The sequence below is a fragment of the Artibeus jamaicensis genome, unplaced genomic scaffold, assembly GCF_021234435.1.
Source record: "Artibeus jamaicensis isolate MK-2021 breed Jamaican fruit bat unplaced genomic scaffold, CSHL_Jam_final contig_1015, whole genome shotgun sequence".
Classification (NCBI taxonomy): domain Eukaryota; kingdom Metazoa; phylum Chordata; class Mammalia; order Chiroptera; family Phyllostomidae; genus Artibeus; species Artibeus jamaicensis.
The window spans coordinates 10039665-10178912 of NW_026521194.1; the positions used below are offsets into that span (position 1 = coordinate 10039665).

The 139248-nt window shown below is 45.4% G+C and overlaps 1 protein-coding gene and 1 long non-coding RNA gene across 2 annotated transcripts; one reads left to right on the plus strand and one right to left on the minus strand.

The window, feature by feature from the left end:
• The first annotated feature begins 10271 nt into the window (after positions 1–10271).
• TNP1 (transition protein 1) lies at positions 10272–10740 on the plus strand. The gene is made up of 2 exons (XM_037132325.2): positions 10272–10414; positions 10619–10740. Exons 1-2 carry the CDS (start codon positions 10276–10278, stop codon positions 10645–10647), a joined length of 168 nt encoding a protein of 55 aa, XP_036988220.1. The 5' UTR covers positions 10272–10275; the 3' UTR covers positions 10648–10740.
• Positions 10741–15337: 4597 nt separating this feature from the next.
• On the minus strand, positions 15338–100620 carry LOC119039542 (uncharacterized). The gene is made up of 3 exons (XR_005080629.2): positions 100519–100620; positions 85583–85671; positions 15338–16481 (listed from the first exon to the last, which is right to left on the minus strand). It is a non-coding gene; the product is annotated as an uncharacterized LOC119039542 (long non-coding RNA).
• Positions 100621–139248: the final 38628 nt, after the last annotated feature.

Here is a 139248-nt window from a genome sequence, read left to right on the forward strand (position 1 = left end):
CTTGGGCAAGTTAATTAAGCATGCTGATCCTAAAAATAGGGCAATATTAGTACCTACCTCATAAGGTTTATATAACAATTAAATAAATAGTTAATATCTCTAGAGTATTTGCCATATTCCTCACACTGTTCCAAGCACATGCTATTATCTTGGCTCTATATTTCCAAAGTGTAAGGTGTATAAAGGAAGGCAGAAAGGTGAAGTAACAAAGACCAGTCAGGACTGGATGTCCACCCCAAACTGTGGACTTGATAGAGGAAAGAAGAGGTTGAGGTCCAGAAGGGATGAAGGACACATGGATAAAATGAAGTTAGAATAACAAGGCAAAAGCTTGTCATTTTTCTGGCAGAGCAATAGTGGTTAAATAAAGTCTCTCTTTTGGAAAGCTTGGAGATGGTGATTGCTAGAGAGAAGTGTAACCTCCTGTGCTCCAAACCATCTCCACCCTCTACTCCCTCACCTCTTCTCTCTCTTCTACACACTGCACTGTGACCAAAGCCCCTCCTCTGTCTCTGTAGGAACCTAGTCACCAAAAGCTCTACTGGATTAAATAAGGACTAAAAAGTGAGATGAGGTTCCTCAAGTGTTCTGCATAGTCCCTGACATTTAGTAGGTCCCTCAGTTAAAGTTACAACCACCCCAAGTTTGGCAGCTCCATCTGTGAACCCCTTACTGTTACTTCACAACCCTTCTCTTCCTGAATTTTCTTCTGCTCTGTCTCCTTCAGCTCCCTCCTCTGAAAAAAAAAAAAAAAACCTAAATGCTGATAAATTCCATCATTGTGTTCCTAGTCCATCTCATCTCTCTTATATTCAATTGCACAAAACTCTACTTTGTCAATGCCCAAATCTGTGTCACCAGCCTTCAGAAGAGCAATTGGGGGCTGGTGACACAGATTTGGGCATTGTCCAACTTGTCCACTGAACATCTAAGTGAACATTTGATCTCTCCACTAGATATATCTACCTGTACAAAACTAAAACCAGTACTTACAGTCCAAATATATTCCCTGCCCTTGTATCCACCTAGCAGTCATTATCTCAGGGCAGAAGTCTAGGTTTCGAACTTTCCTTTCATAGTCACCCCACCCCACCCCACACATCTTACCAGTCACCTCAGTGTTTTATAACATACCCTTTCTTCTCCATCCCCATCACTGACTTGGGTTGCTCTCCCCTGGGTTTTAATATTCTGGTGTTTTGTTATATTTCTCTTCATGGTAAACATTAAGTAAAAGATGGCATCCCCCATGTGATTACCATCTCCACTTCCTTCCTTTCCATAGCAGCAAATACATCAGGAGATACTGTGTACAAGCACTAAAATTAAGTAGATGCAGATTTAAATCCCACCTTTGCTGTTTAGTATATTTATGTCCTTGAGCAATTTCCTGAAGCCTGTAGAAAGTAGTCTCCTACTGTGCATTAAGTTTCCTCATCAGTAAAATAACAGAATTGAAATTAAGTTCTGGTCCTCCTGACTTTAACTAAAAGAAGATTTTTAAGACCAGGGGAAATAAAATAATTTGTCCAAGTTTAGTCGATTGAGAGGCTTGGATCCAGAAAATCAGTATGACTAAATATTGAAAGAAATCATCATGGGTCCTGCTCTTCAGCCCTTCTCCTGTAGATTGCTTGCTGACCTCATATGGACTTTGTGACATCCAAAAATAGAAGAGTCTAAGTCATAGTGGTTAATTTCCTTAGAGGTGTGCCTCACATCCCCCACCCCCATGGGAAGGCTCAGAATGCCATCTTTGGGTAAATAAATGGAAAGCCCACATCAACTTCTAACATCTACCATGACTAAGTGCAATCACCTAGGATTCAAGAGACTTTCAGTGGGGCATAGAAGAAGGCACCACCAAGGAGAGTGTGGGGAGAAGGAAGAAGAGGACAGCAATTGGCAAGGATCTTGACTGTGTTACCCTAAGCTTATATAGGAGGAGTACAGAGAGTAGATGAAGGATGTGTGGGGTGGCTGGCAGAGAAAGGAGCTGGTGATGGAGCCTTTACTGAAGAGGCACATGGCATGGCTCTAGTGGGAAGTAAGCCATTCATAAGTACCCAACAAGCCCCCATTATGAATCAGACATTGACCAACTCTGCTGGACTGTAAGGATAAATATGATAGAGATTTTTTTAACATAGTTATCTGGATGTTTACCATAAGAAGTGCCTTAAGTCAGAAGGGGCAGGGTGGGCTTCATAGGCACAGGACCTATGCACTCACAAACAGCCCTGTGTTCAGGGGACTTTGGGCTTGGTCTATGCTCTGCTGTCACAATCTTGAAAGTATTTTTTTAACAAAAGGCCAGCCTATTCATCTTGCCTTGAGCCCAGAAATAATGTAGGTAGACATTATTTCTGGGGAGACATACAGAGCTGGCATCACAGGAAGTTACAAGTAATCCAGGCCAAACCACAGCTAAAAAGTTAACAAAATCATAAAAGAATGTATCAAGTTGGCCACATGTGCCCACCTGAAAAGTCTTCTAAGACTCTTCCACCCTAACCAGGAACCTTTATTACCTCAATTTTGTCTTTGTTTCTTGCAGCGTGAAGAAGTGCCTCTATCACTGTTGCAGGACAGTAGTTTACTGATGAACCATATTTCTACCTGGTTACACAGTACTCCAAAACTCCAGAACATTGTGGTGGCATTACCTCCCACATTCCCTCCCAGAACAACAACAAGGCTGCTCAGCACTGGGGATTTCTTAATAAAATGTGATAACTGCCATGCTCCAAGAATCCAGATCTTTCTTTGGTCCTTACTGAAAATGAAGTCTTTGTTTTGAAGATTTCATTAAATAAGTCAACTCTGCTGTCCCAGAATGGGGTCTGTGAAGGGCAAAGTGTCCCTAAACCTTTGTGTTTTTAATTTATAGAATTCAAGGACTAGAAAGAGCAGTGAACGAGTTTGTTTCCTTAGTGTAAATACAACAAAATCTTTTTCAAATATGAGAATTCTACCCAAGGGAACTAATGGGGAAGCCAAGTAAGCAGTGATACTGGCAGGCAAATCTGCTTTGTCAGTTCCATTTTTTAAGATCCTCAACAGGCAAAGTGAAATTATGCTTCCAACTTCTCTCCTCTTTTGCTTCAACCCTCCATTGATCACCACTAAGAGTAAAAAGTAGAATTTTATCAAGTTAAGTCAAAGAGACACTACTAAATTGTAATGTTCTCTCTTGACCCAACTTTGATCAGTGGAATTATTACAGTTAAAATAATCCAGAAATATTGAGTATTTCTGGATTATTTGGGACTAATGTACCCTATCATTATATTGGTCACAATGCCTTTGAAAGCATCACTTATGAAGGAAGATGACCTTCATGTGGCAATTTCAGTTTGTCTCTCTGGTCCTTTCCCCCTTTTAGTGGCAACTCAGGCCACTCTCACAGCGCTAGGTGTCCTCAAATCCAATGACATGATTGCCATTGGTGGGAGGGATGATTTAAACAGGGGAAGGGTCTCTGGCATATGGCTCTCAAAACATGAAGAGAGAAGAGAGAAGCAGAGGGGAAAAACCAAACAAAAAAAGGCCAGAAATCTCAACAGTAGTGCCTTGTGGCACAGTGACAAGAAGCCTGAACTGGGAATTAGGAGATCTGGGCTCAAGATCTGATTTTAACTATAATTTGTGTCTTTGGCTAAGTTATCCTTCATCCCCAGACTTATTTATTATGAAATTGTTCTCTAGCAACCCTCACAACTCAAAGTGCCTTATTTCAGTTGCATTGAAACACATTTTTCCTAAAGACCATATGAGGCCAAATGATTGAATATGTGTGATATTTTCATACCATAACGCCCCTTTCTGATACCTCAGGATGCAGCCCTATTTTTGTCTTATGACTGAAGGACACCATATTCACTGTATTTTGGGAAAGCACAGCTTCTTCTTCACTATGTTACAGATGGGGATTAAGGTCAGTGAGGGGCAGGGGAGTGGTTAGTGTGAAAAGATCATTGGAACCTTAAGAAGCATAAATTGTGGATTTTCCTTGTGTTCTATTGTACCATGTGGCATATCGTTAGGGGTGACAAAAATGAAAACAGTAAATCACTTTTCATAAGTCTAAAAGTAACAAAAAAACCCTAATGAAAATTTGAATTCTCACCAAATGAGAATTTTAAATTTGCCCAGAAGACCTTCAAGTTCACACACTGCCTCTAATAACTCGCTAGTTATTCCCAATTCTCCCTCTCCCTTCAGAATTAAATTCCTTCACTGTAATCCTAGCAGCACATGTAAGACAGAAAAAAAAATAGACCTGAGAGTCAAGGCCATATCTATTTTTAAGTCAAGTAGGGAAGGCAGTATGGAGTGGCGGGCAGTCTTTGGCTTGGGAATCAGCAGTTCCAGGTCTGACCAAGGCCTTTGAGCTGCCTGGTGCAGCCTTAGATAAGCCTCTTGGCTTTCCAAAGGAGGGGGTCCAGAATGCTCCCGAGGACCCTCCCAGAGCCACTGCTTTTGTGATGAGTCTCTCACTTTTTAGTGACATAATATTTCTATTCTTGGAAAATAGAAATTGCTTATAGAAAGACAGTTTGAAAATAGAACTGATGGGAATGAAGCCTAGAGGGAAAAGTGGGATAGAACTCTAACAAATCTTCAGGTAGAACCTAGGTTATTTTTGAAACCAAGATGCTCCCTTGATTCCCAGAAGCAATTGGGAAGAGATTAGTTGAGTTGAGGTCTAGCCTTCCCTTTTCTCTGAAAATCTACCCCTGGCCTTGGACTCTGGTTCCTCTATATTTCCTAATGGAGACATCAGATGAGTCCTGAGATCAGAGAGCTCTGCTTCTTGGGGATACCCCTCTCTAGGACTCATTCTCTCCTTCCATTCTGCCCCTGAGCCCCCTTTTCTGCCTGAATAGCATCAGCAAGAGCAAAGAAGACAGAGCATTTATATGAACAGGATAAAAGGTCTCCATTACCCAGCTGAGGCCAACATCTGGAGAGATTTAGGTTCAGGGAAGGATTCAGACTGAGTCATCGACATGTGTAAGGACTGTCAGCAACTTTTCCATGTTCACTCTTAACAAGCTCCAATTTCAAGCCTACTGAGAAGCTCCAGCCTTGGGAAGAAGACATTCATTGAACTCCCCAGAAAAACTAATGGAGTGGGTTTGAATTGGAGATTGGACCCTACTAGAGATCCAAAACAGTGACACCTGAAGTCTGTCCCTTCCTACCCTAATAAGGGGCCACTGGGAACACTGGTCTCCAAGCCCTTCTTCAGTGCCATCTGACCATCCTTCTAGGAGATAAAAACACCAGTCTTTTCATCCACTTGTCTCCAAACAAGACAACACTCAGTCCCAAGAAAGAATAAGCTGATAGCTCATCTTCTAATGGGGCCAGGGGTTCTGTTCTCTTTCTGCCTCCCAATAGTTCTCAGAAAATATCTACTTCCTTTCATCAGGAGAAGCACAAGCTAAGACCCACCAGAAAGCCAAGGTATGGAGGAAACAGGTTTATTGGGTGTATCTGCTAATCCCATGTTGGGTTATTTGAAGTAATTTATGTAGCCATTCTGTGCCTCTTTTCTCATCCAAAAAGAAAAATTGGCTTCTGGTAAAATTACAACTAAACTACAGAAAAACCATCTTTCAGAAGCACCTAAATAAAAGTGTGGCTAAATAAAAGTTCCACAATAAAGATACAAGGAAGAAGCCACATGGAGACTGGATGCAGAATGAGCTGTCCCCGTACCCAGGTGTAGCAGATAAAAATCAGGAGAGAGATCTTGGCTGCAGTGGTCCCCCTTGAGGAATGGGGGGTCCCAGCTCCGTACTAGGCTTCCCATACTGGGATTTCAATGCCAGGAAGAGAAGTCCCCATTTCTTCCGGCTGTAAAAAAACAGTGAGGCAGAGAAAGTCTTCTGGAATCCCAGGTGCTCCTCTTAAAGGGCCCACAAAGACTTACTTAGTTTCCCTCACTCTGAGCTCCAGTGCTGGGGCAGCAGCTTGAAAGGCACCAGGGACATATGGGGAGAAGATGAATTTTTTGGCGTCAGACACATTTTTCCCAGACTAAAGTGCTGGCAGAGGCCATTATTCCTTTTTTGTGTCCTCCTTCCCCACACCCACAGAGCCAGTAGGCAGGTGCCATATTTGAGTTTCCATCAACCTGGCTATCACTGTTTGCCCCACCCCAGTGATTCCCTGAGACCCCAACCCACCAACCTGCAAGCCCACCCTAACCATTTCCAGAGGCTTTTCCTTAAGAATGGTCTGTCTTGATTCATGCTTCAGACTTTCCTAAAATCTCTCAAACAAGCAGCATCTGAAGACAGTGTGTTCCATGCCCCTCATTAAGTGGTCCCAGGCCCAGCACCAGTACAGCCTGCCTTGGTTCATAGCTTAGTCTGGCCTGGGTATCTCCAAGCCCAGCACTAGTAGCAACCCTCTACAGATTGCTTTGTAGCTCATGCTGAATGGCTGTGGGCAGAACACAGGCTTCAGTGACCGACCTTGGCCTGCATTTCCCAGGAAGCCCAGAGCCAGCACACCCAGTGGGCAGTTTCAGACCATGCTGGGGCACCATCCAATCACCTTCATGAGTGACACACTCAAAAGGGAGACTCAGTGGGCATCAAAGCCCCGTTGAAGTAAGTCCTGCTCTGCAGGGTAGGCCCCCATACAACTGATCCTCCACTGTACAACTGATCCTCCACAATAGTCACAGCCAATCCTTGCAGCTGATCGGCCTGGGATGAAATCGCTCCCACTGATGTGCCAACAGCAATCAAAGCTTAGCTACAACAGAATGGTGAACACAGCCCATATGTTGGGGGTGCACAGCTGGAGTGCCCAGCTTGGGTCAGTGGGGAGGCTGTGCCACTGGACCCAACAGGATCCCTATTATATTAGGCCACTGTACCAAGCCTGGGTGATGTAGCAGCTCTACCTAATACATAGAAACAAACAAAGGGATGCTACTAAAATGAAGAGAGAAAGAGATATGCCCCAAATGAAAGAACAAATCAAAACTTCAGAAAACGAACTAAGCAAAATGGAGACAAGCAATCTACTAGATGCAGAGTTCAAAACACTGGTTATAAGGACATTCAATATACTTAGGGGAAGAGTAGATGAACTTACAGAAAACCTCAACAGCGTAAAAAAGGTCATGGAAACTGTAAAAAAGATCTAGTCAGAAATTAAGGATACACTAACTGAAATGAAAAATAATTTAAAGGGAATCAACATTACAGTACACGAAGCCAAGAATCAAATCAGCCATTTGGAATGTAAGGAGGTAAAAAATACCCAATTAGAACAGAAAAAAAGAATCCAAAAAATAATGAGAATTAACAGAAGGTCCTCAAGGAAAGGCCAGCCCTGGGCTCACTGAGGGTCAGGAATGAACTCATTGTCCTCTATCTAAATTGTCATTGGTTCAAGCAACAGTGCGGCAGAAAGAGAAAGACAGGCAGAGGTGCCCAATGCTCAACCCTACTCCATCCCTCCTCCAGGAGGTCTGACAAGGAAACCAACTCAAAGACCCCATGGTCTCCCCCACAATGGGCTTTCACACTGTTGCCCCCAGCACTGGGCTTTGTGCTGCCTGAGTTTCTCAGCATGGTGACGGAAACCAGAACTACTCCTTAGCCCTAAGGAAAGGTGCTGCTTTGTTTGTTTCTTCATCAGTTCTCAAGTCCGACTGCCTTCTTCCCTGTGATCTCAGCTTCTCCTTGGCAGAGTGGTTCTTTCGGGATGGAAAGAACTTGGATGAGCGGCATTATCCAGTCTCCGGGACCATCCAGAAAAGGCCTCTCAAACTAGAGACCAGCAGAATCAGCACAGTCAGACATGGGAGGCCCACCTGGAGCACCAGAGGGTCAGTTATTGAGACAATGTTTTTTGCCCTTCCCTGTCTAGAAATGCTCCTCCTTGATACACAGTGTCATTCTGTGTCGTACTGTCTGCCTCATAATACCAAAGAGGCTAGAGTGAACCTGTGAGAAATACAGTACAGTACAAATAAAAAATATATATAGTCCCTAACTACAAGGAGCTTGCAAGAGAAGCCATATGAGCTCGGAAACTACTGAACCCAACCCACTTATTTACAAAAAAGAGAGCTGAAATTACGACCAGAACCAAGACACACTACCTCCTGTTGAGATCCAACTCATTCACATGACGTGGCAATGTGGGCACAAAACAGAGTTTTGCACCATTGATGTTAGTTGCCCAGACTTTAAGGCCGATGTTAAAGGACCATGAACTTTGAACAGTAAAATATTGAAAAGTCAGGAAAGCCTTCCTTGGAGAGGTGGGACAAAATGGGGAGGGATGGGCTAGTCAGAAACGTAGGATTTTTAATTCATTCAAAAAGTAATCCACAACTTCTTATTAGGTTCTTACTTTGTGGCAGGACTGTTCAGTGCCTAGAAGTATACAGCAGTGAACATATTTTTTAAATTCCTGCTTTCATGAAACTTGCTCATAGGAGGAACATCTAGGCTCTTGCCTCTTTGGGTGAAAAAAGTCCAACAGAAGACCAGAAGACCCTCAGAGAGACCTGTTTGGAAACAGAAAAATAGAAAGTCTCACTTGAAAGTATCTGTATTTCAAAACATGATTTGTTATCTATAGAAATAAAAAATACAGGGAGTGGGACTTAAAATACATTCTCTTATTCAGACAACTTCTACTAAGAACCCCCTGCAAGCCAGGTGCTTGGTTCTTGAGTAAGGATAATGACAAGGGAGAGATATAAGACATAAGAAAAGAGGAAGAAAAGATTGGATGCTGACTTCATTATCAGAGAAGTTGGAGATGGTGGATATCTTCAACTCGGGCTTCTACTTTGAGCTCCAGACCCATAGACATGAGAATTATTTGATATATTTATTTGGAAATCTCAAAAGCACTTCAAACTCGAAATACCTGAGATTAAAACACATGACAGCCACTGCCTGAGTACCTGGCCTTTATCTCGGTGAGTAGCACCAGCATCCAGATAGCTTCGATAAAACAAAAGCCAAAACCTTGACACCTGCTGCTCTCACCAACTAATACAGCCCCTATGGTCTTCATCTCCTATCCGTATCTCTTCACCCCATCTCCCTGGCCAGGCCTAAACCGTTATCAAATGCCATATTTTGCCTTGTATAATTCACAGATTTATGCCCAAATTTTTAGGGAAAAATAAGGATGCATATTATACATGGCTATAATGAATACATGCCATTGGTATAATAGTCCTGTGTACAATGCACACAAAAACATGGATGTACATTATAGGTGGCAAGATACAGTATTTTTCTCTCCTGAATCTCTACTGCTTTATTCACTTCACTTCCCCATTAATTCATCCCCCACCCGGCAGCCTTTAATCTCATCATGTTATCCTCTTAAAAAATTTTCCATGGCTTCCCACTGTACTTAAGCCTGGTATGTTTTCTACCTCTTTCTAACCTCATCTGGCACCATATTGGGAAGTAATTATTCACTGATTTGTGTAGATGTCAGATTAATGGGTTTCTCCCCCACTAAACTGAAAGATCTGTGACCACAGAGTGTACTTTTGTTTTTATTTACTATTATTGCCCTATCACCATTGGTTAAACCAATGATTCCCAGCCAGGGATGATTTTGCTCCTCCCCCCAAGGTAACATTTGGAAACATTTTTTATTGTCACAGCTGTGGGGATTCTACTAGTTAACTAATGGGTAAAGTCTAGAGGTGTTGCTAAATATCCTACAATGCACAGGACAGTTTCACAAAGTTACTCAGCCCATAATGTCAGCAGAAGCGAGGCTGAGAAATTCTGGTTTAGATGAAAGAGAAAGAAATGTTTATGCTTTGACCACATTAAATTGGATTTCCTAGATTCAGGTCCATATAGAAATACATGTTATCTCCCAATGCTATAGAGACACTTAAGCATACATATACAGGCACTCAACACTAAATTTCCTAAAGGCAGGAGATACCTATATAAATGACCATTGCATTGCTCAGAAGCCCAGCACAAGACTGAAATTTAGTTGTTCAGTAACACTTGTCTAGAAAACTCCATTTAACATAAAAAGGACCTCAATATTGAGGCTAGCTTGGAGCTGTATTAGAAGGGCCACCTTATTTCCCATATATGACCAAAGCGTGACAAAGGCCCCTGACAGCATAATGGAGCCCCGCCCACCCAGCAAGCCACACCCTGTTGCAATCACAATGGCTAAGGCCATAAATACCCGGAGTCGCCGCCTCCCGGCCCTGCAAAGCTCCTCGTTTGTGCCGAAATTACAATGTCGACCAGCCGCAAATTAAAGAGTCATGGCATGAGGAGGGGCAAGAACAGATCTCCTCACAAGGGGGTCAAGAGAGGTGGTAGCAAAAGAAAATACCGGAAGGGCAACCTGAAGAATCGAAAACGCGGCGACGATGGTGAGTGGGGGATGGAAGTCAAACACGGGGGGTGGGGGGGATCTTGTTGCCCCAAGGCCCTCCCTCTTGAAATTACCTCTCCCAGGACCCTGAAACCTCAGCCTAAGAAGTTCATTTCCATTTAAATTCATATCTGGGTAGGAAGAGTATGAATGTGTATGTTCTAACGGGTGTCCCTGTCGCAAACATGTCCTTCTCCCACAGCCAATCGCAATTACCGCTCCCACGTGTGACCCCACTGGTGGGCTCTGCCCTGGTGGACTTCAAACAGCACCAGGCAGCAACAAGAGGACAACGGAAGGGGACTGTCAAAAACCGAACTTCGAAGCCAGAGAAGAACCTATCCTGTGGGTAAAATACCAATCATGATGGAAATAAGGAATGTATAATGTGGACTGTTTCTCCCCAACATCTCAATAAAATTCTGAAAACTGAAAAATATGTTTATTTTGATCTTTGGTTGAAGAAAAGCTTTCTCAGGTAGGCAGACTTGAAAAATATCAAAGTAATTTGTCCTGACTCTGGCCATGCACCATCACCAAACTTGAGTCTTGGTTTCAATACACTCTCCCTCTTCCCAACATGGAGAAGGAGAGAAAAAAAGGGAGAAATGAATGTATCAGTGTCCTATGCATGTAGTGTCATAGACAGGTTGTCAAGGGGCTTATAGCATAAGGAGTAACATCAAACCATGTGTTAAAGGTACGTCCTAGAAGTAGAGAACATTCTGCTAGTGGGATTTGATACTATTGACATGGTTAGAGTAGCTATGTTAGGCTTGAGATGGACAAGGCTGGAGATGGGGTCATGCCTAGGAGGTTTGATTCAAGCCAGATGGTGTGACTGTCATCAATTAACCTTAGTCAAGTGTCTGGAAGTAGATATGACCTCAATCTGGGTGGACCTCACTGATCATCGGCAAGGAAAAACTGTCCTTAGTCGTCGTCTTCACTTTACCTTGACCTCGGATTCTGATATGGTTCAGCCAGGGATCTGACACCTCTCCGCATTCACCCACTCACCAAGGGGGAATATTTTTCTTAATGAGTGCTTCCTGTTGCCTCAGAGTCACTACCAGGGTGGCACAGGCTGGGATTGAGACTCATTTAAACCAAGCCACCCACTCGGTTGCTTGCAATCAGAAAAGGATACAGGAAGGAATGAGAGAGAGGATGAGGTTAGACATGAAGTTTCCATTTCCAATAGTGGGGCTTTTGACATGGAACCAAATGACCAAGTTGTATTTTCAATGAAGCACTGGGGAGGCGTGTAGGTACCGGATGTTGCGAGATTCCTTGTGGGTCAGATTGTGGTAGGGCAGCAAAAGCATGAGAAAAATCAGGTTGCTTTTGTCCTGTCTTCTAACTTCTAAGAATGCACATAATGTTTTCTTTTTCAGGTTCACATTCAAATCTCCCCTTAGCATCAGGCACACAGACACTGAACTCAATCCTCCACATGTTTGTCCATAGCGTGACTGCACAAAGCTCTTCATAAACAGTTCTGATCAGGACTCCTTAATCAGAAATGGCCATCTCGCATTTTGTGCCCTGTGGGAGTTCCTCTGTTTCCATGGAAAGAAAGTCTGAGAGCTGCTTGCAACACACAAAATCAGTTAATGTCAAGCATTTGCTGCTCTAGCTATAAATTCTAAACTTTGGGGCGAGATGTTTATAAGAGACCAATACAAAGGAAAAAGGAGGCCGAAAGCCTCCCTACATTCCTGCATGGGGCCAAAATAGCTCAGCCTGGCTGCTTTGATAAGGGTTGACCTTGGTCAAGGCTTTTCTGTGCTGAGGCAGACCCTGCAGTTAGTGTCAGCTGGAGGCTGATTGCTGGACTGCATAGCCCGCAATCTGAGCAGCACATCTCTGTGTGTCTCACACTAGCTTTCCTGCATTCCTCCCCACCCCCCTCTTCCCACCTTCACCCCCCTCTTCCCACCTTCACCCCTGCCACTCCCCGCTATGACTCCCGGCCAAGAAGCTTCAAATGCTTTTCTGTGCAGCTCCCCCTGTTCACTGTGCTCACCACTTGGCCCCGTCTCTACCCTCTTTTGGACTGTCACTATGTACAAATATAACATCTCCTATCTCAGGGAAAAACCAAGAGTCAGGAACACACTGGGAGAGCAATAATGCTGAGTGTGAAATTGACTTCTCTCAACAAACTTGTTCTGCCCAGAAGTTGTCCAGGATCCCCCTGGAAAGCAGATCCTGCAGAACACTCAAAAGAGGCTTTACTGAAGGCACTATTCAGAGACAAGACACCTAGAGCCTAACAACAGTGTCTGAAGGACAAAAGACCACTTGGTAAAGCCTCCTAGTGCTTCCATCGGCCACAATGAACTGGAAGCCAGCAAGCAAGGGATCCCATGTGATACCAAATACAAGGGCCAGCCTCCCAGGCATCAAGGAACACAGCATGTTGGAGAATAGCTCTGAAAAACCAGGGATGATAGCTAACACAACTTTGTAGGCAGAATTTCTTCTTTCCTTTAGCATCCTGTTCATCTCTCATTTGTTGTCACAGGCCAAAGTCTCTTCAGCCTTAGCTAGTAATAGAGGCCCCAAACTGAGTTCTCAGAGCTCTCGAACCCTCAGCTTATGCCCAGACAAGATTATGTTCAGCTAAAATGTTTTAATATGACATTATGTTTCAACAATTTTCCGTACACTGAAACCATCTAATTAGTGACTAGGATGGGCATGTGGCAAACAGCCCATGGCTAGTCAGGACAGCCAGACCCTTGCCTGGTGACTTCAGTCTTTGCCCTCATAGACAGGTTTGGGAAGGAATGGCAGTCACCCAGAAAACTCTGTTTTGCAGTACGAACATTTTCCAGACCCACACGCTGGACATTTTCCAGCGCTGGTGTTGACTTAGTCCCTGCCCTCCAGGAACATTCATTCTGTTGCTCTGTTGACAGCTCCTGCAGGCCAGGCAGGCGCACCCAGGTAAATAGCACAAGGGTCCGTCCATCGTGGTGGCGCTCAAAGACCTCACCCTCTGTGTGCTTTTCCTCCATCTCCCTGACTTCCAGTTTTCTCTGGAACGCTATGTCCTGAAGTCATCACTTACTCGGACTTTTTTGGAAAGTCAAAAAATAAAAATTTTAAGGATCTTGGCCACCAGCCCTTCTGGGTCACCTTGACCTTCTTGTGAGCTGACTTGGATACAAGGCCTCTACTTCACTGGTCTTGGGGTCTGATGGGAGTGGTGCCAGAGCACCCACGTGTGGGTGGAGAGAACCCAGAGTAGCTACGGGGGAGACAGAGCTGACTCCCACCTCTTGCCCTGGGCCTCACCAGATGACCCCGGGTGGAAACAGCCATGTCTGTGCAGCCACAGGCAAACAGGAAGTTCTGGAGAAACGCTCATGGCTGTGCAGAGGAGGTGAAGGGCCAGAAACAGCAGCTGGGAGGGGACCCTGTGTGGTGCAAATCAGACATGGCCTAGGACTTGGCTGTCGGGGTCACCCAAAGGTTCTCTCCTTTGAGACCAGAGGACAGCAGCAGCCTGGCTTTGCAATCAGCACATAGTCACTCACTAGGCCACTGTGGGGAAAGAACTGTGGGGAAAAGGGACAAGGTCCTAATTCCTGATCTCTAGGAGCATTGGGGTCTTAGTTACCAGGTTGATGAGTCAGAAAGCAGTTCGTTCCACTTTGAGAGAAGCTCTCCTCACGTCTGAAGCCCCCAAACCACCCTCCCTCTGCAGCCTTTCATCAGCCCAAACGTGAGACCTCACCCTGATCAGAGCCCTGCAGCCACTCCTGCCATCTCAGCTCAGTGTCCCAGAAGTGGTACAGATGACAGTTCTTTCCACACAGCCCAGCACCAGGGTCTGGATTCCATCAGAGACAACTCCTCTTACATTGTGACCTTGAGCCACCATCAGTCCTGCCCTGTTCCAAGCCTTTGCATACCTCCTGTCCTACAGCCATTTCATCTCCTCGCCTGGCCCCAGTCCCCCACCACTGTCACTAAGCCCAACTCAGGCAGAAGGGAGGGAGGCATCTCTGGGCACTGGTTCTACTAGCCATGTGATCTTTGGTAAATTTTTCCACCTTTATGAGCTTCATCTTCCTTATCTACCTCAGTCATAATACCCATCTCACAGAGGTCTTGTAAAAATATCAAATGGCTACTAGATTTATCAGGATGATCACTTCATAAATTATACAAATATCTAATCACTATTTTGTATACTTAAAACTAATATAATATCATATGTCAACTGTAATTTTTAAAAATTATTTTAAAAATGGAATATTGGGTCCGGGCCAGGTAGCTCAGTGCAATGGAGCATCGGCCCAATACGACAAGGTTGCAGTTTCAGTCCCTGGTCAGGGTACACACCAGCATCAACCAAATGCATGAATAAGAGGAACAACAAATTGATGTTTTTCTCTTCTCTCTCTAAAATCAATAAATAAAAATTTAAAAAGAAAGAAAGAATATCAAATGCTGTAAATTACAGGCCCTGAGCAAGTTGGCTGCCTTCTCTGTCCCTCTGGACTGACCTTTCACATCATTGTGACTGTGACCCTGACTCATGACCCTTTGTGCTGCCTCAACCCCAGGATGCCTTAGCACTGAGGCTGTGGACAGGCGTCCTCCACGCTGCCTGCGTGCTCTGCAAAAGTTCCCATGTGATCCGCAGCTTCTTAATTTCCCTTGAGCTCAGGAAGTAGCTACACTTCTCTGGGGTTTGTTTTACTCTCTCAGAAAATGTAGAATTTGAGGATGATCTTATCCCCCCAACTAGACTGCAAACTCCTTGCAGTAGAAGCCATGACACCCATGAGTGAGGGATAAATAACATCAGCACACACAAATAGCCATTGTTCCTTAGGAAACAAATCAACAGATCCACCTCTCAATTTAATTTGTTGTAAAAAATAAAATTTGAGCATAGGTATCTGTGAAAAGGATCAAGAATGAATTAATAAACCCCCTGAATGGGATCATGTTTATTTTTCTCATTAGCAGCAGGCATGTGTCTCTGTAATTAAGTAGCTATGAAATCCTCAGGTCTAACACAAATGGTTTGTAATGAAAAGACATGAAGAACTTGAATGTCAAAGTTTGCAGGGAACCTCCTCAAAAGTGCCTCACATGGAAGTTCTCAAGAAGAAAAAGCTTCTCTACAGGATGAGGAACAGCACCTTGATTTGCTGACCATTTCCTTCAGGAACACAGAACTTCCAGGTGCATAGAGTCCCCTGGGATCAAACTGATAACATGCAGATCCTGGTTCTGTAGGCCCAGGTGGGCCTGAGAGTCTGCATTTGTAGGAGGCTCCCAGGTGGCACTGACGCTGCTGGTCAGGTGACCACTCTGTGAGTAGTGAGGGCTAAGTGGAAGCCCAGAGATGAGCCCCAGCTGGCTCCACCCAAACTTCCAAGGGGCAAACTTCCATTGCCCCTCTCTGGGGCTCTAACATCTCTTCCAATTGTTTTTTTTTTTTTAAAGTGAAGTCCTAAAAAATGAGACTAAAGAAATCTAGCCCAGCAGTAACTGTCTCTGACTACTCTCTAGGGTAGGAAGCAGCAGCATCGCTGAACATGGATAAAGGGCTTTCTCTGCCACCTCAGAACCACACGTGGGTTGTGTTACTTGAGAATATGGGGAGGGATCAGACTTCCCAGGGACAGCAGAAGAAAGAAGTGATAGAAGAGTTTAGAAAAAAGCTCTGCGAACAAGTGAAGCCTCTCCCAGCCTTGCCACCACGGTATCTCTGGCTGGACCACTTAATCCTTCCCCCTTTTTCTTTTCTACATTTGCTCCCCTCTGGCAGCAGAAACCACCTCACAGCCTGCTGCACTCAAAGTGTATGTCTATTTGCATTTGGTTGACGGCACCAGAAACACATTCCGGCTAACGTAAAAGAGGGAGACGGAATCTGTTGGAAGGTGTGGAATTGCTTGGAGACTAGAAGGAAAAGCTGGACAGCCAGGCCACATGATGGGAGTCAGGCAGGAAGCAGATAGGTAGCTCTCCTCACAGTGAAATGTCTCCAATGGTTCTCCATTCTTACATCACTCCCCTAAATCTTCAGGGCCCTGGGAGAGAGAAAATAATGGTCAAGCTTGTGTTGCAGTGGGTTGGGGGTGGTCCTGAAGGGAAGATCAAGGGACGGCCTTCACAGAAGGGAAGATGTATGCCAGCGGCCAGGTACAACAACCACTGCAGAAGGCAAGAAACGACTTCCCCTTAATGCAGCTCACTACATAGGTAGGGCAGAAACTTAGCATCCTGAGCACCCAGCAGCCACATTCTTCCGTCCCTCCATCTGTGAACACCCTATAACATGCAGTTTTTCCTGTAAAACTGCCATGTTAGCACAAAGAATTTGCTAAGAATATATAACATACAATTTACTTTCACTGCCAGAACCAGAAGTTGGCTTCATTCTTGACTCCGTTTTTCCCCCTCCATGGAGAACATTATCATCGCATGGAAAAAGTTAACAGCAAACAGGAAAATGAGGAGTCATAAAGCCCTGTGTAGGCCTGCTGCCGGTGGCAGGGGCAGGCCCAATGGCTGGGGGGCACGTTTTATATTCCTGCCTCAGCAAAAGTAAGTATGCCCGGGAGCCACAGATCCTCGGGAAGGGCTGAGAGGGAGACCGTGGTCTCTGTGACAGTCCAGAGTTTAGTGATATGCAAATCTGCGGGGACTGGGAGAGGCCCAGGCCAAGGGAGGACTCCATCACTCCTACCTGAGTCGTGTGTGTGTGTGTGTGTGTGTGTGTGATTTCTTTCTTATCCTCCTTCCACTCCAGATGTCCTGGAAGCAAGACGTCTTCTGGTTAATTTAGCACCTAGAAGCTCTCAGAGATTTGGGTCTTTGCCGTCTAGTAAGGAAGCCACTGGCCAAATGTAGCCATTGAGAGCTCATGGGGCTGGATGTGCTGTCACTGTAACATACAGTAGTGGGTAAAAATATTTTTACAGTTGTTCATGTGGCAAAAGACATGCAGGTTATGATTATCACAATATCTTTATTAATTCAGGATAGTGTCACAGTGCAACTGTAAACCTCCTATCCCACCCTGTACATACTGGCTTTCAAACACTTAATATGAACAAGAGAGCATGAGATTTCTCAATAATTTTTGACCTTGATTATATGTTGCAATTATATTTTAGACATATTTGATTAAATAGAGTAAAATTAATTTTACATGCTTCCTTTTTCAACATATGGCTACTAGAATAGTAAGAACCACTGATGTACCTCATGTTAGATTTTATTGAACAGAGACAGCCTAGGGTCCCCTGGATTTGCACAGCTCAGTAACCCTTCACCAGCCATACTTTCCCCCCTTTTCATTTAGAGCAGAGCCTACGAGAGCCTATTCGAAGTGGGCACTGCATAGAGACGAATAAAACCCTGCTGTCTGCTTTCTCCTTTGCCATGCCTCCATCACACACACATACACATATATCCTGTGTCTTGATTAATCCTGTAGGTCTAAAGTTGTAGGAAGTGGTTGCTATGTTCCGTGGTGCTATTCTTGCTATTCTCGTGTTCATCCCTGATGTCTCTGCTGTGCCTAAATGATTGCCTTTCCCCACCCCAGATGCCAGGGGCCAAAATTGCCCCATTGTATTGCTGTATATTTTCTACAACTTTGGACTCTTAGTGAATGGGTTCAGAGTCGGCTGGTTTATAAACATACAATAGACAAAAACTTTAAATGCTTCTTCTTTTCGTCATATCAGGAAATTCTGTGTCTCTCTCGCACACACAGACCGGAGGAGAGATAGTTATCACCATGATCTACTCGCCTGTCTACCTGTTAATTCACACCCCCACTCGCACAAAGGCAAAAAGTGCAGAAAAAATTTAAGATGGTGGCACTCCACTTTAAATTCTATCTTGTTTTTCATATAGTTACTTGAAACTAATAGAATTGTAGAAATGTTCACATCTAGGAATAATAATAGCAATATATTTGTGATAGATACTCTCCTATGAGCTTTGTACATGTTAACTTCTTTCACACCCAGCACAGTCCCATGAAGTAGATACCATTGTGACCTCTGCTTTAGAGGTCAGAACCTGAGGAACAGAAAGATCAAGCAATTTGTCCAGGGTCAAAGGGCTGCTGAGTGGCAGAGCTGGGATTTGAACCAGGCTCCCTGTTTCACATCTGTGTGCGGAACCACTAAGCTGTGGCCTTTGTTTTTACAGGTGAAGGAAATGAGGCCTGGAGATTGGGGAAGACAGGCTCGCCATGGCCGAGTTAGTGACAGAGGCAGAACTAGAACTCTGTTCTCTGCTGCCCCCCAATATTGCCCCCGGTTCCCTACCCCACAAACCAGACCATGTTCATGTCCAAAGTGAAAGGGTGTTTTCATAGAAGTAGACAGGATACTTAGGTGGGGGACAGAAAGGAACAGGAACAGACAACATTTCTGATCTCTCTGGTAAAAGCGGGATCAGTTGAGTCAAACCCTAAACAACAAATTGTATCAGAAAAACCAAAGGCTTTGGCATCAGCCAGTTCTAGAGCCAGATTTTGCCATAACCACTTAACAGTTACATGACCTTGAACAAGTTACTCAACTTCTCTGAGCCTGTCATTTGCTGTGTAAACTTAGGTTAAAAACACCACCTTCAAGGTCACCATGAGGATCTGCGTAGGATCCATACACAAAACAACTCACGTCACACCCAAGGCATGGTGAGCACTCTGTAAATATCAGTTTTTCTCCAGACCACCCCTGCCCTCAATCTCAGGGTCCAAACAGGGACCCCAAGAATTTCTGAGAAAAAGAAGGGTCTAACAGGAATAAAGTAAGAGTGTACGTCTGCAGGGGTGGCCCCAGGGACTGAGGAGTGGAAACCTCTGTGCTGTTTGTGACATAGCAAGTCAGGCAAGATGCACCCCGTGGCCTCACTCTGTGTTGCTAGAAAGAAAGAGGTGGATTGTGAGCTCCAGCTTGAGTCACAGAAGCCCTTTGTATCTCCCAGGAGAGGGGAGGGTAGGCCCCAGCTGCGGGAACAGTGGTGGGCGGGGCCATCTGGCAGCCTGGATTTCATCTAAGAAAGGCTGGCCTCCTGCCCAGCCTGGGGTGTTGCAAGGGCCTGGGGAGGTGCCTTGTGAGGTAGGGACAGGTGTAGACAGAGAGCAAAGACTTGGAAAAATAGAGATGTCTTTCTTATTTCTTTTAGTTTGTAGTACAATGAATTAAATTAATGAACTAATAAAGTTTATTTTTAAAGCTATTTGGGCTTAAAGAGGTTCCACATTCCTCATTGAAAAGACTTCGAATGTCATAGGGCAGTCAGAGTGCCCTCCGGGGTCATCTTCTCCATTTCCCTGCCCAGAGCACCCTCTGCATGTCCTCGCCCCTACTGAGCAGATGAAAACCCGTGGGTGAGGCCCCAAGACTCCCGAGATGAGAGACAACTTTCTCTTCTAGCTCCACTTATTTTCCACTGTTTCAACTACAAGGTAATAAAGCCAGAGACCAAAGGGAGGCTTCCTTCTGGAAAGAAACCTCTTTTGGTTTCTCACTATCACCTCTCACATTCCTCCCATATTTTAAAACACAGTTCCAAGAGTCTTCCTAATCAACCCAGACAGAAAAGAATGGGCATTATCACCTCTCCGTTTGCAGATCACCGTGCTTGCCCTCCTAGACGTCCGCACAGGTTACAGTGCTATTACAGTTACTGGGGTGCGGTCTCATGGCCTAAAGGAACATAATGTTCCTAAAGACAGAAACAGCATCCTCTCTGTCTCAGCCAGGTTGCTCACTACAGGACCCCTCAGGTTGGGACAACATTCTCTCAGCTAACTCAGGGGGGTTTATTGAATGTCTACGCCATATGGGAACTGCATTCATGCGTTCCTACATCTACCCAGGACAGCAGCCAATGCCATAAACATCACGAAGGGAAAGGCCATTATGCCACAGCAGGTCTTTATGTTGAAAGTATGGTTCCTGGTATCATTTGTGCCCTTAGGTCACATACCACAAAGGTGAGCAAGGAAGGGGTCGACATTAAAGAGGCAGTTGTTCGCTATGGGTGTGTTAAGTCCCTGAATGACACAAACTTTTCCTGGGCCCTTCGGGGTATATACCCCAGGAGTTCCCGATGTTGCTGAGTCCACAACACTTCAATTCTAAGGTGTCGATATGGCCAAAGACAGAAGGAGAGGGCTCTGTTAATTCGAGGTGGTGCTCAAGGCCTGGACACTCCTGCAAGAGCAGGCAGTATGATGTTTCACACTGAACTGTTTCCAGCCCCTAGTACAGTGCCTGGCACATAATAGCTACTCAACAAACCTGCGAAGGATGGACAGAGGCAATGCTGCCAGCAAGCAACCATGCACAGGGACGGGAACCCAAAACACCCCGGAATTTATTTATTAAAAAATTGTGTATTTATTCTTACATCTTTAAACTTCAAAATACTCTCCTTTTGATGCAATACACTTATCGAGACATTTTTCCACTGCTCAAACCTGTTTATGAACTCATTGATTTTGATGCTTGTTAGTGCTTCTGTTGTGTTTCATTTCACCTTTTCCACATCAGCAAAAAGTTTTCCTTTTAAGAGTTTTTTCATTTGGGGAGACAAAAAAAGGCATTTGGGGCAAGATCCAGTGAATAGAGAGGGTAGGGCAGGAGTGTCTTGCCATTTTTAGTCAAAAACTGCTGAACACTCAGCATGGTGTGGGCAGGTGCACTTGTAAATCACCCATCTTGCAATGGGCAAACATGGTGAAAGAGTCTTCAAATTAAATTCACTGAGGCCAAGTTCAGCCTCTCACAACAACACCACCTAGTACACTGCTACCTAGGGGTTCCCAGAACCCTCACCTCACAGAGGAAGCCTGTACTACAAGGGGCCCACACTGCAGAAGATAACTCTGGGGTTTTGGGGGTCCCCCTTTATATGTCTTCCATAAGGAGAAGGAAGAGAAGAACATTGCAGTTAGAAGGGAATCTAGAGCTTTTCCAGACCAGCCTCCGCTTTAGGTAAGAAAATTAGGAGAAGGTTGTATGGTGCAGTGGAAAAGGACCAGACTTTGGGAGACTGAATACTCAAGTTCTGACAAAATCTCAGAAAGAAAGAATTGTGACTGGGGAGTGATGTTAGGGCATCTGTCTTTGCCACTTCCTCCCCACCCCATCCAAGTCAGTTTTATACTCCCACCCCATCTTTATGCTCTCAACACATTTGCATGTTCCTTAATGCAACGTTCACCTTCTGGATTTTATCCTTGTTAATTCTCTGACTGCAAGCTTCATAAAGCTGGGGGTCATGATTTGGATTTGTTTGTTTGTTTGTTTGTTTGCCTCTGATCATAGCATCCCCTGCATCCAACTGAATCACATAGTAAGTATTTGATAAGTACATGAATTTGTACTTATTGATAATAAGTATTGTATTATTGATAATACATTATTCCTCAGTTACATGCTAAATGTTTTATGGAGGTTAGAATGGCTCCTTAAAACAGTCAACTACTTGTCAATTAGTATTCAAGAAAGCTGGTCAGAACAGAAGAGGGTTGTGTTCTGTTCTGGAGAGCTGGGGGGTCCAGTGACCACATGGCCATTAGAACCAACACTAATCTGAGCTGAAGGCAAACTCAAGGAACGTGCTCCAGAGCGCGGGCTGGGAGAATACAGAAATGCAAAGAGGTCCAGGTAGTGGAACTGGGACAGTAAGCGGCCAGCCCACAGGGGCCCAGTGGCAGCTGGAAGAAAAGTTTATACCTGCCTTTGGGAAGCTGTGTACCGGAAACGCAACCAGAAAGAAGAACCTGGCATCCTCCATATTCAGGATTAAGAGGTGGCAGAGTTAGCCAAGAGTGAAATATCAGCCTTACATTTTTTATTCTGATCTATGTTAAGTTGTAGCAAGTTATGTGCCTATAAATTATACTCCAATATATAGTCTGTGTACTGAGATTTTGAACTTTAATCAGAAAACTGACCGTACTGTCATGAGGCCAATCCATCATCAAGGAAGACTCTAGATTTAGAACATGAGTGAGCAGCCAGGTCCTGGTTCTAAGGTCTAGTTTGAGGAAGAAAAATATGACAACTAAACAATGCACCCAACATGGCATGCAATCATCTATAAACTGTGAGGGGAACCACGGGGCTGTATCTGGGCTGGTCAAACAGAAACTCAGGCCCTAAGATTTTTGAAGGGTAGAAGTTGACACCAAAGAGGGGAAAAAACTTAAAAGCTGATCTATTACAAGCATAAATGGGCAGATTCTTGGGCTCACAAATATCATCTCTAGATATTTTAGAGAAATCTTTACATCCCTACACAAAAAGCATTCAATAATAGTCCCAGCGACATCTAAAGTTAACAAGACTCTCACACGGAGTGACTTAAGAATAAAATTGGGCCTGCTACAAAGTCTAATGCAGGAGTCTTTTCTTCTTGTAGTATACCTAGGGGACTATAGAATAGTCAAATGCATCTCTACATTACATAGTCTACAGCAGTCAAAAAGTAGATACATATGTGTACTAATGTAAACTGAGATCTCTAGGACACACTACTAGTGGGGAAGAAAGTAGCAAGACACTGCATGCGGTATGACACCCTTTTAATATAACGGTAGAATTTTTTATGTGTAAAAATAAGGGAGGTGTGTAGGAAACACACATGTAGATGTACGCACACACACATGTTTACAAGCACACCCAAATACACAACATATACATAATTGTGTATACAGTTTCAAAAAACATTTGCACCAAACTGTTGAAAGTGATGATTTCAGAGGAGAAGGACAAGATCAAGTGGGGAACAAAGATTTATCTATATTGTTTGAATTTCATTACATATTACTTCTGTAATGAACTTTTCAAAAAATGTCTTCAAGCTGCAAGCAATTTCTATCTGGCACGAAATGGAAACATCAATGGTCCTTTAGCATAGAGAGTCTCTTTGTTCTGAGGAAATTGCCCGAATGAGGGCTTTAATGATATAAATGGAAAGTAAAGACTGGCTTCTGTGCAGGAGATGTGGTTGCCAGGGGGAGAGTTCTTCGGAGGGCTAATCTGTGTGTCGGAGCAGAGCTGACTGGACTAGGAGGTTTGTGAGGACATGCGTCCTAGCTGAGAAACGAAGGAGGACCCAGAGGGACGGTGGGGTGTTTATGTCCCACCCAGCAGATGCCTGCTCTGGGTTTGAGCTCCTACGGTTAGAAGTTTGAGGACAAGAGGTTGGAAATATTTTCCTAAGATCTTCCGTGAGACTCTGGCTGCAAGCTGTGTTCCCTCTGCACACAGGTGACTAAACGAAGACCCAATTCACAATTCACACGAAGCCTTTCTTCTCTGCCATGTGTGAAGATGGGTAAAGATGGGTGACGGCTGTGAGTGGCATCTTTTTTCCGTTGTACTTCTCAGTGGGTCATTACTGACATGTAATAAAGGTTTGAATACTTTGGATGCTTATTTTGGATACTTTACTGATCTTTTATTAGTTCTCATTGTTTTCAGTTCATTCTCTAATTTTTTTTTTTTTGGTTATGTCATCTGTTAAGAACTCACTGTGTCCACTGCAAAATTCTTGTGTTGAAGCCCTAACTTCCAGTGCTTTAGAATATGACTATTTAAAAACAGGGCCTTTATGCCCTGGCTTGTGTGGCTCAGTTTGTTGGAGCATCACACTGTACAACAAAAGTCCCAGTTCAATCCCCAGCCAGGTTGTGGGTTCCATCCCCAGTCAGGGCTCATACTGGAGGCAACCGATTAGCATTTCTCTCTCACATCAATGTTTCTCTCTCTAAAGGCAATGAAACAAATGTCCTCAGGTGAGGATAAATAAAAATACGTAAATAAATAAAAACAGGGCCTTTAAAGAGGTGATGAAATTCAAATCAGGCCATTAGGGTAGGCATTAGTCCGATCTGACTGGTGTCCTTTGACACAGAATGTCCACGCCCAGAGAGACAACCCTGAGAAGAGAAGCAGGAGGGTGGCCTCTACAAGCCAGGGAGAGGAGCCTCAGAAGAAACCAAACTTTGTGATCCTTAATCTTGGACTTTTCTACCCTCTAGAGCTGTGAGAAATTAATTCCTGTCATTCGAGCCACCCAATCTGTGGCATTGTGCTATGTCAGGCTTAGCAAACCAATTCATTTTCATACAATCAGAAAATAATAAGAATTTTCTCCCATACTTCTACCACTTACTCCTGTTTCCCACCTTATCACAGTGACTACCATACACATTCTTCCAAAGTTCTTTTAAACTTTCTAACAGGCCAAAATGTAGAGGTTAAGTTACCTTATATAAAAGCATCTTGTTAAGGGATATTTGAGGGATATTACATTTCATTCAATTAATCCAGCGAAGTTGGCACTATTCATTATTTTGGTGATTAGTTGAGCAGATGGGGAATCAAGAAGGTAAGTGACTTGTTCAGGATTACAAGTCATAATTGGACTCAGGTTTTCAAATTTATTGATTTTGTTCCATTACATCCATCAAAAAACCATGAAGAAGGTAAATTTTATAGTAGAAGAAAATTAAATGTTTAGTAACTATTACTATAATTGCTCTTTCTGGGGTTTTAAAGTGTTCTTTCTACCTCTACTTCTTGTTTTCCTTCCTTGAGGGGAAGGACATTTTTTGTCCAACTTTGCAATACAGCTACTTAACAACATCACCTGTTAAGTTTCTGCCTTCCCAATCATGTTGCTGAAGGAGGCAGCAAATAATAGTGAACAGTCTTTAGTTTGATAGGCAGTGTGGATGGCTCCTAAGGACTCCTGTCTCCCGAGGTTTGTAGTGACTTGCTTCAATGACTGAGATACAGCAAAACTGCTGATCTATCACTGCTAACATTAGGTTAAAAAAGACTTTGCCACTGTCTTGCTCACCCTCTCTTACCTTCTTACTTATTCACACTGATGGAACATAGCTACTATGTCGTGAGCTGCCATATGGAAAATGATACATGACAAGGAAATTAGGAAGACCTCTTGCCTGTAGCTAATGGGGAACTGAAGTTCTCAGTCTGATAGCCTGTGATGACAAAATTCTGACCAATGAGCTGGCTGTGTGAGCTTGGCATTAGACCCTCCCCAGTCAAGGCTTCTGATGAAGACACAGCCCCTCCTAACACCTTGATGGTAGTAGCATCACGAGAGACTTCGAGCCAGATGACCTTGTGAAGAAAGCACACTCACTTTCCTGGCACACAGAAACTGTGAAACAATATGTGTTCATGGTTTTGAGCCACTCAGCTTTGGGGTGACTCCTTAGAAAACAATAGGGGACTTCCGCCAAGATGGAGACGTAGGTGGAGGAACCACCTTGCCTCTGTGCACAACCAAATCTAAGAACAACTATTTTTAACAGCAGTCAGAACCAAGCCACACGGAAAATCGACAATACAGAGTCCAAAGGACAACTAGATACTCAGCTGGACCGGTATGAGGAGCGAGGCCAGCAGCAGAGCAGGTTAGCAAGAAAAAATTCCAGGGGTGGTGCGCGGTGCGCGCAGGCAACCGGGGGCGCTCATCGCGAGCGAGCTGGCTGCAGGAGCGCCCAGGGAAGAGGCGCGGTCGGTCGCGCGCATTTACGTGCGGAGAAACCAGTGAGAAGGGAAGCCGGCAGCACTCGCACAATTCCGATCGGATAAACAAGTCCCAGGCGTGTTGAGTGACTGGACACGCTGGGACGCGCTGGGCTAGCGGAGAGGACCGCCATTGCTCCCTCTCTGACCACGCCCCCACACACAGCATCACAAACCTGGGTCTCCCTGTCCTGGTAAACAACTAAGGCTTCGCTCCGCTTACTTAACAGCACGAATAGACCAAAAATGGCTCTAGGACAACTCAGAGCCCCAGAACCGATAGATCTAAGCGATGAAGAAATAGCCAGTCTTTCAGATGCACAGTTCAAAACACTGGTTATCAGGATCCTTACAGAACTGGTTGATTTTAGTCACAAATTAGAGAAACATATGGAAGCTAAACTAATTGAAATGAATGGTGATACAAAGGAAGCCAATAGTAATGGAAAGGAGATTGGGACTCAAATCAAGGGAGTGGACCAGAAGGAAGAAAAAAATGATCAAACAGAAAAGAATGAAGAAATAAGAATTCAGAAAAATGAGCAGAAGCTTAGGAACCTCCAGGACATCTTTAAACGTTCCAACATCCGAATTATAGGGGTACCAGAAGGGGGAAAGGCACAGCCACCAGTGGAAAACTTATTTGTACAGATAATAAAGGAGAATTTCCCCAAGCTAGCAAAGGAAATAGACTTCCAAGAAATCCAGGAAGCTCAGAGAGTCCCAAAGAAGTTGGACCCAAGAAGGAACACACCAAGGCGCATTATCATTACATTAGCCAAGATTAAAATGAAGGAGAGAATCCTAGAAGCAGCAAGAGCTAAGGGGACAGTCACCTACAAAGGAGTTCCCATCAGACTGTCAGCTGATTTCTCAAAAGAGACCTTACAGGCAAGAAGGGGCTGGAAAGAGGTATTCCAAGTCATGAAAACCAAAGATCTACAACCAAGATTGCTCTACCCAGCAAAGTTTTCATTTAGAATGGAAGGACAGATAAAGTGCTTCTCAGATAAGACCAAATTCAAGGAGTTCATCATCACCAAGCCCTTATTATATGAAATGTTAAAGGGACTTACCTAAGAAAAAAGAAGATATAAAAGATGAACAGTGAAAGGACAGCAAACTCACAGTTATTAAGAACCACACCTAAAACAAAAGCAAACTAAGAGGACAGCTAGATCAGGAGCAGAACCATAGAAATGAAGATCTCATGGAGGGTTAGCAACAGGGGAGTGGGAGGAGGGGAAGAGGGGAGAAGGTACAGAAAATAAGTAGCATAGACAGTAGATAGAAAATAGATGGGGGGAGGGTAAGAATAGTAGGGGAAATACAGAATCTAAAGAATTTGAGACACGTGCTCATGAACTAAAGGGGGAAATGGTGGGGGAGGGGTATGCAGGGTGGAGGGGAATGGAGGGGGGAATAGAGCAAATGTAATGGCATAATCAATAAAAAAAGTTAAAAAAAAAAAAGAAAACAATAGGTAACTAATGCACTCGGTCTGGAAGTGAAGAGGTCTGTGTCCCAGTCTCAGCTCTGCCAGCAACTTACAACGAGCCCCCAGGCGAGGATCACACTCTCTCTGGGAGCTGGTCAGTCTCCTGTCCTGGGAGACCAGGAGTGTGGGAGAGGGGGACTGTGCAAATCCTTTCCAGAAGAGGAAAACAAGACACAAAAAAGAATTAGCTTTTTAAAAATGCTTTTTTTACTCCACCTGCACCCCCAAAAAATAATTTCAAAGGCTGAATGATTTATTCATGTTCAGAAGAGTATGTGCCAGAAAAGGTAATGTACCTACCTGCTGTCTCTTTTGACTGTATGTAAAAGAAAATCTGACTCAAATAGCTTAAATCTGAAAAAATGCTTTATTGGTTTACCTAGTTAAAATGATGAAAGATATACTGGCTGCAGTAGTTTCACTGGGAACTTATTCTCTTTCTATCTCTCTGCCCCAAACTCAGCTTCATCTCCATGCTGCTTCCCTACTGCTCCTCAGATGGCTGCCAGCAGCTCCCCAAGCCATGAACTTGCTCATTCACATCGAGAAGGAATGCAGGAGCATCTTTCTTCCAGCATTCACAAGAAAAGCCCTCATACTCACTTGGACTTCACTAGTTTAAGTCACCTGTCACGCCAATAGTAACTGATCACTACCAGGCAATGGGACACACTATTTGATTAAGTTCGCATCGAGCCAACAGCAAAAACAGTTTCGCTGAACCGCTTGAATTCCCAAATAAAAGTGGAAGCCTTTGAGAAAGAAGAAAGGAAAATGGATGCTGGAAAGATAACTAGTATGCTTGGATGTTGGTTTGGCTGGCTCCAAGGTTGGTTGGTTGGTTTTTAAGACTTTATTTTTATAACAGTTTTAGGTTCCCAGCAATATTAAGAATAAAGTACAGAGATTTTCTATACAACCTCTGCTACCACATGTATCTCATATTATCAAAATCCCCCACATAACTGGTGAGAGGATTGTACCATCTGTTACAGTAATTGACAAGCCTACATCATAATCACCCAAAGTCCATGAGTTACAATATGGTTCACTCTTGTGTTATACATTCTATGGAGTTAGACAAGTGTATAATGACATTTACCCATCATCCATCATTATGAAATCATACAGAGTATTTTTCAGTGCCCTTAAAGTCCTCTGCGCTCTGCCAATTCAACTCTTTCCTACCACTCCCACCCCCCTCCCCGACCCCTGGCAACCACTGATCTTTTTACTGTCTCTATAATTTTTCCTTTCCAGAATGTCATATAATTGGAATCATTCAGTAGGTAGCCTTTTAAATTGTCTCCTTTTACTTAGTAATATGCATTAAAGATTTCTCTATCCTTTTCATGGCTTGATAGCTTAATAATATTCCATTCTCTGGGTGTATCACAGTTTATTTATCCATTTACCTACTGTAAGGCATCTTCACTGCTTTCAGATTTAGGGAATAGTGAATGAAGTTGCTATAAACTTGCATATGCAAGTTTTTGTGTGAACCGAAGTTTTCAATTGGGGGGGTAAACACTGAGGAGCACAATTGTTCAATTGTGCAATACGAGTATGTTTAGTTTTGTAAGAAACTGCCAGATTATGTTTCAAAATATCTGTACCATCTTGCATTTCTGCCAGTGAGGAATGAGAGTCTTGCTGCTCCACCTCCCACCAGCTTTTAGTGTTGTCATTAGTCTGCACTTTGGCCATTCAATAGGTGTGGAGTGGTATCTCACTGTTGTCCTAATTCACATTTCCCTGATAACATATTATGTGGAGCATCTTTTAACACGCTCACTTGCCATCTCATATCATCTTTGGTGAGGTGTGTGTTAAGGTCTTTGGCCCTTTTTTAAAAAATTAGGTTATTTGTTTTCTTATTGTTGAGTTTTAAGAGTTCTTCGCATATTTTGGATGCAAGTCCTTTATCGGATATGTCTTTTGCAAATATTTCCCCCCAGTCTATGGCTTGTCTTCTCATTCTCTTAGCATTTTTGTCCTCCTTGGTTTCCTTAACAACTGAATGGAGTGTTATGCACAGCGTGGGCCAAGAATCCACTATCACTATTCTGTCCAGTTTGGACAGCTTGGAGATTCACTGGCCAATAAGAGCAACTATGTCCCAGTGGGCTTTCTTTTAAAAATGTGTTTATGCAGGGCATTCTAGACTCCAGGGAACCAGTAAAATGCATCACATTGAGCGCTTCATAGAGTATTAGAAGACCCAAAAGTGTATGTAGACAGATAAAGTTGTATTCTTAGGTTTACTTGTAAGTGTATACAGGTACACTCAAACCTGCAACCTGAAGGCAGAGGCTACATTTATTACATTTAGTTTTCCTTTTAGTCCCACTCATCTTCCTTCTGCCCATATGGTGTCTTACACACATAAGACATAGGATTGTGGTTCAGTGAATAAATGAAGGAAAAAAGAAATCAATTATTTCTTATTTAGTGAATGCTCAGGCCATGATTTAGAGCCAAGAAAAGCAGGTTGCTCCTGGATACATCAGAAAATCCCTTTGCTAATCTACACTAGGCATTAAACACTAGACTGAGAATCATAAATCTGTGGGAAAGTCAGAATTTGAACCAAATCGAATTACCTGCACTGAGAACTGGTTCAGACCTGTCCTGGCTCTTGCCCACAACCTCAGACCCAGTTGTTTCCACGGTACTTGAGTTTATAAGAAGGACTAAATGATCCTGTTAGGTTATTTAAACACGTTAATTTGATAAACAATTAAAGCAGCATTGTGAGTGATACAAAACACAGAGTCTGGGACCAGCCTTCCTGCCCCCAGAGCTCGGATGTGTCACTGAGCATCAGTATCACTGTAGGCTAAGTGACAACCTCACTCTGCCTCCATTCTCTCATCTGTAAAATGGGGGAAATAATAGTATCACGTCTTAGGATTGTTGAAAGGTTTACATGAGTTACTATTTAAAAATGGCTTCGAGCAGTGGCTGGCCTAGAGAAAGCACTACATAAGTGTTTGTTGTTATTGTTCTTCCTTTTTGAATATAGAACTCACAGTCTGACTTTGACCACAGAGTACTTTGGTGTCAGAAGAAGGACTCACAGACTGTCCAGACATGGACCCAAGCCAGAGAGCCATGCCTATTTTCTCGTCTAGATAATGAGAGCCATTGCCAAATTTATTGCCCCATACCCTGGCTTTCTTTTCACCCATAATGGCCCATCAATAAAGTGTGAGAAGCTAATGATGTAGGCTGAGGCAGAGATGAGAGAGCAGTAGAGGCTGAAAGAGTATCTTTCATTCTGCAGTACAGACAGAAATACTGCAGGAAGCCATGGAAGCTTTATATCAAATGCCTTCTTTGCTTTGCACAGCCCTCAACTCTTTTTCTCCCCTTCTTTTCTAAGCTGAGAACACTGTCATTTTCTGAAAAGAATAACAAAGATGCATATATGCCTATAAATGGAAGACGAAGTGGTGAGTGAGGGCTTCTTCCTGCCAAACAAAATAAGTGCAAGGCAGCTGGAAAAGAGAAGCTGGGGAACTGCTGAACCAGAAGCTCTCCATCTCCTTGGGAGCCGGCTCTGGCCTGTGCAGGCCTAGCTCTCTGGGAACAGCAGCTCAATGGTCCTGCCGGAAAGGCCTACCAGGAACCCCAAGGCTGAGGACCAGGGGTTGCTGGGAGCTGAATGATGAAATTTGCCATGGGAAAAGAAGAGGCACTGGAGTCTGGTGTCCTCGAGAAACCACTGTTTAATTTGACAAGCATCAGCTGAATGATTGCTGTGCTCAAGACATGAGACTGTAGGGCAGGAGAAGCTAGGAAGTTGTGTTTTCTGTCCCCAAAGACCTAGAGCAAATGGGGATGGGCCTGTGAGAGAGGTGGTTAGACAAATATAAATGTAGCTGTACCTTCAATCAGCAAGAATGAAGAGGTTCCCAGCAGTGAGGGGTCACACTCCACTTGAGTAGGTAATATTGGAGGTTAGCCTTAAAGAAAGGTAGGACTTTGACCCCATGGAAATGGGGTCATGGGAGTGTATTATGAGCAAAGTGACTGATACAACTTAGTGTGGAGGCAGGAAGATGAAAGGCACCTCTCAGAGGAAACAAGGGGTTCAATATGACTGGCTGGGCAAAAATGGGAGAGAAATGTGTGTGCATTCAACTTGGCAGAGAACCCTGAAAAGCCAGGTAAGCAGCAGCAGTGGGGACTCACTGAAAGTTTGGGATACACAGGAGAACATGACAAGTGATAGACTTTCAGAGAAAGGATAACCAACTGGCAGAAAGTGAAGAGGAATTGGAAGGAGGAAGAAGGAGACAGCTTATGATTACCAGTCCTTGGAAAGCAAGACACCTAAGGCTTTCATGATACTTTTCAAAAACAATCTGAACATCCTACCATAGCTTAGCTACAAGGACCTTACTCGGCCTGTCACTCCTGCCTTATCTTGTGCCACCCTCACTACACTCAGGCTGTCCTTCTAGTCCACTAACATACCAAGCCTTTTATATCTCAAAGCCTCAGTTTGTTTCCAAGGTGGCCACCATCAATCCCTTCCCTTCTTGAATGTATCAGTCATTCTCCTTTGAGTGGTGGAGTCCAATCCTCCATGTCCTTGAATCTAGGCTGGCCTGTGACTCCCCTGATCAACAGGATTCTGCAGAAGTAACACCAAACCAGATCCAGGTGTAGTTTTTAACAAGTTGGGCAGTTTCCTTCTTCCTTCTCACTCTAAAAGAAATGCATCCTCCATGTAAGAAGTCCAACTATCCTGAGTCCTCCATACTATGAGGAAGCCCAAGCTAGCCATGCAGAAATGCCATATGAAGAGAGAACATTGATAGTCAACCCCTAGCTACTCCAGCCAGCCCAGTCCATGCATCAGACATATAAGTGAAAATAAACTACCTTGAATACTCATCCCAGCAAACCTACAGATAAATTCAGTCTCAACTGTTGCCTGACTATAACTGCAAGAGAGACCCCCCCCACAACAGTGAGAACATCCAGGAAAGCCCAATCAACCCACAGAGTTGTGGGAGATGATAATACATTGTTGTTCTAAACCATTAAGTTTGGGGTAGTTCATTATGTAGCAATAGATAACAGAAGGACCCTTGTCTTTCTCTGGGTCTTCTCTGTCTCTTCCACCCCTACCCTCATGTCCCTCACAGTTGATCACCATCAAACTTCAGACCCCACCCCCAATGAGGTCCTTCCTTGCCCACACTACCTAAGTATCCTAAGTTCCACTCCACCCCAAATGTTATTACATTATCTCACACTCTCTTTGCTCACTTCAGAGAATTCCTCATAATTGAGTCATTATTCTTAGCTGTTGCTCTTTTCCTCTCACTAAACATGGACTCTCTGAAGTTAGAGACCACAAATACTTTGGCCACTATTTCATTCCTATATCCAGAAGATAATATTTTCCCAATAAATATTTATCAAATGGATGAAAAAGTCATAATCTCTTTGCACAACACAGAACCAGTGACAGGGTGATGATGGGTAGAAGATAAATTTCCAGAGCCCCGATAGTCTACCAAGCAAATAAGTAAATAATTATGTATAGTCTTGACATTAGTCTTGATTTAAGAGAATCCTAAGCGAGTTAAAATGTCTTAGAAGGATGTTCATTTCATATACCCAGAATCAGCTGATCAAAAAATGGCTGTGGAGAAGCTCCTTATTACATAATCACTGATTAGTTGATAAAAATTAGATTTAAAAACTGGTAATTTAATGGATGGGTTACTATACTAGTAGATAGTAGAGTCTGTTCTGGAACTTCCAATGCCACAAAGATCCCCCCCCCAAGAGGTTTTCTCCTCTTTTACCAACTCTTCTCAATGTAGAACTTCACCTGAACAAGCAGGATTCTAGGAGCATGTCACATGTCCACTGTTCCTAGGTCCCAGTGGGAGAGCCGTTGGTGAGGAGAGACAGAAGTCCAAGGATGAAGTTAAATAGTCCATCACTCTGGATCATCAGGCCCCAGGCAATCAAAGCACTGACAGGGTTTATAACTCTCATGATGATCAGTGGTCCAAGCTTCAGTGTGGGTCCCATCACCTCCCACACCAGGAGGTAATCAGAAGATGCAAGCCAGGGAGGTGGCCTTCTAGAGTAGAAGGCACTATCTAGGAGTATTCTGGGTCTACTGTATCCACACTTCTATCTCCAGCATTGTGCTTGGTGTGGAGTAGGCACATAACAAGTAATTGTGCAATGAATAAATGTGTAATAAGTAATATATATGATCAGGCCTTCCATCATAGTTACTGAAATAAATCTGTCTGGGAGCAGTAGACACAGAAGGATTCTAATGAAAACCTAGCATGCCAGAGACCACATTCCTCCTGTCCATCCTGGTTTCCTGGCAACCTTGCCTGGGATGGCACAACCAGAAGAGCTTTGGGCAAATGTTGAACATCTATCTCTAAGCCAGATCACAGTAGAAGAGGCAGAAGGATACAAGGGAAATGGGATAGATGCAGAACTGATGGGAAAGCCCGGGGGCGGGGCGGGGGGGGGGGAGAAGGCAGGATGTTTTAAACTTTAGACTCTGACAACAGGAAAAAACATTTTGTAATCAAGTAATCATATAATGAAGTCACTCGTCTACACGAGGCTAACAGGTAATTAGGCCAGTTTGGATTTGCGGATGGAACACAAGGGTTGCTGCCGGGGATTTGCTGTTTCCTGCAGGGTCTCACCTAGCCAGATTACACAGAATTTAGAAGCAGGAACCATATGACATCCTTCACCTTCCAGGCTCAACTCCCAGCTCCTCCTCGCAGCACGCAGCAAAGAGACTAGATGTGGAACAGATGTCCTGTAAATCATGAGGGCCCCTGGGCTGAGAGCAATTTCCCACTCCCTGTAGAGCTCCTCTTCTGTCTTAACACAGACATATGTATTCCTCTACATCACGAAGGGGATTTTTTGGTCTCTGAAGAGGAATTCACAGAATTTCTCAATCACCTGCCTAGGAATGGGTGGGAGATGGGGGATGAGGGCCACTGCCAGAGCCTACGTGAGTGATGACCACGCAGTCCTGGCAGCAATGGTTGCTGCTGTTGTGAAGGGCCTTCGCCATGACCTGGTCCTGGGGGAACATCTGCAGAGCAGTGGCTGTCTTGAAATAGGCCATGGGAAAGTCCGAGAGAAGCCACGGCTCCTGAAAACCATCCCAGAACCCCGCTGGGATGCTTTGCCAGAGTACACTGAGCCTGAAAGGTCTCGGTTTTAAGCTATTTTATTCATTTTTTGTTTTTTTGGCTTGACTTTTTTCATTGGAAATTCAGAACTCTACAGCCAACCCAAGGCATTAGATCCAAGCATGCCACGAGGCTCTCCCGTGGCTCATCACTGGAGGACCTATGCTCCGGGCCCCTCTGCTCAGCACCACCAATGTTTCCTGCCCCCAGGTCTGTGGCTAAAAGACAGCCGACTCCAGGAAAGGAAGGGCTGAGAGCAAAACCCAAATCCTTACCTCTAGGCCCTAAATCTTCCTCCTCGGCCAAGGAAATGTGAACCACCCAGACGCAGGCACTTGGTCTTGTTCACTTCTGAATCCTCAACACCCAGAACATCCCTGAGCACTTAGTAGGCCCTCAATAAGTATTTGAATAAATGGATAAATTGCCAGACTATACAAAGAGAAGCTCCAAGCAGAGTGGCCTCACCCAGACACAGTGCATCTCATGTTAGGATGTGATAGGAAAGGTGACGAGCTAGCCAATGGACCAAATCCTGTTTGTACAACCCATGAGCTGAGAATTTATTTTACATTTTTAAACAATTGGGGGATGATGCAAAGAAAAATAATATTTTATTACATGTGAATCTTAGGTGAAATTGGAAATTCAATGTCCATAAACAAGGTTTTATTGGAACACACCCACCCCTGTTCACTTGCTGGTATTATCCGTGGCTGACTTTGCAGATTAAGGGCAAAGCTAAGTAGTTGCAACAGACTGCATGACCTGCAAAGGTGAAAATATTTCCTAGCTGGACCTTTACAGACCCCCGACCTAAAGAATCTCCCTAGTTAAGTAAATGTCTAAAGCACCAACATTCACAGATTTGGATTAAGTACAGTGCCTTTCTCTCCCTCTCTCTCCCTCCCCTCTTCTTTTTAATAGAAATCATTCTGGGAGTGCTTTAAGTTACCTTGAGTGGTACAATTTATTTGTCTGACAGTTTCTGTCTCTGGAAAAAGGGACCTATTCAACAACAAAGGTGTCCTAGGGAAAGAATTTTTAAAGGATTTAAAGTTCAAGACCGGGCACCTCCAAAGAAAAACTCGGTCTATTTTATGTATTACTAAGGCCTAGCGCTGTCAGGAAGGGTACAAAAACAGAAACTTCTCTGAGTTCACATAAGGGCCTGTTGCCTCACCCTGAAACGGCCATGACCTCTTGTCCAGTCTCGCTTCCCAAAGCTTGCCTCTCTGGAGGCCTCATCCAATTTGGGGCAGCATGAACAGCTATCTTTGGAGGTCTTCCCTGAGCCAGGCCACACTGCACACACTGCTCCCTTGAGCAGCAAGATGAAGCTAAGGTTTATCTAGATCCAGACAGAGCAAATGGCTCCCTCCCATCTCTCCCAACAATCTAGTCAGCAAACAAAATTACAACTCCTTGCTTCTCTGGTTGTGAGCTTCCTCTATTCAACCACTCCTTGCATGTAGAAATCATGTCTAGTGATTTTTATTTCCCTGCATCTAATACAATGCCCGATGTTGGTAGGTATTCAACAACGAACACAAGTTCTCTCTTCCTTTCTTTCTGTAGCCCCACCATGAGGTGAAGAGGTGCTGAATGGAAGCCAGTGTTTTTCCACGAAGGTGCTAACTACCAGCAGGGAGCACTGTAATGGGAGCACACCATCCCCAAGTGAGAACATACACCTAGAATGTCAACCCAGAGTGCAGATCAGTTGCTGTCAACACCCACCCAGGATCTCCCACGGCTGATATGGCTCTTCTCCCCTCAAATAGTGCCACTTGTGCTTAGCTTGCTCCTTCCTCTCTGGTCTGCTGATGAGCTGAGAGAGTCTGCATTCCTTCTGCATCTTCCCTCTTCACTTTGGGCAGGAAGAGAAAAAGCTCTCTGCCCAACCCAAACCCCCTTCTCTCTCCAAACAGAGGAAAGTAACTTTCAATCTCCTCTTAAATAGGAAAAAAACATCTCCTCTTTCAACAGGTATTGCCAGCTGCAGGCAAGGGTGTTTTAAGAAATTTAAATACAATGGCATGTCTCCTGGCAACTCTAGTTACCCTGGCAACTGCAGTTACCTTAGCAACCTATAACTTTTATGTGCTGCCTTGCATTCACAGGGCCAGCCTTGGTGACAGACCTCTTAGGGTAACCAAATTCCTCAGAACTGACTCCTCTAAGAATTTAAACCACTTACAGAACAGAAACTTTCTAAACTTCAACTTAAAGAGAGAATCCAAAATCCTCATTTAAAAAGGCAACAGAGACTAAGTGTTTTTATGACACCGTCCACAATGCTATGGATGTGGACAATGTTTCGATTTCAGAAGTGAAAAAAATTGCGCACTACGGAGAGTTGAGAATGAGGGGTGGAAATTAAGTAAACAAGCAAATGGAAGGAATACATTTCAAATAGTGGCTCACAAACCTGGACCAGAAGAGACTCACCTGGGGAACATGTTCTAATAGAGTCCCTGGACCTAGAGTCCCCACAGATTCCAATTCTGTGGGTCTAGGATGAAGCCTGGGTCATTTTTAAAAGATCTCCCGGTGATTCTGATAAGCATTTGAATTTGGGAGCCAAGAATCTGAAAAGATCTGGGAAACCCTTGGAGCACGGTGAGGAGGGAGAATCCCCCTCCCTCGGGTCTCCTACATCTTAGTTGCCCCAACCCCTGTCAGTTCCAGATTCTAGATCCAGAGTGATAGGAACTCATTTTCTTCAGGATAAAAGGAAGAAGCAGCAGTCGCTCAGCGCTGCACCTGGCATGGTGCCAAGGGAACCTGGGTGTTTGAGGCTGCATCTGACCCTGGGCTGCTGGGAGGCTGTGTGGCTTCTTTTGGGCTTGCTGCCTGGTTTACTTTGGGTGCTAGGTCTACAGGCTAGTCGGCTGACCTTCCTTGACTGCTCCCCAGGTAGCAGGCTAGCAGGCTCCTTCTGCCTCTACAGCTACAAGGTGCAATTTTACAGCATCCAGGTAACTGGTGTGGACTGGCAGCTACAGCTGGGGCCTGCATTAAACCTGGGGAGGCAGCCTGCCGGGAGGAGAGGTGCCTGGTGTTGAGATTTTGCAGGTGATCCCAGTACTGCTACTCACAAGCTGTGTGATTTGGGGCTAGTCACTGCCCCAAAAGTCACTTTCTGGCCTCAGTTCCCCCAACTATGGAACAAGGAGTTGAACTAGATGGAGGATGTGCAGAGTAACAGGAGTGTGGGTCCTGAGGCCTGGCTTGCTTTGTGGCTGAACCTTACCACACATCAGTTTCCTCATCTAGAAAATGAGTCTGATAGTACCTGACTCCTAAAGGTGACATAACAGTTTAAAGAGATGACATGTTCCAAGTACAATCTGATGAAGTGAGTACCAAATTCTGGCAGAGATCATGAGTTTGAAGGGAGTTTAGGACAGGGAGAGATCACCATGCACCGGGCAGGTAGGGGGGAAGGGACACTCGACTTCTGAAGGAAGCAGGATTTGAGTTGGGATTATGACAAATGCCCAGAGTTTGGATAAGCAACGGAAGAGAGAAATCCTGAAGTGTAGAAGGAAAACCAGTAAATTGGGAATGAAAATTTTTGGTTTTAATGTCACCCCACTCACTGCCCAGCTGTGTGGTTTGGCTGATTCTCTGCTTCTTATCTACAAAACAGGCTTGTAGTAAGAATGGATAAGATGACGTGAGAGAGAACACCTTGCATGGTGCCTAGGACATGGTAAGTGTTCTGTGGATGTATGGATTTCAGATGAGGATAGTGGGAATAAAAAGAATGCCCAAGCACCCTCCCAGATCAGTGAGCACATTAATAGAGCTCAGGAATTTCCAGAGTGTCATCTAGAACCACCAGATACTCCGGGTGGAGGGAGTGTCCCTTGGCCAACTACATTTACAAATGACAGCATGATATATCCTTCTCTCCAGATTTGCAATTAATGTCTACCCATTAAGGATTCTGCAAAGTCTTTTCCAACTTCATTTTCACCTAGTAGTCCCCAAATTTAGTTCACTTGTAAACCGATTTCCCACATTAAACCTGTAAACCTCCCACTAAACTCAGCAGGGTTTTTGTCATTGTTGCTGTTTTTTGTTTTGTTTTGCTTTTTTGTTTGTTGTTGTTGTTTTGCTGTGAACTAAGGGAATAGTGGCAGAGGAATTTGGAAAAATTACTTGGGTTTTCCTTTGTGTTCTCACTGTACTCAGCTCTAGAAATGATTCGTGCAGTGGTGTAGAGTGCAGTCCAGAGGGGCAAGCTCCCGTATTTGGAGATAGAGAGCCCTGTGCTTAAATGCAGTCCCTCCATTTATGAGCCATGTTGCCTTGAGCAAGTTCCATAAGCTCCCTTTGCCCCCAATTCCTTATCTCTAAAGTCACAACACTTACCTCATAATTTCATTATGAGAGCCAAATGAGCTAGCATAACTGAAGAGGTTAGTACCATGCCTGGTACATAGCAAGCACTTAATGAGCAGAACATGGTTTCATTGTTATTATTATACCACCACCTCCACCAGTCAGGTTGCAAAATCCAGCATGACTTGGACGTTGAGCCCAGAGAGTAGGAATCATTCATCTCTGCTTTCCTCTTCCTGGTGGGAATCAGCCTAGAACTCCATGAGGAGGAGGTGGTTAAGGCCAGTTCAAAGGCAGGGATGACGGTATCTGTTTTGTACTTTTTCTGAACACAGAGCAGAGGAAGGGAGAGCGGGTCCTCCTTAGGACCCGTCCTCCCACACTGGTCTGAGCTGGCAGCATCAACTCTCACAGGCTGACAGAGAAGACAAATACCTTGTGCAAAGCCAACCAATTACCTCTTAAAAAGAGAATAGGATGGGGTAGCACAGCGCTCTGAGCACCAGGCTCTGAGCAGGACCACAGGGCAGAGACAGCCAGCCTCCTGTGTCAGAGGCCAGAACCCTACTCAAGGGCCACCACCCTAGGCTGATGGAGGTTGACTCAGCTTCACCCCCGACTATCAAGCTCAAGTCCTTGGCTCTCTTCCTTTTGCTGAAAAATTTTGGGCACTGGCAGCAGCTATCTCTGCAAAGGTCCTGTGGTCAGTTTCTCTTCTTTGACTCATTCAATTAATATGTATTGAATGTTTACAATATACATATGCCATGGGGAACACGACTGAACAAAAAACAACATGGAGAGAGGCAGAAAATACACAAATAATCAAGTCAAGAAAATAGTTTCAGAAAGTGTGAAGTGCATTAAGGAGAAATAATAAGAGGGAGAGAGAGAGACATCAATGGATCAGGAGCTAGAACAAGGTGGAGAAGGTAGACACTCAAGCCTCCTCAAAAAGGAGATGTTTGAGCTAAGACCTGAATGGCACAAGGGAAGAAGTTATTTATAAGTGGAAACTGAAACGTAATAGCAAGTAAATTCTACTCAGTCACACATCTGGGTCAAGACACAGCCAAAACTAGAACCCAGGGTATCTCACATCTTAGCTCAGGACTCTTCCCTCTGGGCCAGGAAATCTTTTAAAGCCCAGATCCTGCCATTCTTCATCAGCTGAGGGCTGCTCCAAGCTCTTTAGAAGATAATTAATAGTTCAGGAGATAATACAATCATTTCTCTTTTTAGCTCTCCTCTCTATGGCATAGATTGGTTCCTGTTAGCCAAATCCATTTCTTCTTTTTCCCAGGCACACAGCTAAACTACATTTCCCAGCCTCCCTTGTAAGCTCAGCATTTCTGTGAGACTGATTTCTTGTTAATAAAATTTGAGCAGAATTAATGCAAAGCCTTCCCTCCATAAAAATATCCCAGGCTCAAGTGTCCATACTTTCCCCCCTTTTATCACCTAAACATAGTTGAGCCTGGCCACCTCGGAGCCATGTATTGAAGATGGGAGAACCTCAAGATGAAAAGCTCCTGGACCCATTTATCATCACTTAGAGGAAAATGACCTGTCAATCAGGAAAATACATTCTATACTCTTTGTGAACAACGGATAAACTTCTACCATGTCTGAGCCATTATGCAGTTTGGGATTTGTTTGTCATAGCAGCTACTATCAACCATGGTTATAGAGGCAACTTGTTCTAGCCCCAGGGAAACACTTACCAATACATGGTGGGTATATACTTTCCAACACTTAGACTCTTAGCATGAGACTAATGGTCAAAGTGAAAGGAAGAAGCTCAAAGGCCATAGACCATGCCCTTCTGTATTCAGAAGAGGAAAACAAGATCCAGAGAAGGACATATCTGACATTCTCTAAGGTCATGATGACCAAAAGGTCCCTGCAGGACTAGAGGACTCACTTCCTGGCTCCTTGTTCAATGCTCTTTTGGGGACATTGTGTTGCCACTCTACTGACAGATGGTGAGTACAGTGTCCAAGACAGGCTTTAGATCAGGAATCAAGCTCACTGTGATAAATGTCCTCTGTAACAGTAACCCGAATCTCCTATTAGCAGTTTACATCCTCCTGCTCGTCTTCTGACTTCAGGAAAGTTGAAGAGTGATCACCTGCCTTCCTATAACAACCTTCCTGACACTTAGGGTGAAGACAAAATCACCCCTCAGCCTTCCCTTCTCTAGCACAGCTATGGTGTCACAGAAGTCTCATTTTGTAAGCAATAAAAACAACTGTGACCGTAACAACCCTATAAGCTTAGCTGGAGTGGTTGAAATGTTGGTCTACCCTGAACTGGCCCTATCATCTGATTGCTTCTTCCATCCCTCAGCAGGACCTGCAGCTTCTTCTCATAGGACAAGGCTCTGGCCAAAGGGCAGAGGGATGGTTTGGGTTCAGTCAGTCTTGCTGTAGATCCCCTGCCCACTCCCACATTCCCTGAAGTCGTCTGTGCACTAAGTCATATGTGAGGCAGAGGGTGTACAAATATCTCCTTTTTAAGGATAATCCTCTGTGGTCTTACACCTTTCTTGATCCACATTCCTATTATGTACTCCCAAGATATCAATTAAACTATTTAATATTTATTAAATATTTGGTAGATGTTAATAGATTTTTAAATATTAAAATGCAGTTACAATAGATATTGCTTTAATATCTATTGAACTATTTAATGCCTAAATAGTTCAATAGATGTTTAAATATTCAATAAATAGTAAAATAATATGTTATTTCCATAGAAATGATATTTATTGAAATAGTTATTAGAATATACACGTGCTATGTATGAATCAGTCATGTATATGATACAGCATTCACAAAAATAAGAATTTTTTAAGGATGAGATTTAAAAGTACAATATAGCCCTGGCTGGTGTAGCTCAGTGGATTGAGCACGAGCCTGTGAACCAGAGGATCACGGTTCGATTCCCAGTCAGGGCACATGCTTGGGTTGCAGGCAGGTTCCCTGCAGGCCAGTTCCCTATAGGGGATGCACTAGAGGCATACATTGATGTTTCTCTCCTTCTCTCCTTCCCCTCTAAAGATAAATAAATAAAATCTTTATAAAAATAAAATGAAATAAAAATAAAAATACAATATAAATAAAAGTGCTAACAATTTTTTCCCTTGACCTAGTGGGCCATTCTTCACAGTCCCCTCTTTGGAGAACATTTGGTCCATCAAAGTCTTTGAACTGAAGTCACAAACTGGCAGCCAACAGGCTGAACACAGCCCATAAATGTGTTTTGTTTGGCCTGGACAATGTTTTCTAAATCTTCTATTAGTTCTCAACACTTAAAAATTGGACAAGTTCAAATAAAAATGTAGAGTTTTTTTTTATCTATTTTATTCACTGTTTTATCCCTGGTGTCTGATGCATCGTAAGCACTTACTAATATTTAATTGAATTTTAACATATTCTCAGAAAAAAAATTCAGGCTGGCCCTTCTTAGCTATAATCACCGGGAGCTGAGTAATGTTCAGCTCCAGGTGATTATAGCTAATCACCTGGATATTAGCTATATGGGTGTGGACTCACCAGTCCTGGGCCACAGTCCTCACCACTCCCTAATGTCCTATGTCCCTATGTCCAACAAGCTTCACATATGCCTGTTACCTGCCTGGATTCCATGAGCATCTGAACAATTTCTTTTGTTTTAGGAGTTCCTGGTTATGTGATGGCCTTGACCACCCTCCAAGAGATCAAACAAAAGCAATATGGAGTCCAAAGACACAGGTTTGAACCTGATTCTGCCAATTAGCACACTGACGAATTGCTTTCTGAGCCATAATCATTTAATCTAGAAAAAGGGGAATCGCAATACATTTGTCACAAGTTGTTTGAAAATCAAAATAAATGAGATAATATCTGTGGGTTGTTTAGTAAATTAGAAAATATCATTATTATCACTATATTTGTCCTCCAAAAGGACTAGCAGAGGTGATAGGAATGGAGACTCCTAACGTCACCTCCCAGAGCTGATCACACTCCCCTGTGTTAACCACGTCCCTTTATACACCAGTCTCTCGGTCCTACACCACTGGACTTGGTATACTGAGACAACAAATGAAGAAACAAGCCAAAGAGTAAGGAAGAAGCCACCACCCAGAAAGTTGAGTTTAATTTCTCAACTTAACACTGTCTCTCTTATTTCACTTTTTCTCGTGTCCAAGTCAGTTCATGCTTATGCTATAATTCCCCATCAAACCCAGGTCCCAATGCCTCACTCCCAAAGACCAACAGTGGGCCAAGTGTCTTTGCACACCTAATCCTAAGAGCCAGTCCCTACGAGCTGCACCCTTATCTCCATGAGTCTAGGCCTGTCGTGCACTTCTAATCTTGTTATTCATTCCTTGAAAATATGCCAAGTGAGCTTTCCTCATCCACCTTTTTATCAGCAGGGGGACTATTTCTGTTACATGTAAGACTGGCTTTCCAGTGACACCCCCACTGCTCATATTCTCTCTCTCTCCCCCCCTTCCTCTTTCTAAAATCAATCAATGAATCAATCAATCAATCAACCAATCAATCAAAAGACTCTGGGAGACGATGCAGTGAAGAACCTAATTTAATTTTGTTTAATCTAGTGCTTCCCAAATTTATTCACCAAAGGAAACTTAAAACGTTTGCCATCACTGTCTGGGCCTTTATGCCTCAGAGGATACCCTCTGTGAAAGCCCGCTCTAATCTTTGAGGGAGCATGGGTGACCCTCACCCTTCCCCTTCCCCTTGGGTGTGTAGACCAAGCAGGGCTGCTGAGGAAACTGAAGCTCTTTTTTCCCCCACCATCCTTGGAAGGGAATACGACTCACACAGGCTTGCAAATGACTTTCCTCCTCTGCCCCAGACACATCCAGTATCTTCAAAGAGCAAAGGATCGCCAAATGCCTCTTCTCCCTTATTGCCCCTCATCAGTCTGGGCTCTGAGAAACTCAGCAGAAGCCTGCAAAAGACACAGTGAACACAAGGAGATCCAAGAGGACTCCACCCCAGAGAGAGGAAATTGGAAGTCCAAGTATGATACACTCTCGTTAGTCCCATCGCCCAATTTTGATTAGACATACCCTCCTTTCCAAACTCATGCATAAGGGCTTTAACCTGGTCCTCCCCAGATGGGACCCCCTTGAGCACCCTAGGGAAACCATGGACTTGGATGTGGTGCCTCCTTTTTGGATGTGGTGTCAAATTCCTTGTGATTCATCTGAGTCCCACACTTTAGTTTTCTCTGCTTTGTATTATTCTGTTTCATCTATGGAATCTCCCTCTCTACCTAGAACATAAACTCCAGGAGGCTTGAGATCATATGTTGCCCTTTCTCTGTTTTTCCCTACAGCATCCAGTTCTGTGTCATAAGTACAGAGGAAGTACTTAATAAACAATACTAAATCGCACTTAACAGAATCTCATGTTATTCACCCCTTGAAATCCACCCCAGGAATGAAGGGAGATAAAATAGAAATGTTTTCCTAACCCACCTCCTCTAACTCGTTCACAGACCAACCAATGCCCTTCATTTCCACTGAAAAGTAAACCAGAAACACCCAAGACACAGTGACTGCTCACGGCCACTGGCCACTCTGTCATGCGCTAATGCACTTCGCACTAATTGAACTGCTTGCTCATGCGTTCCCAACTTTGTTGATGCCAGTTGTGTGTGCTACTATAGTTACGCATTTTAAACAAAGTTACTGGGCAGGTGCTTGCTTCCCCCTAGACTAGAAATTCTTCATTTGCCCCTCCAGGTCCATTCTCCACCCTTTTGCAACCTGCCTTGAGCCCCACAGCAGGCTGACCTTTATAGACTGGATCAATCAGCCTTCCTTGCCCTCTGGCCTTGGGTTGGATTCAGCCAATGGAAGGTACCAGTAAGAGATGGGAAGTAGTAGGGAAAAATATTGGGCTATTCATCCCCTGACTCCCTCCTTGCAGGTTTTGAATTTAATGGTGGCTGACTTCCTCTAGCAAAAATCCAGCACCTGCCAGACAGCTATCTCTTCCCAGGAGGCCTGCTTTAATGATCCACAGGCCTGTGAGCTCTGTGGAGTGTGCACCAGTCATAATAGTCATTATGAACTCTTCAGACCTAGCCAGTTCCTGGCAGAACATCTTGTGGAATTGAACTAAATTATTTGAGGTCGGTTGACCGATGGAAACTCCCAGAGGTGCCCAACCCGTGGCCCACAAACTGCACGCAGCCCGGGATGGCTATGAATGTGGCCCCAACACAAAATTGTAAATTTACTTAAAACCTTTTTCTTTCCTCATCAGTTTTCATTAGTGTTTGTGTATTTAATGTGTGGCCCAGAGGTGCCCAAAGGTTGGACACCCCTGCAGTCGTTCCCGGGAAGCACTGGCTGCCTTTATCCAAATCCTCTGCCCTCGGTACAGAAAAGGGCTTCAACTAAGATTTTTCACTCAGCCCCTCTTTCCCAAAAGTTGCCGTCCTTGGGATGTCTTTAATTATATAGAGTCTCCTTGACATCATCTGTGCAAACCAGAGCCCAGGGGAGCAGCAACAGGTGGAGAGAGCCGTGATCCTGAAGGCAGAGACTTGTCACAGAGGCATATGGAAACATTCTGTGCACTCTCACAGAGGACCTTCATCCACTCCCTTCCCCACCCGTGTCATTTCATTTGTACATTTTCCATGCACCTGCTGTGTTAAGGGCTCTGCTTTTATACAGATTAGAGCAGAAATTCCAGATTATCCCTGAACTGATAGGGCTGGGGGATGGTCTTGGATAAGTGCTTGGCCCTTTTCCAGATCTGTAAAATGAGTGGGTGTGCTATACGAGCTCTCAGGAGCGTTCAGTTGAAATTTGCTGAAATCCTTTGCAGCTCTGGACTCTAGTTTCTTCTTCCAGCTGAAGCCCCAGTAGAGTTTCTAAGCCTCTCTTAACCCGAGCTTCTCCTCTGAGAGCAGAGCCTGGGCCAAGGGCTTGAGTGTAAGGGGCTCAGGTTTTTAAATTATCCCAGGAAAGTGGAATGAGGCCAGGGTGGTCAGAAAGGAAGGAAGTAAGGAAGAGAAGGAGGGAGGGAGGGAGGGAGGGAAGGAGGGAGGTCACGTCGTGTTGCAGAACCCCAGCTTGTATGAAAAAGAAACATATGATCCCTGCCCGACTCGTAGAATTATTGTGAGGAGCAAATGACTTCCTAGACGTGACAGTGCAGAAAGGTATATATACAAGTTGTCATTATGAAAAAATGCTGATTTTGGAAACTTTCTGACCATTATGTGTGAATGACCTTATATAATGTACTAGGCTAGTTATTGGTTATATGTTTGTCACTATGTCAACCACACTCCTGTACTGGTCCCTGTGTCCCTCATTTAAACAGCTTTCTAGGCCTTGGCAAGATATTTTAGTTGGTTAAAGTGTCATCCCAATATGCCTAGGTTGCAGGTTCGATCACTGGTTTGGGCACATACCATAATCAATCAATAAATGCATAAATGGATGGAACATTAAATTGTTGTGTGTGTGTGTCTCTCCCTCCCTTCCCCTCTCTAAAATCAATAAACAAAAACAAATAAATAAACAGCTTTCCAGTGCCTAGAGATGTATTGTCCCATACAGTAGGCACTAGCCACATGTGACTATTGACGTTGCAATATAAATAAAGAAAAAATTCATTTAGGTAGCCACACAAGCCACATTTCAAGTACTCAAGAGCCATGTCTGGCTAGTGGCTGCCTTATTGGACAGTGAAGATATAGAACATTTACAGTTACAGAAAATTCTATTGTGCAACGTTGCAAGAAGATACTCTCATAACTTTCATTAGCCACAGGGTCCTTCATAGTTTAGCCCCAACTCACCTGTCCAGGTTCATCTTCTGCCACACCCACCCACCTGCTCCCTTGTATTCTGCATCTAAGCCCATGTACTTCTGGCTGCTACTTCCACTGGTCTGTGACTTTCTTCATGTGGTTTCCTTTGTCAAGAACGCCCTCCCTACCCTGTAATCCATTCTACCCTCTGCTCCTATCTGCCTAGAAAATCCTGCTCACCAATCCAGGCCCAGGGCAGAAACATTCCTGCTTCTGGGAAATGCTCCATGACACTGCCGGAAAGAATCCATCAGTCCCTTTTCTCTGGTCCCACCACACCTGTCCCAGTTACAACATGCACACCCTGATCATCTCAGGGGTGTCTGCACGCAGCTCTTTCTTGCTGTTCTCCGAAGCCTGTGAAGGCAGGGACTCAGTCTCATTCATCTTTGTTCCCCTGGGGCCTTGTCCAGCACTTGGCAGAGAGACCCTAATCCATGTCAAGGCCACGGATCTTATCTCTTGCTACCACCTCTCTTCCTTGTCACAGTGGTTCCCAGCTCTGGCTCAGTCACAGTTGTTCTTTCGTAAGAGAAAATTCACCCACAGACTACTGGTTCCTCCTAAACCAGAGAAGATGTGGATAGACTAGAGTTGGGCCTTGCCAGTGACCATGGGAAGAGGTCAGTTGGAAAAAGCAGGCCCTGAGGAGGGGAGAGCTAACTCCTAGGAGGGAGGGGACAAAGAAGGGCAGTCCCAGGACACACACACACTGACCATTCTTCCCCAGGGGAATACTCTCTGCCTGACCTCTCTGGCGGCCAGCATGGGCAGCTTGCCCAGCCTCCCACGTAGGCATTCTCCTCAGGGCACTGCCCCACGTGCCTGCCCGGCACAGCCTGCTAGGGCTGAGTGTCCCCCATGCTTGCTCCCTGAGACCATTTCCCTGAGCGCATCCACATTGTATTCCTCGCCGCCTCTCCCGCTCGCATCTGGGCTCTCTCCTGTGTTCTTGGAGCTGACACCAGCCCCACCACCTTTCCTGCTTCCTCACTAGAAACCTCACTGTCAAACTCATCCTCTCCCTTCCTTCTTCCCCAAGACAACCTTCTACCATCGGTTAGAAAGCCTCGCACAACGGACCCCTGCCCAAGGGCCTTCACTCTGCCACCGGTCTTAGCGAGTCCCCACCTTCCTCACATGGACCACATCACTGTCATACCTTCCTAGCCAGGCTTTTTTTCTGTCATCTCTGACCCTGTCCTGTCAGAATCGTCTTCCTAAAATACACATCAATCTCCTCCTCCAGACCTCTGCTTACCCCATTGCTCACAGGGGGAAAAACAAAAGCCAAACTCCTTAACCAAGCATTCAAGTCACTCCCAGATCTGACCCCCCACTCACCTTGGCTGCCTTCCCTTCCCGGGAACATGCCATCCACTTTCCCCTCTGTGCCTTTTCTCCACCTCCCGCGCCCCCACCCCCACACACAGGCTTCAGAGTTCAGCTCAGACATCACCCACTCTGTGTAACCCGGGGGCAGGCTTGAATCTGCGTCTCACTCACAAACACAGGAATTAAGTCTGGATTACCGGTCACCCCCCCACGGCCAGCACAGAGCAGGCCCCGTGAAAGTCTGTTGGATTCCTCCTGTTCCTCCCTCCTCCATCCTGCCAACTCCACCCCCTCCCAGGAAAGATGTCTTTCATGCTGGCTCCGCAGAGGTCGTGTTTTTAAGTGGGACTGTGTGTGAGCATGTCTGTGTGGAGCCCACGTGAGTGTGTGACAAACGTGTGTGAAGGCATGAGATATTTGTGAGCATATGAGTGTGAGAATGTGTGTAGGGATACTTGTGTGAGGGTACGAACTTTGTGGGCGCACGTGGGGAGAATGTGGGTTAGGGTGCGTGTGTGAGAGAGGATATGTGAGCATACCAGTGTGTGTGTAAGTGTAAGAATGCGTGAGAGACTGTGTATGCGAACATATATCACGTGAGTTTGCACGTAGGTGCGTAGGAGTGTGTAGGTGAGTGTGTGAGTGTGTGTCAGCGAGGATGCTTTCCAGTACAAACCCTGCATTTCCCTGACCCCTTGGTTATTTCTACGGGCAGAATGTCTATGTGTCTGTCAACAGTCAAAACAGAATCACGCGAAGCTACAGGCCTTTTGTTCTGTTTGTTTCTACCTCCCAGAGAGCACACAGGGCCGAGGAGAAGAAAGAGGCCACCATGAGGCTGATGAGCAATATACCCTGTGGTCCTGAGGGTACAAATAACACTCAGACATGTCCAGGTGACTTGTCTGGTAGGGAATTTGGGGAGTGTGTTCTTCTCACACAGTAAATTAATTTTTAATGAGCCCTTGCTATGTGCCAAGCAGTTGACTTATCAGGAACAAATAAACTCTCAAAGGTAGTTACTCTTGTCATTTCCATTTTTCAAATTAAAAAAAAAACCCTAAGGCACAGCATATTAAATAACTTGCTCAAAGTCACACTGTTAACAAATGATGGAGCTCAGCTTCAACCCAGAAAGTGTGACAATAACACTTGTGTGTGTGACTACTAGATTCGCTGCCAGAAATGGCCGTTTCGGAGTTCTGCCCTGCCCACCTCACTGAGATAAAATGTGTGTGTGTGTGTGTGTGTGTGTGTGTGTGTGTGTGTGTGTGTGTGTGCGCGCGCGCGCATGTGTGGCTTAGTAACCAGGAAAGAAAAACTGGGCAGCTTGGGCAGGTGCTGGAGAGAAGAACAGAAGAATGGAAGCCAAGGAGAGGTCTCGTGGTTCGAAAATGTTCAGCCACATGTCTCCGAAAAGTGCCCTGGCTGGATGGGAGCTGAGCGCCGGTGACCTGGGCTGGAGGATCAGCCTGACACCAAGGGAATGCCAGATGGACTGTAAGCAGCAACAATTTATTCCTGGTTGAGGCCAAGCCACTTGGAGTTGTGGGGTCAACAGATGTCAGAGCAGGGTGGGGCCCCAGAAGCCCGAGCTAGCAGTCAACCCATTTCTGGCGGAAGAAGTACTTCCAGAGGCGTAGCAGCCCTGCTTCTCAAAATGAGGCCCAAGGGCCACAGCCAGCGGGATACCCCAGAGAGCTCACTAAATTGCAGATTCCTGGGCTCCACCCTACAGAGCCACAGTCTCTGGGACATGACCTTCAGAGCTGCGTCCTTCGCAAGCTCCTCTGGTGATTCGATCTGCTCTCAAAACTGAGACCCACCCACCTTCAGAAATGCAGAGTTCACTGTCTCAGACCAGGTGACTCAGAAGCAGACCCTAAGAGGAGGATTCTTACACAGCGATTTATTGTGGAAGTGCCCCCTAGAGGGGCCGATGAGGAAATGGGGAAGCAGGACAAGAAGGGAGGAACAGAGCAAAGGGTAGGCTCAGAGGAAGTCCTATAAAAGGAAGCTTCCGCCTGCCCCTCCAGAGTCATGATTCCAGGGTCAGCCACTCAAGTCCTTCGAATATCAACACCCTGAGTCCATCTAAGACTTTGTTAATGTGCTGGTCAAAACTGGGTATTTACTGGTGAAATGAGTGACTTATTTATTAGTATGGAGAATGATGGAAATGGGTTCTTTTTGTGAAATTAGATATTCACAATATATAAGTTGGCTAAAGTAGTTTAGAAACACTCTCCGCCTTGCATGAGGAGGTGTAAAAACCTAAAGAGAACTAGGCCTGTGCCTAGGATGGCTTCTGGGACTTAGCCCCTAACTGACCATGTGTCCAGCCATTGGTCAAAAGGATTTCTGATGGCCGGATGTTGACTATCAGCATAATAGGAGTCTGCCTTTGGGACTGTGTGGTTTCTACCTCAAGTAAACTTTCTGCAGGAGGTCAGAGCACTTACAAGTCACATAAGCTAACAGCGCATATGTACAACCATGCCTCTTGGACCATGAATGCTTGTTGGAGGTACAAATCTGGTCTGAGACTTGCTTTCATTAGAACATGGTGGCAGGAATGAGAAGGAACAGCTAACTTCACCCGACTCAACCTCCCTTGGCCCTACCACTAGCCACCAAAGAACCCAAGAGTTATGCTTGAGCAGATGAAGTCAGGGTGGCTGTGATGGGGGGACAACCTGGAAGTGACACAGTTAACGTGGGGTGAGAAAAAGGTATCTTCAGGTGTTCACAACTGTGGGTGGGGTTCTAGACCATCTACCTCAGACCACCCAAGGAGCAGAGCTTGTTAAAGAGTAAATTCCTGAGTCCCTCCCAAGATCTACGGAGTCACAATTAGTGGGGATAGTGCAGGCTGGTATAGTCTAGAAAGCAAGCACCCCAGTCATTTTCTGCACATTAAAATTTGCAAACCACTGCTAAGGAAAGTCCTTCTCAGTTCCCAATCCTCACCCCCAAGGTCAAAGTTCATTGCTGATTGGTGGATCACCAAGTTTTTTCTTGACTGAAGCTCTAGGGCTACTTTTGATTAAAAGAAAGCTGTCCAGGAAGTAGAAGTTGTCAGAAATAGGAAGGGGGGGCTGGTGTTTGTGAACTTCACTATTAAGAATGCTGGTGTTTGTGGACTTCACTATTAAGAATTCAAGCAAGAGGGTGCACCTCCCATTGGCCACCTGGTGACCACTCCCCAAGCCAGACCCTGGTCTGCCCACCCTGGAAGCCCAGGTACCCACCGTGGCCACCATTCAGCAACTGGGAGAAAGACGGTACTTGGTGGAGAACATAGGCTTGAATGGACTTGTGAAGGCAGTAGTAGTGGGAATGGCTGTGTGAGGAATGGGTGCAATGGTCAAAAGTTATAGAAACTTCACATGATGGCAGAAACACTCAGATCTGCAAGTCTATAAACAATGTTTTGGTCCCACTTCAGGAATGAGATGGGAGAGGAAAAGTACAATAACAAGACAGTAGGAGGGAGGAAATCAGTGGTGAGATGCACTATGAACAACATCAGCTGCACTCAGACCTTTGAAAAAGCAGAATAAAACTTTCATCCTCACTTTTGATGGCAATGAGCTGTGAGAATAAACAAGCTTAGTTCAAGCCTCCACACTGCTTTTTCTTTTCATTATTGTGCTCAACGATCTTTATCACAAGCATTTCACAGGCAAGTATTTCAAAGTGTTGGTTTAATTAGCATCAACCCTTTGGTTAGTAAATAAATGTGCTTTTGCAAATAAATAAATAAATAAATAAATAAATAAATAAGAATCCAAGCAGGAGTCAAGCATCCAACAGAGCTTCTAGCTATTATCCCAACAGGAAAGTTATTATCCAGGTACTGCTTAGAGGACTTTCTAAAGTTCTAAAATCCTTATGACTTCTCCCACATTTAGTAAAACAAAAAGGCAAGCAGGTAGAATGGGAGGTGATGAGTTTATCTTTGGGGACAGTGAGGAAATGGGTTAAAGCCAGTCTTTGTTGGGGGAGGGGGGAAGCAGAACAGGAAACAGAATGGAGGGTAATAGCTCTCCAGAGCAGAGGGGAGAGAGCTACTCTAACAGGCAGAAATCAGGAACTGCCGTCCTCTAGGCACAGACCCTACGCCAGGGTCTTTCTTCCCTTACCTGATCCCATTAGCTCTCCCTAGAAGCCAGAGGGTGTGTCTAGGCTTTCTCTTTACAGATAAGGAAAATGAAACCCAGAGGGGTGCAGTGACCTACCCAGGCTACTCAGTTGGAAAGTGACAGAGTCCTGCAGGTGACCTACATCAGAAAGTGTTCCACTACAGGGGAGACATTGCAAAGGCCTCAAAGAGGGAGGGGGCAAAAGCCTGAGAACCAAGGAGGAGCACAGGTTCAGGGAACCCTGGGGAGCAGTAACTTGGTAGGTGAGGCAACCCTCCCTTGCCAGGAAGTCCTCCTGAACATGAACCAGTAGTTATATTAATAGGTGCTCTCTCTCTCTCTCTGCTCCCTTACACTCTGATCAAGGGGAAGAAAAAAAAGCCTTGTCAGTGAGCACCCAATTACAAAGTTGAGACACAGCAAATCTTGGAGCCAAAACCTGCAAGCTCAGCTGCCTGTAAGTCCAGTTTGCTTTAGATTTCAGTACTTGAAAAAGCAGGGTGCCAGGAAACTCCATCTTCCTTCCTTCCTTCCTTCCTTCCTTCCTTCCTTCCTTCCTTCCTTCCTCCCTCCCTCCCTCCCTCCCTCCCTCCCTCCCTCCCTCCCTCCATTTTTTTTTACTTTTTTATGGATCTTTAATGACATAAGACATTGTGTAAATTTGAGGTACACGCCAGGTTGATTTGGTATATTTATATATTGCAGTATGATTGCCACTGTAGCTTTAGCTGCACCTTTATCGGGTCACATAATTATCACTTCTTTTTGTGGTGGGAATACTTAAAATCTAGTCTCTTAGCAACTCTAAAGTACATAATACAGTGTTGTTGATTATAACCACCATGCTGTGCATCAGAGCTCCAGAACTTATTCATCCTCCACTTGAGTGTTTGTACCTTTAACTCCTCTCCTTACCCCACCCCAGCCCCTGGGAACCACCCTATACTCTGTTTCTACTGGTTTGGCTTTTTTGATTCCACTTTAAAATGGTATCATACAATATTTGTCTTTCTCTGTCTGACCTATCTCACTAAGTATAATGCCCTCAGGGTCCATCCATGTTGTTGACCGATGTCAGGAGTTCCTTCTTTCTCATAGTTGCATAATATTCTAATATATTTACAGCACATTTCTTTATCCATTCATTCGCTGACAGACAGTTCAGTTGTTTTCATATCTTGGCTATTGTGAGTAGGGCTTCAATGAACATGGGAGTGCAAGTATATCTTTGATATCCTGTTTTCATTTTCTTTAAATATATAATCAGAAGTGGGATTACTGGATCACATGGTCATTCTACTTTCTATTTTTGAAAAACCTCCATACTGTTTTCCACAGTGGCTGCACCAATTTACATTCCCCCTGACAGTGCACAAGGGTTCCCTTTCCTCCAAATATTTGTGAACACCTGTCTCCTGTCCTTTCGATGACACCAGTTGTAACAGGTGCGAGTTGCTAACCTCACTGTGGTTTTAACTCGCATTTTCCTGATGGTTAGTGATGTTAAGCATCTTCTCATGTACCTGTTGGCCATGTGTATGTCTTCTCTGGAAAAAATGTCTACTCGGTTCCTCTGTTCCTTTTTTAATTAAAGTAGGGGTTTTCTTTGTAGTTGTTATTGGATTTTATAAGTTCTTTGTGTATTTTGTATATTAACCCCTTATCCAATATATGGTTTGCAAATATGTTATTTCATGCTTTAGGTTGCTTTTTCATTTTAGTGATGGTTTCTTTTGCTGTGCAGAAACTTTATAATTTGATGTGCCCTTTTTTCTTTCTTTTATTTATACATGCAGCAAATACTGCTGGCACCTACTATGAACCAGAAACTAAGAAAACAACTTCCTAAGGATTGTTTCTTCCACTGTCTCCTATGAGCCTGACATCTATCCCAATAAGTGTTAAGTATCACCATTCTCATTTTAAATGATGAGGAAATTGAGGTTCCCACAGCTAGTCATTGGCATTGACCAGATCTAGGCCTTGAATTCAGATCGAAGACTAAATGTCTTGTTTTTTGGTTGTTTTCCCCATACCCTAGAGTCTCACCCTCACCTTTTCCTTTCTGAGGCAGCTGTGCAACAAACTCAGCCAGGACCATGAACTCCATCCCCACCCCTGCCAAGTTTGCCACCAGAAGAGGGGTAGATCAAGACAGGCAAGCACTCTCCTTTGGAAGGCAACCTGAATGTCCCAGGTCATGGGTCAAGCCACTGCTGGGTTCCAGGATGAGTGCAATCTGTGCTCCCCACCTCCCACCAAAAGGAAAGGGAAGCAGGAGACCGAAAGAAAAAACTTGGTAACCATCCGCAAATCTGCTTGGGAGGTGTGAACACAAAGAACCAGGACAGCGTGCACTCACCGGATCAGGGCTGCTCACTGTCCGAGGAAGCTGCAGGAGAGGCAACTAATGGGAAAGAAGAAAGGAAGACTGGAGAGTGGAAGGGTGTTAGGGACTTCAAGGGGGGGGTCAGAACACAGTTCACTGAGAGACCAGGGATGAGCCTAGTTTGAAGAATTTTCAGCATCACAAGACATGGGCAGGGAAGGCTCACTACTCCTGCCTTTTTGCAGAGAGTCAAGACTGGGCTGGGGCACGGGAGTTCCCCGCCACTGCCTCGGAGAGTTGAGGGGAAGGAAAATGAGGCTGACTCTGCAGGGAGGTTCAGATGGGGCAGAGGAGAGAAGTGCTTGGCCTGAAAAATGAGTTTGGCAGCAGAATCTAAAATTCAGCCTGACCCAGAGCTTCACCACGTGTTCTTTTCTGTTTCTGTGATGACAGAGATAAAGAGGGAGGAAAACAAACTAAGGAAACATGCAGAACTCCTCTCTCACCTCCCTTGACCCGGTAGAAAGCAACCCCACTGGGAGGGGGGCGGTGCTGGTGTTGGAGAGGCCACACGGGCAAGTTCAGTACAAGGCTCTAAGCTTCACCCTAGCTGGATTCAGGAATATCGCCCCTGCCACCTGAGCAGTAGCTGGTTGCCAGCCCTACCTCTTCCCAATCCCACCCCTGGGCTTGCAAAATGATCAGGATAACCTGCCCCCCAGATGGACGCCGGCACAAGTCATCCAATCTCTGGAAGCGAAGGCCCATCCCCTTATCTCCCCGCAGCTGTTAGGCAGCCTCAGTGAGAACAGGCTCTAGTTACAGGGTATAAACAGGCCACAGAAGCAGCTGGCTCTGGTCTGGCACATGCCCTTGGCTATTCTGCCTTGGGGAGCGGGGTGAGGAGACAGGGAAAGGGGTGGAGGTGGGATGTGAAATGTGGGCAGCTCCTTCTTTGCTCTCTGCCTCCTCTCTCCTGCACTCATCTGGATTTTCTTCAGAGTCTACAAATCTTCTTTTCCCAAGGTAGTCATGTGTCCAGGACCCCGTGACCTCGGCATGGGCTGCCATACCTGTGAGCACACCTCCTTACAAGTTCGTCAGATCAGAACTGTGTTGCTCTCGGCAACAAGCCACCCCATCATCTGTGTGCATACATAGTTTGAGCAAGAGATACTCATGTGTATTTGCCTTCCCTCCGGCCCTAACCCATAAAACAGAAGATCTGTAGAGTTGTGGCCCTATGAGTCCCCTGTTGCACTAAAAATGATGCCCCGTATCTTTATAGTGTTTAACCAAAAAAAGAGGGTAACGGGGGTGAGTGAGCAGCGGGGGCTTCCAGGTTTGATTTTGTGCTCTCTCTCTCTCTTGCTCTCTCTCTCTTTCTGGGAAAGAAACCAGAAATCCAAAAGGCTGGTCTTCTTACCAACGCACCCATATCCTTCACAGCCAGGACTGTCAGGCTGAGATGCTTCTGTGTGGTAGCTGAGAACTTCAGGGAACAGATGACCTTGGGGGCCCAGCTAGGTCTATGAATTCTGAGTACAGTGTGTGTGTCTCAAATAGAGTGGAAGAAACCACTGGAAGCAGAACCAAATAGCATTGATCCAAGCAGACTGATCTGTGATCAAAAGGATAGACAGATTGGCTTGACTCAGCTTCGGTACCACCTCGAGTTCCTAACTGGCAGGATTGTGGAATTTTCCCTGTAGCTCTTATTTAACAATTGTTATAGATCAATTCTCAATCAGTAAAAGGAGTCAGGTTACTGCTATTCAACAGCTATGTGATTTTTTTTAAACAGCTGTGTGATTTTGAGAGCCTCTTCCTCACTAGTCTGTTTCCTGTCCATAAAACTCAGGGGTCTAATCAGTCTGTATGTGTCCAGTCTGTATGTGCAGATCAGCCCATATGTGCTGATTAAACCATGCAAGTAAATAAATGGCAACCACCTATCTTCTCTGGATAGTAAGAAAAGACATGTGACTGAAAGAGAAGGGGGCTCTAGAAACTGATGTAAAGTGGGAAACAAGCCCCGGAGGGAAAGATGAGAAAGAGGAGGAAGCAGGGACAGAAGACAGACTTCAGAAGACTGAGCTCTGGAATCCGAAGGGGGCCGTCCGTTTCAGACAAGGCCAGGCCAGGCCAGGCCGGGCCGGAATCCTGTGGTTTCGGTTGTGCAGCTACCGAGGTGCTCTGCTTTCCATCACGTACGAAGTCGGTTTGTGTAGCTGTGGAGGCGGTATGTGCGTGTGCATGTGTTTTCAGTTGGCTGACTGGAAACTTCCTTCTTGGAAGGAAGAAATTTTCTTCTCTTTAAAAGGCGTTTCTTTATCCCATACGAAATAAAGAGAACTTAATGTATCACAAACATAGTTTATATACAATAGGTACCTGTGGGCCCAACTCAGTGCCTCCCTTGATTGACAATATATCAATAATTTCTGCACAGAGCAGTGATGAACACCAAGGCCACTGCCCTGCCCAGAGGTCGGGCCCCTTGACTGCCCTTCTTTGATGTGTGGAGTAACCTGGGCCTCACTTCACATCTGAACCCCAGCATCTTCTCACCTAAATCTTCAACAGCGCCTTTGTGGGCGCACACTGGTAGAAGCAGACACACACACACAGAGCTTTAACATATGCATGTTGGATCAAGACAGTTACAGATTTAAGGAATTGTTCATCTATTCGATTTTTAAGAACCTATAATGTGCAAAGATCTGTGTTAAAATTGGACCAATTGGAGAAATTCATCTGCTACAGAAGAGAAAACTTGACTCAGGGCTGTCTAGCAATTTAATCAAAGAGCTAAAGTAGTTTTTAAATGGCCCTGAGTAATGTTTGGGCATTTTCCCCCTACATTTGGACAGTCAGGCACGTGGGCCTCAGTATGAACTGTTCCTGATATCCCAGCTGGGTGAGGCATGAGGCTGAAAGACCTCCAAGCACTTCCAGTCCTTTCCACACTCCTGGAAGGTTTTTAGAAGAAAAAGAAACATCCTTTGGTGTTGATAAGCACTCTCTGTACTTGTATTTGTCTCTTTAGGCGTGGTTGGCCAGAGAGGCTGCTAAAAATACAATGAAAGGAGTGCGGGAGGCAGTAAGGGGGAGAGAGAGAATGAAAAAACTAACCCTGTTCATTTGAAACTGCTTCCCACTGCAAATTCACCACAACATGCAAGTATATCACCGTCTGCCCTGCTTCTCAGCCTTTTTTTGACACTTGACTTGGGTGAATTATTTTTTAAGTGAAAGAGAAAAGTACTCTCATCCCTGTTCCTTGTATGGGGCTCGAGAACCTCTGAGACTGAAAACAGTTCTGTAGCTTTAAGTGGGTCTGTGTTCTCAGTCGGCTGCCTCCCAGGGGTGAGGGCAGAGCTGGGAGACAAGCCCATTTTGTGGGTCATAGAACCCACCAGACCCAAAGGTACCGGGAATCAGTTTAATAGGCTCCCAAAGGGCCAGCCAGCTGGGAAGACACAAGTATTCTGTTTCTCAGCTCCCGGGATCTGGTCATCCACATTGTCGTTGGAGTTCGTCCAAAAGGAAAAGTGGAGAGAGAAGCAGGTAACCTGGTGGTTAGCTCACGGGTTCGTTGGAGCTGCCTTAGCTCTTCCCTGTCAGCCAAACGCAGAGGTTACTGGAGCAGGCCAGGCCTGCTTGGGCTGAGAGAGCTGAGTCATCCACAGGACAGGAGGGCAGTGGCTATAAACTATCTTGTGTTTAAGGATGGCTTTCTAAAAGCTTGGCTTTGGGCTTGGAGTCTTTATTTATATCTCTCACAGGAATATTTTTCAAACTCATGACAGTGCTCTCTCTATCTTTTTGAGAACACTCCAAGCACCTGGTCTCCTCTATTAGGAGCACTGCGGGTGACAGGCCCCCAGCGGCCCCGGGCCTGATTCCGGGTGGGCGCAGCCTCACGCCCACATGTACATCCATCCCCTCACTGCCAGGCTAGGCCCCAGCCTGAGGCGTGAAACTGTGTCCACCCTGGCTGGCCCGGCATCAGAGACATACAAACCCCCACACACACACACACACACACTCCAAATACAAACTACTGTGAGCCCAGGAGTTGTCCGCACATGGCTGAGACAGCCTCCCCTCAGGGTGAAGTATCCAACAAGGACTGTCCCAACTGCAGGGCCCTCCAGGGCTCAGAAGCCTTCCTCTCTGGCTCAGGAGAATTTGACAAGTGGCTGACAAGTTTTTATTTCCTTCCATGATTGGGTTTGCCTTGTTGATGTTGCTCATGGCTTAAGCGGTGCATAGAGAGGTTCCACAGCCAAATCCTCAGCCTAGATGGCCTTTCGCCTTTTGATTGTCTGGGAAGGGGGTGCAAGAAAGAGGGGAAAGTTGTCTCTCCCACTAATAAAACCTTGATTCCTTCATCTCCCTGTAGCCACACTTAACATGTTCTCTGTCTGCCACCTCCCTGCCCTTTTCTTTTTCCTGCTTTCTAATTAGATAATTTTGCATAGTTTGGTAAATTACTGGTTGTTATTCATTTACTTCCTTTGGTTTTTTATCACTATTTGCTCTTTCCAAAGTCTTTTCAAGATAAAGGAAGCCTCATTCTTCCCATTGTCCTGAAGAACAGGGAAGACAAAACTCAGAGGACAGTGATGGATTGTAGTCCAGCCCTGTCCCTGGACCCTGTTCCTTCTGGGATGATGAATCCAGGACATGCTTTGGTCCCTCTAATTCATCCAGTCCAATGTCTGTCCTCTGAGCCCTGGGACCCTCATCAGCACAGAGTCAACCCCTATGCTCTGCTATCCTTCTGGGAAGTGGAACTCCCCAAGGCTTCTTCAGGCATTGTCCTCACCTGTCAGGATATGGGATGGCTAGGGCCCTACCTGGTACAGCAGTGATCCTACTGCTGACAGAATAACAATGCCAGAAATTTGCGATCATGTCCAAGTCCTACCTTAGGTAATATAGTAGTTCCCCAATTCCTCCCCTTCCCACCATGCTTCCCCCCTCCTCCTAAGCACCTGCTGTTTACACACACCTGTCATACTATCCTTCCCCCTCCTCCTAAGCACCTGCTGTTTACACACACTCCTGTCATACTGCCTTCCCACTCTCATATCTAGTTGTCTTATAAGCCTGAATAAAAGCAAGGGATTCTTTCCTCACCCTAGAACCTCAAATCATCTTTCTCCCACTATGCAAACATCACTGGAATTTCTACTTCCGGTCAGTTTTTCCAAACAAATGTTGTTGTTATTGTTGTTGTTTTTCTCTAAACTTCACAGAGCACTCATTCTGGCCTCATTTATTAATCAGTCCCAGAAGGAAGAGCTTGAAGCTGAAAAGGGAGTCTATCACCTTAGGTGTCTGTGCCTACGAGACTACTTACTGTTTGGTGTCTGTTCAGCAAATATTCTTATGCTCTTCCTTCTGGTGACAGACCCTGAAGCCCTGCTTAGATGGCTGGGCACATGGCCAAGGGCCCACGGAGTCTAGTCGTCCATGTATAGTCAACAGTGGCTCATAACCCAAATGGGGAAACTCAGATTCCTTTCCTGACACTGAGCTAAGGATAGTGAGGGGCAATAGGGAGGGCGCCTACTTTCTGCAGAGGTTGCTAAGTAGGGACTGCTGGTGGCCATGTCCCTACCCACAAACAAAAGCCTCTGGGAATTTGTCAAAATGAACCGTCAGAGAGAAGCTCAGAGAAGCAGACGTGGGCAAACAGGGATGAGAAGGTCCCTGAATCCTGCAGCTCTTCCTTTACGTCTGAGGCACCTCAGGGTCCTGCCCAGGTGTGGGATAAATGTCTCATTTGCCTTTGCTAACGAGAGTTACATTTTTGCTCCTTGCAACCAAAAATTTCAGATTCACAAAGAAGAAAACCTGACATCCTGTGTGAATGGAGGCGGCTAGGGCTGCCAGGGCCCCATCTCTCACACCCGCTCAGTCACATCTTCCAGACCGGCAACACATCGAACAGAAGCCCCCCCAAACACCCCGTCCCACTCTATTATCGTGTCCAACAAAAGCACAAGGCTCCTGGGACCTCGCAGGCAGAACAGAGGCAGAGAAAAGACAAACCAGGATTAGAGGGTGCCACCCCTTTCTTTGAAGAAGTAGTCCTGGCCAAGGGCACATTTTGCCTAAGGAAGACTCACCCCAGACTGAGGTTTTATTCCTTTGGGGTGTTTTTATTTATTTACTTTTTGTTGTTGTTCTTTGGGGGTGTTTTTTGTCTCAAGGGAAGTGAGTTTCCTAAGCATGTGGTAAAACAGAAAGTTGCTTATTTGCTTTTAATGATTGTGCTGGTAAAGCACACTAAAGCAGTAGAAATCTGCTCAAACCATGTGCCATGTCCACAGACGCCTTGGCTGCAACAGTAGTTACAATGCTACTACTTCTGTCACCCCCACACCCAGCAGACTCACCTACTTTGCCCTGAGCACTGGGCCCTTGTGTTGAATCAGCGGGCCAATAAATGGGACAGACTGCATGACCTCGTCACAAGCTATGAGAAATAAATTTGTGTGTTTTTCACTGGTAATGGCATGAAAGCAATTTTTGCTTATCTTTTTCCCTGCTGACATCCAAAGATCCATACCCTTTAGAAATTGTAATGGGAGAAAGATAAAGAAATAAAGAAGGAACCCCAAAAGAAAAGAGAAATAGGAGAGAAATGCCACAATTTGGCAAAAACGTGGGTCAAAGAACCCCCCTTTTTCTAAGCACCGGAAGGGCTGGCTGGAGCTTTTCTTGTCTTCAGATGTAGGGGGCAGAGATGATACCCACCCAGTCACTGATGGAATCCTTACAAATGAACCAGGTGGTAGCTGGTGGGCCCAGGGCCAGATTTTGGCAAGAGGAGCAGTATGAAAAAGGAATAGAAACAGCTGTGTATTTCTGCTTCTGTTGAATGTTTGTCCTCCGAGGCTCTCTTCTCTATGAATTTATCTCCAGACTTCTTCCCGCCCAGCCACCTGCCTCTACCAGGATTCATTTCTCCTACTCCATCCTGCCTAGCAGTTTGTGATGAAAACAGTAATAGAGGATCATCAGCCTCATGTGCACAAAAAGAGCGAGTGTGTCTAGAGCACAGGGCAAGATTGCAATTACCATCAAGAGGCGGAGGTCCTTCTCCCACCCCTTTAATCCAGGCTGCCCTGGTAACTCGCTTTGGCCAAGAGAAGGCGGCCAAAAGCGACCTTGTGTGTGAGTCCTGAGACTCAAGAGGCTTTGCATGCTGCCTACTTTCTTGGAAGGCTGCCCCTGCACATGAATAAGCTCAATTTAGCCCAGGAGAATACGAGAGAACATGCAGACAAAGTCTCCAGTTGTCCAGGCCATCACTAACCAGCCCACAGACACATGAGCAAGCCCAGTGGAGATCCACAGAGCTCAGCTGGATTCAGCAGAACAGCCCAGCTTTTCTGCAGACTTGGAGGCAGCAACAAAAGAATGGTGTCATAAGTCACTAACTTCGAGGGTGGTTTATCAAGCAGCAAAAGCTAACTGTTACATAGGATGTTCCTCCCTAGAGGGCTGTTAATCTTAGATCTCTCTGTATCACTCCTCTCTAACATATTCCTGGAACATTCCAGATTCTCAACAAAGCTCACAGGATGGAGCAGCATAGAATGGAACAAAGTGGAATGGAAAGGTTGGTAAAGGGTGGGGCAGTTGCGCAGCACCCCAGGCATGCACTAATGTGACTACCTGGCTCCTCTCCACCTCCCCAAGGCCTGTGCTTGGGAAAAAGGTTACCTGATCACCACCACCTTTGTCTATCAATTCACTTGGGGCTGGATTAATCCCTACTCAGTTTCCCCCCATCTCCCCCCACCCCTGTCCCCAGTCTGACTGCCCAGATGATGTAAGCCGTAACCAATCTTGCAGTCGGAGCAGTCATTCGGCTGGCTCACTTCCGTATCCATTAAGGGAAGACAGGCGCTTTAGAAAGAACTGGAAAATATTACCAGCCACCCACTCCACTCAACTGCCCCTCCCTTGCCCCAGTCTCCACTTCCCAGCCATATACACCCTAAACCCAAGAGACGAGAGCTGGGAAGTACTGAAGCCAAAGAAAGAAGAAACTGGAACTGTAGCCCTGTGGGGCTCATGGGCTAAGCCATGAGACTGCTTCGGGCATGAGAACTCGTCCTGGAAGAGAAAAATGAAGCATCTGGGGAACCCTGTCAGGCCCCCTCCATCTCATCCTTGGCACCCTCTGCTCCAAGGACTTTGCTGTTAGGCACCAATCAGATGGGCATGAGGGGTCAGAGTGCACACGTCTGTATTTGGGAGAGGACCACAGAGGAGGTCCCTGTCACTTCACTGAATTGCTAGATTCACTTCCAGGGATGCAGTGAGGGCTCGAGGTAGAAGACTCAAACAGATTTGGGCAGACAGATCTGGTTTGTTTGTTGAGGTCCAGGTTCCTGAGAACCTTTCAAGACCTATACTATTTTCCAACTGTCTAATAAAGGCATGGAGAATTCTGCCACTAAGGACTCAGCCCCTCCTGACTTGGGACCTTCTGCTCTTTGAAAGTGCCCAAGAAAACACACAGTAACTCCCAAGATCAGCCCCCCAAAAGCTTCGAGGCCTTGGTCAGGCCCCTTTCCCTTTCCTGGCCTCAGTTTCCTCATCTGAAAAGTGCAGATGGGAATGCATTTCTACCTCACAGAGTTGTCAAGTGGAAAAAAACTGAGATAAAGTCCATAAAAGCTCACTGTACAATAGCTTATGGAAGACAAGTGCTGGATGGGGACTCTGGGTTTCTGCTCAGTCTTCCTGGGAACCTAACACTGCCCTTAAAAAAATTAAGTCCACTAATCTTTTTTAAAAAGTGGTAGACAAATGTGTGTTGGATGGCTGATAGACGGTTGGGACTCGTTTACTCAATACCTAAAAGACTAGAAAGGAAGAAGAGGGTTGACGGCAACATTTCCTACAAAGTCTATAAAAAAGGTGAGTTTTTGACCCATCAGAGTGGGAGCATTTACTCCAGAAAAGGTTTTTTGCAGTCTCAGACTGGAGATAAGTGTTGAACAGGAGGTGAGAGGTGGCACCTCAGAAGAAAAGTGTCTCACATGGGTCCCACATGCGGTAAGGTCCAGTTTAGGCCCAACCACTGAGGAAGGGAAGACAGGAAAATGGTGTCTCTTATTCTGTCTGCCTGTTATACCTCCTCCTTAGTTCTATGAAATATACCCCATTTTTGGGGGGTGTCTTTCTCCCACCCATTCTAGTTTTATTTAATGAGAGGCGATCAATTATGAGAATCTGCCTCCCTGGTCACAGTTTGGACACATGATCCAAAGTAGGCCAATGCTTCCCCAAGACTTGGTCTTTGGGGAAAAGGCAGTTCCTCTTGGGGGTAATGATGGCAGGTGTGAAAGTTGGGGCTTTCTGGCGTCCTCAAAAAGAGATCCAGTCTGACTGAACAACTGACACATTGGCAGAAACAATGACAACAATCAGTGAGTTCTGTCCTTTTGTCTTTTCCCTGTTGCCAGGTGTCCCTGAGGCCAGCTGCACTCTGCTCTCCTTGCTTTGGTTATAGGTACCAACAAATCTCCTTCTAGCTGGGATTGCTTGTTTGTCACAGCCCTGTCGCCTGTTCAAAAACAGTGTAACTCCCCGGGATAGAAGACCTCATAAACAAAGCAAGTGGAAAGTCATGTTGGATAGCACCACATCGAGTACTTTTGAATTAACTCCTCTGTGTACCTACTTTGTTCTTTGACAAGAACTTTCCCCCACTAGCCACTGAAAATGTAAAGACAAGTGAGACATACACACGCAAAGCTCACAATCGAGCAATGAGGGAGCCATAATATAACTTGCACTGTGATAGAATCTATACCTGGTACAGGTAAATAGCAGGCAGGACCAAGGAAGCATGGAGGAAGAAGGTTAATTCATTCTAAATATCAAGAAGGTATGGGAAGGTATCATGGAGGCAGGGTTATAATGAGAGAGCTTTGACAAATTCTGTGAGGACAGATATTGGGAGTTTAGAAGAAGAATGTAGATGGGATAAAAGACGCAGAAATCCCAGGAGACCTCAGGGGTGGCCATAAGGAACAGGACCCATACTAGAAGTAAACTTTGTGGAGCTTGGAAGAATGAGCTCATTGAGGGTCCTAGGCAGCACAGGGCACTGGATGTCTTACCCTACTGCCCACCCCAACCTCAGCATCTGCATTCCCACCATCTGCCATTAGGCACATCTAACTCCTCCCTGCCTGGCTCCTCCTCTCCTTCTGCTGCAGTCCACCTGAACTCTCAACATCATGCAACTCTTCTGCTGGATTCCACTTTCTCATAACTTCAGCTCACATGCCATAAATTGACATTCTCTGTGCTTTAGGGCCTGATAGGGAAAAGCAGAGAGTGCTAATACAAAGCTGGCTAAAACCCTAAACTGGGAATTTGCAAACTATGCCCAGCCCATGGTCAAATCTGGCCCGCCACCTGCTTTTATAAATAAAGGTTTATTGGAGCACAGCCATGATCATTCATTTACATATTACCTATGGTTATTTTTTCATGGTGACATCAGAGTCCAATAATTGCAGCCGAGACCTCATGGCTTCCAACCCTATATACTATTTACTATCTAGCTCTTTCCAGACAAAGTTTGCCAACCCCTGCCTTATGCTATACTGCTTCCTCTGAAGACTTCCTAATACCACATTTTACAGTATGTTTAAACATTTTAACATCTCCCAAATAAATTGGCCTTTGGGAAGCACTGAACCCTCCAGGGCCCTTGTCAGATAGGACTAGGTAGATGCTATCGTCTCTCAACTGGCCCAAGTCATAGGGATATTTATATACAAAACCAAAAAATATCAAGGAAAATAAATCCTCCTTTGGCATATTTTTCCATTAGAATATTTTAAGAAAATTCTTTAGGACTCTCACTTTTTATAAAGCACTCAGGCTTGTCATAGAACTTTCTCAGAACCTTGAAAGATTATGGTGTCCCACCTACCAGCCCTGGGTACTGGAGAGGATTCTGTCCCAGCCCATTCCAGAGTAATGATGCTGATCCTGTTTCTAAACAACAAAACAAACAAGCAAGCAGAATAAAAACAAAGACACTGAAATAGAGAACAAGGGGACAGTGACCAGAGGGGAGAGGGAAGGGAATTTAAGGGGGAAAAGGGGGAGGGATTTGGAGGAACAAATATGAAGGACACAGGGACGAGAACTAAGGGGGATGGAAATGGGAGGGAGGTGGGGAGCACGGGGGGGGGGGGCTGGGATGGGAGAAATAGACAGAAAACTGTACTTGAAAAATAACTAAAGAAAAAAAAAAAGATCTCCCCGAAAGAGCATTCCACAGCCTTCCTCCTCTGGCCCTGTTCCGGTGTTTAAACAAACCCATCCTCCCCCTCACCCACCCCCACCCTCTTCCTGATCACCTGTTGCTACAACAAAGAGAAGCTCAGGGTGGAAGTTTCTGGGCTTGTCCAGGTGATAAACTGAGGCCATTGAAAAGAGAGAATGCCATTTGTTGGTTTAGCTCTTTTCAATCATCAGAGAAAGCTCTGTGTGGGAAGAGGATTCAGAGAGCGACATGGTTATAAAAAGGTGATTATATATAAATGGGAGAGCTGTCACCAGGCAAAGCCCTTGGCCAGCTGATGTGAGGCTGCTTCCACAACTAGAGTGCAGCCAGCAGGATGGGATTTGTGTGGCTCTGCACTCAGAGAGCTGCAGCTCTGCTAAGGGACAGGGCTTCTTCCTCAGTCCCTCAGATCTGGAGGGAGAAGCTGTAAGCACACCTGGACAAGAGGTCTCCTGGGGAACTTTGTCAATCCTGCCCAATGCATGAGCAATTCGGGATGACGTTCAGAGACCTTTGGATGTCGAGTCTATATGGCCATCTCTAGGACCCAAAGATCTGCAAACTGAACACATGTGAAGGCTTCAAGACCAGGACTTAGCTCAGGGTTATTTGCTTAGCTTTGTTATTCTAGAGCAGGGGCCAGCAAACCTGTCTTGTAAAGGATCAGATGGTAAATATTTTGGACTCTGTGGGCAATGCAGTCTCTGTCACAGCTGCTCACCTCTGCCGTTGTAGCTCAAAATCATGGCCACATTCTGAGCCATATTCCAATAAAGCTTTATTTGTGAACACAGAAATTTGAATTTCCTAAAATGTTTACATACTGTGAAATAGGACTCTTCTATTGATATATTTTACCAACTATTTAAAAATGTAGAAGTCATTTTCAGCTCATGGGTTGCACGAAAATGGGTGAGAGGACAAATTTAGCCCATGGGCCATAGATTACAAACCCCCGTTTAAGAGGGTCCTATTTGAGAAAGAAAGAATTACCGGGGAGATTATCTGATTATTTCTATGATGAGTTTTAAAAGTTTGCATTTACACAGCACTTTAATGTTAACAAAATATGTCAGTGCTCTAATTCAATGCCCACTACAACCCTGCAGGATAGGTAGTATTATGTCAATGTGCAGAAATACAAATTGAGGGTCAGACCTGATGCAGCCAAGACTGCAGAATAAGTGAGAAGACACAAGTTAAAACATAGTACTCCACCTCCAAAGGCAGAGATTTTCTCACTGCATCTTGGCGGAGCTATCATTGTCCAATGCCTTGTCCAATGTCACTGAGGATTAGGACTGTAGAGGCTGCCGTTGGCGGGTAAGCACCTGTCTGGGCAAAAGCACAGAGGCAGGAGAGGCAGGGCCTCCTGGCTGCTCCCTGTTTTCCTTAAGCCCATGAACACACAGGGAGTGGGTATTTAGTTTTCCTCTCAGGAGTAGGGCTTGTCCTACTCAGGCCAAGTTTGGCAATGGGCCGTTTCACTCAGTCCCATCACCATGACGGTTGCTTAGATCCTTAATCCTCTAGGAGGTAGATTGGTGGTTGGTTTCCCTGGATATTTAGAGGCCAGCCCAAGGCCCTCCTGTGATGTCAGTGTGAAGTAGGCTCCTATCCTCATGCAATGCTATCAGGCACTCCTAAGAGAATGCTCTACCTCCAAACATTCTTCCACCTTAAGTCAAAGCCTCAGAGCTCCCTTCAGCTTCAGGTCATTCTTTAGGTAAGTCACTGGACACAGAGTGCAGGGTGTGCATTCTTGTCTCCACAGGATGTCACACTGTGTTCTGACCTTTGGCCAGTTACTTCCTGTCCCCACACATCCGTTTCTACCTGTCGTCTGGTGTAGTAATGACGATATGATGAAGGTTCAATGAAATGATGGCATCTATGTGGCATCTTATATGATGCCGAAACACAGAAGCATCCCAAGAGGTATCAGTTCCTACTGCCCCTGATCCCAAGTCTTTATCATCTTGTCTGCACTCTTCTGCCCTCTTTGGATGCCTTTCTTTCTACCTGGGAAACCTTCCCTAACCCTATTCCCACTATATACACATACCTAGAGGTTGTCATCCCCTCAGTGGGCAACATTATGGGTTGAATTGTGCCCCCCCAAAAATGTGTTGAATCTCTAACCCCAGGGACTCAGACTTTATGTGGAAACAGGGTGTTTGCTGAGGTAATCAAGTCCAAACGAGGTCATTAGAGTGGGCCCTAATTTAGTATGATGGGTGTCCTTTATAAAAAGGAGGGCTTTGGACACAGGGACAGACACACACACAGAGAAGATAATAAGAAGACACAGGGACAAGATGGCCATGTGAATGGAGTGACACATCTGCAAGCCAAGGAACACAGAGACTGCGGGCAAACACTAAAAGCAAGGGAAGATTCTCCTTTAGAGCCATCAGAAAGAACATGGTCCTTGATTTTGGACTTCTGGCCTCCAGAACAGTGAGGCAATTAATTTCTGTTGTTTAGGCCATGCAGTTGTGGGTTCTTTCTTAGTTGACAGCAGCAGTAGAAAACTAATACAGGCAACCTCTGTATCTCATTGGACACTTTCCTTATTGCACTGAACTTTTATTTACATCCCTGTCTCCTCAACCTGGCTGCCAGTTTATCTCTGTATCCCCAGGGTCTGGTCTTTGCTGGTTGGTAATCAATAGGTGCTCCTCGAACTGAATTAACTTTCATTTGCCCTGCACTCTGAGTCTCTGCTTGTGTGATTGTATGTGTATAACTGCTTTGCTGGCCCAGTGACATTACATCAGCAGGAGGTCAAGGATGAGCTATTTTTTTCAGCTCCTGTACCCTGTGAATTAGAGCCTGAAACAAGAAAGACATGGTGGTCAACCCACCAGGTCTGCCCCCTCCTGAGTCTTTGACTCTCTGTCTGTCTCTTCTCAGGCGCAGCTGGCTGTTGCCTTAGCCACGTGGAGCCTTCTAACCATCCCACCCCAAATGGCCTCACCATCCGAAATTCTTTTTCCCCTTAGGTCAGCCAAGAAAAATTGAAATGTGCAAAAGTAACTTTTGTCAAAAGAAAAAGAAGCCAAGGGGGGTAAAAATAGCATGTCAAAGCACAGACATATGCAGGTCACATGGTCCAGAATTTTATCATCACATCATGCAAGACCACGCACAGGGCACTCAGCTCCTATTGCCCAGGCTTACCTGAGACCCAGGTGAATATTAGGCCAAGCCACTCATCTTTCTACCTCTCAACTGCCAAGCCTGATGGGATTCTCAGACCATTCCAGAATCTGCCTTCTTGTTCTCCATTTGGTTGTCACTCCCTAGCCACCCCTTCTGGCTTTAGACCTCCTTGAAGGGCACATTGCCAATATCCTGGCCCTGCCAGGTCCCTCTGAACTCTGCCCTCATCTCTACTTTGCTGAGAGTGAAGAGAACCCCACCCCAATCTAACTTTAGGCAGTCCCTGCCTTCTATAACTCAACAGTCTCAGCCACTTTCAGCTTTAGAGGGTCTTCCTCTCCATTGCCCTCCCCACCCAACTCCCCACCCTGTCTTTGGTAGATGCATGTCATGTGTCCACCAAGGTATGTCAGGATTGGTCTACCCTTGAATTGTCTGTTTCCTTCCTAAGTAAAGAAAGTGACCTCATTTATTTATTCAACAAATATTTGCTGAGTACTATTATGGGATGAATTGTGTCTGCCCAAGCAATGTTGAAGTTTTAAACCCAAGTACCTGAGAATACGTCCTTATTTGCAGATAATCAAGTTAAAATGAGGTTATTTAGGTGGTCCTTAATCTAATATGACTGATGTGCTTATAAAGACGGGAAATTTGGGCACAGATACATACAGAGGAAGACATAGGCAGAGACATATGGAGAATACCACCTATAAGTCATGAGCCACCTGAGGCTACCAGAAGCCAGGGGAGAGGCCTGGAACAGATTCTTCCTCATCACCCTAAGAAGGAATCAACCCTACGAATGCCTTGATTTCACACTCCTAGTCTCCAGTACTATGAGACAATACATTTTGGTTGTGTAAACCACCCATTTTGTTATGATCCTTTGTTATGGCAGCTCTAGCAAACTAATAAAAAAATCAGAGTAAAAGTCAAGTACCTATATTCTAGGATCCAAACTTCATGCCTTCATAAAGCTTACATTCTAGAAGTGGACAACAAACAAATAAATGAGCAAGGTGTGTAAAATAATGTGCAATGGTAAGTGCATGAAGAAAAATAAAGTTGAAACAGGGGTTACGGGTGTAGGGGCATGGAGAAGGCTGCATTTTAAAATTACATGGTCAGGGAAGGCCACTAAAAAGAGGTAAGTTTTAGCAAAGACCTGAAAAAGGTGAAGGAGGGATCCAAAAACATATCCATGGACTGTGTGGTTTGAATGGAGGAAGCAGCACGTGTATGGAGTGCTTTTTGAATTCCATATGCCCAGATGGGGCCAGGCAGGATTGGTGGCAGATGACAGAAAAGCTGTCATGATGGAACGGTCCCTTGGCCTTTACCTCATAGCCCTAAGAGCCTCAAATATAGACACTGACATCATCTCCCATGAGATTATGCACACAGAGACTGGCAGAATTGAAAGAAGAATCTTCACTAAGAGTAATTTTTTAATAGATCTGTAACTATCTTGTGAATAGCTTATGTCTCATTTTTGTGCAAGCGTGGGGAAAGTGTTAAGTCATTCCATTTATCATTTGACATATACTATGCTTTTTATAACCACGTTCTGTTATTTGTTCCATTTTTAATCAATAATGGAGTGCTTAAAAATGAAAGAGTCCCTCTGAACCTCTGAGAGACCCAGACATACCAGGTACAAACCCAGGTTCTGACAGTTCTAGAAAAATAACACACAACCCCTACTTCTGGAGAGCATGGGACTTAGCCAGGAAAGAGAAGTAAGTAAACAAACCATTTCAAAATACTGTGAATGTTCTGATGGAGTATGTATAAGAGGCCTTTGGAGGACTTTTCAACACTCAAAATTGTTTTGTTCATTACTAGGGAATCTTGAGGCAAACTTTTATAATAGACGAGGTATAATCTTACATTAATTGCTTGACTAGACATGGATTTAAAACGCACATCAATCTCTGCTGGGTTCCCTTCTCTTTAGCTGACAGAATCTTCTCTAACCCTGACCATTTGGAGTCACCATTTAAAAAATAAGTAAGGAGTCTTTAGACAAAGGGAGATCTAAAGTCCTAAAGACATGTTAGACACATTATCTAACATGTCTTAGCTTCTCCTCTGGCATTTTCCAGCTTCTTCCTCATGTTCTCTCAAAAGAGTACATCTCCCCAGTCTTGTCCAACATCCCCTTATTGTTACTGTCTCCGTTTTTTGCCCATAACTTGATTCCTGATTCTACTGACAAGATTGTCAAGCCCTATCCATCATCTGCCTGCACTTCCTCACCACCCTCTCCTCCCTGACCTACCCTTCTTGCTTCCTTCCATCTCCAGCCCTCTGGGAAAACTCTATACCAAGACATCCAGCTCAGTATAAATGGGCTTTTGTTCAGTGCCAGCTCTTTTTGTCCTGGTTGCTGTATATGGCATCATGGACCACCTTCTCCTGAGATGTTCTCCTCTTTTGACTTTCCATTGGACCCCCAATCCCACTTACTGTGCCTCAGACATTCTCCCTCTCTCCTTCATTGCCCTTCTGCTTCATTTTTTTCCCTTAAACATGGGCATTCCCCCAAATTCAAGCCTTTCTTAACCTATGACTCCTCTCCATTGAAAATTTAACCCATTCCCATGGCTTCCACCCTCCATTTTCTATCAGTTACTCCAAAATCTGAAGGGGAAAGCTTTTTACCTGTCCAGACAAACAAGGTATCCACCCATATTCCTGTTATTGTGTATCACCACTGCCTCAGACTCAATATCTCTTAACCTGAACACAATCTCTTACACTTTAAACTGCCCCCATTCCTGACTTCTTGACTCCTAATCATGGTGGCATCCTCCTCCTCCTCATCCTGACCTGAAACTTCATAGAAACATTTGACCTTTGAACTTCTCCTAAGTTACTCACGTGCACTCAGCTAATTCTTTCCTCAGAATTTCTCTCTCAGTAGAATAATGGATACGCATTCTCACTGCCAATGTCCTCTCTCCCTGGGACTCTGCAAATAGCCATCATGCAGCCCTTCTCCCTCCTGCCATGGGACCCTTCACACAAAGAACCTTCTTCCTTCCACCCTGCTCTATCCTCCTTTGGTTTGCAGCCCAAACATCGCTTCCTCAGGGGACCATTCCCTGCCCTCTCCAGCTCCATAAAATCTACATCTGTTATTTGAATTCATAGCCCCACCTTTCCCTCCAAGACTTACCATACTTGAACTTCAACATTTTGGGGTGTGATGATTTGATTGTTTGCCTTCTTCACCAACTGTCAACTCAAGGATATTGGAATCAGGTCTGTCTTTGCTTATCATTCTATTTTCCAGCCTCTGGCATGGCACTTAAGATGTAACAGATACTCAATAAATATTTATTTTGAATGAATGGCTTTTCCCAGATCACTCTCTACAACAGATTGTTTTGCAAAATGGCCCCAACAAGATTTCTAGTCCCACGTGCTGCTCCTTCATCAAGAGACAGACTCTACTTCTCTTCTCCTTGCACTGGGACAACACTGCCTGACTGCCTTGATGAACAGAATCTGCAGAGGGATGCTGTATAACTTTTAAAGCTATGCTAGAAAAGGCTCCCTGGCTATCTTGGGAGGGGGCTTGGAACCCAGCCCCCATGGTATGAGGAAGCCCAGCCTACATGGAGAGGCCATGAGTATGTGTGTTCTGGCAGACAGACACAGTAACGATCTTAGCTGACACCAGTATCCATTGCAGACATGTGAGTAAATAAGCCTTCTGATGATTGTAGTCCCAGCCATCAAGTCACCACCAATTTTCAGCCTCCAGTTCAGGCCCCAGCCATTAGGAAGCAGAGATAAACCATTCCTGCTAAACCGGGAACAAATGCCTGACACATCAACTCTGTGAGCATAACTGGCTCTTTTATCCACTATGTTTGGGGATGATGTTACATTGCAAGAGATGACCAAGGTGACCACTCCCTTACTCACACCTCCAATGCCCCCACAGCCTCTGAGACAGTGTGAGATCCTTGATTTGGCCTTCAACAACCTCAAACATCTGGTTCCAGGCTCTTTGTCTTTCTTACACTCTGGAGGAGACATCTGCTCCTGCCAAATTAGTTTACTCACTGCTTCACCGAGATTCTCTGTCCTTCCTTTGGTCCCTTTGACCTCACTATTATCCATAACTGGAACAGCCTCACTGTGCAGATAAGTAATGCTGTCACGACCCTTAGAACTAGAAGCTACCACAAGTTAGCAATATCATTTTCTAAATGAACAATCAAGATCATAGTCAAGGTTTTTATGATTGATTTGCTTACATAAAAAAATACATATAAAGAAATTAAAACTTAAATCCATTTAGCTATATATTTAATCAAAAGTCTTCCCTGCAAAGTATAAAGACCTTAAAATAGGCACTGTTATGAGCCCCATTTTACAGATGAGGGAATTGAGATTTACAAATACTAAGTAAATTGCCTATAGTCATACACATGATATTTGGTAGGACCGGGATTTAAACCCGGATCCTCTAAGCCATGACTCAATTACTGCTTTACCTGGCAATTAAGCATGTACTTTCTTGCATTGTATTTTCATATTTCATGTTTCCCTTTTACAAAACAATTCCTTATTGCAAAAACTAACACATGTACATGGTAATAACAAATATAAAATAGCACAAAAGGCATGCAAGGTAAGAGTAGAGCTCTGTCCAAATCCAGGCTCCATTGTCCTCCTCCAGAAGCAACCACTGTTCTTTTGTATATTTCCAGAAACATTATGTGAACCTAAAGCATCTTTCTCTCCTACAAAAGAAGCACATTATTTACAACACTTTTTTCTTTGTCTCTCGACAAGCATTTCACATATAGAGTTCCTTATAGCCTTCTTCTTGGCTTTGTAACATTCCATGGCAAGACTGCATCATGGCTTTTTCAACAAGGCCCTTGTTAATGATCTTATAGCTGCCAGAAGCTATTGCGAGAGAGAGAGAGAAAGAAAGATTGGATGGAAAACTACAGTAAAATGAGAAGGGACAGGGGAGACAAGCAGTCCTGAGGGAGGAAGTGCCTGATTCCCAGGTAAATCGCAAAGAGAAAGAAAGCATGGTCAAAGAATAGGAGTGAAAACAGAGGAGGCTCTGAATACATTGTGTAAAAATGGGTCCAAGAAGAAGTGGGGGTGCAAGTCACCACCACAGGCTCCGTGGGGTGAGAATTCGCCCTCTCACATCCTCTTTCCTGATGATTTCATCGTCAGTGCTCATGCTCTCCCCTCTTTTGCCAACCCTATCATTATAAAAAAAAAAAATACCCCACCCAAAAGAAAACAAACATGTTACTATTTATTCATGCAGGAAGGCCCACTGGACACAATAGACAGCAGCACCAGCCCTAATTAAACGAAATGGGGCAGGTGTAATTCAAACTGTCCCAGGAAAATATAATCTGCCACCAAAAAAAAAAATTCCCACCGTTGAGACCACAGGGAAATCAGACCAGCCTCCCTCCCAGGTTCCCAAGCAGAAAGGCTGGACTCGGGGCAGCAAGACAAGAGAAGGTCGAATTCTCTCCGGCAGTCTCCTCCCTCCCCTCCTAACTCGGGGCACCCTCCTCATGCCCCCACCCCTCTGAGCTTGTTAACTGACATATCAGAGCTGCTCCTTTTGTGGGCTGGATTGTTTAGCTAATTCGCCCATGAAAAATGGTTCGGTTCAGATTCCAGGCGGAGGCAACCAGACACCCACTGTAAATCCAAGCTTGGGGATTGTATCTCTTTTGCCACTTCCAGACACATAAACCACGTCCCTCCTCTGCCCCACGCAGCTTTCTTCTCACCCTAGGAAGAACCTCAGAATGTTCCAAGGTAGACCCTCCACTTATAGCAGATCCAAAGCTAAGAGATGGGGAGATGGTGCTGGAGAACCTCTCAACAGGTCTTCTCTTAATTTAGACATGGAATCAAAGTCAGAAGCAAGCTTGCCCTGAGGATGCTCTCCTGGGTACCAGTGAAGAGCAGGAAAGCAAAATGGACATCTGGCTGCATTCTCCAGACCGCCTTCACCAACTGCAGATGGGCTCTGGAGTTAGACCTGCCCTGGTTTGCATCCCAGCTGTATGAGTTTGAGTAAATTAACTTCTTTCTGCCTTTACCTCCCAATCTGTAACAAGGGAAATAATTCTCCTTTCTCCCCCATAGGATTATTGAAAATCATGTACAGCTCTTGGTACATAGTAGGGGCTCCATAAATGTGAATTTGTCCCATTCCCCCAGAGAAAAGTCTTTACCCACCCACTTGGACCTCAGTCCAGTCCTGCCTTCCAGAGTCCAGTGTAAAAATGGACTTTCACTGAGGATGATTGATGAGTGCCGGGCAGGCTCCCCATCTGTTCAAAACTGTCTCCATCACCCCCCATGACAGCTGTCTGAAACAGGCCATTCACAAGCCATTTTTCTAGGTGGGAGGGCTTTGGGAATCTATTAGCTGCAATAGCAGTTAAGTCTTAATCACTCTCACTTACAGAAGGAGACAATCGTGCTCATTACCTGAAAATGCAGCTCTGCCTTACTCGTACAGTTTCCAGTGCTCTGGAAACTTCAGTCCACACCAAGAGCAAAGCCACACTGTGACTGGTTCCATCCTTCCACTGCCCCAGAAGATCCACTGCCTGACCCTGAGGGACTAGAAATGGCTCTTCCCTCAGTACTCCCTCCCATCCCACGCCTGTCCAGGTGGAGCCCATCCCATTCCCTTGACCTTGCCACTGAGCTCTAGTCTCCAGACATTTCATCACCTCTGGGTCTCTCCTCTGAAGCCTCTCCAGGTTCCCTGTGTCCCTCTCAAGCCCCCTGTCAATCAACACTATTACTCAGTCCCAGCTCTGTTCAAGTGACTGTACTTAGAGCTGGACAAAAAAAACCTGGAGCCAGAGTCAAGCCAGGGTGGATGGAATACCCTGGGGAGCTGATCTCATAGGCTCTTCCTCCATAGGGTATTTTTAGGCACTGCATCCCTCCCCACCCAACTCAGTTTCCAGACTTCCAGTACAATCCAGAACTCCCCCAGATCTCTAAAGGTGCTACAACTCTTATCATTTGCAAAAGTTCATGGGGTGGGAATTCCAACTACCCCTCCAAACACCCAACTCCTGGGCTGATGTTTTAAAATTTCTACCCTGCTTCTTTTCAGAAAATAAGGACAGACTCTTATTCTCAAATATCAAGGAACTCCAACCATCTCCGCCAAGGCAGGCAGTCCCACCTCTGCAGTCGGTCATGGCCCCTGTTTATGAGGCTGTGATGTGGTTTTCTTTGTTGCTAACCGAGTTACAAGTCACACAGTTGAAAACCCTGTGAGCAGGCCTCCTGCATGTGCATGGAGAGTCCCGGATCCTCTCAAAGAATTCCAAGTGGGCAGCGTCAAGAAACCACAGACTGAAGCGGCAGCAGTGTGTAGTGATGAGAACCTGAGCCTGTGTCTAGGGTACCAGGGTCTCTGTCACTCCCTCCTTCACTCTGCCTTATTGGAAAAGCTGTTTAACTAGACTCCTGTACTGTGCCGTGTGAGTATTCTCTCCTCTTTTCTTTCTTTTCCTTTTTGTTTACCTGCAAAGAACTTGACCAGTGATTCACATGTGCATCCACAAGAATCCAAATACATCTCAGGACCTTGAGGTGGAAGATGCTGATGCTGCCAGACTAAAGCTCTATCTCTTCACCTCCAAGCTTCAGGCCACGTGTTGGATAAACATGACCACCTACCACTCGATGTTGGATGTTAAGAAATGAAAAAAAAAAAAAACCTTTGCAGCCTGGGATGAGAAGAAAAGGAGAGGAGACTCAGGAGGTTATAAGGGTGCTATCCCTCCCCCACCTCACCGAACTCCAGTGAAGCAAGGGGTCAGGGAGAAAGCGTCTCAATATGTACCAAATAGAAACCAGCACTAGGCAAACAGATGACACTCAATAAATATTTGCTGATTTTTCCTGAATGTTAAATTTTACAAAAGTCCAACAGAGTGGGAGGAGGTAGAGCTTCACCTGGGCCCTGCATAGTCAGGCAGGATTTGAATTGGAGGCAAACCAGGGCCTGTTGCAGCTGCGTGCAGGGCTTTGCACAGAGCACAGCTCAATAGTCTCAGATGACAGATTTATGGATCTCGTCCATGCTGTTCTTCTTACCCAGAACAGCATCTGCCCGCATCCACGGACACAGCTTCCAGATCAAAGGTACCCCTGTGAGCAGTCTCCAACTCCCAGGCCCAAAAGGCTCTCTCCCACCTCGAAGTGCCCTCTCCAAACACTTTGCTCAGGGCTCTTGGAAGACTCTTATCTCCTCCAGGGCAGAGCAGGCAGGCACCAGTGGTGGCAGCCTCTTTTGGTAGCCATCCAAAATGTAACTGCCTCCTGTGGCATTTGCAAAGTCAGAGGCACCCTGGCAGGGAGCCGGGACAGGCAGCTGAGAGTTGGTAGCTTCCAGGGGAAAATGGTCAAGAAAACTGATTCGTGTGGCACATATGAGGCAAAGGTTGCAAAACCTATCTAGGACAAATGAGATGGAGGACAGGATACAGGTCCCAAAGGCACATCAGCCAGAGCAGAGAAATAAGGTTTGGGGACTTGCTATGACCCAATTCTTCCCCAATCAGGTACAACGCTGGAAAGCAGGATTACATGTAAATGCTGGAGTTCCCTCTGGGAGTATAGGCTGCTTCCAAATTCCAGTTTTATCATCCCCAAGTCCTGATTAAATGTCAGGGATGGATGGCAGAGCCCAGCCCAAAAGAAAGAAAGAGCCCCTATCTGCAGATGTAGGAAATACTGAAATCAATAAAGCCAGCTAAGCCAAATGCATATGACCAAGGCAGGTATACTGTGGAAGTCGGGCTCGCAGACTCCAGAGCCAAATTCCAGCTCTGCTTCACCTCCTCCACTGAGGGAGGTGGGCCTTGCTGTGCCTTGGTTTCCTCATCCACAAAGTGGGTGCAGTTTTGTCATATAGATGAAATAAGTTCATACACAGGGTGGTCAAAAGTAAATTAAACTACCAGCCATGATCACCTAGAAGATAAATTATAGGTAGGTATCCAGGGACCTCTGGTGAAGATGGAGGCGTAGGTAGATACACTGTACCTCTTCGCACAACCAAAAGAAGGGCAACAACAAATTTAAAAGAAAAAACAGAACTGATAAAAACTGAATTGTATGGAAATGCGACAACCAAGTCGTTACAGAAGAAGCATTCATCCAGACCAGTAGCAGGGGCAGCGATGGGCAGCCAGGGCAGCGAGGTGGTGGCTAGAGGACTGGGGCAGGCAAGGCAGCACTGGCAGAGTGGGCGGTCCCGCATTTGTGTGCAGATAAACCAAGAGGAACCCTGGGGAACAAGGCAGACCATAAAACCCAGGATTCTGGTCCAGTGAAATAAAGCCTCAAAACCTCTGACTGAAAAAATTTGTAGGGGTTGCAGCAGGGGGAGAAACTCCTGGCCTCACAGGAGAGTTCATTGGAGAGACCAACAGGGTCCTAGAATGTACACAAACCCACCCACCTGGGAATCAGCAGCAGAAGGGCCCAGTTTGCTTGTGGGGAGCAAAAGAAAGCCAGCAAAGAGCTGAGCAAGCAGCATTGTTCTCTCTTGGACCCCTGCCTCACATACAGCACCACAATGCAGCCGCATGAGTTGTCCTGCCCTAGCATATACCTAAGGCTCTGCCCCTCACTACTTACTGTTCATTACATAGGAGTATATTTGAATTCATAGTCTTTGATGTGACTCCATTTCAATGCTGCTTACTGCACAATGAACAAAAAGGAGCATCTAACAAAGAGGTAGATTAATCAGGACCACCAACACCACCAAAAAAACAGTCAGGGGGAAGAAAGAGGTACTAATATTGTGATGTATCTGCAATTCTACTGTTGGAAGTCAGCTCAAACTGGAAGCGTGATAATCAGAGCAGAGGATGAGCAGTGAGACATCATCTTTCTGTCACTAACTAGAATCCACCAAGTCACTACTGACGATTCAAACTGCAAGAACTTTAGGAAATTGGCTAGAGTTGTCTCAAAACCATTAATATTCCTCCTGAAGGCCTTGGTTTGAATGGAAAGGGTACAGGAAGATTGAAAGGACAAAAGAAGCATTTACTAAGCACAAACAATGTGTCAAGCAGGATACTGAGATCTGGGCAGAACGGCAAAGGAGTACAAGGCAGGAGTCCACAGTCTAAAAAGACAGAGACTCCCAACCTCTCCCCTCTCAGCTCCCCTAGTCATAGGTTCCCCACAATGTCTGAAGCCTCAGGCTTGCTCTGTGCTCTGTCTTTGATGCAAGTCATGGCCTAGACTCCAGCAGACCTCCACTGAGCTGTCCATCCCAGCAATAGCCCCTCAGAGCACCACCCCGAATGCCCTGTGGAGCTCCCCGTACTCCTCGGACACTCTGTGCTGATTCCTGTCCCCACCAGCATAGAACATGAATACATTCCAGCTGGCCCTCAAAGCTGCCATAGTTCATTTTGTAATCCCAACCAGACTTATGATGAGGGCTCACGACCCATGTCTCAGATGTTAAAAGGCAGAATAGATACTGAACCTGAGAGAAAGCCGACAGGCTAAATGAAAGGGTAGTACAGGTTGAGTTTGGAAAAGTAGGCGAAATTCCATGGTAGAAAAGAATAGGGGTCTTGGGCTGAAATAGAGCTAGGTTCAAACACCATTTCTACCCCTGTCTGCCAATTGTGTGACTTTGGTCAAGTCGCTTACGTTTTCTGAGCTTTAGCACAACATGGATAAATGATACAATGGATATAGTGGGTGAACAGGGAACATAATAATATCTACCTTAAAAGGCCTGGTGAGGATAAAGGAGATGTAGGACTTGGTTCAGGCTAAGTACACTTACCCGTAGTTATATTTGCAGGGTTTTTTTCCTAAAATTAAATGAACTCCATAGGGTAAATATCAACTATAGATTAATTGGGAGGTAAGGCTTTGCTTTTAATGATTTGGAATATTGAACATTCTCCTTTAAAGACTCTAATCACAAATATTTCACAACATGGAGTTTATATGAAATAAAAAAAGAAATCATAGAATCCCCTGTGGGAGGAAAAAAGATCTCTCATTTAACCCACCCTCAATCTTTCAGAGCAGAGGAGCTTGTCCAATGTGCCAGAGGATTTGTAAGGCGCAGATTCTACCCCTCATCCAATTCTCTGCCAAAGGAGAGAGATTAGAGTAAGCGTTGGATCCCACACATCTTCAGGGTGAGAATATTCTCCTGAATGGATTATGAATCTGGTTCAATGTGGAAATTCCCAAGTTTTTTTTGTTTAGTTGGTTTTTGAATCTAATTTGATGTCAAGTGAAACAATCAGGTGAAATATTGTGCGTTTGCCCCAGAACCCCCTCCTTCCATTGCTGGCTGTCAGCAAAGTCAAAGGCATGGATTAATAAGCATGTGTGCCCTGCACTGCGCTGGCTTCTGTGCGGGGCGAATGCACGATTCCCTGACCTCTGGGACTGAACAAGCTCAGGCAAAGACTTGCTGGGCTACATGTAGGCAGCCCCAGGGAGGAATGGAGGAGACAAAGGAGGGGCCTGGAGCCCAACACAGAGCGCTGGAGACTGAGAGTGCAGACAGGGCCTGATAAGATCAAGCTGGGCTCCAGTCTTGTGGGCTCCATGGGGGTGAAGGTGAGCTTGCAAATTCATAGAGTTCCATTTACATTTCTCCTTTCGTGCTGATTATTTGTCAGTTTAGGTGAAGCTTTCTCTGCTCTACCAAATGTATTTCAAGCTTGAATTCAGGTTGAGCCTGACTCCCAGGGAGAAATATATCAAACCCTAAAGCCGCTTCATCTATTCATAGCCATTGATGGTGGCCCAATAAAGCTGAACCTTTGAAAGCAATTGGCTATCAAAATGGTTGCTGAAACAAAAGCACACTTCCCTGCCATTGCAAAGTGTGCTTCTCAGCTGGAGACTTAGTACCCTATCTCCAGGGTTACATGTGCAGGTCCAGGGTGAATTCATTAAGAGAGAGTTTGAAGAGACCCAATACAAATGTAATTCTCCTGAAGGTGACCTGGAAACCTTCCTGTAGGAGGTGTCCTTTGTCAGGAGCTAATTGTGATTCCCAAACTCTGCCTTGTTTGGGAATATAATTGTGGAACCAGGGACTCTAAAAGTGTACGCATTCTTCTGAGAAGAGAAAAGTAACTGTCTGGTGTCTTACAAGAGCTGGGAGAGCCTGAGAATTCCATTTTCCTGCCCCTCTATCATTTTTGTCATCTACACATTTTCTAGATCAATACCTAGAATCTCCAAGGTATGGTATTTATTTTCTCTTCTCCATTTTCGGGGCGGTGAGCCATCACGGCTCTTTCTTTTGTGAGCTGCTCATCCTCACTTCCCAGGCTCTGCAGGGCCCACCGTTTCCCTAAGTAAAGCCTTTTGCCAAATGTTACCCTGGAGCTCAGACCAGAAGCAAGGAAAACGGAACCCACAACCTAGTCCCTTAAGAAGGACGGCTGCTGTGAGCCCAGATGACGCTGGCTTCCCACCTCCACCCCTCAAGCCCTGGCTCCTTCTCTCCCCAGGGATGGGCCCCCAGCCTCCCTCCTGTCACCCGCCCGGGGGACTAAAACAAACAGTCCTTTGGAAATTCAGTGAAAGGAAACGGCTGAGTCAGGCCTTCTGTTTAAATAGTCCCCACCTGTTCCCTCAGCCCTTGCCTCCCCCACTCCCACCCTGTGCTCCCCCTACTTCCCTTTCTCTTTTCTTTTCTTTTCCCCTTTGTTGCTCATTTTCAAAAGGGCAGAGTTGACAGCTCTCGCCTTGAGCAAAGCCAACCCGGGAGCCAGCCAGGAGCAGCCCGGCACTGCTGACCCAGCTCCCCGGTGGCTGCCCCACCCACAGCCTGCACGTGGCTCTGTCTGGTTCATGGGGGAGGATGGGAGGACCCAGAGAACCCCAGTACCCAGCTCCTCCCCTCTTCTCTTGAACTCTTTTACCAGGCCTCAGCACCCAGGCACCCTCTGCCCAGCAGATCTGAGACGCCTGTGGAAGGAGAGAGGGTGAGGGGACAGATGAGGTGACACCTTACCAAGGGATGTGCCTTCTTGTTCACTGGAGGCTTCAGTGGACCTATACTCTTGGTGCTGTGTATGAAAATAACTGAATTTGGCAATCAGAATTTAAAAGGTTTTTTTAATAATGGGGAAAAAAAGAAAATAACTTGTTGGCACTGAAGGAAATGAATTAGTTACCCATATTCAAAACGGAGGAAAAATAATTTTTCCCAAGTGACACAAATTGAGTTAGAGACATTCCCTCAACCCACCAACTGCCTTCCACAGCACACAGGAAGGCTTTTAGAATTACCCTGTTCTGCCTTGTAAGTGGGTAATTTTCACTTACCCACTTTGGAAGGGAACAGCACTCTGAGCCTGTTGCTGGCTCTATAGGTCAAAGCCTTTACTTTTTTTTTTTTTTAGCCTCACTCAAGAACATTTTTTCATTGCTTTTAGAGAGGAAGGAAGAGAGAGAGAAAAAAAACATCAATTGATTGCCTTCTCAAACACACCCCAACTTTCAATTGGGGATCAAACCTGCAACCTGGGCATGTGCCCCAACCAGGAACTGGACCCATGACCTTTCAGTCTATGGGACAATGCTCCAGCCAGCTGAGCCACTGTACGTGTCAAGACTGTTTTTGTTTTTTTAAATTAAACTTTCTATTTTGAGATAAATGTAGGTTCATATGTAGTTGTAAGAAATGATAGAGAGGCCCCTTGTATTCACTCAGTTCCCCCAAGGTAACATCTTGCAAAACTGCAGTATGTAATCACAACCAGGGTATTGATATATATGTACAGTCGGGAGACAGAACATTCCCACTCCAACCAGCACCCCTCATCTTGCCCTTCTATAGCCAAACCCACTTCTCTCCCACCCAACCCCCTCCTTAACCCCTGGCAATCACCACTCTGCTCTCTGTTTCTATTAATATAATTTATTTTTCAAAAATATTATATAAATGGAATTATGGTATCTGAGATTGCCAATTTTCATTCTTCATAATTCTGTAGAAATTGATCCAAGTAATATATCAATAGCTCGCGCTCTCTTGTTGCTAAGTAATATTTCATGGTAGGGACATATCACAGTTTGTTAAAACATTCACTTGTTGAAGAACACCCAAGTTGTTTCCAATTTGGGGCTATTACAAATAAAGTTGTTATAAGCATCCATTTTTGTGTGAAGACAAGCCTTCGTTTATCTGGAGTAGATACCCGGTATTCAATTGCTGAGTCATATGATAATTGCATGTTTAGTAGTGCACCTTCTAAAATTCTCCTCTAAAACTACTCCTTACACACTTCTAGGAGGGTTCTGGGCTGAGGGGTAAGCAGCAGAAGAAGCCAGAAGTAGAAGAAAGAGGCTTTGAAACCTCAATTCCTAGAGCTGAGTTGCTGCCAACACACACACCCTGTAACCACACCAGGTAGTGAAGGGGTGCCAGGAGTAAACCCAAGTATGGCGGGCAAAATAACGGTCCCTCCAAAATGATGCCCATGCTCGAATCCCCAGAAGCTGTGAACACATTAAGTTACATGGTAAAACAGAATGAAAGTTGCAGGTAAAACAGAATGTAAGTTTGCCCATCAGTTGACTTTCAGATGGAAGAGAATTCTGGATGATCAAGCTGGGCCCCACTGTAACCATGGGGTTCTTAAAAGTAGGAAAGGGAAGCAGAAGAGCAGACCCAGAGAATGACATGACTGTGGAAGAAAGGCCCCAAAAGATTCAATGTTGCTAGAGTTGAAGATGGGGGAAGGCAACTCTGAGTCAAGGAACAGGTGGCTTCTAGAAGCTGGAAGATAGAGGAAACAAGTTCCCCCTCCATCCTGCAAAAAGAAACACAGTATTGGTCTTTGTAGGCCAGAGGTTCCTGCGTTAAACCTGTGACCACAGAAATGTAAAATAATAAATTCATGTTGCATTAAACCACCAAGTTGGTGGTAGCTTGTTATTGCAGAAAATAGAAAACTAATACACAAAGTGACCTCTATGTGGGATTCAGCCTTCAGAGTTTATCGGTCCTGCTCCTGAAGAGAGTTCACCGGTGTGTCTTTTGAAAGGAAGAATAGAGAACATGGGACTTTCTTCCATGCTTGGTTCAAGGCCCCTAAGCTTCCTTTGTGTATCTACACATTTTCTAATCAGCCACAGGCTCAGGCCTCTCCTTCCCCAAACCAGCTGCGTGGTTTCCTGTTGCTCCTTTCCAGTGGACCCCCGCAGCCCCTCTGGGCCTTGCCCCACCCCTCCCAGGCTGCACCTGAAGCACCAAGGACTCTGGAAGCCTTCATTCAGCAAACCCAGACCTCAGCTCAGCCTCAAACATGAAAAAGAACTTTACAAAGCTTTACAGTTTGGAACTTGTGTATCCACTGGGATTTAGCACTTAATTAGTAGAAACCCTTGTTTACCTGTTTCTCTTACAGCCAGAGATTGCTCTGCAAAATCAAGCAATTGGTGAATCATTAGCATATTAAGAAACTGGGCTGTGTTCCCTCTGATAATGACCTCAGAAAGTGATGAGGCCAGGATGTGGAAGAAGGCAATCCAGAGAGTGGTATCAAAATAACCCTTTCGTGAGGAAGCAAAAGTGAAGTGACAATTCCTTAAATAAGTAATTCTCACATGAGGCATGAACTAAAATCACCCAGGGAATTTTTTCAACCTATCCATGCATTCCACCCTCACCCGCCCACAAGCACACACAACAGACACATTCCACTCCCTTAGGATTGTCATATCTCTGTGAGGACCACAACCTGGAGAGCTTAATCGGTGAGAGCAGCAATGTACAACCTAACCAAGTTGCAAACACATACCTATGAAATCCCCCCCATGCACACACACACACTTTTCATTTGATCCAGTGTTTTAGCATCTAGTTAGGTTTTGGCATGCAGCCAAGACTAAGGTCCCAACTGGAAGACTCCTCTAATTAGTGGTCTGCCCCCAAGTCCTCTCTCACCTGGACGCGACATTCCTCAGCCTCCTGTTTTCTCATTTTATACAGGAGGTTGGGCAGTAGAACCAGGGAAGGAGAATGGATGATTGTCACAGCCCCAGAGTTCTCCAGAGATACAAACAAAGAAATATCCTATTGACAATGAGACCTCTAAAACACCAAGAATATCTCACTCATTGGTTTTACAAATACTTGTTCTGCAAAAACATAAGAGCTGTCACGCCAGGTCAGACCAAAGGTGCCTGTAGCCCAGCGCTGTGAGCTCTCTGACCTCATCTAACCTAATGACCTCCTATGGTCCCCACCTCCAAACAGCCCCACATTGGAGGTTAGGACTTCAACACTTACCTTTGGGGCGAACGCAAACATTTGGTTTATAGCAGGGACGGGGTGAGTTTCAGAAAAGGTGCACATGCTCATTGGAAGACATGGGCCCCCTGGAGAGGATGGAAGAGAAAGAGTGTCAGCGTGATCAAGAGGTCCACTCAGTGCTGGTCTTTGCTGTGGTCTCAGGACCACAGCATTGAAACGAACACAGGGATACATGAGGAAACCAGATCCTTTTACAGATTCTGAAAGACGTTATTAGACTGCTACTGTTGACTGCATTGTAATAATTGCTGGCTCATCGAGGACTATCTTGAGTTCTTTAATCATCTCAAGTGTGTTTCCCATATTATGCCAGAAATGCAGAAAGGTTGGAAGCCACCAGGTTAGGGACATACTCCCAACTCAGCTAACTTGACTAAAGCTTCATGTCACCCACCTGTACCACATTTGGAAGGTACTACTCTCTACAGAAGGTATTAATGGTTCTGTAAAGTTTGTGTCTTTTTAAACTCTTTTCTAAAATTACCCATCGCATGCTTTTAGGAATCTTCTCTCCTTCTCATGGAGAAGGAATCAAATATCATATCCATGTTTAGCCTACTCCGACCCTGGATACTAAATCGATACCTTGCAACTCCTCAGTCTCCATATTTCAACATGAGGAACCCTCTGTAAATGCAGACAACAGTCTTCCATGAGCTGCGCCAGGAGGTGAGCCTCTCTATTATTTTTATTTGAGACCTAGCAGGTAGAATGTGCTGGTACCACCGTTTGTATGAAGAGGGCAGAGCATTGACTTCTGGTTTCAATATCCTTTTTTTAAAATTTTTTGTATAGAATGCTACTTGTTGACATGTAACAACTTGTTGACATTATATTAGTTTCAGAATTACATGATTCACTATTTGCCCCATTTGTCTTTTTATTTATTTATTTTTATTCTTATTGTTGACACTATTACAGATGTCCTTAATTTCCCCTCCCCCTTTGTCCACTTCCACCCTTCCCCCCTTCCCTCTGGCCATCACCACACTGTTGGCTGTGCCTAGGGGTTATGCATAGATGTTCCTTGGCTAATCCCTTCACCTTCTTTCATCCAGTCCCCCCTTTCAACCCTTTCCTCTGACAGCTGTCAGTCTGCTCCATGCGTCCATGCCTCTGTTTCTATCCTGTTTGTCCATTTATTTTGTTCATTAGATTCCACATATAAGTGAGATCATATGGTACTTGTCTTTTTCTGACTGGCTTATTTCACTTTGATGAAACTCAGCGTTGCGTTGGCTTTCTTTCTGCCAAAGCTAATCACCCTGTCTACAGAAACAGTCTGCTAAGACTCTGAGCTTCTGTGTTTAGGGCTGCACGATTCCAGTAAGAACTGAGGAAGTCTTGCCTGACCTTAAAAAGTCATGGCAAACAATTTCCACCTCTCAAATATGTGTAGTGAATTTAACATATTTTTATCACAAAAGCAGAATCAGTTCAGTGTACTACCTTAGAAAATAGAGAAAAAGCACAAGGAAAACAAAACATACTATGTGTACATATCTGTATGTAAATATTTTAACATGAGCAGAATCATGTATCTAATCTGTACCTAACCTGCTTTTGTTGATATATTAATAAGACATGAGCATTTTCACCTGCCATTTATGTAGATATTTGCCAACATCATTTTTCATAGTACATGGTATTCTATCATATGAGTATATACTAATTTATTAAATTTATTCCTTATTGTTAGTTATTTAGTCTGTTTCTAATATTATACTACTTCAAACTATCCTCTTAAAATTATTGCATATTAAATCCTAAGCTACAATTCACTATGAAGCAAAAGGTTATCAAAAGTAAAATCAGATTTAAGCATGCCAATTTCATGATTATTGACAAGTAGCTAATTGAAATTCATTTCAACTGAGAATTGTGATGGAGCAAGAATACAAACCAAGGGAAGTTGAAAAAAGTCAAATTAAACCCGAAGATGGTGTTGCTTCACTGGGTTTGGAGAGGTACATCAGCCAACTAACAAATAATTTATTGAATCTAAAATGCATTTATTGTCAGGTGCACCACTTCGTTCAGGTTCCTCTAAGGAAGAAAAAGAAGCTGCCAATAGTCAGATGATACCACCACTATGATCAGCATTCATGTGGTTCAGAAGAGCAAAGGCCCAGTGAAGAAAGTCTTGCTAAAGAGACACTAAGAAGGAATAGGATCTGGGTTGGAAGGAATCAGTGAGTGGCTGAGTGTAAGGCAGTTTCACCCTAAAACCAGGGGCTATATTTAGAACATTGAGGATAGATATCCCATGACTATGATGGAAATCAAGCTGACCTCTCTGGGGAAAAGCTGGCCAGACTGGCATTGCCAAATCATGATCATTTCATAAGACTGCATGTTATCTTGAAATAATAAAATAAGGCTTCGGCCTTAGCATGTGATGCTGTAGTCATTCTCATCTACTCACAGCTCCCTGAGTTCCCCAGGCTGTCTCACCCTCCTGTGCCTTCTCAAAAGCAGTTCCTTCTGCCTGAAACACCCATAGTCATCCAGAAAACACAACTCAAGCCTTGTTTTGGGGGGAACTTTTATTGACCACCCATAGGAAAAAACCAGCCCCTTCTCAGACCCACTCCTGGCCTTGTACACCAGGGTCTGCATCAGCTACAGCCCTCTCAGACCTAAATAAGCTGTGCCCAGATGGAAGTCCGGACAAGGGCATTTCACATGGGGCTACAACTCTAAGAGCCAGAATCTTGCCTGATTGTCAAGGTGGGTTCAGTCTGAAAACAATAATCTGGAATACTTGAACTCTTAGCTTTTTGAAGACACTAAAAGGATGATGAGATAGGCAGTGCCCAAACTCTGCAATAAATTCTGCATACATTTTACTGTAAAGGTAACTTTCTCTTAACCAATGCAACCACGAGGCTGCAGAGGGTGTTCTTGTATCGTCTGCCAGTCTCCCCACCTGTAAACTTTAGAGGACATGCTGTTCAGCCTTGGCCTGTCCTCCAAGAGGTGCTCACAGCGCCTCCTGCCCATGCCCTTACCTGTGCATCCTACAGCTTTCTCTACATCTTCAGTTCTCACTTACTGAAGCTCAAATTGCTCAGTTTGTTTAAAAAAAAAAAAAAAGCAAACCCTGAGTAACAAACTGCACCCTTAGCCTGGGCCTGCTTCTGCACCGCAGGGGCTTTCTCTCTAATCTGGGAATTAAGATCTCAGACTCCCAGTGTCCTCTGCGCCAGACTGGGAGGGTCATTTCAAATTGCTTTTCACAGGAAAGGGAAGTTTCTTCATGGAGACTTGGAAAGAAATGGATCGGTTCTTCTGTCCTCAGAACCCATAGCAATTTAGGCTCTCAAGTATTTAACCACTTTATGCCCATTTGGTTGTAGTCCTAATCCCTGTGTGTTAATAAAAAATTTATGTCTCTGTCAAGGAGCTCCAGAAGGCCTTCCAGGGGTGTCCAACCTGAGGCCCGTGGGCCACATGCAGCTCAGGATGGCTATGAATGCAGCCCAACACAAAATCGTAAATTTACTTAAAACATTATGAGATGTTTTTTGTGATTACGTGTCACAGTATATTAATGTGTGGCCCAAGACAACTCTTTTCCTTCCAGCGTGGCCCAAAGATGCCAAAAGGTTTGGACACCCCTGCTAAACCTTGTTTTGTTCTTTTAAAACATTTTTTTAATTTAATTGTTGTTCAAGTACAGTTTTCTGTCTTTTACTCCCATCCCAGCCCACCCCCCTCAGTGCTCCCCATCTCCCTCCCATTTCCACCCCCCTTAGTTGTTGTCCATGTGTCCTTTATACTAGTTCCTGTAAACCCTTCCCCTTTTCCCCTTAAATTCCCTCCCCTCTCCCCTCTGGTCACTGTCTGCCTATTCTCTATTTCAGTGTCTTTGGTTATATTTTGCTTGCTTGTTTTGTTGTTTAGCTTCCTGTTAAAGGTGAGATCATATGGTATTTGCTTTCACCGCCTGGTTTATTTCACTCAGCATAATGCTTTCCAGTTCCATCCATGCTGTTGCAAGGGGTAGGAGCTCCTTCTTTCTTTCTGCTGCATTGAATTCCATTGTATATATGTACCATAGTTTTCGGATCCATTCATTTACTGATGGGCATCTAGGTTGCTTCCAACTCGCTGCTATGAACATTGGGGTGCATAGGTTATTTTGGATTGGTTAAAACATGTTTCGATTGTCTTTGAATGCATAATGCCTGCAACTCTTAATAGGTATTACTTTGAATGAATGGATGGAATGCACACACGCATGCACGAATGAATGAACAAAGGAACACTGAGGTCAATTCAAACTGGATATAATTTATCATTTCCTTGGAGAGCTCTGGGATACTGAAGGTTAAGTTAATCACACTCCCACACTTCCCCTTTCATGATGTACTTCATACAATCCCTGCAAGACGCTTCTCAGTCCACTGTTTCTTTCTTTCTCCATCCCCATCCCCGTCACCTCCCCAGCCCCTCACCAAGCACATAAGGTTTAACCTAACAAACCAACTATGCACATAAAGTTTGTTTCTGAGATGGCTTCAAACCCCAGTAAAGTTGCTTGGCACAGTTAAGTAGCTGAAGAGAGATTGTGCAGACAGTGTGGGAATGCAGGAAATAAACAGAGAAAAGGCAAAGGCCTCCAGGTTGAGGTCTTGGGAGGACAGCCCATTCTCAGCTGCTCAGGACTTCATTTGCTCTGTCAACAACCCCCAAAGTTATGTGGTACACACATTAGGGAGTCTTCTCTGTTGAGGAGTTCAGGATGCTTCTCACTGTCTCCCCCCTAGTATTCTTTCTTTTCATCAGAAAATATTTCATAGACACAGCAATCTAGGATTTTACCCTCTGAGGGTATACAGCATGTGTCTATGATGGATCCAAGGCAATCACCAGGCTTATCAGTCAGGATAGACACAGGTTGTGCTCTGTAACAAATAACCCCCCAAATCTCAGAGGCTTAAAACAACACAAGTGTGTTTTATTTATACCACATGTGCATTGCAGATCTGCTGCAATGCCCCATGTCTCCTCCCTCCATGATCTGGTCTGAGATAACCCAGGCTACTATCATCTCAAAGACTGTCACTATTAATGACAGTGGACACTTCATGGTGAGTATCAATCCCACAGTAGTTTCTAAAGCATCTAACCAGAAGTGATACCCATCACTTCCACTCACATTTCATTAACCAAAGCCAGTCACTGGCCACATCTGAATGGATTCCAGTGGGTAGGGAAGGAAAACTCTATCACATGGACATAAACAGTACCAATGACCAGGACACATTGTGCCTTCCATGTAGTTGAGGCTCAACCTGTTTGACAGGGAGGAAAAACTCACTTACTTGTCCCTGAGGGTACAGGTAAAAAGATCCTTGCTTCCCAGATAGTGGGGTAAGGTATCGGTATGCATAATGAGAAGGCAAATGAGCACTGAGTTGCTCTATGTAAGAGGAATACAGACCCTGGGAAAAGTCTAGGGGTCCTGAGTGGCTAGAGAAGGCTTGGACCCTCTTGAGCAGGGAAATAGAAATTAAAGGGAAAGTTGGCAAAAAGGTGGAGAAAAAGAATATGGAAGCCAGAGGGAGAGTAGAGATGGTTAAAGGAGACATTTAGAAAGTTGTGTTATATGAGAAGCAATGTGCTCTCTTTGGGCATCTCTCCTGCCCCAGAAGCATGATTGGTGAGTTTTGAAAGTGACGACATGCTGAGGCTGGTCACGGGGCAAACACAAGGCAAGGCCAGAGACTGCCAAGGAGGCCCAATTACTGTGCAGGCCAAAGTCAATTTTTGTTTTGTTTCCTGATCTGACTCCAACTAACCTATCCTTTTTTCCTCCACTACAACCCAGCGTCTCCCCAGGGGTGTACTCTGGGCTCTACCCCACCACCAGACTTAGGCTGCCCATCACTGCTTCACCCCGGGCCTTTGTTCTCATTGTCCTGCCCACCTCTTAAGCCCCGGGCCCAACTGTACACTTCCTACTTCTCTACAACTCAAAACCTTCTCCAGCTACAGCTCAGAGGCCACCACTTCCCTCAAATCACTAAGATGAGGTTCTTGTCCCTCTCCATGTTGGGGCCGCCCCCTCCACAAAGGAATGCCATGTACAGAAATTATGGTTTGACATGCTATCTCCCCCAAAAGACTGGAAGACCCTTGAAGGTAGGGAATAATTTCTAACTTTTATCCCCAGTTTCTCGTACAGGATTTACTAGGAAGTAACGACCATAATGCCTCTGGGTACTAGTAACAGTAACAGATGATATCTACCAAGATCTTACGGATTTGGCTCTGTGCTAAGGACCTACGTAGATAATCTTTTTATCTGTATAACCACCTTGGTAAGTCTTATTAGCCTCACTTTACAAATGAAAAGAAAAAAGAAAAGGTGGCCCAGAGAGTAAGCAGCTAGCCCAGAATTACATCTCTGGTGTCAGAATGACCTCAGTTTGAACACCTTCCTCCTCACAGACTCCAGTGGTCACTTACTTCTCCAACATTCTGAGCACACATTTAGTGGTGGGGCTTAGCTTTCAGCTGAAGTCCTTGCGATGTCAAAGAGTGTGTTCTTCAACACAGGTGTTGGTAGCAGAGACAATCTAGCTGTCAACCAAAGCATTGGCATTTACCTCCAGGGGATTACATTTCTAGCCTGAAACACGTGTTCGGGGGGGGGAGTGTTGAATACCACCTATGAACCCTAATCATAAAAAATTTCCAATAGGGTCCTACATGGTCTCTTCCTCCCTCCCCTCACCTCTGACACCATGTGGCTATGAGGTTCCACAGAGGACTGAGAGCTATAGATGCAAAGAACCACCAGATAGATGAGTGACTTTATGCAATGGAGACCCCCACCCCAGGCAACTCCACCCTCCTCCCCCAGAGATGGGAGGAAGAATTCCACACTTACTGTGGTAAGCCATCGAGATCTGAGTGCAGACTGCTGAAACAGTTAACCTACCCTAACTAAAACAGCGCTGATTTTAGATGCTGCAGCCAACAGGTGGCTGACTTTAAAGTGATATTTGGGGCAACAATGATACTGCAGGAACTGTTCTCTGTCAGTAGGGAGCAGGTCCCCAAGCATGATCAGAGAAGACTTGACATCTGTTCATCCACTGATCCGATGCAGCTTGAGAACAGGATGCTGACTAGTCTGAGTGAAGGAGCTGTTGTGGGAGAAGCCAGAGCTTGCTGAGTTCAGAACCCGGGAGCAGGGGGAGACAGGAGATGTGCCTCAGAGAAAGGCTGCTTCTGTGTTGAAGGACCAACTAGAGTCACCGAGGATAGCTAAGACGGGAGGAGTTTAGGCTCCTGACAAGGGAGGGCTATCAAGGTGTGAGAAGAAGCCTGCGTGGCCTGCATGGCTGGCAGCCTGGTCAGCCCCGCAGCCCAGAGGCTTCAGCTGAGATCTAGCCCAGTTCTTTCTCAAGCAGCCTCTGAAACATGAGCTGGCACTGTGTCCCTGCAGCTGGTTTCCCACTGCCTACTCTCACTCTCTCTCCTTTTTCTGAACTTGCCTCTTCCTGCTACCACCCTCCTACTCTTCAGTCACTGCATTAAGGAGAGGTTGACCATCCCCCTGAGGCCAAAAAACTCCCCAAACCTGCAAGCAGGCCTCCCTCTGCCCACCCACACACATTCTGCCCCACTTATTTACATGTCAATACCCAGAATGTTACAGACATTAGACACAATGGACAGCAGTTGCCAGCGTCTGAAGCCTGGAGTTGGCAGAGCCGGTGTCCCTCGGAGGGCAAGGAGTTTGCTTTCGTGCCAGCTACAGCGGGAAGGAGCTGTGTCACCTGCAGCTTCGGTCTCCTCACAGAGTCCTTCTAGCATGATTCAAGTTGGCACAAGGCAAAAAGAAACCCAGATGCACTAACAAATCATCTTTAAAGCCATTTGACCAGCTTTCCAAGTCCCCACACTGCTGCTCGCCAAGTCCATCCACCAAAACAGCCCCTCACATTCCAGCCCTCAACGCAAAAGTGCGGCCTCTCTTGTCACCACAAGCTGCAAGAGAACTCGCTCAAAACCTAGATTCGGAGAGTTTTTCTACCCCATCCATAACTGCGGCATACAGCAGCTTTTTGGGGGGTTCTGAGACAGCATGCAACTTGCCAAACACCACACAGGCATAAAGAGCCCCCAGCTTTGTCCCAGAGTTCCCCCAAGCTGCTGCCTGAGAGGGTTCAGTCCACAGTTCCAGAGAACAATTCAGGAAAAGCCCACTTCTCCAGGTCAGAGAGAGGAGAGTCAGACAGCAGCACCAAGACGACATCTGAGAAAATAATCATAAGGTATGATGACAAATGAGTGTGTGTGCAAGGCAGGCAGGTCTTCCTTGCGAATATCAAGATGAGTAAGAAAAACAGCAAACAGAACACAACGTCCATGCTCCACTTCATCCAAAAACGGCCTCTTCTTTTTTAAGATTTTATTTATTTATCTTTAGAGAGAGGGGGGAGGGAGAAAAACATTGATGTGAGAGAGAAACACCTGTCAGTTGCCTCACACACGTGCCCCAACCAGGGACCAAATCTAAAAACCAGGCATGTGCCCTGAGTGGGAATCGAACCTGCAAGCTTTTACTTTGTGGTATGACACCCAACAAACTGAGCCATGCTGGTTAGGGCCAAAAACGGCCTCATCTGTGTAGAGTATATTAGACATATCTGCCCCTGCTCATACGGAATATAAAGCCCTACCCCTGACTCAGACTCATATTTAATAACTCAACAAGTCATTCACTCAGTAAAATGTAACATGCTTGCTCTGTGCCTGGCCCATGGTAGTAACTAGGGGCACACAAATGAAAGATGTGACCCCTACAAGATGGTGCCTTCATAGCCAATGTGGCCAGCAAGCCCCTTTCCTTTCTGCCACATGTGACTGCTCTCCAGGTGTCAGGGGTGGGTCTCCCTGAGTCATCCTGCACCTTCATCAGGACAGCACGAAGCCCAGTAGCACAGGGGGGAAAGTGGAGTCTGGAGCCACACTGCTTATTCCCACGAGGCTTTGCTGCTTTCCAGCTTGGGGATCTTGGGCAAGTTCCCTATCTCCACGTCTCAGCTTCCTCATCGCAAAACGGAGCTCATGACAGAACTCCCTCATAGAGTGGAGGTGAGGACTGAATGAGTTAACACATGTAATGCTCTTAACACAGTGTCTGACACACATCAAATGCTCGATAAACATTAGCTATTGTTATCATTGCAGCTGGCCGCACATATTAACAAAAGTCACTGCCAAGCTTAAGGAAGCAGCAGCCAACTGCCACAGACCTGAGCAAAGCTAAATGGTTTTAATAGGAACTAGACCATGGATTTGGCCTTCTTGGATGGGGCCTTATAACCAAATAAATACAGGATATCAAACCCTTATAACATGCATAGACCAAGGGATACATGGATTATTGGAATGGTGATTGGCCAGTGAAGGAGGAGAATTTCAGACTTAAACACACACAGGAAGGCCCACCCCTGCTCCCTGGCTCTCAGCCATGGCCTTGCTGTGGAGTGGAGGGCAAGGGAAGTGGGGAGGGAGTCCCAGGGAGACTTCTGAGACAGGGCTGTGGCCCAGAACCAGAAAAGGCAGGGGTCCTAACAGGAGGTTAATGTAACCCTAGCTCCTTGAGAAAGGTGATGGGTGGGCCACTGCTAAATGTTTCACAGCCTTGACTCCACCCTCTCCTTGGTGTCTTCCTACCTGCCCTCCCCAATCCCAACCCTCAGGGCGGGGTCAAAGACAGAGGGATTTGGAAGACCAAGCCCCAAGTCACAGGAAAACTCCTTCCTCTGTTCCCCAGGATTAGGAGATTAGGAGGCAAACAAAGGAGCAATTCACCAGTGGATTCTACAATTCTCCCACGTCCAACTCAGCAACCACAGAGTTCCCACCATCTCAAGTGGCTGGAGAGAGGGTTGAGACAAGCTGGTTAGCCTTAACAGTGTGTGCACAGAACTCCTCCCAGAGACACTCCAGGGCCCTCTGTGCACGTAGCTTGGGGTAGAAGGGAGTGTGTGTGTGTGTGTGTGTGTGTGCGCACTCAGGTTGCTCAGAGAAAAATCAGAAGTGAAGAAGACAGGTATGAATCCAGAAAACCTCTCACAGGTCCTCTATTCAGAAAAATGCCTGGTTCCCACCCAGCTTTCCTAAATCCAGAAGACTGACCTTGAGCGGATGACAACTGTATGACTGATAAAACCCAATCCCACCTCCAACAGATACACTTTGCACAAGGGTGCATTTTGAAACTTAGGGAAATTGAGGGGGAAAACGTACCCACAACTGCATCATGGGTAGCCTTGCGGTGTATTTCTTCCCATTTCTTCCCCTACATAACCTTTAAAATAAATACAATATCAGCCAATTCACACTTCCTTGGGTTCCGCAATGTCTTCTTGTCTCCTTTTTCCTAACATTATACCACAAGCACTTTTCCATGTTGCCTCATTCTGCCCATCCAGCTTTATTAGGAGACGGAGACCAACTTGAGCTCTGACTGTTAAAGTGGTTCAAGGTGATTCACAACAGGGAAGGGAAGACTAAAGGCAATCCTGAGTTACCATGTTTAAGCTCCTGCAAGGTACTTCCAAATACAATACAGTCCAAATAAAATAAGCGGAAAAGCAATGAAAACTGAAGCTGTAAGGGAAATTTTGCTGACTGTTAAGATAATTATACTCCAAAGTGGATTTAAGTTCCCTGGATGTTTCTATTCAGGGTGAACTGTGGCCAGTCCTTCCCACGTGCCAGGAGATGCACAAAATGTGATTCCTCTTACCAAAGGGGGTTAGTGTTTGATCGTTCTTAACAAGTCTTTTCTTGGTCCCTGCTCTCCTCTGTAAAATGTATTCACATACATTTTCATTTCCTAGAACCACACCCTCCCACCTCCTAAACATACCCAGCCCCTCTTCCTCGTTTCCTCTAGACTAAGTATGTTCCAAATAGGTGGCATTGGGGAACTCTCAATAATATCACTTTAACAGCAAATGAACAAACAAAACAAACTCATGCAACAGACAGCAGTGTGGTGGCTACTAGAGGGAGAGTGGGTGGGGGAGGGTGAAAAGGGTAAAAGGAGTCAAATACATGGTGACTCAACTTTGGGCAGTGAGTACATAATGCAATATACAGATGATGTCTTATACAATTGTACACCTGAAACTTATATGATGTCGTTAACCAATGGTAACCCCAGTAAACTGAATGTTTAAAAATTGCTTTTCCTATGCAATTGGAGATCTGTTGGCAAATGTAACTTTTAACAAGGGTTAGCATATCCTGTGTCTGCTGGTACTTAGCTCTACCTTATTCTCTAGACAGAGATCCAGAAAAAGGTTAGATGTAAAGTCTGAAGCAGAAGTATGCTAGCTAAACAAAAGGAGTCATTAGGTGGAGTAGATATTGCTTTGCTGAGGGGATAACCATCAGAAAGGTGACAGTCCAGGTGGGGGGGGGGACGGGGAGCAGGGCAGAGCAGAGAAGCTGCCGACCTTGGCTTGGAGGGGTGATGCATCCTGCTGCTCAACTCCCTTCTCTGGTCCATAGAGCAGGGAGGACATACTAAGCCCAAGAGAGAAGCCCACCCTTCCTCTCTCTCCAGCCTCCAAAGAGACATCAGCTACCTCCAGCTGGGCCCCAGCTCTATGGAGTCCTCATGGAACACCCCACCAGTTGCTTCAGGTCCATTTTGTCATGCCACGCAGAGCTCAGGGAAAGCTCAAGATGTAAAAGGACCCAAAAGAGCAAATATGAGTGGTCACAGTTTGGAAGAAAAAAGGTTCTTTTCTTCCAACGTTAGTTGCCCAAACACCCGGGGTGGGAAGAGAATGGAGAAGATGTTCATGATTAGGCAGTTATCACTGGAGGTTTCGGGAATCAACCGGTGCCATTAATGATTGGTGCCTCCCCCCTACTTTCTATGGAGAACTTATTCCTGACTCAGCTTTAGCCTTCAGTGTCTGAGTTCGCAGACCCCTCACCCAGCTGCTTGTGGAGCTGTACCCTATTAACCAAGGGCGAGCAGGCAGTGAGGAGTGGGACATGAAGAGCTTAGAATCATTACAATAAAAGCCCAAGTGAAAGACAAAAGCCATTGTCATCTCTAGCTCCCAGGGCAGCAGAAGTCCTCATTTGGAAAGATGCTGTTGCAAGCTTTAAGCGGTTGATATGTGTGACTCAGCAATGTTGGGAGCCGACATTAGTGATTCTTTCAAAGTTCTAACATATCAACAACAGCTAGCAAAAAAACCTCAAAGATCATCTCTAAAATTCCTCCCTCTGCACATGAAGACACTTAGGTTCAGTTAGCCTAATTGGCCTGCCCAAAGTAATGGTGGGTTAGGCCAGAGCCAAGGTTGCAGCCAGTGTTTGTAATCCAGCTCTAGGGCTCTTTGCATGACTCCATGTTCATATTCGTACCACCAGACTGTGAGCCCTCCCAGTCTCACTGACATTGCTCCTCCCACCCACACACACACAGCACCAAGATGCATCCTGCTCTGGAGTGAGGATTACTTTCCATCGGGGCTGCCTTGATCCTTAGTGTATAGTCTGACACCATGCAGCAGGTAGAGAGCTTGGGAGACAGGGGTGGGAGCACATCAAGCATGAAGGTCTCCAGGGAAATTTTCAGGAAAGGGGAAAATGGCTGAGAAATGGGGAAAGAGCAAAGACCTTCAAATATTCGGAATGGGAAAGGTCAAAAGCTGAGAGTGGTGTTGAAGGAAAAGCTAAAAAACTTGTGCTCTGGTAAAATGCAAGCATTTGTGTCCCCAGTTCCTTTTCCCAGTTTTTCCCTCTCTTGGACATCAGGCTCTTCTTCGTCATGAGCAACATTTTATTTCAGGAAAGAAACTAATGAGCACTTTCACGCAGAAGCAGAACTGACTGAAAATTCTTTCACACAGATTCCATGAGATGTCAGACCTACACAGGAACAGAACAGAACATTGCCAACCTGGTTCGGAAGAATATTTTTAAATCTAGAAGCTAAATCATACATATCATCATCATCACATATATTGTGGGCCACGAACACAAATCTAAGCACTTAGCACCCTGCTTGGCATACAGCAAGCCCTTAGCAGAGGATGGTCCCTCAGAAGTTAACCCCAACAATGCATCCATTCTGAAGAGAGCTTGGCCTGGGTAGAGAGTCTCAGGATCAAACGTTAATTTGTGCAAATGTCTTTTCAGGATAATCTGCCATGGGCTTCACCTGAGTCCACTCTCTGGTCACCCCAATATTTGCAAACATATCTCTTCCAAGAGGTCATTATCCCTTCTCTGCTGGAACTCAGGAAGAGTCCAGATGGGACAACACACCCCTCTCCTTTTCCTTGGCCACTACAAGGCTAACACACCAAAGGGGAGTTATATGCAAATTCCTTTGTTAAAGAATTAGGGAAAACCAAAAAGGGGCTGATCATTTGGGCTGGACAAACTTCTAGAGAACTGTGAGTATGGACTCTCTCAACCAAGGGAAAGCATCTAAGTGTAGACTTTCAGAAGGAAGAGGTCATCTGTGCAGGGCTGCCATACCGGGAAAGTCTTGGGAGTACCATCCACACAATGGCCTACGGAGCGGCTCCCCTGGAGGCACGCAGGGCCTGCTGCACACAGTAATAGAGGCAGCCTTGCCTCATCCCTAAGTTGTCCCATCTGCCCTCAGATTATTCCAAGAGTACCCACTTCTGTAAGTCTTTGTGTCCTAAACGCTACGCCCCTTCAGGAAATTTCCTCTTTTCCATACAAGGAAGTCTCAGCCCCTAAATCAGTCCTGTGTTTTACTGTCTCATGTAGGATTATAGATGAAGCCATGAGGTCAATATCAGCATGTTGGTCATCACCACACCTTAAGGTCACTAGTAGAAGAATAAGCTCCAGTCCCATAAACAAAAGTGAATATAAATCCTCTGAACCCCTCTACTAGAAAGAGCTCCCTCGAAGATAAACATTAAATGTGGGTGAGGGGGAAACAGGTACAATTTAAACCATAGTGTGCAAAGGCTCTGGCCCTGCCCTTTTGGTCAGTAGGTGCTCATTATTGTGCCACAGGAGTTTGGTTTATCTGTAGACAGGAGTTTGGTCCCCTATGGACAGCCATCCCCAGAAAGTGGCTACACTGGGACTTACTTGCTTCTCCATCTAACCAAAAAAAGCTAATAATAACCAGCATGATTCCTAGATGATAAAGCCTCTCTCTAATACATGTATTTATGGGGGTAATAACATGAAAATTACTTCTTGGGAGGAATAAAAATAAAAACTTAAATGTTACCATGATTTATAGCCTCCAAAGGGTCAGGGTACATGAACAGATTCAGAGTACATAGAGGAGGAGGGGAAATGACAAGAAAATCATTGCCTTAAAAGGCTCTTTAGGGGAATGATAGTGAAAAAAGGTTGGAAAACTCTGTTCTAATGAAGGAAACAAGGATGGGAAGTCACCAATTCTAACCGCTAAGGTAGCTGTTATTGTTGTTACTATTACTATTATCACCATCATCATAATTTAAAACATTTTGTATTTATGACCTAAATTAATTCTCCTAACTATCTTAAGGGGTAAGTACTTATTATACTCGTTTAAGATAAAGAAACTGAGCTGTAAAGGTGTTGTCCAAGGTCACACAGCCAGTAACTGGTAAAAAACTTGATTCCGGCCCAGTTCTGTCTGACTCCAAAATCCGTTTGTCTCAACCACCCTAGAATATTGACTGCATTGTCAGCCCAGAGAAGGGAGAGTGGTCTTGGAGCAGCCCATCTCTAAACTGTACCTTCTACTCCACCAGCCAAGTCTACTTCTGAGATCACAGAGGACAGTTAAGTTCCAAGAAAGGAGACAGAGAAGTCCTGGGGAAATTCTGGTTTGGGTTGAGAGTGAGGAGGGAAGAAAATGGCCTCACTCTGCCCAAGAGTCTTCCTCCTTCTCTTCCAGCAGGCATGGAGCCATTGGGACCAAGTGCCTGGAACCTGAGGCCGGAGAGAGCAGTGAGAAGGGGAGGGGGGAGGCCCTGCTCTGTGCTCAGCTACTGCTGCTGAAACCCCAGCATGGGGCTGCAGCCAAGCCCAAGAGATGGGGTGACCTCTATACAAACAGAACTTCCCCGGGCAGTGCTTCTGCAAATATAAACATGGACTCACCATGTGATGGGTTCAACCAGTTCATGTAAACACCAAAGGGAGAAAAAAAATTCAAGGGGAAAAAAATATGCTCTAAAGGGATGAAGCAGGATATGTAGTTTTGTGACTCAAAGAAAAGAAGGTCAAGGGCTAACAGGCTCAGAACCCACTAGTCTGCAGAGGGGCTCTTCCAAACCTGGGCTCGAAGAACCTCGATCCCCTCATAGGCTGAGAAGTCCTGTGTCAGGGGCAGAGATCCATGTGTGCTTGACTTCTCCCCCATATCTGAAGTACATTGGGTTAGACTTCCATGGAATACGGAGCCATTGGCCCCAGAACAGGAAGGCCAGCAGTCAGCTCTCAGGAGGGCTTCTCCATGCCAGGTGCCTCAGTGGAAGGAAGGTGCCTCCGGAGGTCCAGCTAAGCTTGGAAACAGCTGACCTGCTTGGAAGCAGGGGATGGGTGGAATGAACTCTGAGGAAACGGCACACGCTCCCTCCCCCCAACCCTGTTGTTTGTGCTGGCAAAGAGGATGCTTTCCCCATGCCCCACGTTATCTGTGAGAATGCCAGTGGAGTCTGTTGCTTTTGCAAATAATCCACACCGCCCCTGTGAGAAGAGCCAGCCCTCCAGAGCATTTGCAAATCTCATGCCAGGAGAGTTTTGACAGCACTCCATCTCTGCCTTTCCCAGGCATCTATTACCCGAAAATAAACCAGCCAAGGCAAAGGCTGGCAGCTGGACCCAGTGGACAGTAGATGCTCTGGAGACAGGATGCTCTGTGCTGCTGTCGTGGACTCCCCAGCATTTCCAGAAGGAACCACAGAGCTCTGGGACGTTGCCACAGTCAGGGCAATCGGAGGTCTCCAACACTGGATTGAACCAGGAGGACAGTGGGCACCACCCCATATCCCATGGCTGTTTTGGGATTTGTTCAAGCTGGCATAGCCTCCTGGTTGGCTCAGCGAGACATCTGAGAGCCCATCTGGGAACCAAAATTCCACAGAAACCCAGTGCAGCACGGGGATGGGAGAGGGACAAGGAAAGGAGATATGAGCAGGCATAGCCTGGAGGGGACGGGAAGAGGCTGGAAGGCAGCATCAAGAACAGAGGAAATAAGGACAGGTGGATTTCAGTAGAGTCACAACAGCAAACCTTCCGTACCTTGTTATACACATTCACTTTCATAATATCACTTGGAGGCATTTGGGACTGCCTGTAAGGGCCAAATCAGTAAGTTCTATAGCAACAAGATGTTTGGGGCAACCCAGTCCAGTGGACTCCTTGTACCCCCACTTCTTATCCCTGTGACCTTGGGCAAGTAACATGACTTCTCTGTACCTTGGTTTTAAAATGAGATTAATAGTGGTCCGTACTAGAGTAGTTAGAAGAATTAAATGAGTTAATATTTGTGAAGCACTTAGAACAATGCCTGGCACATTTCAAACATTACTAGTATTTGTTAAACACACAGAGGCTCAAATGAATCTGCCCGGTATTTCATGCCAAAGGGCTCCTCGCCCTATTCTTTTTTTCCATTCATTTATTTATTTAATAAATATTTAGTGGGTGCCTACCACATGTCAAGCTCTGTGTTGATACTGCAGCTGCGAAAATGAGCAAAAACAACCATGGCTTGCCCACTCTCCATGGGGATTGGAGTCTCCACGTCAGCTCTTGTGATAAGCCTTTCCTCCAAGCACCTCCAACTCTCTGTCAGGTGAGACCCACCCAACCTAGATAAGGTCTCACCTCTGGGGACACACCCCTGAATGTTGGATCTGCAAAGGAAAATTACTTATGGTTTCTCAGCTGTCCTACCCTGTGTGCCAAAGAGAAAGCTGCCAGAGTCATGGAATGAGCCCCAATATTCACAATACAGATGGTGTGAGCCCAGCTTAATTGCCAGGGTGGCAGATTCAATTGCCTTGCTCAGCACCCATTCCAGGTGCTAACGGACTTTCTTCTACTGCATGGGGTAGACCCTCCAAAACCACACTTCTCAGACACTCAAGCGGTTAAGGTTTGGGAGGCAAGTTGGGACCTATGAAGCATACACACTCATTCAAGACTCTGATTTGCAATCAAGTTATAGAGGAAGAGAGGACCACTATGGGATATCCCTTTAACTGGAGCAGACTGGAGCCAAGGCAGGCGGGCTTGGAGCAGAGGCCATGGCTCCTGGTTCACAGGCAGCTTTCTGATCATGGCAAGGGCAGAAGCTTGCATCAGGGCCCAAGGCTGCAGTGAGCTTTGAGAAGTCATTCCTGGAAGCTCCACCTAGAATCTTTTTCTCCAGTCCTCCCAGCTAGTCCATGCTATCTGTGCCTCTTAACAGACCATCAGCTGGTGTGGATCCCCTTGTCTGCAACCAGAAATGGAAGAACCTATCCAGAGCTGACCATCTCTAACAATGTAATTATGGTTAAACCAAGGCTTAAACCTGCTGGGAAAACTATATTCCCTGGGGTGCTGGCAAGGCAGAGACACCAGTTTTCTTATCATTTAGCAAGCACCAACAGCAGGGCCAGCCCTGAGATTCAAAAAATCCCTCCTGGACATTTTCGTTTAGAGTGGGCTTCCCCATTCACCAGGCAGAGAAAAATTGGGAAGGTTTCAGCTGCCAGGCCAGAGGAAGGAAGTAGTGGAGGAAAAGGAGATGAGTATAGTGCTGTCTTCCTCCCACCCAAGCCCCCGTCTGGCAGGACTTCTCTCTCATTCTCAAACACCCCAAGTGTGTTCCTGCCTCAGGGCCTTTGCCCATGCTGACCCATCTGCTGGGAAGTGGCCTTCCATGACATTGCCCTGTCCTATCATCTTTGCAGAACTTATTGGTTATTTTATTGGTTTATTTGTTTATATGTTTATTATCTGTTTTTCCCCATTGGCACATAAGCTTCTGGAGGTCGGGAGTGTTCACTTGTTCGCACTGAATCCCCAGACTGCAGAGCATACCTGGCACGTGGTAGGGTCTCCAGACAAATCTGTGCCCTGACTAACTTGTTCACTGACTCCCAGTCCTCAAAACTACTTTCTGGGTCAACCAAAAAGACCCAGGCTTTTGGGTATGAATTAGGTCCCAAGTATGTTGTGAGGATAGAAGGGGCTCATGGGTTAAAACCTGGAGGTCAATAGCAGGGAACTCAGTCTCCCCTGAGAAATTAGTAAGTTAAATCAGATGGAAACAAATTTAATCTTCTCCTACCCCCTTATTATTCTAATTGATTTAATTTTATGGCAACTTTTCAGCATTCTTACAACAGAAAGCAACTCATGTTGCATTGGTAGCCCAGAAGTAATTACCCTGTGGTTTTATTCTAATTCACTAACAGACACTCGCTTTGGCTTTGAGAACCCCTAAGAATGAAGAAGTATATCAAAAAGATTAGAAAGTGCTTTTTTCATTTATTATGCTTATTTTACAATTAAAAACTATGCTAAAATGATTAGGCTCAACAATTATCTTTTTCTTAATTAAAAAAGAAGGCATGTAATTTAGAGTACAATGAAAAATATGAATAAATAGATACAAACATTTAAATACAACTGGCATCTCATTTGCTGACCTTAAACTGGTTTCAAATATTGCTGACTGCAGGCTTGGTTTTATTCCAGAACTGAGTAAATTAAACTCTTTTTGATTATCCTAACTTGGACATAATGACTCCCCAGGGCTTATCCCAAGTCTAGTGTGCTCCATGTCTTTGTAGCACTTTTTTGTTTAAAAAAAAAAACAACAATAGTGCAGAAAGCTTCTATCTCACTTTGATGTCTTTCCAACAAAAAATAAAAACAAAGGTCTTTAGTGTCCTACTTGCAATTTATTAAGAAAAAATCTAATTTGTCCCCAAGCTCTTTTTCTGCTTCCTCTTCCAGTTTGCTACCAACCAAAAAGAAAGTAAAAATCAGATTAATGTTTTTTAGCTTCATTACAACCTCACTTTGAGATTTCCAATCCAAGATGCCTGTAATTTGTATATAGTTACATCAGCACTCCAAAAAAATATCTGCCATGGCTAGAGACCATCCTGTTCAGAAAGGCATCAGTTACTGTCCTTGACACACTTACTTTAAGCAAGTAACAACACTATTTAAACAGGAAGAACATTATTTCTCTGCCATGTTTGCGTCCCTCCCATTGCACCCAAATGTATCTGCAAGATCCTTTGAAAGTCCTGAACAAAGTGGCAAAATAGAGAGTAGGATAATTGCCAAGGAAGGATAAGACACTGGTGACAGTCATCCAAGAGCCCCAGGTGCTTCTTGCCACTTATTAAGCAGCGGAGCAAATTTTCCCTGCTATCACCATGAGTCAGTTCACCCAGACAGATGATGACCATTTGGTTCACAAAGAAGAGAGTTAGGGAGGTGGAGGAGTGGGAGCAAGGAGGAGCCTGGCTTTCAAAGGGCACACCTGTGCTACGAATTCCACAGGATTCCTATCCCTCGTCTGTCTCTCACTCACTGCTCCAGAAGCTCTCTACACAGTGGCACTTCTGTGTGGCACAACCTCAGCTCCCTCCTCTCGTCCCCTTTCTTCTTTCTTGGTGGTTCCTCATGCTTAGAGAAATCTCCAGCATCGTCTAATGTGGTGGTTTATAGATTACACAGAAGAGTAAAATGCCCTCCAATATCTGGTCATCATGAACACACCAATGACTCATCTCCCATGTTATATCAGTGAAGAACAAGTGATGGAGAACCCAATGCAAACTGGATCCATCAATAAAAAGATGTCTCTTCTCATGTCACTGGTAGAGCAGAGGGTGTCACATGAGCAGCCTCATGACACCCCCGAGGTCCTGAGGTCTTTCCTTCCCTCCAAACTGCTATCCACTGCATCCATAACTTTCCTCATGGTTGCAAGAGGCTACCAGTGACAATGGAGACTGAAAGCAGGGAAATCTCTTTCCCAGACATGGAATAGAAATCTTTCCATGATCTGGTCTGGTTGGCCTAATTTGGATCACTTACATAACCAAGAGCTGTTACCAGAGCAGACCAGTGTTTCTCAAACCATTGCACCTTGGGACCCCTTTAAAATTCTAAAAAATTATTGAAGACCCCAGAGAACTTTAGTTTGGGTGGGTTATAGCTCTTCATATGTATTATATTATAAACTAATGTGGGGAAATTTTAAATATTTATTCATTGATTTATTATAAAATAACAATAATAAACTCATTGCATGTTAGTATAAATAACCTATTTGTTATGGAGAATAACTATCTTTTAAAGTTTAGTGAGAAGTGTGGCATTGTTCCATATTTTTGCAAATCTCTGTAATTTCTGGCTTAATGGAAGACAGCTGCGTTCTCATCTGCTTCTGCATTCAATCTGTTGCAATATCACATGGCAGTTGGCCTCTGGAAAAACCCACTGTATACTCATAAAAGAATGAAAGTGAGAAAGGCAACTAATGGTTTGGTATGAGAGTGGTTCTGACCTCCCAGATGCCGCGGAAGGATCTCGCAGACACGTGTTGAAAACTGCTCGGCTTAGACTACTCACAATGACCCTCCAAAGGAGGGGGTGGAGAGAACGTCTGAACAAAACTGGACTGGGTGGAGGAGGGAAAGGGGTCTAGGTTTTGGTGGCAATCAGCAGTGTCTCCTTCGCTGACGCTAACAACACGCACACAGCCAAAAGCAGCTGCCATCTACCACATCCCACATTTCTTTAGGGGGAAAAATGCATTTTTATATCAAAGTCACTGAGTGCACACAATTGCAGAATAAAGCATAGTCGTTTTGATTGAATACATAAAATTTAATGAAAACCTTACTATACTGATTGGATACTGAAGAAGGGAAAGACAACATATGATCTTCTCTGGCTTGAATGGAAGAGGATGACATTTGCTGAAATAGGGACGTGGGCAGGGGAGCGGGTTTGGTTCCGAAACGACACATCCCACTTTGGACACATTCAGCTTGACCGAAGCTTGGGAGACAGCCAAGTGGAGAGGTTGGGAGAGGAAAAGTTTGGGGAGTCTTGGGGATGTGAGTGATGGGTGAAGGCTCTATGGTTGAGGAGAAGCCCTGGGGACTCTACAGACAGGAGATGGGGGAGGGTTCTCTATGGAGAACCCCGAGGGGCACCCATTTTTAAGTGGGGGTGGGGAAAGACAGGCAGAGGACGATGAAGGGGAATTGCCAAAAAGCTGGGAAGGTGTGTTCTAATTCATGGTCTCGTCGGAAGGGAATAATGATAGCAAAGCAGACCCATGAAAGCCACATTCCAGAGGGCTGTGAGTGTGAGCACGCAAGCTGACTTACCAGCTGCCTCAGGTCTGCCTCTTGCCCCCAGTGCCTGCAGCCTTGAGCTTCCTCTCAATGAAAACACAAAACAAGCAATCAAACAAACAAACAAAAAACTTCTTTCAGCAGAATCTCTTGAAAGATTTCTCATGGCTGTGCCACAGTGTAATGGGTGAGTGATCACCTACACTGGCAAATGAAAAAAGCAAGACACCAAAGAGCATATGAAGCATTCATATGCTGTTCCAGTTTGGCAGGTGGGGGGCGTCTGTCTAAGTGCATTGACACGAGCATGTGCACACATGTAAACTGATCCATACATGGCTGGTTAAAATGAGGCCCAGGGTGTGCGTGGTCAGGCCCTGCTCTTCGGTTCTGGGTGCAGCTGCTACGATGCAGCTGCATCATAAGCTGATGAGAGCTTTGGGGAATGGGGGGAGGACTTAAGTGCCAGGTGGCTGGAGAGGCCAAGGAAGAGAGAGATTCTTGAGAGAGAGACAGAAGAGAGAATGAGGTGATTTGCACTAGAACTAAAACTTTAGCACAAGCACACAGATGTTTGAAAGTATATGAGGGGAGATGCTTTTTTTTTGCATACAGTGTTATAAAGATCTTTATCATCTCCTAAAAAAGTCTAGAAAAATTTATGAACGCTTTGGGAACTGGAAATGGGTAGGGCTGGGGACCACAATGATTGGCTTCCAGAGAGCACAGGACAAGAGCCACTGAGTCAGCCCAGGGGACTTCGTTTTAACAATAACTACAAACAACAACAACAGCAGTGATAGATAACATTCCCACCTATCATTGCTCGAGCCAGGCAGCACTCCAGGCACTTAACCTGTGTTAACTCACTAAATGTTCACAACAGCCTGTAGCCTAGGCACCATGGTTATCCCCATTTTACAGACGAAGCAGGTGAGGCAGAGAGTACTCACCTGTGTAAGGTCACAGAGCAACCAGCTTAGCACCTGGCTCAGAGATTTTGCTTTGAGCTCCACACACCAGTATGCTTTTCAGTAAACTGACCGCTGTAGCTGTTAGAAACTAGAACAAAATCTCACCCACAGTTTTTTCTGTGTTATAAGAATATGGGTGATTTCTATTTCCTTATGTATGCACATATATAAGGATAGGATAAGATCCTTATGTATGTGTTATAAATTTTCTACAGTGATTAGGTATGACTTTCATAATTGTATGAAAGAAAAGGATCCTATTACATCCTCAATTACATAAACATCATTACAACTGATCAGAGCATGAATGAGACCTCTTTAGAAGGGTTTCCATTGAAAATAAGTAGTAAATCTCCGAGCAGAAGGAAGGAGATCTTGCATCATCAGCAAGGAACAGGCTGGGAACTGCTAGAAGGGAGGGAGAAATCTCTTGGACTCTGAAGTCATCCCACTGCCCACCAGCACCTGGATGTACCTGTGCTCCCCAGGACAGCCCCCAGAAGAAAGGCAGCGGTGGGGGATAGTACCCTCCAAATGTAATTGAACCCTGTTAGGGCCCCAGAACTGTAACTGAACCCTGGGTTTGGGTGAGAGAGAAGGTGGGGACAAGTGACCTGCTGAATCAGAAACCCGCATCATGACCTGGCAGCCTGCAGACAGCTGGAGATCAAAGAAGGTGTGATGTGTCCACCTCAGCATCCCCTTCATTTGGCACAGTGTTACCTGGTAAGTGCTCAGTAAATGTTTGTTTAATTAATTAATATGACTTTCATTTCCAAAGAAGAAAAGAATGAGAACTGCTCCCAAGGAAGAAGTTTTTGGGGATTTTCTAATTCCAAAGCATGTTAAACCAGAGCTTGGGCTTCCAGAGAGACTACATTTGCATCCCTGGAGGTACTTCCCACAGTGATGGACTCCGGTCAGATGGGATGGGTGAAGAGGTGAGGGGATGGCTACAAGGACTTTTCATGGGCCCTCATGGCCTGAGCAGAAGAAGCATGCCTTAACTGGAAAGCAAACAAGCAAATAACAAAAGCACTTTCAGGCCTGGGTTTGAGTCCCAACTTACAGAGGTTTCTAAAATCTGGGGGTGTTATAGGATGTTGAGGGTTTTCCCATCGCTGTCCCCAGCCCACATGCAAACTCCTCACAGAGTCTCACCATCTGGCAATCCTCCAACTCCATCTGACCGCATCTCCCTGGTTCCCCAAAGAGCCCATTCTGAGAACGAGCCTCAGAAAGTTAATAAGCAAGCCTCTCTGAACATATCAGTCACATGAGGGACAGAGACCTTGAATTATCTTAGTATACAGAGCCTGGTTGATAGCCAAGCCAGAAGGTTCACGAGACTCAACTCTGTCCTCTTTGGTATCCACTGGGGCTACAGCCTGTCACCAGAATAACCCAAACCCACTGGCCAATGCTCTCTGGGATGCTTGATTCATGTCTTCAAGCCTTATTTCCAAATAAGACAAATCACTGCTAACTCCTTGAGCTTGATTAAATCTCTAACCTTTCCTAGCCCTCTATTTCCTCATCTGGAAAATGAGAAATGGAATCAGACAATCCCTGCCTGACATCAGCTCCAAGGCTCTCCCTGTGACCCTGTGATTACACTCGCTGGTAAGGTGGCAGGGGAGGGGGGAGAGGGAGAAGGTACCCGGGATTTATGTGGGAGTCAAACGAGCTCCAGGTCAAACGGCCTTGGCAATTAGCAAAGGCTGAAACCGTGAAAAGTGGGTGTATTTGCAATTAAGACCTGGATGGCTGCCCAAGGCTCCAGGTACACAGAACGAGGCTGGGTTCCAAACCACCAGGGGAGGGGCCCACCTGCTCAACAGCTGTCAAGCTAAGGGAGAGGGTGGGTAGAGCTCCCACTCATGCTGCAGCCTCAGGAAGCACATCCACCCAGCACGGCCCTGGGCCCCTAAGGGGCTTGGGGAGGCTGGGTCTTTTCCAGGTGAGGCCTCAAAAACTTCTTTGCAGAGCTTGGGAAACCACTGGGCAGGTCATAACTGAGCTGGGGAGGGGGCGGGACGAAGTGTATAAGAGGTAAGACAGCAAGGGAAAACCTGGAGAAAATAAGAATGTATATATCCAGAGTCACGTCCCAGAAAATGCTCACCCTTCGTATGGGTGGGATGAGGTGGCGCCCAGATGCACCCACCATGTTCCTCAGCCCTGTCCCAGCACAGCATCAGGGCAGACAGGGTGGTGTGGGCAGAGAGTGCCCGGCTCCCACCCCACCCCTGATTCACCTCTGCGTTACTTGGATCCAGTATTTAACCTTTCTAAGCTCAGCTTCCTCATCTGTAAAATGGGGCCGATAATAATCTGTATAATAGGGATACTATTTACCTACCTCATAAGTTCTCATGAGGATTACATGAGATGATCTTAAGAAGCATGCTGTAAATGTCCAGAACCGAAGACACACGGTCATGACAATAGTCTCAGCAGTCACTGCATCTTGTTACCTGACCAGCCCCTCCCAACAATGGAGCTACTGTTCATTCCTGAAATTCCCAAGTTTGGAGAAGATGATGGAAGGGAAGAAGTGGGAAGAAAATATGTATCCCAGTGATGAACTAGAGGAAAGAGTTATTTTCTTCTCTGTGCTCCACACCCAGCTACGTCCCCATCGCTCTTGGCTACAGGCCCGTGGGGAGGTACCAGGTCCACCCACAGGAGACATGGGCTCCCATCTGGTTCTGCTGAGTGGCCAAGAGGCTAACCTCACAGGTGGCACTCAGGGGCCTCAGGGTCAGATCTGAGTAAGTCACAGCACTTGGAAGAGAGCCAGAAGAAGAAACGTTTTGCAGTGATGTGTGTGAATGGGGAGACACAGGGAAAATCAGAAGCCAAAGCCCAGTGCAGAGAGTAGGATTGTCAGATAAAACACAGGACACCCAGTAAAATCTGAATTTCGAATAAACAAGGAATAATTTTAAAGTACAAATCTGTCCAAATATTACATGGGGAATACTTATACTAAAAAAAAAAATGTTGTTTATCAGAAGTCCAAATTTTACTAGATGTCCTGTATTTTTATTTGCTAAATCTGGCAGCGTTGGCAGGAAGCACAATGACAGCAAGCTGGCAAGGGTCCTGTGGGGTGGGGAGAAGGGAGGGGGACCCAGCCTGGGGTGGGAGGGTGGGGAGAAGATCGGGGTCAGGCGGCATGTCCAGGAGGGGTTGATGAGAACCTGATGCTTAGGCTGCGAAAGATAACAGAGGCTGCTCGGGCAGAGGCAGGAAGAGGGAGCACAGGGCCTCAGGCGCAAAGGGCCCAAGCTGGACACAGCATGGTGTCATCCAGTGAGGCCTGAGGCTGGGAGGGCAGGGCTTCTCGGGAAGGGCCTGGGCACCCACTTCAGGAGGTGACCCTTGTTCCGAACATGCTTATGTAGAACTGTTTTAGCGCCTACCATGTGCCAGGCTCTCTTCCTGGGATACCAAGGAGAACGGAGACGAGCGCCAAGCTGACGGCTGGGACTTCTAGCCGTCAGGACGTCACTGACTTCTAGAAGTCAGGACGTCACTGACTTCTAGCAGGAAGTGAGGGCATTTCAAACAACAAACAAGTAAGGAAGGCAGTGAGAGCCGAAGAGAGCCAGGCCTCGCCCCACCCCCACATCTACCTGGCCAACTCCAATTCTACCTGGATTATATCTCCTTGAGGAAGCCTTTCCTAAAGCTGGAGTTAGGAGTCCTCCGGCACAGCACTTAGCACACCTTGTCGAATACAGTGTTTACTCCTCTAGGGGTCACACAAGACTGTGGGTCTTTAAAGAAAACGGAGCGCTATGAAGTCTCCAATACTCAGGGTGGTGATCAGGGCCTCGTACATGCTTAAATGATCTGTTGAAGAACTGTGAGGGTTTGGGACACGCAGCATGGCTGTGTACATTCTGATGGGGAGGCCCAGTCCACTGGATTTCTAAATCTGAAAATGGAGAAGGGGATCAGGGGCTGAAAATCATATCTTTAAATTCCAGTATATGGATGGCATATCAGGGCTCTGGGTGGGAATATTCTTGTTTAGGAAAAGAATAATTATAATAAAGTTAAATTAGGTTCTTTCATTAGGAGCAAACAAAATGAACACTGGCAATCTTGAAGGGGAAAAAAAGCCAAACCACACAAACAAAAACCAAAAACCACTTGGGGACTAGGGATTATTTGGGGGGCCGACATAGGAGGCTCCATGGGTCTGAGGAGAGCTGGAGGGACCAGGTTCAGAAAGGCCAGCTCCAGGACTGGTCAGGATATTTGTGCAGCAAGAAAGAACATCACTCCGGGCTCATTTGATTCTCCTAAGTCCCGGGAGAGGAAAGCTCCCAGCATCACTTCGGGCACGGACCTTCCTCATGGTTGGAACAGAACAGGACTTTACTGAGACCAAGGGGTAATTCTGCTATATGAAAATAGAGTGGCATTATCCAGGAAAGGAAATGTATGCTTAGCAATCAGTACTCAAGTGTCTTCATAATTATAAAGCTTTGCCAAAATGTCAGAATGCAAAGCATTTGAACAAGTGACCCGAGGACACTGCAAAGTTCCTGTCTGTGGAACGTCTAAGAAAAATCACATACGAACCCCTTCCTGAGATGATTTGAATGGAGCATTGACTGGAAATAGAATAAGCAAGGCAAAATCTTTAGTTGTTTCCAGATCTACAAGAATCAACATTTTAGGACAACGGAAGGAGCCTGGAAGGTTTGGTGTCATCCATCAGTGCATCCTTTGTCTGCGAGAGAGTATGAAATTGTGGCGTTTCACTTTTGGTGTTATGGTGGTGGGAGTGGGGGTGAGGGGTCACGATGGGTGAGCTGCTGGAGTAACCCACTCCAGGCTCAATGGGTAACGTCTAATTTACGTGTGCTGTGTGTTCCGTGTTGCAGGCGTAGATGTCAAGATAGACATCCAGACTTGTTGGGATGCTGCAGGCAAGCTGCCTTCCCTGTTGGAGCACCTGCGATGTACAGATTTAGAAGAGGCCTCCCCGTGAAAGAGACTGTCAAGAATGATGGATGCTGAAATCGCAGGTAGGAGAAAGGCATAAATGAGAGGCCTGAGCTCGGGGAACCTGTTGGAACTTAATTCCATTCTCTTTATCCTCAGTTTCATCAAAGGCCAGTGATGGGTGATTCCTTCCAAGGTATGAGAGAAGTGATTGCAAAAGTAGTAAAAACAGCTCAAGAATTCTTGGAGGGGTGTGGAGAAGAGAGGGGGAGGGGAGCACAGAGAGGGCGAGGGAGATGATGGGGCAGAGACCCTGTGGGAGAAACCAAAAGGTGATTTTTCAGGTCAGTAAGAAATGGATAATTTTCCTTTGCGACTATTGTTTTGACAAGAAATTCTATTCTCCAGCTGTGATACCACTCACCTTCCTCCTCATTTTGAAAGCTCAAGCATCTTTTTATGACCTTCCTAAATCACCCTGCCCAATTTCTTTCCTTCCACTTCCCATTCCTCTGCTTCCTATTTAAAATCTAGATGAGACCCACATAATAGGCATTGAAGATGCTAAAGCCCATAGACACTTCTCCCCAAATTTTAAAGGAAATAGCAGCAATTCCTTTCATGTACATCATCATCCTGATCAGACTGAAAAGCATTTTACCTAATGCGATCGCATCTGGTTGTCACACTGGCCTTGTGAAATAGGCAGGTGGCCTTATTTTGCTTCGAAGCTAAGAAAATACTAACAGAGGAGGAAATAAAGGTATGTGTTCAAGACGATGTGGCCGGTGAGGAGTAGAGCAGAGAGGTTAATCCTGAGCTCCTTGTTTTGTCTTCCTACTAGAAACATTATTTACACCTATGTGTTGAAACACTATTTACAGGTCTCATAGTGTGGTGGTCACATTCATTCACTGAAACAACACTAATCTCACATCTGCACACAGGTAGCTCCTTGAACTGATGGGGACGAGACACCTGTTCATTGTGCCAACTGCAAACAAGACTGGAAAGACCAGGGCTGCACTGCAGCCGAGGAGGGTGGCATCACATGTCAAGAGGAGCTTCCTCGCTTGCTGGGGTTCAGATACACTTTCAAAGAAGGTCAAGGCATTTCCTTTTTTGGAGCTTTTTAGAAAAGGTGGACACCACTTGATGTCCAGTATGGCTGGCACGTGCGGGCCTCACTGTGGACAAGTAGACAGATGTCTAGTGTTCGTGAGTGACAGGAGCTGAGACAGAGGTCTTGAAGTCACAGCAGATCCCACTGGAGCTCCATGTGGACCACGGAAGCCAGGTCCTGGGTACCCCCTTCCTTCTGGGTTGGGCGGGTTTAGGGGTAAGGGAGGCAGGGATGAGGCTGTGGGAAACGAATGACGTAACTTTCCTACAACAATCAGCATCTTGGGAGAAAAGCGTGGCATACATACCAGATACTATTATTACGAATCAGAACTTTTCTTTAAATCCCTTCTCCACTTAACACTCTTAGCAATAAAGCATCTCTAGGAAAAGGGAGGAGGAGACTTGAGAGGTAGTTTTCCAGTTGAGTGGAGTGTTTTGGATCCTTTCAATAGCACTTCACAATCTTTTTCCTTTTTCTTCTCAGGATCAAACATCAGCAACTGACCAGACACCATCCTGTCTAAACAGGAAATTCCCAACCCTGACCCGCACCCTCTCCTTCCGTCTTCCCCACATCGTATTTACCCCTTGACCTGAACATAATATAAATAGTTAATCTAATTTATTACCTGGAAATTATCTGTATTTATTCTGTTTGTTTAGTGACAATTAAAAACAAAACAAAAACTCCAGGCTTGGGTCAAACAACCATCGTGCCTGATTTTTCCACTGAGGTATCAGTCCCTTTTGGTATTTAATCTAGATAATTAACTGATTGCTCCCCAAAAACACACCAGGGATTTTCCCTCCCCTGTTGCTTTCAATCCTTTCTTACCCCCACTCCCACATCTCTTCCCTGCTGGGGAAAATCCCACTCAGCATTAGATTCCACATGTACATGGAATATCATAGGATTCACTGACTTACTTCAATGAACATAACCTCTAGGTTGATTCATGCTGTTGCAAACGGTAAAATGTTATTTATTTTTATGGCCGAGTAGTATTCCATTGCATGCACCACTGCTTTTTTATCCATTCCTCTATTGATGGGCCCTTCCATAGCTTGGACCATGTAAATAACACTGCAGTGGATATAAGGGTGCATATAATCCTTTTAGATTAGTTTCTTCAAATATATACCCAGGAATAGAATCACTGGGTCATAAGGCAGTTCTATTTTCAATTTTTTGAGGAATCTCCATACTGTTTTTTATAATAGCTGCTAATGAACATAATAAATGAACAAACAAAATAGAAACAGACTCATAGATGCAGAGAACAGACTGATGGGAGAGGAGTTAAGGGCCTGAGTGAAAAGATGAAGGGATTGAGAACCACAAATTGATAGTCACAAGATAGTCATGAGGAGGATGTACAGTATATAGAGATGTACAGTCTATACAGTATAGAGAATAAGTCAATAATACTGCAATAACTATGCATGGTGTCAAGTATACTGAAACTATCAGGGGGATCACTTCATAAAATATATGATATATACCTAAAACTAATATAAAATAATACTGAATATCAGCAGTAATTTTAAAATAATTTTTTTTAATCCCACTCATGTTCCAAGACTTATTTCAAATACCCCTTCTTCCAGGAAATACCCCTGACAGCCCCTTCCACCTTGGCCACAAGCCTGGTGCTCTCTTCTCTGTCCCCAGAGAGCCTTGCATGTACCTGCATCTTTGATCTTACTCATCACAGCGTGCGACTCTCTGGGATCTCCTAGGAGACAATAAAATGGAGATGTTCCTGCAGGACTGTAGTCATGCTTCCTGACTTCTAATACAGACTCTATGTCTTTCTAGTTCTGAGACACAAGTTCAGTGTCTTAGTTTTTCTGCAGGCCAGGAAGCCCACATTATAAACTGAGTGATTGGGGAAGGCACCAGGAGACAGGAAGCAAGGGATGAGCTTCTGGCTTCTAGGAGATGCTATGTAATGCTTGAAGAATGGATAGACAGGGAAGAAAAGGTAACTAAACAGAAGAATAAATAAAGATGGCAATTGGGGAAGTTAGAGGGAACAGGAAGGAAAAAAGGAAGGACTTTTCTAATGAGAAAAGAACGTGTTGCAAGCTCTAAGTTAGTCTCCCACACCCCAACCTAGCAGCCACTATGGCCTTTGGTTTGGGGGCTGGAGTTAGCTTGTCAGTGAGCCCTGAGCTCCTGTACACCAGCAAGGTCTGGAGCTGAGCTGAGGCTTGAGAGCAGTGGCAGGATGAGACGTGAACGGGCAGGTTCCATCAGTCTTTGCTGGCACTGCTCACAAAGTCTGCCTCTAGGGCAGGACCTGGCTTTAAGACTGTCCCGCCCCTACTTTACCAAGCCAGATCTGCTTAGCCTCAGGCTGGAAGAAGCCCAATTGCATATAACTTGGGATCAACTTCTCCTTTTAACACACAAGTCAGACCATGCCTGTCCTTTGCTTTCTGTGCCCTGATGGCTTCCCCAATCACTCAGCATACCATCCAGTGTCCTTACCTTGGCTCAGCCCTGGCTACTTCTCTGCCCTCTCTCTCTACCTGGCCTCTTTGCTCAGTTCCCTCTAAAGGCCTTTGCACTTACTGTTCCTTTTTGGAGGCCCCACTCCTCCAGATACATGCAGGGCCTGCCCCCTCCTCTTATTCAGGGCCTTGCTCAGATGTCACCACTCCAGAGACATTGTCCATGCCACCTTATCTAAAGTAGCACCCCTCCATTTGCTCCCACTTACCTTGCTGTACGTACCTCCATCACCCTCACCTCACCTGGCATGACAACAGTTACTTGCTTGCTGCTTTATTTGGTCTGCCTCTCTCCCCAGTACACATGCTCTGTGATTGCAGAAACTGTATGTTGTTCACCACTGTATCATCAAAGTGCCTGACACATAATAAGTGCTCAAAAACAGTTGTTGAATAGATGACAAAATGAAGGACTCCAGCCCTCTCATTCACAGTGAAGACCCAGAGGAGGCAGAACTTGTTCAAGGTCACACTCACTGGCTAGTATGTAGCAGATCCTGAATTCACCCCATTTCTCCTGGCTCTCAGATGGAGGCTTTAATGCCACTCCACACTGTAATCTGGGGCATGACTCGCTCACCCCCACCATTCATCCATGCATATACCAAAAGGTGGACTCTGGAAGGAAGGCTTAGCCAAAGAGAGCCCAGTGCACAAGGAAAGCACCCTGTACCCAGCTCGTTTCCCATGCTGCACCAAAGTATCTTGCATCTCTTATTCCAAACAAGTTCTGAACCTGAAAGCAAAGTTGTTTTAAGAACCTAAGTCAAGATGATCAAAGTCTGGGGGTGACCAGTCATGGACTATGTGCACAGAAAGCAGGACAACAGTCTACTGGATTTGACTGGAGTGGGGTTAGAGAGCAAAAGGAATCCCTAACAACAAAAGATGATCAGAATCGGAATGGGTTTCCAAGATAGGGTGAAATATTGTTAGAACCCTGCAGAGACAGGAGAAAGACACAGCTATCGATTTATGTAACATTCATTCAATCACTCAGAAAATATTTATAAGTGCCTAGTAGAGTATTTTAGGATATCTAAGAACAGGCAGGATGACCTGTGAGGCCTCACAAGCCTAAGGAGCCTGGATCTGTATGGCTTTATCCTTCAAGAGCCTCTTTGAAGAACAGCCTCTTCATCAGCTCAAGTCCTGAGCAATGGGGACAAGAAATTTCCAACAGGGGGACACCAGCTTCCTCTCCCTTTGCTCTGTTTCAATGACTCAGATAACAATGACAGCCATATCACAGAGTCATGGATGCTGGTGTTGAGCTACCTGGGTCGTCTGGAGCTCATTTGGTCCTTCCCCTTGCACCTAAGAATAAACAGCACCTCCTTGGACCCAGGTACTGGTAGATGATTTTGGAGATTCCCCAGCACAGTTATTTCCACTGCCTTTTTTGTCTAATAGTTAGTGACTACTACCAGCCCTTTCCATCACAAAGGTCCTTCTGAAGTCTGCCCTTACACTTGCTGCTACACCTTTCTATGTTGTTTTTCAAAGTTAGTCTCTGTCACCAGGGATAATTCTCCAGATACTAGACACCATTTTGCACCATTTACTAAAGAATAGATTAAAAATCAATCAGCCAACAAGTTGATGCACTGGACATCAATTATATGTGAAAGTCTATGGTAGGCTTAGAGAGAGGTACGAAGAGGAGGAGGAGGAAAGGGTGGTGGGCCTGGAGATAGACGTTAAGTTGGAATCAGATCTCTGACACTTGGCCCCATAAGGACTAGTTCTCTTCCTCATTGCGGGTTTGTCATTTGTGAAATGGGGCGAGGAATTCTTGTTCCACCTATCCCACTGGGTTGTTGTGAAGCTCAATAAAAATTGTAATAAGCAAGGACTTTCTAGACTGTAAAATTCCATAGAAACATGAGTCAAATGCAATATGGGGCAGTGGAAAATCACTGAACTTACAGCCACAGGGTTGGCAGACATGACTCTATCAGTACTGACTTCATCACTCACTTCCCCTGGGACTTCGGACAGGTCATTGAACCACAGTTTCCTTCTCTATAGAAATGACTAGTATGAATGAAGCATAGAAGCCTCCATCATTAGTTCCTGATGTCTAGCCGGTCCTCAAGGCATATTTGTTCAATTATTTGCAGCTAACAAGGAGAGAACAGTGCGAGCAAACAAGATAACAACAGTGAGCACCTTAGGCTGACCAGGCTTGAAAGGCCAGCTGAGGAGCAAGAAGAAATACCACTGGAGAGCTATGAAGGGGGGAAGACAAGGAGGGATGCCAGACTAAGGATTCTGGGTTTCAGAAAAGCATTTATGGGCATTAAGGAGCCACTGATAATTTTAGAGCAGGGGAATAATTGATGAAAAGTATTTCTGTTCTTTGTGGGAAGTGGCTCAGGAATGGGGAGCATTCTGGAATTTTGGGGTCCCCATCTTCAGGGCTGACCAGCTAACCTGCTGGAATGGAACACAGCCTTCAGAGGGCCAAAGCCTGACCAGTACCTCTTTCAACAAAGCTAGAGCTCAGAGCAAAATCCTAGATTTCCAGAACTTGGGCCTTGTATTAGTCATGTACAGCTGCGTAACAAACTACTTCAAGAAACAGTGGCTAAAAACAAAAAAAATTAATGTACATCATCTTACAGTTTCTGAGCATGTCTTAGCTGCATGGTTTCGACTCTGTCTCTCATGAAGTTGCAGCCAAGATGTAGCGGGGATTGCAGTCATCTGAGGGCCAGGGGGCAGGGATCCACTTTCATGATGGTTCTGTCGCATGGCTGGCAGATTGGTGCTGGTAGCTGGTGGAGGGCTCAGCTACTCACCACATGAACCTCTTCATAAGGCTGCTTGAGAATGCTTGTGATGCAGCGTCTAGTTCTCCAAAATGAGCACCAGAGAGAGCAACTACTATGTCTTTGATGCCCAAGCCACAGAAGACACAACCCCTCACTTTCATGCTGACCAATCCTGCTACAGTATGGGAGGGGTCCACATAAAGGAGTGATCAAAGCATTGAGGGCCTTCTTAGGATCTAGCTACCATAGCAGGGAGAGTGGGATGTTTAAGAGAAAGACCTTAGAACCAAACAAACCTGGGTTCGAAGCTCAAGTCCCTGCCTTATTCCCTGTGTAACCTTGAGTCACTTAATCTCAAGCTTTTGTTTCTCTCTGTAAGCTTGAGAATAGAAATAGTAGTGCCAGCATCAGAAAGGGTTGTGAGCAGTCAGCAGGACACTGCATACAGAACAGTTGGTCCAGCTCTAAGCAGAGTACATGTTTGCTACATGGTAGCTTTGTTTACTGGTATGATGGACAGGCAGGTAGGTAGAGAACTGTTCTAGAAGCACAGACCATCCCTGTGGTCGGTTGAATAATGCTCCCAAAGGATGTCCATGTCCTGATCCCTGGAACCTGTAATCAGGTTACTTTATAGGACAAAATAGATTTTATAGAAGCAAGCCAAAGGATTTGAGATGGGGAAATTGTCCTGGGTTATGTAAGTGAGCCAATAATGATATCACAAGGGTCCTTGTATGAGGCAGGTGGTAGCAATATAAGCAGAAGGCTACGTGAAGAAGAAAGCAGAAACTAGAGTGATATGGCCACAAGTCAAGAAGCCAAAGCATGCCGGCAGCTTGAAGCTGAAAGAGGCAAGAAACGGATCCCACCCCGGGGCCTGCTGCTATCACCTGATTGTAGTCCCTTTAAGGCTCACTTCGAACTTCTGACCTCCAGAACTGTAAGACAATAAATTCGTGTTGCCTTCATCTACTAAATAAATGTATGGAAATTTGTTACAGCAGTAAGAGAAAACTAATATGCCCTTTTAGGGGATCGCAGTGGCACCCGGAGCCTGCTGGAGAACATGGATGGTGAGAGGAAGGGTGAAGGGAGGAGGTCGGGACAGGCACACATGACGACTGAACTGCATCAAGGGAAACCCATTGCCCTCTCCCAGGAAAGTGACGTCCCAATTCTGCAGGCTCTGGTGCTACCTGAGCAAGAGGCGTGGATTCAGGACCCAAGCAGAGGCAGGGAGACAGAGAAAGCAAAGGGTGACAGGGCGGGTCTGAAGATGACTGGCCTGGCCATTTAAAGTGCCTCTTGTTTGCCCTGATCAGGGTGGCTCAGCTGATTGGGCGCCACCCCACAAAGCAAAAGGTTGCCGGTTTGATTCCTGGTCAGGGCACATGCCAGGGCTGTGGGTTTCTTCCCTGGTCGGGGTGTGTACAAGAGGCAGCCAATCAATGTTTCTCTCACACCGATGTTTCTCTCCCTCTCTTTCTCCCCCTCTTCTCCTTTCTCTAAAAATAAATTAAATTAATTTTAATTAATTAATTAAGTGCCTTTTGCTTAACAATTGCATTGGCCAGTTCCTGATGACCTCAGTGGCCCTGCTCCATGATGACTATTCTGAAAACTTCTTTCTCTCCCAGAAAAAGGACCAGAAGAAACCATCTTCTGAAACCTTGGGGAGATGAATGGAAAGGGGAAAAGAAAGAGGCTCCAGAGGCAGGCTTGCCATAGACAGATCCTAAAGAAAAACAAGCACAGGGTTTAGAGGCAGAAAATGTTCTTCAGCTCCAGGCTCCACCCCTTTCTGCTTAGTGAACCAAGGAAGTCAGTTCTACTTCTCTGAGCCTCAGTTTAATTATTTATCAACATAGATTGTTATGAAGATTACACAGTTGAAGGCATATAGTATATTCTACACAACAGGCATACAGCAAGCAATTAGTAAATGTTAGCTAATAGTATGGTGACCAAATTTATTTAAAAAGGATTTACTAAGTGATTACTATGCGTGAGCTAGTATAGATGCTACATAAGATGCAGTCTCAGCTCTTAATGAGCCTGTGGCCTGGTAGAGGACACAGGTAGATCTGCATGGGACCCTAGTGCGGCACCCAGGACAGGCCGGAGACTCCTGAGACTTTCTTCCTCCCTGAAAGACACACGAAAGGGCTGCCGCCGAAGCAGACTTCCTCTGCATGGCCACTGCGAGTGGGCAAATCAGAAGAACTACAGGAGAAAGTGTGGTCTTGGCTCCCCACACACAATGTTCCATTCATAAGAGAGCAAGTGCCTTATGGTTGGTGCGAAACCAACCAAAACCAGTAAAATAATCCACCTGGCAATGGTCTCATTGACATCAGTTACCCGTACTATTATGAAGAACCCAAGCTTTGGCATCACAATTCCTCATCCCAGCCCCAGTGGTATACTTGTAAGCAGCCAGTCGGTAAACTTAACCTGGGTATGCAGTTTCAATTCAGTAAGCGTCATGGATTATCCATGAAATAGGGATGGTTATCACCTATGTGCAGAGTTGCTCAGCAGAGAGGAGACACGAGATGTAGTTAGTGCGACTGCATGTAGTCTGCTGCTCAGTAAATGAGAGTGGCCGCTGTGGTTACTGGCCTGGCCCAGGTGCAGGGAGAAATCCTCACATTGGATGGAAATTGGTAATAGCACCTCTGTCCCCTGTGACCTTTGCCACTCACCTGACTGACTCTGCTCAAGAGTAATGGCAAAAGTGCTGAGCTTTGGCTTTGTGCCAGACACAGCCAACTAGACAAGTAGGAGAGGAGCAGTTACTGAGCCAGGAGTGGTGCCAGCCAGAATACCACAGGGCCCTCTGTTCCCTGGGCAGCCACCTCCAGGCAGCCTCACCAGCAGCCTGTCCTGGTCCAACATGAAGGCAATGCCTTCTTCACCTCCAGGGCCCACACCAACTGGTTACAGCTGGAATTTCTCACCAGCACAAAATCTCAATCCTTTCTGGGAGGACTGGGCCCTGGGTGGGGTGAGAAAGCAGGTGTGCCCATGTGGTCTCCTGCAAAAGCAGACATAATAAAAGCTTGTACCTATGTTGACTGTGCACCAGGGGTTGTGCGAGCAACCTTCTTAAGGAGGTACTGTACCATTAGACAGATGAGGAAACTGAGACACAGAGAAATTAAGTGGCCACAGGTGATTCAAGTGGTAAGCAGAGGCTCAGGACTCGAATACCATTGTCCGACCTTAGAGGCCCTTCACCCTGACTGTAGAGGGGCAGCCTGGTGGAGGGCAGACCCTGACCAGGCTGCTGTGGGGGCCTGGGCATGAAAATTCTCTCGATGATGACATGGTATCTGCACCACGGACAGGAGCCAGAGGCTCCCATGGCAATTCTGGGACCACAAGGGGCTCCCTGCCTGGGGGAAACCCCTCCTGGATCCTGGACCCCCTTCTTCTGCATGGTCCCCCCCCCATACTGTTACAGAGTTGGCCCCCAAATCACTGGTGAAAAAAATCTCTTTCAACCAATTTCTTGTCGACATCTCCAGACCAGCCCTGGTGGGAAGGTTTCTTTGGCTGGGACACTAGAAAGTTTCCAACCCTTCACACCATTCCCTCCAGGCAAGGAATTAAAATAGAAAGATAGACAGACAGAGGGAGGAGGAGCCCTCTGAGAACTAAGCTTTCCTCAAACACTGAGCAAGCCTGAAACATCCTGAGGACTCGAGCCCAACAAGTTGCAACTCACCAACAGTTCTGCCCCTCCAGCCGCACCAACTAATTATAAGGGAAAGTTGAAAGGGCAGCTTCAAGCTTTCATGACAGTGCAGTTTTCTCTTTTACTCTCTATTCTCTCCCCTCCTCCACTCTCCCTTCCCTACTTTCTCTCTGCATCTTCCTCTTTCTCTGGTTCCCAGCAACATGTAACTGCAGAGTAGGCTCTACCCTGAGCACAGACGTCCATGCTGAAAGGACCTTCCAGAGGTCATAGAATTGAATGCCTGTCTTCCTGCACTAAAGTCACTGCTTACCTGCCAGCATCCTCCAGAAAAATGTTAGCAAATGGCCTGGACTTCTCTCTCTCCAGAGATCCTTCAAAAGTGATGTTTATTTCTTATACAAGTAATGCATACTCATGCACAAGGTTCAAAAAAAGACACTTAAGCTCTATAAGAGATAACACACCATCAACATTTTGAAGTTAATGACAGGAAACCCTTGACATTCCCAACAATTTCATCTCAGGTTCATGAATCTCCAAATTTAAGAATATGAACATGTTGGAGGCAACCCCTAGAGCCTGTACAAAGAGATTTTTTACCTCAACCTCTCGTCTATTGTACTTCATCAAAGGTTCACAGAATGGATGTCCTACTTTGAGGCTGGGGATGGATGAGGTGGCACCTGTTTTACAGATGAGGAAACTGAGGCCGAATCCACATATTAATTTGTGACCCTCAGCTAAATGGAAGTCAAGGATACGGTACAGAGAAGAGAATGCCCTAGCAGGGTTTGCACAGAACTGTCTGTCAGAGGACTCAACCAGGATTGAGCAGTGTTAACTGCAGCGCATGGGGTGAGGAGGCAGCTGGTTCCAGGCTCCAGCTCTGGCAAGCTCTCCCCGTTTGCCTGGGTGGGACACACATTGGTGCCGGCATTGGCCAAGGACTTGGAGGCACAAGGAAGCTAGCGGAAATCCTGTCCTCCTGCTTACAGTAACAGGTCGAGTCTCCAGCTTGACCAACCCCAAGTTTTCCAGGACCTGCAGCCAGGCGTATTTTTGGATCTGGGGTATGAGACACTGGTGGGCTGAACAGCACCCCCTCTCGCCCCCCACCCAGGTGGCCCCTCACTGAGACAGGGTTTGTACTCCCAGGTATTAGAACTGGAACCGATGTATCCCCAGAGAAAGTTGCCAAGGAGAGGAGCGGAGGCTGGCCCTGGATGCGGTGGGAACACTTGGTTCCAGTGTGCGTCCCACCCAGGCAAACAGGGAGAGCTTGCCAGAGCTGGCAACCTGGGACCAGCCCGCCTCCTCACCCCTGCCCCGCACTTAACACTGCTCAACCCTGGTCAAGCCCTCTGACAACCATCATCAAGCAGTGGCAACTCTCTGCCCTGAACAAAAAGATCCAGACAACCCCGGCCTGGCGGTTGAGCTAACACCTCCATTCCAGGGCAACTGAGGAGTTCTGGGCAATGCTCCGGAGTTTGCCGCAACCTGTATTGCTGGCTGACCCTCCCCTTCCTCCTCCAAGGTTTAGCTTGGGGCTAAAAGGCCTCACTTGCCACGCCCTCTGCACAGCCCGGAGCCAGCCGTGCAGAGTCTTCCATTCCTAGACCTGCCCCGACTGACTCATCAGCTGCCAGATTTCCCTGAGTCCTAGCCCAGGGCCTGTTCTCACCCCACCCACAGAGCCCCCATTGGGTGCCCCTCTCCCTTGCACTGGAATTTCTAAGAGTTGATTTATTCTTCCCGACCACACCTAAGCTCCTACAGCTTCTGTCTTCATATTTTATCTCCTCAGTGGCTCATCAAAGAGAAGAGGAATGTGATGAGAACAACTCTAAATAATGATTTTTTTCTATTTTTGACATTTAAAAATTTTTTAATGATATTGTATGATTATGCTAATACAGTTGTCCCAATCTTTCTCCTTTTACCTCCCTCTACCCAGGACCTCCACTTCCTCAGGTAATTCCCATACCTTTGTTTACGTCCAGTGATCAATGCATGTAAGTTCTTTGGCCACCCCATTTCCTGTACTTTACATCCATCCCCATGCCTATTGTGTAACTATCAATTTGTACAACCCCCTCACTTCTTCACTCATTCTCTCCCTCCCCGCTCCCATCTGGCTACCCTCAAAACACTCTCCGTATCCACATTTCCGTTTAACAGGGAGAGAAAGACCTACATACTCCTCTACGAATCCTAGCTACTCATTCTTCCAAATACTTGCTGGGAATATCTAACTTAGAAGATCAGTTGTTCAAGTTTCAGGAGGGCCTTTTGAATTCTCCAATGATCTCCAAGCTCTTAAGAAATGTTTAAAAATAAAATTTTCATTTTGCAATTATTCAAAAAAACAAAAGACACGGAAATGACCTCTGACCCAGATATTATTGCCTTCAAAGATCCACTTTGAACACATGTACCCTTCCTGTCCGCTTTAGTCCCCATGCCTCCTGCAGGCAAAGGCATGCACCCACCATTCCCACGTAGTCCCTGAAGCTACCTGGGATTCTGCCCGCCCCAAGCAGAGTTGTCAGAGCTCATAAATACACAACACCTAGTGAAATTTAAATTTCAGGTAGATGACAAGTTTTAATATGAATATATCTCAAATACTGCACAGGACATACTTACACTAACGTTTTTTATTATTTACCTGAAATTCCAATTTTCAGATAAACTGGCCAGTGTATATTTTATCTGGCATCCCTAATCCTAAGTTCCCTTAGGTCCCACACTGAAGTACTTTCACCCGGCCCCACATAGACACTCTACCATGAACATGAACCTGGATCCTCTGTGGATTTTTCCTGTTTTTATATAGTCGTGTGGAAAATACCAAGGCTGAGGATCTGGGGAGTGGCAGACTCTTTGCAGGCCCTCTACCATTTGCCTTTTGATCTCACTCAGGAATATGGTCAGGGACTCAAAGATGGGGACACACAGGTGTCCAAAGTCATCAAATGTCAAAGATCTTTAGTATCCCAAAGAAGTCTTAGCTCACTCATTCTAAATTTTCCCTCCACAACAGTACCAAGTTAGGGCTGAGAAAAGGCTGAAAACATCAGCTTATGTGAAGAGTTTAACTCCCAGGTGCTAGAGAAAGTCAAAGAAGTGAATGAGCTGGTTTCTAAGGTAACATCACAGAGAGGTCCAGGAGAGCAATGGGGCTGCCTTAGCAGATCTGTTATTAAAAACCTTGTGCCTATTGGGAATGGCCCCCATAGAGACTGACCATGGCCATGAACACAGGATCTCAAAATATTTCAAAGTTCTTTCCTTGCTCAAGGCCTGGAAAGCTGAACACCCTCCAGGTTGGTGAGCTCTTTCTAGTGGAGAAGAGCAAAATCTTACAAGTCCTTGAGGAGGCTCCTTGAAACATCTCCTTTGGGGTCCTTTCCCTTGCTGTGCTTGTGTGGATAAGACTCCCTCAGGTTTTTTTACTCAGCCTGAAATGAGCTCTGCCCAAGGCTCGGGTCTCCAGCTGGGAGCTTGGAAGTGGCTGGGAGAGTGGGGAAGCAGGCATTCTCCCTAGGTTTCCAAAGCTGACTTGTTTCAGAAACACACACTACCAACCAGCCTTCCTCTGAGCTTCTATTTCCAGTTTAGTAGAACAGGTTCACTTACCCAGCCAGGTATGGCCCAGAGGACCAAGAAGATGATATCTGTGAATTTTTTAATTTTCAGAAGGTTAGGGTCCAGATCTGAAACATCAGGTATCTTTCAAGGATGAGAGAGGGTTTAAAGCTTTCAAAAGGGATTTTATTTCTCCAGGACCTTTCCCCTAAGAAACTCAGTCTTTAGGAGGCAGAAAAAAGAACTATGGTCTCCTAGAACACAAATAATTTGGAGAAAATCAAGAGCTACAAGACTCCCAGAGGGAATATAAAGAATGATGGGAAAAAGAAGTCAGACTTCAGCAAGAGGTCCAGTGTTTGACAGCTCAAGAGTTTCATAAGAATACAAGACTTCCATGTGTGAGAATTGGCAGAATAATAAACTCTTATCACGTGGTGTCTTGTAGAGTCAACATTCCATAAAGGCACACAATCCCAACAGTCTTCAAGATGGGAAAAAAGGACTTCAGTGACAGCCCAGGACCACCCAAAATTTTTAAATCCATGACGATGTTTTAATAAAACCTGTTTGGTTTGCAAAGAACAGAAACCCTCTCCAACCAGTTCAAGAGGAGGGAGGTGCTATTAAAAGGATATCGGGAGTGTCAGTGGAATTGTGGGGAAGGTATTGTGGGATCTTGGAACAAGAAAACCAATAGCCTTGGTGATCCAGGGTCATTCACTCATCTCTAGCTTATTAGTTCACTTGCTACTGAACATGTGTTCACCTTGTTGTCCCAATATCCCACCCTCCTAAGCCTTCTCAATACCCACAGTCACCACCAAATTATTCTTCCTTCTGTGTCTTTCTCATTTGTAAAATGGGGATGGAAGAAAACTTAACTTCGAGTGATGAACACACAGTACAATGTGCAGATGATGTATTATAGAGTTGTACACTTGAAACAAATAATTTCATTAACCAATCTCACGCCCAATACATTCAATAAGTTTAAAAAAAAAGAAAGAGAATCTAATGGGCTCAGCTTTACCGATGCGTGAGCCCTGATGGTATCTGATGTCCTACCCTGAGCTGGTCACTGTGATGAGGCAGGGAGGGTTCAAACCTCACTACCCAAGGGCAGAGGTGGGACCATCATCATTATGCTTCATACAGAATGGAAAAAAGGATACATTGCGAGGGGAACCAAAGCTATCTTCTACAGAGGAAACACTCTCACTACTCACAATGAGTATGAAAAACGAGAACTTCAGATCAGAAACCCATCCATCTAGTGGGCCGTATGCTAAGAATTTTACCTTTATGAACCCATTTAGTATTCCCATCAATCCTGCGCAGTAGGCTAAATTATTTCTATTTCACAGGTAAGAAAAACTGAAGGCCAGCAAGGTAACTCACCAAGGTCACAGCTGATTGACGGAAGCACTGTGGTCTAACTTAAGTTTATGTGACTTTTAACCAGTATTTTTTAGACCCAGGAAGCCACTGAACAAAGTTTTCCCTCTGCAAATGGAGTCAAATGAAATGCAGACAACAAAAGGCAATCTTCTCTCAAAATTACCCTAAATGAGGAAGAATGGGGAGGGAGAGGAAAGCCAGGAGAAAAAAATGAATCTGCCATTTTCTGGGTACAGAGGAAAGAGGAAACAGTAGAAAAGTGGAAAACATTTGGCCTGACTGGGGACCCTGGGAGTGAGGCAGAGGGTAGCAGAGAAAAATAAAATCCAGGGATATAGAAAAGTACTTGCTTTAAAGGAATTATTATTGTTGTTGTTGTTCTTTGTTCCTGTACCAGAAGTGGCTACTAAAAATCCTTGCCGTTGCTCCAGCAACAGACAGAACCGGAGACTTGCAAGGCTTTGCCAGGTCAAGAGCTTTTCCTATCTCCGACCCCTACACTCCCATTGTCAAGAAGAGGCACAGAATCTTGCCAAGACACACCACTCAGGAGATGCGGCAGAAACCAAGACCTCACGTGAACTAGAAAGGAAGCCAAAGGGAGGCACAGGGGCAGAGGGGGACACTATGGGCTCTGCCCAATCGTACCCGAAGACAGAGACAGAAGTTGAGACCAAAATCAAGTCCTACAGCTAACGGAGAGAAATAATCAAAGAGAAAACACACACGCACCCCTAAAGACCCAGAAACAGATACATACACACACTCCCACCGAAACAGAGAAACGAAGACCAGAGCGAGAGGACAGTTGCCTCATTTATTCTCGTGAAAGGCATCTGGATTTCTCTGTGAGATCCTGACTTGGGTATTTTCCTCATTTTCCAGCTGAACTGAATGGTGAAATGCCTGGCTCGAGAGGTGCTGTGAGTCAGCCGCAGAGTCAAGCCCAGTCCCTCTGCCCCTCTGCTCTCCTCTTTGCCAGACCACACAACCTCCCTCCCCCTTCCTGCCAGGCATGGCTTAGCTCACTGTCCAGGTAACACACTTCAAAGACTTGGGGAGAGATGGGGAACACGAGGCCAGCCTCAGGATGGGACCAGACTCCACTCCCAACCCAAACACTTTTTGTCAGTTTTCTTGAATGTCTTTCCCTCCTTCCACATCCCTGACACTTTGAGTAACCCCTGGACGTTAGAACCAGAGTGGGGCTGTCAGCCCCTTCTGCATGGCAGGTCTGTGTGGCTTTATTACCATGGGGTTGACCAGATGTCAGCCACTGCTGAGCGGCACAGCCTGGCAATAACAGTCTGTGTGTTCTTCTCTGGAGTTGGTCATAGCCCTCCCTAGGGTACTCGGGAAGACAAGGAGGTGCTTACCTGAGCAGAAACCATGGGGCATCTCTCCAGGTGTGTGTATTATAGGGATGCCCCAGGTGTGGGTCTTATGGCCCTCAGGCTGGTTGCCTACCTCTCTTCAGGCATTGCCTTTGACTGTTCTCTTACTAACCCTATGTGTCCAATCTCCCAGAGAAAACTGTAAAGATCTTTGTGACCCTAGTAACACAAAGTGAAGGACAATGCCTAGTGCTAGTGCTCTCATTAAATGTCTGCTGACTTGAGTTCACTCACCGGTAGCCTCCTCTGACTCTATAGAACTTGAGAAGCGTGAAAACAACTTGATGTTTCTTCCTTTCTTGAGTCCTTTCTCTCTTGACAACTGAGTCTATCCCATGAGTCCAAGTCCTAGTGTTTCATGCCGGACAATAATGGCATCATCAACCTGTCAAGCACCGTGGTGTGCAGAATTCTAAAACCCCAGGGATCCAATGCTCTTATATAAGCTCTGCTCCCAGAGTGTGTGTGGAACCTGTAATTTGCTTTTTATCACTAAAATATGGCAAAGGTGATGGGCTATTGCTCTTGTGATTATGTTACCCTATAGGGCAAAGGTGAAGGGATTTTGCAGATGTAATTAGTTTGAAGTTGTCTTTGAGTTAATCAAAAGTAAATTACCCTGGGTAAGACTCACCTAATTAGTGGATCTATTTTAAGAAGACTCTAGATGTCCCCTGAAGGTATAGATACCTTCTGGTGTGGGTAGAGGGGCTTGGCTTCTGAATAGGCGGGCAGCCACCCCCTCTTCTGACTTGCCCAGGAGTCCTCCCTCCCATCCAGTCCATTCCAGCTACTTCAAATGCTCATTTCTCTCCACATATCCCAGTCTCTTCCCACTTTGACCTGATGACCAGCTCTTGACCTTCTTCACCAAGGTCAAATCAAACATGCCCTCCATCCCTTTCCAGCACCACCTCTCTGCCTTCTTGGGAAACCGAGTATGTTTCCTGGCGACAAGTTGCATAACTGAGATGATCTCTGCACAGTGTCTTCCCTCTGGAACTCCGTGCTTGTAGTGCCAAATCGGGGGGGATGGTCTCCAGAGCTCTACCACCAACCCCGCTCTTTGCACACCTGCTATATTCTCTGTGCTCAGTGGAACTTCCCTGGATGTCCCACCTCCTTCTCTCCACCTCCGTTCAGTGCTTCCTCTGCCAGGATAACCTGCCTCCCATTCCATCCTCTCAGATGCGCAGACCTGGAAACTCAGAGTTGCTTATCAACCACTTTCCTTAAATATTCTTTTACTGGTCACCTAATTCTTCCTCCATACTATGAAAGGGGATCATATGCCTTCCTACTTTTTATTTGGGAATGTTTGAGTGAATGTTTCAGAGTGTGATTAGAAAGAAGCTCCATAAACATAATTAAGAGTGTACCTGAAGCTGAAGAGTTATGTTTTTATTCTATTTTGAAATTCAGTCCATGGACATGGAGAACATGAACAGAGCTGTGTATGGGGTAAGATCGCCATGGCATAATGGTTGTTCAGGTTGAAGGATAGACATAAGACAGAGGAACCTCAAAAAAAAAAGAATTATCTTCTGGCAGGCAGGCCACTTGTAGTACAAGCTCCCCCCACTAGGTGAGTGTTCTAGGAACCCACCTGTATCAGTGTGCCAGCTGGTGTTGTTGTGAGAGGCTGCATTGGGCTTCAGTGAATTTTTTTTTTGAAGACTGTTTCAACACGTTGCATGATGGGTGACTTATGAGCACGCCTGCCCACTTTGCACCAAGTATTCATCAGTTTTTTACCCAAAACAGCATGGCCCCCGTACCCACCCTCCCTATTCACCTGATCTCACCCTGAGAAACTTTTTTTTGTTTACCTTGATGAAAAAAGTCCTCAGAGAGAAACATATTGCTGATATGGAAGAAATGAAACAAAAAAATGGCAGAAACACTAAAAGCATCAAAATTGATGAGTTCGAAAACTCTTTTGAGCAGTGGAAAAAGTGTCCATAGGTATATTGCATCAAATGGAGAGTATTTTGAAGGTGACTGAAGTTTAAACATGTAAGAATAAATGCACGATATTTTATAAATAAATACTGGTTTTCTTGGGATACACCCTCATATATAAGAACTTATGATACTATTCTGCCTCAAGTTATGACACTTCTGTGTTTGAAAGTATTCTCCACAAATAAAAAGAGTTTTTAAATAAAATTAAATAGATATCCACTCAAATCTTTAAAAAAAAAAAAAAAGAAGGGAGGGAGGAAGGGAGGGAGGAAGAAAAAGAGAGAGAAAAAAAAAGAAAGAAAAGTTCAGATGAGGGTGAGCCAACATGGTTTTCACAGTCCTGAGAGTAACAAGAGGCTGGAAGTAAATGGTTGCTGCCCCTCCTGAACCCACGTTTCTCCCCAGTGCCCACTGGCCCGCATCCTTCCTGGGTCTCGCCAGGGGCTGTGTGCGTGTGTAACATCTGTTTGACAGCCGGGAGAGAAGAGCTAAGTATTGGTAGACAGATAGGCACATACGTACATAGATGATACCAGTCAATCAGTAAATTACAAGTGCGTTTTCTATTTGCAGTCATTTCTTATTAGTCAATAACAATTCATTCATGGGTCCCTAGAACACAAAGAACTGTCTCCCTACTTTTCACTCTCCAATTCCTGCCCAGGCCCAAGATCAATATCACTTGTGACTTGTTTTCCAACCAGGAGCTGTATGATGAAGGTCGTCACATCTTTTGGGCCTGCACTTGGGGTCTGTGGACCAGGGATTGTCACACCAAATGAAAGAGGCACGCATCACACTTTTCTGAGGACCTAATAAAGTCCTCGTATCTTTCCAGGTCTGCAGCTCCTCCTTTAGAATTTGGCTTTCAACCTCTAGAGCAATATTGACCTCACTGGTTTCTTCCCAGTCTCTCAGAGAAGAATTGGGTCCCATTCATGCCAAAGTCCTAGCCTTGGCCAAGCCCCAGAAAATGTCCAGAGTGGGCTCTAGCTGTCTCCTATAGAAGGCCCTTTACCCCAACCCCCACCAGCACCCCCCTCACTCTGTCCTTTGCCATCTGCCTGAGCTTCTTCTAACTGGTTGCAGGAGCAAGCAATTAAGAAGAATTTAATAATTATCAACAAAGGAAGTTAAAATTTGTTTGGCTTTATTTCTTGTGCCTTTAATACTTTGGCAATCCAGAAAAGATAATGAGGGAGAGGGGCTGACTACTGAGAAATCAAAAAGGAAAAATACAAAGGAGAAAGGAAGGCAGAAACAGAGTTTGTTCGTTTATCCACAATCACTCGCTGAGAGTCCGTTGTGTACCCACTGCCATTCTAGGAGCTGGGAAAGAAAGACAACGTGAGCCCAACAGGAAAGCTCTGGCTCTTGTGACACTTTCTTTCTAGACATAAACAGGCCTGGAAGGACAATGCGAATAGAGATCTAATCATTCCGGCTATAAAAACACCCCACTGAAAGGTAACTGAAGAAGGTATTATGAAAACAATAACTACCACTTGAGTGTTTTCGGATTGAATTGTGTCCCTCCAAAATCCATAGTTTGAAGTCCTAACCCCCCAGAATAGGATCTTACTTGGAAATTGGGTCATTGAAGACATAATTAGTTAAGATGGGGTCATCCTGGAGTGGACCACACCCTTATTTAAAAAACAGAATTGGAGACAGACTCACACTCAGGCAGAACACTGTGTGAAGACTGAGTTACGCTGCCACAAGCCAAGGGACGACCAGAAGCTGGGAGAGAGGCCGGGAACAGGCTTCGCTGGAGCTTGCCAGCACCTTGATCTCACACTTCCAGCCTCCGAACTGTGAAACAATAAATTTCTGTTGTTTAAGCCTCTCGGTTTGTGGTTCTTTGTTACACTAGCAAAATAACACACGATGTGCTAGGTGCTGTGCTAAGTGATTCACATAAATTATCTCATTTAAATCTCACAACCACCCATTGAAAGGTACCATAGTCCTTTATACAGAAGAATAAATTGGACCTGAGGGAGGCTAAGTAACTTGCTCAAGGTGAAGCTGCTTTCATGGAAAAGGGCTGTTGTATTCAAAGCTTGGGGCTCAGAGATGCCTGCCCTCCATGGCCAGTCGACCCTCATAGGGTAAATCCCACATCTATCTCCACTCAGAATTTCAAACCTTGCTTTGAACAGAGGCTGTCTGTGGTTGGCTTATGGTTAAGATGCTTCCGTTCAGTGCTCGGCGGTCAAACTGGTGCCTTTTCTCAGTATGGCTGCACAAGCAGCAGGACCAGTGAGATGTGGTGGTCATGATGTATGTAGTACCTTATTCCTGCCTCTTCGCTGACTGACAGAGTGGTGGCCAACTCTCCTGGCCTCATGCCATCTCTGTATGCAACCTCCAGGATACCCCCAAATGCACACACATACAACCAGACACACACACAATCAGACACACACCAGCCATAATAGTACAGACTGTCCGTGTTATCCGTTTGTTTCATCTGTGGTTTTGTTCAAGACTTGTGACTCAATAGTATGCAAGTCCCTTATCTTGGCCTTCTATCTAGCTCTAGAAGACATTCTCCATTTTCAAAGACATCGGGTCCAAGTAACACCATTCTCATTGTCATTTGCAAACAGGCTAAAGAGCAGACATGGCCTTGATCCTGAAACAACATGTGGGAGCTGGATGACATGATGCTATGTCACAAAGGTGAAGGATTTGCAGTGCTGTTTTGTTTTGCTGGTGACTTAAGGGGTTTTCATGGGTAATTTTGATTACACTTAATTTTTGTATTTCAAGCTGGCTTTAACCACTGTATAAGCCATGACTCTGCAGTAGTTTAGGAAGAAATAGTGGAGGAATGAACTCGTCAAGCAGGACATCCAACTTCCATGCCAGCTCACAGAACCCGCACCGTAACAGTTAAACCATAATCACAACATGAGTAGTGATTTCTTTCCAGTAAAACATCAACCCAACATCAACCAACACACTAAATGAATATTGTCATTTTGCATTTTGTTGGGTTTGTAGCTTTCACTGAATTTACGTACTTGTTGAATTTTACACTGAGATAAGTTTATGGAGTTTATACCTTAATATGTTTGTACATTTTTAGGTTACACTACAATTAACATATTTTATATTGTGGAATTTATAGGAGTATATTGGAATTTAGTGTTATTTAAAAAGAGTCGATAAATACTTACCTTTGAGACATAAAGGGCTGACCAGACTAGTACATAAAGGGGCAAAATAGAAACACGTCAGCGTGGACATTACCACCAGTCAGAAGGATAAAGGAATAGAACTAGGTGTTCAGGAGGGTGCTGGAATGCTTAGGGGATGGTAAATGTTTTTCAATCAAAAATAACTCAAGTGCCTTCTATGCTAGGAACTGTACCAAGGACTCATGGGCAAGAGGTAGGGAAAGAAGGAAAAGTGGAAGTGAGATCCCAAGATAATAAGTAAGATCTTGGGTCCTTCAAGACTTTCAGTGGAAGGGGAAAATAAGGCTACAATAGGTAAGATTGATTAAGCACTAATAAGGGTCACCTGGACTGCCTCACCCAGGCCTCACAACACCACTAGGCAGTAAACAACTCATTACTTTACTGATGAGGACACAGAGGACCACATGGGAATCCCACATGGAAGGTAGGAAAACCTTCCAAAGCAGGCATGATTTCATCTGGGTCTTTCAGGATGACTGAGGTCACTAGTCAGCACAAAGGGGAAAGGCATTCCTATCAGAGTAAACAATATGGGCAAAGATGGGGGCACGGAAATGCAGGGTTTCCCTAAAGAATGACACAAAGGTACGATCAGCCCAGCTGAGAACAAGGCCAGAGTCAGCTACTCTGAAGGGGCTCGAGTCCATCCCTCACCCCTGCTAGTGGATCAGACCATGTCACTGGGCCAGTCCTTTCCACACAAGTAGAAAAGCAGGGTTTCCTGGTGGCTTGGAAACCAGGCTCAACCCTCAGGGACGGTGGGGGGGTAGGGCCGGTACGGGAAGCTGTGCAGGCTGTGCCCTGCACAGTGAAAGCCACACCTGAGCGGCAACGTGGTCACACAGCCCACGTTGGAGGCACACACGTTCAGGAGGGCAGTTTCCTGGAAGGCGTAGTCAAGTTTTTGGTTCTAACAAAATCTGTATTTTATAGCCATTTTCTGGCAGTTAGAAGTAAAGAGTCTTGAGGAAGGACACTGGTTCCTAATCACACGAATTCGCCCTAAGGGCTAGTGGCCCGAGATGGTCCTCACCACCTCTCCCTCTTGAACCCTAATGAAACCCAGATTCCAGCCATGCGCTGTAACTGTCCTTGGCTTTTTCGTGGCTCCACTGCATTTTATTAAACCTCCTTCAAGCCGTTAACACTTTCTATTTTCTCCTACCCCACGCAACCCCATCTTCCCCACCTAGCCTGGCCCTCTCCTCCCAGATCTGCTTCTACCAACACTTCCTCTAAGTCACAACGAATCCTTTTTCCCTGGTTCATCTTATTTTTTCTAAATTCAAACACACCTCTGGGGTTTGAAAGACCCCAGAATCCCATGAACCAAGAAGATAAGGAAGCCTGCAACCAGAAACTATTTCTAGAGCCTGCCCCCGCCACCCCCCGATTCTGCCATATCTCTCTGGAATGGCTCCAGAGGCCTCCTAAACATCAGTTCTTAAAACGATTAACTTCTATATTGCTCACACAGAAATATAAATCACTCTGAGTCATAGTTGGCTCCAGCTCTTCCAAAAGTCAGCCAGAGGGTCAATTTAGACTCTAATTAAATTGCCACCATAGCAAGCACCACTACAAAATTAACTCTCAAGTAGCGTGTGGTTTTCACCCTCAGAACGGTTCTCACTCTGCTCTGTGAGGGACTTCATGCGAAACCTCCACACACACGCGCAGAAAGGACACAAAACTCTTTCCCACTGTGGAGGGAAGCTGAGCAGAGGCCTGGGCAGGAAGTGAGCCGCTCCCTCTACCAGTGTATTTCTTTTCAACAAAATTTCGAACAAGCAGGGCGAAATGTTAACATGTGTTGAATGTGTGTGGCGAGCAGAGGATACCCATTTCGTTATCTCCTGCTCTTTGAATATTTGAAATATTCCATAATTTATATCTCAAAACGTAAAAAGTCCATTTGCTTATGCACAGGGGCGAAGTTCATGTCCTAATTATTTATCAGAGAAGCTTTAGGGCATTCTACAATGAACCCAAAGTAATCATGTTCTGACCTGGCGGGGCCTCAACTCCGAGGTGAAGCGGCTGTGAAAAGCCACTTGGCGAGCCTCGGAGGCCCTGCACCGCCCGCTGGATGGGTGCCATCCCGACTAAGGGCAGTGCCCAGGCTGGGGCTGCACACAGTGGGCCCACAGAGCATGGAAGTGGCCCCCCATCCCAGCGTTTGCTTCCCGCACCCCACCCCCGTTGTTAAAGACCTCCATCAGTCTCCGCTCTGACCCTTCTGGAAACGAGGTGTGTTTTAAATGATGTATCCATTCTGCCACCTAGCCTTCAGCCGCGTCACTGCAACCAAGCTGCCTTCCGCCGCTCTTCTCCACTCAATCTTGCTGCGTTTCCCTGGTCTGGGGAGGGACACCTGAGAAGCTAGGTACTTTATTTCTTGAAGGTCAACATACCAGAATGAGGCGGCAGCATTAGTATGCCCTGCGTGTCCCGGCTTCTGAGAAAGGAACTGATGTCAGTTTCATAGGGTCTTTAAAACAGAATAATTACTCGCTGTGGAAAATGGTAGGCAAAGCTGCCGGAGAGCGTGGTGAAAGCAATAAAGACAAGAGAAAATGAGGACAAGATCCTTTACTGACATTTTTTCCTTTACAACCAGAGAAAGTCATGATATTTCATGAACTATTAAATGTCTAACGTCCCCAATCCATGGTATCAGACATTGCCCCGGCCTTGAAAATGATCAGGGGGAAGGATGCAAGCTTTGTAAAACACAGGTGCCACGCACCCTCTGAAAAGTTGTGCATGCAAAAGCATAAATTTTTACTTGGTTGCATTTCTTGAAATTTGCTTTTCATATCCAGTTCATCTTTTAAAGGAATGGGGAGGGGTAATCTCTGGGGAACGGCACACAAGTGGATGATATGTAACTTCTTACTTCTCCAAGAAGGATGTGGTTGAAAGGCATCAAAACTCGAGTTAAGAAACAAGGTAGAGAAGCTCATGGCCATAAAGAGGGGAAGTGAACCTGGCCTCAGACGTGTGTATCTGGCAGGAATAAAAGAGCCCTTCCCAACGAAGTTCACCAATGCTAACAGGTTTTTTTCCAGAAGCAATCTTCTGCGGATGATTGTGAACAGATCTAGGCCTTCAGAATGGAAGAGACAGGGGATGAAATGAAGAAAAGCTCCTGGGCACCCCCCAAATCCAGCTTCCCAGAACAGAACTTCCCACTCCAGCGTCATCCATTAACGAGGGACTTGTAGAGGCAAACCCATCTGGCCAGTATCCCATCTTTGGACAAAATTACTTTAGACAATCCCAGGCTACTGAGAATTCTTTCTCATGCCCTTCCAGGGAGCCCACCTGAGGGTCCCCTGGACAGCAGCTCATACCCCATCCACTCTCTCCCCCTCGTGACTAAGCCCATTTCTAAGCCAGAATAGAGCGGGTCACTGATTTACATTCCTGCAGAGTCCCCTCTCTCCGAGGCCCCCTCTGCAGCCCACCCTACCCCAAGGGCAGGCTCCTGCCACGACCTCCCCTTCCGTTGTCTCCCTACCCTTTTCGTCTTCCCTATGAATCATCCCCCCTTCCTTTCACCTGTCCTCATACATTCTACTTTCCAGCCACTGGAAGTCGGCTAGACAAAAAGACATGTCACTGGAGGCCGTCTCTCTCAGAATGGAGAGTGGCTGGGACCAGGCAACTCGTGTTTCTCTGGAAGGAGCACCACAATTTCCCCATTCATCTCAAATGCTCCCCGTGTGCCTGGGGTGGGCCTGGCTGCTGGGCTGGTGCAGAAACAGGAGCAGGGGCCGGAGCACACAGAGCACACTGTTCGGCCACTCTTCTGGTCCGAACTTGACACAAAAGAGAAAATTGCACACGACGATCACGCTCACTCCTCAGATACTTCAATGAGATTTGTTAAATCTTAATTTCCCCCCTAACTTACCAAGCCCCAGACAGAGGGGGGAAGGAATGATGAGGAGCCTCACTCCTTTTTTTAATCATTACACACAGCTCCTCCTCCCTCTCCCAGCCAACACCTCTGGCAATACAAGCAAAAGCAGGGCTTTAAACTCATTCTTTAAAAGACGTGCCTATCTGCAAGTAGATAAGTGAGAGGACAGATCAGAATCTGGGAGTGTTAACAGCACAGACAGAATCGCCCCTGAACCAAACAAGCAAGAGCAGTATTTTCTCCAGAGCAGCCCTGCAGAGAGAATTCTTATCATAGATAAGGGTGCAGTCTAGTGGCAAACTTCATGAAATGCAGCCCCTGCTCCCAAGGCAAGTGAGAACATTTCCAAGGGGATGAAGGGAAACATGATAGGTAACAGTGCCACCCCCATTTCTCCCAAACAGGTCAGCAAAGACTGGTCATGTCTCTCTGACCTGGCTTGTGAGGGCCACAACCCACCCTGTCAATTTCAGAAAACAATAAAACCGTCACTTTCCTTAAGACTTGGGCTTTCTTTTATTTTGCTAAGGAGAGAAATCCACAGTGTCTGTCTAGATTATCTGAGGTTTCAAATGGGCTGATAATGTTCCTCGTTAGAATCTCTTCACAGCCAGTCCCAGGGGCTGTCAGCTGGGACTCTTGGGGTGTACCTGTGTGTGACAATTAACCTTATAACTGCTGTCTTTCTGGACTCCCATCCATTCCCCCCAAAG

Bases quoted from the DNA above. Each gene is read 5' to 3' on its own strand.
- TNP1 (XM_037132325.2), top strand. From the start codon at position 10,276: ATGTCGACCAGCCGCAAATTAAAGAGTCATGGCATGAGGAGGGGCAAG. The intron at 10,415-10,618 runs GTGAGTGGGGGA...CTTCTCCCACAG, and splicing joins TCGAAAACGCGGCGACGATG to CCAATCGCAATTACCGCTCC.